The sequence below is a fragment of the Symphalangus syndactylus genome, chromosome 17 (genome assembly GCF_028878055.3).
Source record: "Symphalangus syndactylus isolate Jambi chromosome 17, NHGRI_mSymSyn1-v2.1_pri, whole genome shotgun sequence".
In the NCBI taxonomy this organism is placed as follows: domain Eukaryota; kingdom Metazoa; phylum Chordata; class Mammalia; order Primates; family Hylobatidae; genus Symphalangus; species Symphalangus syndactylus.
Genome location: NC_072439.2, coordinates 50,418,337 through 50,544,092, shown reverse-complemented (window position 1 = coordinate 50,544,092; position 125,756 = coordinate 50,418,337). Strand labels below are relative to the sequence as shown.

The window sequence follows — 125,756 nt, the reverse complement described above, 5'->3', positions numbered from 1 at the left end:
CAACAAAAAGTGATTCCAGATGTGGCCAAATGTCCCCTGGGGATGCAATCACACTTGGTTGGTTTTTCGTTTTTTGCATGGTTTTTTTTTTTTTTTTTTGAGACTGAGTCTTGGTCTGTCGCCCAGGCTGGAGTACAGTGGCACGGTCTTGGCTAACTGCAACCTCCATCTAACAGATTCAGGTGATTCTCCTGCCTCAGCCTCATGAGTAGCTGGGATTACAGGCGTGAGCCACCACTCCTGACCCGCACTTGGTTGGAAAACACTGATCTATGTCTATGCCCAGCTTTCCTATCATGATAGGCTACATAGCTACTTTCTGATTCATCTTGGCTGCTGGAACTTCCATCATGTTATGATCACTTCCTCAGCCTTTAGCCTAATTGCTTTTTTTTTTTTAAATGTTTTGGGTGTAATTGCTCCTTTCTACTTGTTCTGCAGCCAGAAGCAAAAGGTGAAGCAGTAAGCATATTTTATCTTTTCTGTTGCAACTCTCTCCTTACCTCTCATGGTCTTAAATGGCATCCATTTTGAGGCAGTTTTCAATGATGCTGCTACAACTGTCCTTAGGACTCATGGTATGATCATAACATCTTTATCCTCTGGGTCTCTGTGCACAGTTGAAATAAGTCATACTTTTGTTCTAATTATTCCAGGTCTATTCTTCACCAAAATCTATTGCCAAACCTGAACTGCACACCTTAAAAGGAAATTTTTCTCAGAATATAATGTAGTTTCTTTAAAACATATATATTTTAAAGAACATCATTCCGTTAGGCTGTAAGAAGTTAAAACTTTGATATGAAAATAAATTTAGGAATTTCCTTTCCCCTCCCATTTAGTAAGTGCTATCTAAATTCCTGGCTGCAGAAAAGACCAGAGCATTTAACTAATTACTATGACAGTTAACAGTTGTAGCCTGTATATTTGCTAGACCCAATATAAGCTCATCCAAAATCACATTACAATAAATGTAAAATCCAGTGTTATGCTTTTTAAGGTCAATTAGTGCTTTCCATTAGTGAGCCCAATTTTCAAGGACAAAGACTATTGAAATTCTATCTTGAAATCCAGTAAGATCAGTTTCAGACAAAGTAAAATATTACTGTATTGATTTTGAATAAATAGGCTTGGACAATATATTGGAAAGTACCTACATGACTCATATTTTGTAATGCCATTTTTGGAGAGTCAGGGGAAAGGTGAGGAGCAGAGGAAAGCAACATAGCTTAGCAAATAAGAGCACAGATTCTGGAGTCAGAATGCCTGATTTCAAATGTCAACACCAACATTTACCAGTCATGTTACATTGGACTGATTATGTAAAATCTGTGTTTTTTTCTTTGTCTCATTGGATAATAACAGAAATAACATGACTGGGTGTTGTGAGGATTAAATAATATAATGCATATAAGCAGAGAATTCTATGCCTGTCCTATAATCAGAACTCAATAAATGATAACTATAATAATTTTGCAGAAGATTAAATTCTGGTGGATAATTTTGACAGGAAACCCATCCCCGACTGCTTAAGATAGGGAGGTCTGGAGGACAGTGCAAATTTCTAGCACAGAAAGTCAACTCTCCAATGATGTCATAAGGACTTGATTCATTTCCATTCTTTGTCCAGTCTTTCACTATGTTGGCTCCGTACTTATGGTGTAAGTACACACTGTGACAACTTCTGGAAACACCACCTCTCCTTTGGAGTGACAAATGGCTACAACAACTCCTCACATCCACTATAGAGTGGGAAAGAACAAGCTTTTTGTCTGATAGCTCCTGGCAAAACTAGGAAATTCACCATAATTGGGTTCATTTAGGTTATGTGCCCAACTCATTGCAGCCAGAGGAATATGATGGATTGATTTGCTGAAGTCTTCTCACATCCATGATCCAAATCATATAGTTGGCAATAATGGGAGTTGAGCCCCTATACAAATTCTGCAGCAAGAGTGGGCATGCAAATTGTAATAGGGGACTATTTCTTGAAGAAGGTGGAAAAGATAGGGAGACTCAAGAAATAGCTATAAAGGTGATATCGTCAGTGGAAAGGTTTTTTTTTTTTTCCTCCTACTATCCACTTACTACAAGAATTACGGAGAATAACGATTGCTTATTTGAAGAATTGCCTATATAGACTCTACTTAGTTTTGTGTGCATTGAGTACTGCTTAGAAACTTCTCTGTAACAGCAATGGCCAGAAGAAAGCCACCGGTCAGGACGGATCCGCATCTGTGGGTTCTTGTGTCACATGGCACTGGCTGATTCTCAGCAGATCTGCTCTGGCGTCTGCAGACGTGATGCTCTCCTCTCTGTGGTGAGCTCTGGGAGGGCTTATCTCTGTTGGGTAACACCAGCTGCTTTCTATCTGCCATCTTGGAGAATTGAAGCTTATTTTTGGAAAATTATTATTTAGCAACTGTACATGTCCATATGGCACAGCAGAACTTCATCAGGCTTGGGAAAAAGTTCCATGAGATATATCCCTATTTCTCGTCTTGTTCAATTTTTCTAAAGAATCTTTATAGGACGTGGAATGAATCAAGAACTGGGCTCAGGGGCATATTTGGCTCATCATCATTTGGATATTTGAAGCAAAATAATCATAATAGCAAACTGGCTTTTAATAGTTTTAAAATTAACATTTTTTCATCAAATTTACCTCTCTTGTGCATATAGATAAATATTTTCCTATTACACTGCTTGAAGGGTAAATCTCACGGTCTTTAAACTCTTAAAGGATTATTATACAAAGCTTCCTAGTATATGAATGATTTAGAATTAAATATTACTAAAGCTAAATTCTCTTATTCTCAGCTTCTGGAAAAAAAAAAAACAGTCTGATTTCTAATTCTAGCTCTTCCTGATTGTTGAAATGCATCTTTTCAACTTCAGTTATATAATTTCTCATGTAAGTTGTGTTAGCTTGGTAAATGAAAGTCTTTTCCATTGGATTTGGGCAGGTTTGGATGCTATGTTCACTGGCTCTCTGAGACCCGGAGAACTCCCAGGTCACTGTCAAGTAAAGAGAGCCCAGGCAACATGCAAGCCATGCATTTGGGCCCTTAAGTGGTGAGGAGTACTAATTTCCTCTCTCTGCTTATGATTTCATGGTCCGAATCATATTTTTTACAATTGCTCATGCAACAGAAGCGTATTTTACCCCTGTGCCGTCTCAGGGAGAGACTTCAGTTTACAATAATTTACAATAGTAGATAGTGTAGTAGCCTCAGCCCCCTTTCACTATTGGTCCGTCTATATCTCCACACCTCTTCCCCCTTAACGCACACTATTGAATGTCCTGGCTATTACCATCTTATAAGGAGACATATGGAAGTGGGGTAGCACTTGTGACCCCTTATTAAGATAGGGACCAATAAGTTTTGGGATGTGGACGGTATCACTCCTACTGGGTGGCCAATGGATGATGTGCTGGACACTACAAAAGGGAAATTCTTATATCGATCATAAGCGGGAAGAAACACTTGCAGATCTTAGCTATAGATCACTGTATTCTGGTCCCTTGATTAGAGAGGAGTGGGCAGGGATATAGCTGGACATAAGACGCAGGTAGAATCAAGGACTCAAGCACCTTCGGGGCTCTCTTGCCTTTTCTGTTTACTTCACTCTGCATGCAGACTAGCTTCTTCCATGTGATGAGAGATGCGGCTGGTGTCGAGCTTACGTGTCAGAAATGCCAGCACTGGGGCCAGCTCTTCATCAGCCCCTGTTTGAAAAATCCTCATGAAAAACTATGATTGGTCCACTTCAAGCCTGGACCAATTAACTGTGGCCTGGGGATGGAGTTAGGTAGGAAAATGGTTCATTCTGAGGTGGTGCTGTCCCTGAGTGGGGCAGAACCATTCCTGCGATGAGGGGAGAATGGACACTGTTCAGATGGTTCCATGGGTGTTCACTACGCAAGTAGACAAGACTGGATATAGTTACAGATGTCGTATGTTAACGGACTCAGTCAAAATTTTCAATTTGGAAAATCTGACTCTCTGATCATTAGCTCCAATATACAGTCACACAGCCTGGACTATATAAAATCCATACGGTTAGGGCTTGCCCCATGCCATTCTGTCTACTGTTTATGGCTTGCTTCCCACCCTAATATTTGGGTTCCCTCTTCCTCTGGTTGGTCTGGGTCCAGTGGATCCAACATGGTCCTGGGGCCCTGAACATCTGTGTGTAGCTCTCCTGTGAGGTCTGAACCCTGGCCTTGGGGGCAGTGTGTGGCTGCTTCCAGCCTCCTGTCCACTCACTCTCTCTGTATCTCTCTTACTCTTGATTTACTTTCTTTACCCTCAGATATCTCACTCTTCATACCAAGTATCTGAAATTCCTTGAAACTTGTTTTCTTCACTCACATTTGCTTCAATCTGTTTTCTCTTCTTGGGCTTCCTAGATTGGCACATACTGTTGGAAAAAATGCACCAGTATACAGAGTTATGAAACTGAAAAACCTGTGGTATCAAAACTCTGAGAGCCTTTCCGTGATTTGCAATCAAGCTGCTTCTCACTTGGCTCTCCTTCATACTGCTCACAGAGCTGAGCAACAAGTTTATCCTACATGCTAAGCTGCTATATGTTACACGGCACTTGTTACCCAGCACAGAGTAGGGAAACAATACAACACTTATTAAATCCATGAATGAGTGAATTATTAACTAAATAAAAGCCTTCACGCTGGGTGCGGTGGCTCACGCCTATAATCCTAGCACTTTGGGAGGCTGAGGCAGATGGATCACCTGAGGTCAGGAGTTCGAGACCAGCCTGGCCAACATGATGAAACCCTGTCTCTACTAAAAATACAAAAAGTTATCTGGGTGTGGTGGCGGGCACCTGTAATCCCAGCTACGCGGGAGGCTGAAGCAGGAGAATCGCTTGAACCCAGGAGGTGGAGGTTGCAGTGAGCCTAGATCATGCCATTGTACTCCAGCCTGGGCAGCAAGAGTGAAACTCCATCTCAAAAATAAAATCAAATATAAAATAACATATAAAAGCCTTCTTTCACCAAGCCAACTCTCCGTACTTGAAAAATGATGTAACTGATGTCCAAAAAGATGAATTTCCACAATGAGAAAGAGCCAGCATTAGAAATCTGACTAGCCTTTTTTTTCCCCAAAAGCTTAGAATGAGGTAAATTTTAATATTGTGTATACTGAAATTTACACTTCAGAAATGGGTGTAAATGGGTGTATATTGAAATATATATTTCAATATAAATGTACTTTTGCATTCTGTTGGGCACCTAGATCTCTATGGTAAATATTCTTTTTTGTATGTATTTTTTAAATGTACCAAAAATAAGGAGTCTACCTAACCTGTAAATATGTTCATGAAGAATACATAATGGCATCCTATGCTAACATTTTGGTAAGTAGGGTCTCAACTCCAAGATTAGGTTGATCTCACTGAAAAAGAAAGAATAATCATCAAAGTTAGTAACATCTATTTCACAAGTCAGATAGGGTAAAATCCCAATATAATTTGATGAAATTAAAATGAAAACGAGGCATGGAACATGTTATTAACACCATTAATAAATACATGATATAGGGGATATCTAAATACAATTATCTATCAGAAATCTTGTCAACTATAACCTATGAAATAGTTCAGCAAGTTTAAAATGCTTACAATCACTTGGATTAAAATGACTATTGAGCAGGGCATGGTGGCTCACACCTGTAATCCCAGCATTTTGGGAGGCTGAGGCGGGCAGATCACCTGAAGTCAGGAGTTTGAGACCAGCCTGACCAACCTAGTGAAACCCCATCTCTACTAAAAATACAAAAATTAGCCAGGCGTGGTGGTGCGTGCCTGTAATCCCAGTTACTTCGGAGGCCGAGGCAGGAGAATCGCTTGAACCTGGGAGGCGGAGGTAGCAGTGGGCTGAGATCACACTACTGCACTGCAGCCTGGGCAACAGACTGAGACTCTGTCTCAAAAAACAAAACAAAAAAAACAAAACAAAACAACAACAAAAACAAACACACACAAAAAATCCTCAACTATTGAAAAAAAAGAACAGTTATAAAGCTGACCTGGAGGGATTTTCTATAGGATGTTTATGCTATAACTTGGGGTAAGGTAAAATTTATTTTTTTGAGGTGATCCTTTGTGAAAATAGTAGAAGACCTTTGGGGTGAGTGGCTGGCATTACATTAATGAAATTAAAAATAATATAAAAATAATATAAATAATATAAGGCATATGGAACCATATTTATTCACAAAAACTTTATATTTGGAAATGTGAGAGTGATATAGTCTGCTTTGTGGAAATTCTGCCCAGTGGCCAAGGCCTCTCTCTGAGATGACATCCCCTTGCCCACAGCAACCATCAATTATTTTACGCACAACTCCAACCCTTTGGCCACAGTTTATTGGGCCAGAATGAGCACTTCAGTCTGCCCTGTATGAACTTCAGGAGCACTGAAATCCTTTAAATAGAAGAATGAAGCAGCTGTCCAATGGGAGCAGAAATGTTGAAGTACAATTTTCAGGCACAGTTCCATCCTGGCCCTTGCATGTGGGTAAATCTCTCTTTTCTGCTTAAATTTAGGCTGGGTGTGGTGGCTCATGCCTGTAATTCCAGCATTTTAGAAGGCCAAGGCGGGAGGAACACTTGAGGCCAGGAGTTTTGAGACCAGCTTAGGGAGTATAGTGAGACCTCCATCTCTATAAAAAAATAAAAAATATTAGCCAAGAGTGGTGGAGCAGGCCTGTAGTCCCAGCTATTCAGGAGGCTGAGGTGGGAGGATTGCCTGAATCTAGCAGTGGGAGGCTGCAGTGAGCCGAGATCACACCACTGCACTCCAGCCTGGGGGACAGAGTGAGACCCTGTCTCAAAAAAAAAAAAAAAAAAAAAAAAAAAAAATCAGTAAATACCCGATTCTGAGGTTACGGTGATATATATTCATACCTAGTTGGTGGTATTGTAAATTGTTATGTTTTCTGGGAAATATTTGACAACAGGTAGTTAGACTATTAAAAAATGTTCATACGTGTATTTTAGTTGCACCACTTCTAGGAGTATGGGAAATTTCTCAGATTCACATACTTGAATGCTCATCTCAGTGTGATTTATAATACTAAAAAATCAGAAAAATCTCAATTTTCCAAACTGGTGACTAGTTAACTATATCAGGGTATGCCCATATTTTGTAGTATTATACAAATATTAAAATATTTTAGAAAAATATTTAATTGGGTAGGAAACTACTATGCTATGACATTAAGTGAAAAATCTGTATACAAAATACTATACACATCATGACTTCAGTATCAGGATTGACACATATATGTGTGTATAATGAATGAAAAAAGTAGAAAATAAAGTTCCCAAATGTTAAAATAATGATTTTTGACTGGGGAAGCTAAACATGACTTTTATTTGTATGTTATTCTAGATCTTCTAACTTTCCTACAACGATAATGTATACAATTAGAAAAATTCTGTTATTAAATTACTCGTAAAATAATGTATTATTCTAGCATTATAGTAAGAGTTAATTTTTTTTCTTTGTTATGTGAAAAACTGAAAAATTCAAAACGATGTGTTTATTCCATGTCACGCAGTAGAACAAAATGTTTTTTCTTTATCTTTTCAATGTCAGGATAAAAAAATCTATAACCAATAGCATTAAACTATCAGTTGTATCAAAATTTAAATAAAAATATATTCATACTCATTTAAGGTAGTCTTATTTTAAAATAAATTAGCATCTATTTTAAGTAATGAAGATAAATACATTGCAATAAAATTATTTTATTTTAAATATAACTTTGCCAGATTTTAATCAATTAACAGCAGTTTAGAGATATAGATATACATATACATATATGTGTAGAATATATACTTTTTTAAAACAGGAAGGCATACTTTATGATATATAATCTTTTACCACAAACTATATACACTTCTCAGATATTAAATCAAACTAATATACTAGGAAGACACTACTACTTGGGACCAGCACAGCACCTTTACAAGTAGTTTGACTTTTATATGTGACTTTAGTAACACCATTATACAAATAAGCCATCTTACAGGCATTGTTTTGGCAGTGTAAACCTAGAAGACACAGGTTGAATTTCACAAAAAGATCTGAAACTTGATGACTACTGCTTAGCAAATCTTTGTACAAAATGTGCAGTAACAGGTGCAAGTGTGGCACAGTTGCTAATAGCTAAAAACAGGCACAAAAACTTTACTGCCCTTTGGAAATTGGACAGAACAATCTTGAACTCTCATCTCCTGTTGCTCCTCTAATGATTTAATATATTCTAAATACCTTTATGTGGAAATAAAAAATAACAGGACAAAAGCTGACTAGCGAGATTGCATTTCTGTCAGTAAAATTTCTCAAATCAACACATTCATCGAGTTTCTGACATTGTTCTTCGAGCAGCCGTCATCTGTCTAATGCAAAATGTGGCTTTGCTTTGTCTTGTTGCAAAGGGAAAGAAAAGCTTTTGTTCAGAGCTTTAGAAAAGTCGGTTCAGTCCGCATAATGCATTTTCTCCTTCAATTCTGAAAAGTAGCTAATGCTCATTTGGTAGTGAAGTGCTGCAGAGGCATGTTCTCTTGCTCCTTCTTTCACAAAATTACTTTATGGACAGGTTTCGAACATGTCACTCAACCTCAAAACACAGTGCAGGCTTCTTGGTGGATGAGCTTACATTATCTGAGGGGCGGTAGGAAAGCGTGCTCATTTTTGTTGAAAGGTTTGAGTGGGATTTGGCTTTTGGGGGAATATATTTTAGAAGCTGGAGAAAATATTTTTTAAATTTTTTCCCCAGAAAGCCATAAAAAAGAGGATTCAGGCAATTGTTAAAATAAGCTATACAAATGGTGATAGGCATGGCCGTGTCCACAATATCTGCAATTCTACAGTCACGTATGATGCCTAGTTGAATCAATACATCCAGAAAAGTGAATATTTGGTGGGGAATCCAGGAAAAGAAAAAGAAAAGCACAATTGCCATAATTATCTTAAAAATATCATCATTTCTTGGTTTGTTCTTCTGAATTTCATAAGCCTTCTTTAGGGCCTTCCAAATAAGAGTATAACTTGTAAGAATGATCAGAAAAGGAAACAGGAAACCCAATATATTTTTGGTCAGGCCCAGCCCTATTGGGAGGGTTGAATTTTGGGACTCATAATGGAAAGCACAAACTGTAATATTGGTGTTCTCAATGAAAAATACATTTCGATGGATTATAGCTGGCAAACTGGCCAAGCCTGCCAGCAGCCAAATGATGATGCAGGTGACTTTGGCTACAAGCATTGTGCGTCGAAGGCGGGACTTCATTGGGTGAACAATAGCCAGGTATCGATCAATGCTGAGACACGTGAGTAGAAACACACTAGCATACAGGTTGAAACTGACGCTGGCTGAAGCAATCTTACATAGGTAATTGCCAAAGGGCCAGCGGTATTCCATAGCTGTGTAGACAGCCCATAGTGGCAAAGTCAGTAAAAAGCATAAGTCAGCCAGTGCTAAATTCAAAAGAAAAACACTGGCCACAGTCTTCAGCTTCATATAAAAGTAAATGACTATCACCACCAAGCTGTTTCCAAATATTCCCACCACAAAGATGATACTGTATAAAGTAGGAATCATGACAAATATGTAATTATGCCTTCCAGCTTTGGGACAATCATCTTGGATTCTTTTAATACCATCTTCGGTAGAAGAGTTGAGAATCATTTTGATCGCCTGGGTCGAATTTGTTGCAAACACTATATCAAATGCACCTGGGGAAAATAAAAATAAAATGGTAAAAAAAAATTCTTGTCGTAAACAAACAAACATTCATTTCTCAGTCATAAACGTAGTAACTCAACTTTAGTCTTAGGAAAAAATACTGGATCATATTTCTTAAGGAAACACTGTGAACTGATAAAGCCTAAGAACGCACATTTAAATTTTAGAACATAATTGCTTTTGTAGAAAATGGTAAATATCATCCAGAGAAGTGAAACTGGGGTTCTATGTGAATAAACCTATCTAGGTCCTTTTCCTTTTTTTCTATAAGTAAATCTTAGTTTCCAAATTGATTAAAAACATAACCTAAATCTTAGAAAATACTACTGAATTAAATTAGTTTTTCAGAAAGACTTGAAAGTTTTTCCTGAGGTAAGCAGAACCAATTCATTTATCATTAACCTCAGAAGTGTGACACATTCATATTCTTTAAACCATTTATTTCCTCTCACAATCTTTACTTAGGTATAAAGATTATAAGTGTTCTCCCTTAAGTGGTCAGAATAGCTGCCTTTAGGTGACTGACAAATTGGTCACTGTGGCAATTGATTTAAGAGGCATAGGAGGTAGGGTTCGACTTTGAGGAACAGGATTTTTTCCATGGTTTTCCAGGCCTCTGCAGTCAGTAACTACTTATTCTTTAACTTCCAATTCAGTCTAGCAAAAATGCATGAATCTTCTAACCTTCATACCTGCCAGCCATTTCTGAAGTTAACTCTGTGGTTAACCATTTGTGTAACAAAGATGTCAAGTGAATAGGTTTGGCCAGGATTATCAAGAAAGCATGTCTTTACTGAGGGCTTGAGAAAGCAGCAGGTTTTTTAGAATTCTGGGAAGAATCAGATGCTCAGGAATGAGCTGCACAAAGCCATGCAAATATTTGCTCTGATTTTCTACATAATCAACAGTCAAGCTATTCATTTATGTGATTTAGAAAATCAACACATTCTGCCCTGGATAAGAGTCCATCAGGAAGTCCCAGGAAGGAGGCTGAAGGTTCAGTGAGAGTGACGTCACTGAATGTGGTACGGCCACACTCTGAGGTGAAGGTCAGCATTGGGCACAGGCCAGGACAGCTAGGTGGGCAGTGGTGCTGGGCACACAGATCCTATTGCTCTACCAGGAGCAGGTTCCCAGATGAACATGGCTGAGCATTCTCTTGTAACGGCATGCCCTGGGGACAAAGAGGAGCAGAAATAAGACACCAGTGCCATGCCAAGCATGGTTGTGCTTGGCATTCAGGAGAGCTGAACACATGCTCTTAGAGTAGTGTTCACTTTGGTGCAAAGGGATGGTGTGCAAAGGATACAACTCCGGTAGTCAGCTTTTAAGAGATAACACATGTGAAGGAGTTCTGAAGTGGCCTCTTTGACTGCCCTGAGTAAGTAAAGTTGTTCTCCCTATGTAAGTTTTTGGTTGCATGTCCTCATTATTGTTCCTTTTTGCATCCAGCTTATATAATGTACATCCTTTTCTTCTTTGACTCACCAGGACATTAGTATCCACAAACAGGTGTTATCTACCCTAAATGTCACATCTTTGGTAAAACCTTCCCAACTTTTTTGAGCACTTTGACATTTTGGATGTAGGTTTGACACTTTTTTTTTTTTTTTTTTTTGAGACAGAGTCTCACTCTGTTGCCCAGGCTGGAGTGCAGTGGTGCGATCTTGGCTCACTGCGATCTCTACCTCCCAGGTTCAAGTGATTCTCATGCCTCAGCTTCCCTAGTAGCTGGGACTACCAGTGTGTACCATCATGCCCAGCTAATTTTTTAATTTTTAGTAGAGACGGGGTTTTGCCATGTTGGTCAGGCTGCTCTTGAACTCCTGACTTCAGGTGATCCACCCGCCTTGGCCTCCCAAAATGCTGGAATTATAGGTGTGAGCCACTGCACCCGGCCTTGATACTAAATTGTAATCATCTGTTGACATATCTGTCTTCTCCACTGGTCTGTCGGTTGCTTATGGGGAGAGCCTGTTTAAAGTTTACTAGTGTTTACTTGTTTCCTTGTTTACTGATGTAGGCCCTGGTACATTCCAGGAGGCAGATGATAAATGTCTCATGAATAAGTGACTGAATGGACAAATGAATGGGTGAGCAGCATAGAACTTAACAGCTATGAATATAGTGTATCGAGATTATTTTCTGTGAAATCACATGTTGCTCCTTGCAGAGTTTCACAGAGAATACTCAGTGTCAACTTGGGCCTCACCTTGGACTAAAAAACAGAAACAGAAACAAAATGAAATAAACAGGTAGAAAGTTCCTTGGTGCTTTTAGAAACTTGTGGTTTAGAAAACAGAAGATGAAAAGAAGAAATAATGTAACAAAAACTAGGGCTAGGCTTTTAGGGAGGTATGACTAGTTCTTCCTCACCCAGAGGATTTCCCTATACCTTGTAGATTTTCCAGTTCATCTTATTATTGTTTCTGAACTTATGCCAACTTACAGGTATAAATTCATTTATATAAACACATATTCTTTATTAAAAATTAATTAGTCATTAAAGGGTTATGGCTAGCAGTCATTTGTGCCTTAATGTGGATTAATTTACCTATTTACTATCCGTTTAACCATCTACTAGATATCAGCTGGATTTTGCTTAGAAAAAGAATTAGTAATGTAAAGGTTAAGGAACCTCGAAGGTTGAAAAGTGCCTGGGTGAACTCCATAACTGAAAATGAGGGCAGAGGTAAATATTTGGTTCAGCTTGTGAATAAGGGCAGTAAAAAATAGAAGGGAGTACACTTTACGCTCTAGAATCCCTTGGGTGCCCTGAGCTGTGAGAACAGGGAGGAAATTTTCTTCTCCTCCTTCTCTCTCCTCTTGACTCGACTTTGACAGCACACAACTCATGTGGGTTCCATTAATCCTATGTTTGGAGTGAGTAGAATTTTATTAACTAGTCTCAAACTGTAACTAGCATTCATAATACAATTTCTGAGGGAAAAAGTCTGCCTTTGTGAGGATCAATTTATAAGCATAGTTTTGCACTCCAACTCCTTCATAAGCTATCAGCCTTTTTTTCAGTTACCATTGATTCATATTGACTGGTATTTAATATATAAAAGGTAGCTTTGAACAGCTAGGGGATCATCCCTGGAAACTTCGGTGAGGTATTATTACCTTAATGAGAATTCACTTGAAAGAATCTGGACATAGCATGGAATATACCAATTAGAAGAACATTTTACATAAATGTATAATGACCAGGACTCCCTGCCCAATAAGGAAACAAATTTTTTCCTACTTGAGGGTGGAGGAAAAAGGGAGAAGAATTTAGGCGATAGAAACAGTGGAAGGAAGCACAAGGAAGTAGCAATGCAAATAGCACATTTCGTGGGTATCATTAACTCATCACATATTCACTGAACACCTACTATGTGTGGGTGTCCAGGATGTATGGGGAATAAAGTCACAGTTCTCCTCCTCTACACAGTTTGAGTCTAGCCAGGGGGACAGGAGCCTTAAAGGCAGTATTATCTTTAGTGTGTTGAATGTTATATCATATCAGAGGCATGTGGAATACTCTGTGTTTATCACTGACCCAGATTGGTGGGGAGGGTGGGATTTGGGGGAAGGATGGTGAGAGGGCAGTGGGGGTGGGGAGAGGGATCAGGAGATGGCACCTGCAAACCAGCCAAGGTGGAGTAGAGATGGTGTCATCACTTGAACTTTCCCCTCCTTACTAATGCCTGCAGCATCATCTATGGGAAACAGCTCTCATAAATTAACAGATATTGCACAACGCTCTTGGGGGTGTGGGATCTGGATGTGCACTGGGCATTTCTAGATGGGAGGGTGACATAGGCCATTTCCCAGTCTGCACTTCTGCTACTGATAAGCTTCCCTAGAGAAATTTGTTTCTAAGGAAAGAAATAAAGATGGGACTTTCGTGATTGGCAGTTACTTTAGATTGATGACAAACGAGTGGGAAACAGTAGGGCTCTTTTTTCTTTGAAGCTGAACGGATGCTGGTTTGGTGAGAAGCCGAAGGAGAGAGAAATGTAATTGACTAGAAAAGCCAGATTTGTGAGATCTAGAAAGCGGCTATGTTTCAGTCACATCCTGCTTCTTTTCCCAGAAGAGTTATAGGTAGATAGAACCCTGATTAAAAACATAGGAGGATCCACCTCTTCCTAATTTTCCTATTTTTGGTCTTACTATTCCTTTTATCCAAGCTCTGTGGCTTACATGAATTCCATAGCACCATTTCCCCTCAGGGAAAGGAAGATGAATTTGGGGTTGAAAGAGTTGAAATGGAATCCTCCTTCGCCACGTACAAATCTGTGTGGCTCTGGATAAGTCATCCAATTTCTCTGAACGTGACCCTCAGTTTTTTTTCATCTGTAGGAAACATGAACAGTGATATTTATTGCACATGATCTTTGTAGGAATAAAGTGAGATAATGTGAAAGCACTTGGTATATCTTTCAAATAGTGCTTAATGAATATGTTTTACTTGAATCTTTACTATTATTTTTTGAATGCAAGGCAAACATTGACTCAGAACAGCCATGGGTTAAGAAAGCATGAGAGTAAAGAAAAGTGTTTATCATAGGTAAGTTCCTTCCGTTGCCATTAAAAGTCTAAAAATTCCAGGCTGTTGTTCTTTTGAAGTATGAGTAAAAAATAATCTTAAGCAGCTGAATAAATTTGCCGTGAGTCAGGTGGGAACTTAAGTCTGTGGCAAACATAGGTGTTGGCTCATTGTGGCCAAACCACGTTTATTTTACAATTGCTTTTGTAAGAGTTACCTTATATCCTTTGACAGCTTTCCTGGTTCTTAAAGCATAAGAATGAAGATTTTCTTTCCTTTTTTTATTCTAAGAATGCTTTCCCAAGACTTTTGATTAGAATATTAATACCTTCTTAAGCTTTTAGGCAAGCCAAAACCGATCCAATTAAATTGTTCATTACAAGCTCTTTTTAAAACTAGTTTGCAATCTAAAGAAAAAAAAATTCCCCATAGTTTCCTATGATAATAAAGAGAGAACTAAAAGACCAAGTAATTATATTTTGGAATAATCTTCTATCAAAGTATCTCTTTCAAGCATCAAAAAGAGTAGGCCAATGTTTGTAAGCCATTTGCTTATAGTGCTGGACAGCTCAATAAACCATCCTGTTCAATAAACCGTTGTCTTTATTGTTCCTATTTTATAAGTCAGACTTAGAAAGGAACTGTTTCTGCTCCTATGTTGCTTCCCCCGCCCCTCTCTGCCAAGTAAGGCCACAGGAAATAACTGTTAGGTATTCACTTGTGAATTCATTGACTCAGAAATTGGCACTAATATTTTTAGGGTTTTTACTCGTTTCTTTTTTCAGATCTACTTGTTCTTATTTCTTAGCCCTCTGTTCCTATTTTATGAAGTCTACTTCTTCTTTTGAATATCTGTCTGTCAAGAGCTCCTACCCAATTGCTTTACTATTTATAGTTCCTCAGGTACAAATTCTATTTATTGCACCCGTGGACACTGTTTCTTGATAATGAATTTCTGCTTAGGTTTTGTAATCTTTGACTGTGTTCATTTTTGGTGGGAATTAACTTGCTTGGGAAGACTGAGTGTCTGGATGAGGGTAGCCTGTGAAACTTCAGCTTGGGGGTACAGCACTCCCTTGATCTGGAAGAGTTTTTAATGCTCATTTCTGAGCTTAGTTTTCAACCTTATATATGTATTTGCAGATACTATATATTTGCAGTATTTAGTAGGTTAGTATCTATACCACTCTCAAACTCTGTCTGGTCTTCAGAAGTTTTCTAGTCTTTCATCATGAATAGGCAGTGATTTTTCAGTCCCTGGCTTTAATCAGGAAACATAGCTTAAATTGCTTTCAGTACATGTGCCTAGTGGTCCTGACTTTCACGCTGCCAAAGTCACTGGAACTTTATCTCAACTGTGTATCTAGTGTTAGTCCTGATCTGGCCCAATGTGGTCTTAACTTTTATTCGGAGCTGTTATCTTGCATTTTGTATTTAAGGCAGGAAGGGCAGTTTCCATGCCTGCTTCATCCATTTCATCTCTACTGAGGTTGCCCTACATGTTATTTGAAGGTGATAATTTCCAAATAAGTTGCTTAAACCTAATAGCTTTGGAGTATAGTCATATTTTGATGAAGCGTTTGAGCCTTTACAGGTTGTATTTGCCTCTATACTGGGAATCCTGGCAGCCACGAAGAGGGAAGCATGGCAGAACACCTGGCACTATGGGGCAAGAGACAAGTATTGCTTTTAAGTCAGATGCGTGGGAGAATGCCATGCTCTTGGTTGGTAATCCTAGCCTAACTTCATGTTAAATGATTTCTCTGGAGATGATTTTGTTCATCCCTGCAATTTCTGAGTGAATAAAATGCAAAACATTTTATTAAAATTATTAATGTCATTCTAATTAAGTACTTAAGATCCAATCTCCTCAAACTTAATAAATGGCTCTCTGATATATGTACATGGTAAATAGTGGCTTCTGGCCATCTTCCCAAGTCAATATCATCCACTGTCATCCTACCTCACAAGAAATAAAAACAAGGCAAGTTGCTTTATTAAGTCTGCATGTACCAATTGTGACTAACTGTGGTGACAGTGGTTAAATGTTCCATCATTTCCAACTAGCCCTCCCCTTGTTTCATCCAAAATAACTAAGAACCCAAAGAACCCAGTTTTATGAAAGGAAATTCGGAAACTTTAGAATTTATATTAAAATTTATATCTAGGATATGAATTACAATGAAAGTAAAATGTTAATCCCACATTTTAGCTTCTTGGGAATTGTTTAAGACTACTGTCTAATAATGAAACTCTAAACTACAATTAAACTTCTCTCAAGTCTAAAAGTTCCTACTTACTATAAATTAAACAACTCAGTTGTGATGAATGTCCCAATCCCTCCCACCCACATCACTTTCCAAAATTCTTAGCTGTTTTTGTCGTTTTTATTTTATTCCAAAAAGTAAAGAGAAACAGGTATCAATGAAAGATATATGATCAAGTCTAATGCACATGCTTTAAACATCTTCCTTTGATATGTTGGTGTTAGTATTAAATACTCTTATGTTAAATACGAAAGGCCATGAATGGCCTTGAAAGAAGGCCTGTAAATAAATGAACCCCTGTCCTCTTAACACTTCTAAATTCTTCAAACTTATAGACTCATAGAATTTTCTCACAAGAATTATTGCCACATTTCAATGGATTAGTATCGCAGCTATCATGGAGAGGAAACATCATTTTTAATAATAGGGCTCTTGGAGACTACTCACAAGCTTTTCTTTTCAACAGAGAAAAGGGCAGCACCAATGTGGGCTTAGTCAATAACAATTGCTTCATCCAACTTGTGAACAAAACTACAGACTTTGTATATGAAGCCACCGTACTTTTATTTCTTTGAAACTTTAATTCAACAGCAGCAACCGTTTATCTCATTTCAAATTCCATTTTAAGGGGTGTGAGGAAAGTTATTGGGCAGGAAAAGAGGTACTAATTAATTTGCACCCTTAAGAAATTATGATAATATTAGAGAATTTATATGTATTATGAGTTTCATGTTAGGGTTATTGGCCACATGGCAATTCATTTTAGATTAAAGCTTTTAACATTATACAAGCCACATAACCATAAATTTTAAATGAAGCTAGAATATTCGATATACTGTACATGTTTTTCCAAATTGCTCGATGTTCTGATTGCAGAAGAAATATTCTTTAATGATAGTCTGCAAATCGGTGGAAAATGTGGGGGCAGACTGAGGTTCTAATTTTAGCTTTCCTACTCACTAGCTGGGTGACCTTGAAGCAGTCATTTAGCTTCCCTGGACCCCTGTATCCTCAGGGAGTTGGTTATACTCTTAAAAAAATTTTCCAAAGCATGAACTTTTATAATCCTTCCATTGAACAGGTATGCATCGTTTGACGAGAAGGGCAAAATTGCTTGACAAGTAGAATAATAACAATTTCAAGAATTATAACAAGGCAGTTGATTAATGCTATCATATATTGTTAAATCAGCTATCTATACAGATATTTTTAATCCCACACTGATTTAATAACATTCTATATTAAACACAAGAACTCTTTGTATTGAAACAACAGAGTGAAAAAAATTTACTGTTTACTCAAGATGAATAAAGAAACTCAGCATAAGATTATCATAGTCACAGGTTTTTTTCTTTCTTTTAAAAAATTAACTATTACTCAAAGAAATATTTCCCAGGCACATGTGGATAGCTGGTTGTGGTCCTAGACTAATGAGGTCAATGTTACGAGTTTGGGCCCTATCTGGACTAGTTTGTTTCATTCCATTTATGGCCAAAATCTGTAAGCCTTTCAGACATCCCTTATGTTATTTATTGACACTACCAGGTCAAAGAGTACAGTTTGGAACATGGTTGAAAATCAAAATTAAAAGCTTGCCATGAAGTTAGAGAGTCAAGATTACATGGTCCTGTGAAGAGGGGGGCGCAATGTGATACTGTTAAAATAACATAGAAAATCAACCTATTCTCAGATTCTTTGTAAGAAAATACAACTTTTTAAAGTTTAGCAATTAGTTAATGTGGTCTAATTGCCCAGATAAAAACACAGAGGTAAGGGCAGAGTATTATAAGAGAACTTCAGGAGAAGGTTTCAGCATTCTGAAGAGTTAAAGGGCCTCTGTTCTAAGAAAACTAAAGATATAAGGGTCATGTTTATTTGATTTTATCACATAGTTTCCTTTTCTTCCATCACAGTTTTGTATGCATTATAGTTCTTTACTTTTTATTTATTTATTTTTTAACATAAAAACGCTGTAAAAATTGAGGAATAGCAGAACAGCCTGGAAGAGAAAGCACTGGACTGCTGTCCTGGCAAAGAGTCTGCTCTGCCAGTAACTGGCAACACAATCTTACACGGGCAATTTAATCTTTCACTTTGTTTTCCTTTAAATATTACAAGATATTTAGAATGGGAATACCAACACCTGTTCTCACCTCTATTTCATGGACTGCTAAAAATAAAAAGTAAGTTCTCTGGAAGACATAAAAGCATTTTTTAAAATATAATTGTTCTATAATACAAGGGTGAGTAAAATGAATTAAATAAAGCTCAGACTTTCAAAATATTTCTAAATTTTTTTATTCGGAAGTTCAGCAGAAATATTTTTCATTATTATAATAATGCTTTTAGTTTGAAGAATTATAACAAGGCACTTGATTAACCCTGAAAGAAAAGTAAAATAGTAGATATTGGATTGCTTCTACATTTAATACTTGTGGCAGCAAATGTTTGGGTGCAAACTGACCCCTCAGAGCAAATCTGACCAACATATATATTTTATTTGGTCGTCAGAGCATTTACAGCTTTTGGGACTTGAATTTTCTGTAGTTCACTAATACACTCCTCTATTTTCTGGTTCTTTAGTTCAGTGCTGTCCAAAAGAAATAGAAAGTGAGACACATATATAATTGTAATTTTTCTACTAAAAACGTTTGACGTGAAAAGGAACAGGTAAAATTTTGATAAAATAATCCAATATATCCAAACTATTGTCATTTCAACATGTAATCCATATAAAATTATTAAGACATTTTACATTTTTTGTACCATGTCTTCAAAACCCAGGGTATAATATATGCTTCCAGGACACCTCAGTTACACTAGCCACATTTCAAGTGCTTATCACACTGGGGCTGGCTGCTGTACTGGAAGCACAGTGTAGGTGCTTTTACTCGCAGAAGTCCCCTAGTTGGCCCCTCTAGCAATGGTTCTGAAAGTGTGGTCCCTGAAACAACAGCATCAGCATCACCCAGAAATTTGTTAGAGATGCAAATCTCTGGCCCCACCACAGACGTACTGAATCAGAAACTCTGTGGGTGGGGTTCAGCAAGCTGTGTTTAATGAGCCCTCCAGGTAATTCTGATACACACTAATATTTGAAAAGCACTGCCCTGTAGGCAACTTAATTTGCAACTCTGGCTTAAATGCTGATAATCCTGATTAACAGGCAAAACCAATCCAACAAACAACAAAAGTACCCTCAGCTAAAATGTTTTCATTTAACCTTTATGAAGCATCAAAAACTGAATATGAGAAACTTACTCATTAAACTGCATATTTTTCATTACACATTCAGGACTGGCGTAAAGTGTGCCCAGCAGGATGTCATCTAGTGAAATCCCCTTTGCAGCTGCTCACAGATATCTGAAATTCCTATAATTCAGATAGGGTGGAATACCCACCTTCATACCTTCTCAGGCAGAACTAAGATCTACCTGAGAAGAAACACAGTGGCTCAGGTGAGAACCAGAGTTAAGACAGGGGGAAGAGCACAGTGATGGGAGCCAAAAGCTCTGAATTAAGCACATGATTTACCTCCTATGAGCTGTGGAGCCTTTGGACTGTCACTTGACTTGTGATTCATTTTCTTCATCTGGAAAATGATGATAATAATAATAATAATGTTCATGATGAGGATGATGTAGCAAGCATGTGTCCAGTTTGGTGCAAAACATTGTTGGAAACACCGAATGAGATCATGGATCTGGAGCTGCTATGAGACCCTAGAGCTTTGGAACTTTTGTTGGTGTTATTAAGTTCACACTGTGGTGTAAATGACTAATTTAATTTTTTTTTTCCCTGTGAGCAAATTTGGGTAAGAGAAATTGGGAAACTGCACGTGGTGCTAGAAGTGGAAGAAACTAAAGTACCAGCAAGGGGTGGAAAGACTCAGAGAGGGGAGGCTGAAAGGCACTGCTGAGAGGCTGCTTGGACCAGACTGTTTTGCCAGCTCTGAGAATTCCTTTTGAGTATTACATAATTTTTAAACATAAATTACAGTGATATTACATCACTGTAATAAAAATATTTGGACCATTCTATCTACTATTATCTACCACTCCGTTTCTTTTCTATGTTAGGCTACTTGCGTTTTCTAATTAAATATCCTGTGATAAGAGACACCGATGCCAGGCCAATAAAAGGTAAACAACACTTTGCCATGAAAAACAAGATGAGCTACTGGTGACTGCTGCTTCCTGTGAAAACTTCATTAACAATAAGTGAGTTACCAGATGTCACACATCAGATTTGAAATTAAAATATATTCCCAGTAGTTGTGTGCTGTCTGAGCAGAAGTTAAAAATGAACTCTTTCCAAGAGAATTGCATAAAATAATGCACCAGTTTTTGCCTTCTGATTGTTCCTCCTCTAAGTGTAAAATAAAATGCACCTTCTGGGTTGTGAAGTGGAAATATAGCATTTCTGCATAGAAGGCTATGTAGAGAAGCGGCACATTACTCAAATAGCAGTAACTCCTTAAGGACAGGAGAATTTTTTTAACATCCTGTGCCACACCAAGACCATCATCTCCTCTTGTTTTTAACTTTGCCATCGCAAGTTCTCCTTTGCTCACCTTCACGTTCGGCATGTGACTTCTGCTTTTATTACCAGCAACAAAACTGTTCAAGTCAGAAACTGTCAACGTTGACTCCACTAGTCCTGAACACTGCTATAACAACCCTGTTAGTGCTTTTCTTTCTTCAGGAGATATTAAAACTCTCCTCTGGTTCTTCCAGCTAGCTAAGCTGAGGCTCTTCTTGTTCTCAAAGTTACAAGTCTCCAATCCAAAAGCAATTGTGGTTAGGGAAGGAAGCCCACAGTAGGAAATAGAAGAATACAATTTCATTTGAGCCAGCAGAAATTTCAAATAAGCCAATGTGATAGAAATATCTAACACTCTCTAGTTTTTATAAACAAATAATTTTGGCTGAACTTCTTCAGCCCAGTTGCTTTGCAGTTTCAAAATTTTTGTGGTTACTGGTTCCAGCTGAAGATCATGGTCACTTGAAATCATTTATTTTTTTCCTCCTCAGTTAACTTTGGTTCTTATCTCCTGCCAGATAGGTGAAGCTTATAAATCAAATTCAGAGGGTAAAAGTAATTATCATTCTCAATCCACCTCTTGGAGAAATATTTACATGGAACTTCTCTATACATAGAAATTCCCTGAAGCACCTAACAGTTTATTTCTGGATCATTAACTACTCATCAGATGCTGGGGATGTGGAAACTGCTGGCCTTTGGCTTTCACAAGGAAGATGGAGCATTTTTGAGATGATTTCTATCAATGGGGAAAATGTCAATTCAATCTTTTCAGCTTCATAACTTTAGCACAAAATGACATACAAGTGTTTAAGTTTATTTAATGTACCATTATTTTATACTTCTTTTTGTTTCTGCTGATTAACAGAAAGGACTTATAATAGTGGCTTAATATTAGCAATAGTAACACTGATCACTTACTATTAATTGGATGCTTACTATGTGCCCAGTGTTGCATTAATTGCTTTCATTTCTACAAGAGACCTATGAGCGAAGGCATCATTATTCCCATTGCTCAGGTGAAGAAACAGGAATAGAGAGCAGGTCCTTACGTTTTTGACCTTCTGTAAGTAATGTTTCAAGGCTCTATTATTATTTTTTTATTTTTTGGCATGGTCATCGCTTCATACTCCAGTCTAGTGCCTCTCAATTAGACTAATTTTGTACTCCAGGGATATTTGGCAATGTCTGGAGACATTTTTGATTTTCCCAATGTGGGAGAGGGAGGTGTGGGGGTATTACTAGCATCTAGCAGGCAGACAAGTGATACTGCTAACCATTTTACAATGCATGGGACAGGCTCCCACGCCAAAAACTTATCTAATCTAAAATGTCAATAGAGTTGCTACTGAAAAACCCTGCTCTGGTCCCTACTTTTTGTTTTAACCTTTGATAATTTATATCTCTCACCACTTATGAAATAAATTAACTGTATACTGAATTTTATTGGAGGCTTTTGTTTCATGCATTATATCTTCCCGGGAAAACTACAGATCCCTCGCAAAAGATAAAATCCTATTGGGTAACCAAAGTCTAAAGCTGCGTTGGGTGCTTAGTAGGAGGAGCTCTCAAACAGGGAGTTTACTAAATATCTGCTGTGTTAGATCATTCTAGAAATTACCTTCTGTAAGCATTTTTTATAACTTCAGGATTCTGCACAGATAGAGCTGAAGAGGGAATTTGAGCTCAGATTCATCATTAGGGTTTCAAGAGATTGATGGCTGTTGTCGTGGCCCCAAGGTCCGCACTGAAGGGGGGAAGCCACCTAGTCCGGAAGTCAAACCCTGCCCTCTTGTGGTATCACTGCCATAGACACTTTGGGGAATCTGACAGGATCAGAGGGCATCGATCTGTATCCTTCAGGTCTGAACTGACTGCCATATTTAAGTGTAAATTCAGCTGTGCATTCACATTAGGCCTTTTCTTCTTTGTGGAACAGTACATTAAATATAACATGTAATCAAGGCTTTCATTAGAAACCAAGTGGAGAGAAGAGAGAAAGAGAGAGGACAAACATACCATACCTAGTTACAAATGTTACTTTCTGGAAGTTTGACAATCACAGAGTTTCACTTACTTAGCTTGATTCTCTGTTATTTGCCTTCTCTACAAAACTGCTTTTCTGACTAATAAAGGCATGGAGTAGTTTTTGTAGGCAAGGAGAAACAATTCTGGGAAAAAGCTTTGTAAGGAGCAATATTAATAGACATCTGTGCCCAAAATTTGATTCCTGTGGTATCTTCCCTACAAATTTCTTATAGGCTAGTTCAAGGAGAAAAGCATCATAAAGTTTGAAAGACCAGCTAAATCAGTGGAAATTATACTCTCCCCTTTCGCATTAAGAACTCTATTCTCTTACTATGAAAACACCACTGTTCCTTCTTATCTCAGAGTGCAGCCTTTTCTGTATACTGATGCCAAATGGGTAACATTTTAGTGAGACATTTGAAGTTGTGATATGCAACTCGGTGGGGGACAAACAAGGTCATTTAAAAGGTCTCTTCATTGAGAACATCAGAGCTTTCAAAAGAGGCACACAGCCTTTCCTGGATAATTGGGGGTAAATGAAGAAAAAGCCCATAAAGTACAAAAATTAAAAAAAACAGAAACACTCAGAATTAAGAGTGAAAAGATATCATGAATGCTGATGCTGAATCTTAATACATAAAACCAAAGGCAATGAGTAAAAGAGCAATTTAACTTAAGAAGTTGATGAACATAAATCAGTTGACTGCAGGCCAGGCATGTTGGCTGACGCCTGTAATCCCAGCACTTTGGGAGGCCAAGGTGGGCGGATCACAAGGTCAGGAGCTCCAGACCAGCCTGGCCAGCATGGTGAAACCCCGTCTCTACTAAAAATACAAAAATTAGCCAGGCATGGTGGCATGCACCTGTAATCCCATCTACTCAGGAGGCTGATGTAGGAGAATCGCTTGAACCCGGAGGTGGAAGTTGCAGTGAGCTGAGATCACGCCACTGCACTCCAGCCTGGGCAACAGAGTGAGACTTTGTCTAAAAAAAAAAAAAAAAAAAAAAAAAACAAATCAGTTGACTGCAGGATTTAGCAAGGGAAAAAAGAAACTTAGAACTGGAATTGGGGGAATTCTTCTTTGCTTCTCTAAAAATTGAGATCTTGGACAAATCATTAAACCTTCATTGAACTTTGATCTGACAAATGGAAATGATATTAATACTATGAAGCCTCTACCTTGCCCTCGGAAGAGTGTTTTAAGATTATGTGTACAAAATAATTTTTTCAAAAGACAGTATATTATACCCATTCAGTATGAATACACTAGATACAATAAAAAACAAGTTTACTAAATAGCTAAAGTGCAAAGCTAATTTATAGACCAAGAGATATATATTCAGCACCTAGAATCTTAAAAAGGAACATTAATTGGCCGGGCGCGGTGGTTCACGCCTGTAATCCCAGCACTTTGGGAGGCCGAGGCGGGCGGATCACGAGGTCAGGAGATCGAGACCATCCTGGCTAACACGGTGAAACCCTGTCTCTACTAAAAATACAAAAAATTAGCCGGGCGAGGTGGCGGGCACCTGTAGTCCCAGCTACAGCTACGCGGGAGGCCGAGGCAGGAGAATGGCATGAACCCCAGGGGGCAGAGCCTGCAGTGAGCTGAGATTGCGCCACTGCACTCCAGTCTGGGTGAAAGAGCGAGACTCCATCTCAAAAAAAAAAAAAAAAGGAACATTAATTTAATTAATGTTAGCAGAGTCTGTTATCTGGCTGGCCTCATAGGAAACACCACCTTTGCAGTCTCACAGGTCAGGGAGAACCTGTCTCCGGCCCAGTGTGGTGGCTCACGCCTGTAATCCCAGCACTTTGGGAGGCTGAGGCGGGTGGATCACTTGAGGTCAAGAGTTTGAGACCAGCCTGGCCAACATGGTGAAACCCCGTCTCTAATAAAAATACGAAAATTAGCTGGGCATGGTGGCGGATGCCTGTAATCCCAGCTACTTGGGAGGCTGAGGCAGGAGAATCGCTTGAACCCGGGAGGAGGCGAAGGTTGCAGTGAGCCAAGATCGTGCCACTGCACTCCAGCCTGGGCAACAGAATGAGACTTATACATATACTAAGTAAATTGCATCATAAAATTTTACTTTACAGATGTAATTTGTTGCATTATTATATATGGCCAATAAATGGATTAGAATGAAGTTAGAAGCCCTAATAATACAATAATATATAATGATATAATTTGTTATTAATCTCATAAAGCAATTTAAAGAATTACTTTTGGGGAAGAAGTGAAAGAATAAACACATAAAGTACAGATGACTTTAAGTTAACTTTATGTTGGAGGAAGAAAACATCACACTATAGACCTTTGGTTGGTGAATCAAACCTCAACTAATTAAATGACAGAAACTTCCTTCAAAATGCAGGATTCAGAGAAAAATTTTGTGGCCTACAGCTCCCCTAGTATTCATATAAGTCTCTTCTGTGAATTATCTGACTTAACATGTGGTAATTGTTGTTTTTTAATAGGATTTCATGAGTTCACTTTCTAGTAATTATACAACACTGTATTGTTTCTGGCAATAACATTTTTGGTATTACTTTATTACTATATAAAATAATGGAAAAACAAATTAGGCTAAATATTTTTTGTACTCAGAATAGAGCAGGCAGATTTGTGAAGTTCATTAGGACTTTGTGAGAATAACATAATATGCTAATAATTTTGGATATTTTGATATAAAAAAGATTCTAATTCAGAGAAAATATGTTTTTGGAATCAGTCTATTCCAGTAGCTATACTTGTATAAATAAGTCAATGATCAGCTTAGAGCCATTCCCTAGATAAATTACATGGTTTCTTTGTATCTTATCAGAAACTAGTATGTTCTCTTTACATAAAAAGTCATTCTGCAACTTATGGACTTTCGATTTAGGTTTGGAGGCTAGCTTTATCTCCTGTGAGTCAGGAAGTCACAAAAATGTCTGCTATAGAAAGAAATTTATGGGTCAAATTTATTGATTTTCTTCTTCAGAGAAATACAAGAATATATATGTATGCCTTTTGTCCGGTAAACATACACAATTACTATATTATCAAAGATGTTTTGGTTGTCAGGTTATCCAAGTAAAGTCTAGTTTAACCTAAAATGTGGTTGAACTACTATTCTCTACAGCCTTTTTTTTCCTTGTAAGTCAGATTCATAAGAGATTCCTTGTAAGTCAGAGATTCATAGTATTGTATTGTTGTTATGTTCCCTAGACATTATGCATTCCAGGGTTCACATATTCAAATACATATATAGGCTGGGAGAAATAGGTGAAATGGACATGGTGGTGAATGGAGGGCCCTCCCCCTTTCTTGGAGGGGGGCCAGGGGGTCACTTCTCAGCTATAGACAATTGTGCCAATTGTAACGAGGTGGGGGAAAACAGCTAACTTTAAAATACAAACTTAAAATTTCAAATTACATGTGAAAGATCCTATTTTAAAATGTTTTCAACTAATATATACATATATATTTTAAAACCCAACACTGTGGAACCTAACAGAACTTTTCTGCAGATTAGATTTAGTTAAAAAGGCTGCCAGTTTGAAACTTAGGATCCAAGCCAACCATCTCATTTTAGAACTGAGACAAGACTCCAAGCCCCAGAAAGATGTTGCAGACCCTCATTCCAATGTTTTAACTAGACTGAAGACTTAAAGTATGTCTCTGTTTGTTAGACATTCCCCCTTCCATTCTACATTCAGTGATTCATGGCTGAATAGTTGGAGGTTATGGGAAAACACAAAGATGTGACAGGATGAGGCTACTGTGTACCCTTGATCTCACACAGCCAGCCTGCACAGCCTGCACTGCGTGAGATGAGCCTGACTCAGTCTGAGGAAGCTTTCAGGATGGCAGCCTGAACTTCACCCCCACCCCTCATTGTTCTTGCTAGCAACTTATTTTTCCCTTTTCATTTTTCCATCCTGTAAAGCATACTGTTACATCTCTTAGAGCTGTTGCTGCTCTGAAGTGCTCCAAAGTGATGTCTCTATGTGAGTGAATACAGCATAGAATCCATGATTTGGGTATTCTTATACTATTTTGACATTTACTCGACAAATATTATCTAGTGTTCAAAAGGTCATCAGTAGTGAAAGGGACTGAAGCTATTTCATAGAGCCACACTCACTCAGTGGCCCTGGCTAGATGACTGGTGAGGAGTTTACATTTTAAAATATTTTAAATAAATACTGAAAATATTTATTTTTGAACAGTTCTTGTCAAGTGTTTCTGAAGTGAACTTTGCTACAAGTATGAAATTATCTGTACATTTATGTTTTAAGGCTACATTTGTGTTTTTGATACTGATGTATTTCTTAAATACATTCACTGCAGATTTGGGAATACACACACACAAAAAAAGTGCAGGAAGAGAACACATTGCTACACTGACTGAGGGAGTTACACAGGATTAATCCTGGATGAATATGGAGTATTTCCGATTAATAGTAACACTTGGCTAGCACATTCATTGTTTGGGATTCTATCCCTAATAAAACTTCCTGGACAAGCAAGTTGATCTTTCAGATTTATTGAAAAATAGTTTAATTCTCATGAGCATATTTCAAACTCTGTACAAGGACAACATGGACATGTATACTTTGGTTAATTGCTTGGTTGGCTGGAACAACATAGTTCATGATTTCATACACAGCTCCTTGGATGTGAAGCGTTGGGAGCTGCAAAAATGCTGACTTCCATATTAATTGTATTTCATGTGAAGAAATAACATTTCATGATTTTTAACTAGAGTTTTGGGGTGAGTCAGAAAACAGAGATGGAAAATGGTGGTCTGATGATGCAAACTCTTGTAACTGACTCAGAAGATGCCATGTTGATGACTGCAGATGGCTTGATGGCTCCCTCGTGAGGAGGCTCAGTCTAGAGTGGAGTATCAATGCATGAAGAGAGTGGAATCTGTTCCAGGCCAGCAGGGACCAGAGTGAGATGAGAAAGGGGCCACAGAGTGGCACCCTCCTGCCTCTTCTTAGAATGAAGCACTTTTTCTGAGAGTTCAGCATTAAGAAAGGATTAAGCATGAAGTATTCAGCTGCTGGGGGGAAACTCAGCATCCAGGGAAGAATGTTGTGGGGGATGTGAAACAAATGCAGTCTTAGCATCTGAAGTCCCAGTTTAAGTTTTCATCTCAGACACTGTAGTGTTCATCTCTAGAAGTTCAATTTCAGTCTTTTTTGTATCTCCCATGTCTTTATTTAATATGTTCAAACTTCCATCAAGCATTTTGAACACATGAAATAGTCATAATAACCATTTAATGTCATAGTGTAATAATCCTATCATCTGTGTCATTACTGACTGGGTCTGTTTCTATTCATTTTTTTTCTTTTTATGGGTTGTACTTTCCAGTTTCTTTGCATGCCTGGTGATTTTATAATGGATGCTAAACATTGTGAATTTTACTTTGTTGGATATTGGATGCTTTTGTATTCCTACAAAAATTCTCCAGTTGTTTTCTGAAAAGCAGTTGAGTTACTTGCAAATAATTTAATTCTTTTGAGTCTGACTTTTATGGTTTCTTAGGTGGGACCAGAGCAGCAATTAGTCTAGGGCTAAATTTTTCCCATTCCTGAGGCAAGAACCTACTGAGTATGCTACCTGATGCTCCATGAATTATGAGACTTTCCATTGTGGCTGGTGGAAATAGGAACTATTTTCTAGCTCTTGATGACCTCTGGGGCTTGTTCTCTCTAATACGTTTGGGTGATTATTTACCCACATGCACTGAAGCACAAGGGGTACCCTTTGCAGATCTCTGGATTCTCTGTGCAGCTCTCAACTCTCTGGTACTCTGAACTCTAGTCTCCATGGCCTCTCTGGACTCCCAGCTCCATGTCCTTAACTCAGGGAGGACCCCGAGTTCCGCCTGGGTGTACCATCCCTGTATCATGCCTGCAAACTCCCTCCAGGCAGGGGGCTGGGACAATCCCAGGTCATTTGTTTCCTATCCTCCAGGGATCACTGCCCTTTGTTATCTCATGTCCACTCTCTTGAAAACCATTGTTTCATATATATGTCCAGTTTTTAAAATTGTTTTAGGTGGGGAGGTAAATCTAGTCCCTGTTATTCCATCTTGGCTGGAAGCAGAAGTCTCTGGGTTTGAGTTTTGCTCCTACATCTTACATGCTACTTGATTTTGGAAGAACTACTCAGCCTCATCCTCCTCTTTGCCTATTTATGAAGTTGGGATAATACTGCAATGATTAATCGATGGAGTCATATAGGGGAAAACATGTTATAGTCTAGATGATTAGGCAAAGGAACACTCATACACTGAGAGTGGGCTTTTACCGAAAGGACTGGAGCTGAATGAACCTTTTCTCTCCTGAGCAAGATTGCCTGAGCCCTTTTTTCTTGACCACACAGGGATAACTACCTTCTTTGTTGCCCTCTAGCCAGTTAATGACCTTGCCCTTTTACTTTTCTGAACCTGCTGGTGAAGACCTTATAGGACAGACAACTCACCTCCTCCCAGAACCCATGGGGCAAAAAACAAGCTTATCTGAAATGTTTTGCCAAAGCTATACCTACACAGGATTATAGCACCACCAACAAATTCTGTGTGATTTGTAGTAATAAAAATCTCATTTGTTCTTATTTACACCTTAATTTAAAATAATCGTTTTCACTAAACTGTGAAGTAGAATGAATCAAACTTAATTGAGAACATCTGCCCACAATTATAAATATATGGAATTCACTTAGTTATAATCAGTACATTAACATTTGAAAAGAAAATGATTTTTTAATGCAAATATATCTTTCTTCTGACATATTAAAATTCCAACATACTAAAGTAGTAACGTGAGTAAAAAAATAAAATCCTATGGCTTTTTTATTGCATGTTTATTTAGGCCAAACCAGTATGAGGCAGCTAGATTAATTACTTTTATACTATTAAGTACTGTACATAGTTAATTATTTCATCTAAGTTGTGTCTGAGCCAAACCTGTGAATTACTATTCATGCAGGGAAATGATGATAATTTATGTACTCCCTCTATGCTACAGCTTGTTAATATACTATTTTTGATTTGAAACTAGATGTTAAAAGTTTGCAAGAGGCTTTTAGACTACCCCATGACATAAGTTCTAAAATTATGGATTTGAAAAATAAGGTTGACAACATGCTATGATAGGAAGTTATTTAGATGATGGAATTTTAATAGATTTGGTATGAAAAAATACATTCTCCCATGTTTTCCTCTGATCTGTTGACACTTATGCTTTGAGCCTGTGTGTGTGTGTGTGTGTGTGTGTGTGTGTGTGTGTGTGTGTGTGTGAGAGAGAGAGAGATTCTGCTTGATTTTATGATGTGGTTGTTTTTTGGGTCCTTAGCTTCCTACACATCTACCACATGCACAAAACCTGTTTTCACCCACTCTCCCAATATGGCTAATCAGATATTTAATTGTAGCTACAAGTGCCCAATAGCTTCAAGCAGTTAGAGAGATGCTCACAACTACCATGAACTTTTCAAGATAAAGAGATGACACTGAATCTATTTTTAAAATGTGAGATCAACTTCTCAAAACTTCAATAAGAGATTCCCAGAGATACTTGTACATAGTGAAGTGAAAGAGAACTTTATATGTTTTACAGATCCAAATATTAAAAATTTAACAGATGTCATTAAAGTAAAAGGGCAAACAAAGAAGAAATGAGTAAAAACAAAAAATGTAACTAAAAAATAAAGAGAGCTGTCATGGAGCTGGCTTGCTGCTCCAGGTGGCCCTGGATGGGCAGCGTTAGCATCAACTGGGAGTTTACGAACAAGACAGCCTCAGGCCCCACCCCAGACCTAGACAGAATCTGCATTTTAAGCAGATTCCCCAGGTGACTTGGGTGTTCATTAGAGTTTGAGAAGCACTAGTCTAGAGGCACATGGAGTTTCCCTCTCATGTAGACTAAAGAGCCATCCAATCGCTGAGCTCACTGAAGTGTGGCTCCCCATGGACAGAACCTGAGAACAGGACAGGCAAGTTGAGGTGGCTGGAGATTCTGTTTTCATGGGGAGCCTCTGGAGTACAAAGGAAGCAAAGCCCCAGTGAGGCAAAACTGTGCACAAAAATATATGTTTCACATAATACAGAGATCTAGCAGCTCTGTTCACAAGATCTTTTAGAGAAAAATAATACGGATCCAGACTTCTTGCTGTGACTTTGGCCAGAGAGTTTTTGCTTATTTAGAGGAATTGAGGAACATCTAAAAGGATGAGAAGTGTGCCACCTTCCCTTGAAGCCCATTCTGGCTTGTTTTCTTCTATGAAATATGTGAATTTTATCATCTGAATAATTTTAACTAACTTTTCCCCCTAAAATGCAGGCACTTTCTGCACAATTTCCTCTTCTTGCAGAGGCTTTCAAGCTGTTCAACCACTAGAGGTCTGTATTACCTATTTTAAAAAACCATTACTAGCTGGCTAAGACTTTCAGCTTTCAACTTCAGTACCTAATTGCATGTTTTAAGATTTAAACTCTCAAGACATAACATCAGGGAATAAAAAATCACAACACTTTAAGAAATGAAGGAGCAAACCGAATAGGAGCCGCCCTTCCATTTGGAACAGGACTGAGTCTCCCATGTTATTTCTAGCAGACAGCTGAGCACAGCTTCACACTCTTAACACGGAAATCAATGGCCAACCACAAATCATAAGAACAAAATTTATTTTCTTCAAAATGCCTATGCAAAATAGTTTTTATCTCAATATATTTAAAACCTGTGTTTTAACTTCAAATTTTAAAGCGTTTATTTTCCTATTGGAACGAAAGAAAAATAAAAGTGGTTGAATTCCCATTTGGTTTATTTAAAAACACCAATTTTACTACTTTTATGAGGGCTTTAAAATAAAATTTCATTTAATTAGGTCATACTATATAGGTTTAAAAACTAATGTCCTTTCAGTCTTATAAGGCTCTGTTGCAATTTTATAAACTAATGCATGAGACTGAGCTTGCCTGGTTAAAGTTATAATAGAGGTGACACTTGCTGGTGGCCTCTACTGCAAGTTGGATACCCCAGGTTTTCACTGCGTTCCATGTTCACCTGGAGATTTTCACTAGAGTAGTCCATTTGGGTCTACCCTCTGCCAGTAGAAGCCCAGGCTCTGAGCCTTGCAGAAACCTGAACATGAGGCATCCCATTTACAGGGCCATCCTGATTAGAAATGATGAAACCTTTCCCTAGCATATGGGGCAGGCCTCCTAAAGAACTCCACACTCACGTATTCACATATTTAAGTAGAATGGTTGAAAATATTACAGACATAAAAGCTGTAATTTACTGAGTATTGCATAGAGGTTTGGGATTCTGATGCTAGATCTTCATAGATTCTAATTACGCCTGCATTTCAGTAAGTGGCTACATTTGTTGCCAGGCAAGGTGTAATACTAGGAAGCTCACTTCTTTTAAAAGGCATTATTGCATAATGTTCCTGCCCTGTAAGGCCTCTAAAAGCATAAGGACGTCTAGTGTGGCTTCCCTCTCAATCTGTCACTTTATTAAAACACAACAATTTCCAAGTGTTATTTGGCAGATCAGCTGGGTTCATTTCAAAGGCTAATATTTAACAGAGGGGAAAATAACTCATCCCAATCCTTTTAAAAATTGTTTTCTACGTATTTGCAGGCAAATTGCCTAGTGTTTTATATAGATCTCAAAGCTAGGATTCAAGAATAATTTTAGTAATGTCTTACACTGCTTGTCTACATAATCAAAATGATCAATTCTACAGCAGAAGGAAACTAATTCACGGCACAGTAATTTGTACTACAGACCACCATATTTAAAGTAGTTAAGTTTTTCTTCATTTCCTGTTACATTTCTGCCGATGGCTGGTGGCATATGAATTAACAATTTTCCTCACTGAAATGTGACATTAAAATATCTGCTTTATTCTATCCCGAACATTCCTCTCAGAGCTCCTGACTCTTCTACTATAATTCAAAATGATGTTAGCTTATACTTGCACCCAGTATCAGTATAAACCTATAATTAAATACTAGCACAGTGCTCATTTATATTTTTTAAAATGCTGCAATTTTAGCAGTTAATTAAACAGTAACAGTAAGATCTTAGCCTCTGGTGAATTTGGTGGGTTATTTCTGGGAGAAAAATGGTTGGAACCAAGGTGTTGGAATTACTCCCAAATTTGAGTTGCTGGCCCTGGCACTGGTTAGCCATTTGGGAAATTTAGGCTCAGTTTTTGTAAAGAAAATGGAGCCAATAAGATAATTTAGCCTACGTTTTTTGTTGGATTAAATAAGAAAATGCAGTGCTTGACACCAGTAAGTGTCCAATTAATATATGTTCACTATTATTTTCTCTGATCCTTTCTGTCTTCCTTTATACAATGGCAACAACAATACAAAGGCAATAATTCCAGTTATGTCTAAGTGTTGTGAGCAATAGATAAGAAAAACCACGTGTGTGAAACAGTACTGGGCACCAGTTGCTCCCGCAACAGTTTCCCCAAAGTTTTTGCCCTTAAAACTAGATCACTTGAGAGAGTCTCAAAGATGATTCATTCTTGGACTTGAGATTTATTTTTATTTTTATTTTTTGAATAAGGAGACTGTGCCATTGAGATTAATTCATCTCTTTTATTTTTTATTTTTTCTGATCTGAATGATGGCTTAACTCTGTGACTCTACCAGACAAAATACTGCATTGAAACAAGAGTCCACCAGGGACAGAAACCATTTTCAGAGCAGTTAAAAAACCAAGGTTAACTTTTCAAATTCAGAGAACTCAAAGAAAAAACCATAATCTTGCTTAAAATGCAACTTTGATTATTCCACTCCTTGTGACTTAGAGATGTGTGTTTTCTCTAAAATGCTGTATAATATCTCTTTTCAGGACAGAAATCAGTGGCAGAAGGATTTGAAGGAAATTGTGATGAACTAGTTTATTTTTTTTTAATTAGGAATGAAAACTTCTTGTTTAAGGTTATGTATTGCATATTCTCAAAATGTTCTAGTTCCTTACATGGCTGGTTTTATGGGATGTTAGTAATATAAAAGGTACTGGGAAATAAATTCCTGTATAGTTATAAATAAATAACTGTAGTTGCACTAGTTATAAATAAATAACTGTATTTGTACTATTAACCAGCCTTAGGACCTGAAATTTAACCAGGCTTAGGACCTGAAATTCTACTAGATCTTGTTCTGTTTGGATTATATTTCAGTTTAAAGAGCCACACATCTCTGTCAACTCAACACAACCCCATTTCTAGGAGCCTCCTTTTTTAGTTCTGTGAGACCAGGGCTTCTATGAGAGAAGTATGGTTCCGTTGTGGGATAGGGGAGACTAGGAAAGGGAGTACAGCTGAGGAGCTCTGCCGAGGAGGACGAGGGCACTGGTGGAATGCTCTGAAAAGGGCCTTGCTGAGGACCACCTTACCGTTTCCCTAATGTTGCTTAGACCTGTGGATCTCTGAACACAATTCAGTTTAATTTGCTAAAAAGGCATTTCGACAGGATACGATCTGGGGGGTAAGTGCCACTGTTGCATAGTGTTTAAGTATGCAGCTGTGATCTGGGTTAACAAAATTCTGGATTTCCATCAGGGTACTAGTTGTTTGAAAGTTATCCAAGTCACAAACTCTCTAACGGTCAGAGAAATATGAAGATTAAATTAAATTAATTAATACAGTCTCAGGTTCTCACTAAATGATAACAATTTTTAGCACAAAGCACATGTATATATGAATACAAGGGTAAACTTTCTTATGGTCCAATTTTTCTGATATTAAAATACTTTCTAATGATAGCATTTAATTACCAATTTACTTAGATTTAGAACAATTTGAAGTATGCTTGCTAAAATCTTATTTGACTAAAACAGTGACAATAAGCAAGAATAATGACATTTATTTTTATCAGAAATTGCATTATTTTCAAAGCCCTTTAGGCCACAGAACTTCCCAGCATCGAGCTACTGTTGTTTTTCTCAAATAAAGGAAGCTGCATTTTTTTCTCCTTCTACTCATGATTATTTCTTATTTCTTACTCTGGGGGATGTCTCTAATGGAGGCTGGTGAGGCAGCTACCCATTTGGGGGAGGCATGATATCACAGATGCTTGCCTTTTCCTTGGCTCCCATCTGTTGGAAATAGTAACTAAGTCCTCTGCCTAAGCTGGTAGGAGAGGAGCTGTAGAAAATCAAATTAGCAGGAGAGAAACTATTAGTCTTCATTTTCTTGTTTCCAACCTGCGAACACAGATTGTTAAATACGCCTATTCCCTAATCCTCATTAGGAAATCTTAAAGAATAGCAGGACATGAAAAAAGCATGGGGATTATGAGAAAATGCTACCACTGAAAAATAACACAAAGTGAGGATAGTTTTCTCTCATTCAGATTATCTGTACATTTTTAGAGTTAGCCTATTTGAAATTTTCCTTTAAATAATTTTATTCCTACTTATATGTGGTTGGATGATACACACACAATCCCAAATATATAATTTTATTTAGAATTTTCTTATTAGACTTGAAGACAAAATAATTTAAATGGAATAACTAGTACATGACATTTTGCACTCAGTGGTATCCCTAGGACTTGTTTGAATACATTGCCGTATTTGTCTAAAAGGGCAAAGCTTTCATTAAAAATAATCTAGTGGCAATGTTGCACAGCCCTAATGCTCTACTACATGAAAAGTTATATTTTCAGGCCCAGAGACACAGGATTACAGATCAGTGATAGGCAATGCATATTTGAAGTATACCAAAAGCACCAAATAAGGTAGTTGAGTATCCAGAAGGAACTGACATAAAATGCAGGTGTCTAATTACTAGAGTCATTGCCACAGAACCAGTCACTGATGACTAAATTATGCACCTGGTTTCTTGGGAAAATCTGCAGTTTTGGGAACATTTCACTACACTTCAGAGCATTTTAAGTCTTTAAATCATTTAGCTTTTAAAATCCCACCCATTTCTCCTGTTCTGGCATCCATTCTAAATACGTCTCTAGTTCCTGTCAGTTCATACTCTTCAATACTTGATTTCACTTTTATTATCCACTCTTCTCTGTGGTTTCTGAAGACCCTGGCATACTTGCTGTGCCTTGACTATGCCAGCACGTTGCTGCCTTAGGGAATTTGCATTTGCTCTACCCTCTGCCTGGAGCCATCTTCTCCCAGATGTCCACATAGCTTCCTCCTTCTTCCTAAGGAGACCTTCCCTAAACACTCTTTTTAACCTGAAGCCTCCCTTCCACTTTATTTCCATTTTCCATGCCATCCAACATATTATAAATTTTACTTGATTGTTCTCATCTTTATGCACTGGAATGTAAGTTCTATGAGGCCAAGCATTTCTGTCTACCTCGCTCACGACTTTGTGCTCAATGCTGAGAACAGTGTCTGGCATGTAGGTGTCCAAAAATACTTATTGACTGAAACACAATAGAATCTGCTGCAAACTGTAGCCCTAAGTAGGAATACCTAGTGTTTAATATCCTCTTTCAGTAGTATTCCTATCATCATGACATTTCTTTGATATTCCTATTCTAGAGGCAAAGGGAAGAAACTTTAAGGTACCTCATAACTGTTCAATAGCTAACTTCTAGGTCATGATAGTTGCAAACTGAAATGCCATTGGGATTTGGGCAGTTAAATAACTGTGTGAAACACCCAGTATAAGGCATTAAAGAGTGCCAGAGTCTGTGACAAATAGGAAAGTTTATATATTGCCCTACGTAAAACCATTGAGATTTGAAAGAGAAATTTAAAACATAGCCCTGTCTGAACAAAACCTGTCTACCTGTGGTTTCGAAGCCCTTTTTGGCTGCCAGTTGTGGCCAACAGGACCACAAGGACATTTTCTAAGTCATACTGTTTTTAAATTATCATACTGTTTTATTTTCTACCTCTTTTCAAATATATTCTCAGGCTTGGGTATGTGACTGACTCCACATCAGGACAGGAATACTCAATTGATCAAATCTAATTACATTTGCTTCCCAACTAAATTGTGTATCACCTTCCCCTCTTGTGAGAGGAATGGTTCCTCTTGGGTCCTCGGCATCTGATTATTGCAAACCTAATTGATTTGCGACATTTCATTAATAAAGTTAACTAAAACTAATTATACATATTGAGTAAAAGTTTCCTGTGAAATGAATTTTTCTATTTAGCTTAAGGGTTCTTAATTGTTAGACTGAATTGCTGAGGAAGATTGCAGAATTACTTTCTCTTGGGAGACATACATATATATATATATATTGCCCCCTCCAACCAACATGGATTGATGGATGGTGATACCATAGAAACCAAAAAAGAAAAAAATGATTAAATATGAAAGTTAAAGATACTGAAGCATTGTCCTAAGAAAATAAAACTGCAAAATAGGTCACGCAGATCTCTTTAAGATGTTAAATTAGGTCTGTTGTATTTGTCACATTATCTTAAGGGGTTTGAAATTCAAATTTTCAAATTTATCCACATTTATTGTTTTATTCATAGTGTAGATTTTTTCCTTCACTTAATTGGTGAATATTGTATTTCTCACTCTTTCAGAGAGTATGTTTTGTCTAATTCATCCATCTATTTAAATCTAAATTCTAGCAGAAGTCCAGGGGGAGCCTCCTACCACCTCAGTTGCCCCAAACTCAGCTGATACATTTTGAGCCAGTATTTTTCACAGGACCATTTCCAGCCCTCCTTCTTTGTTTAGTCATGTATAGATAAACATTCTGTAAGTGAAAGGAAGACTAGCATTAATTTCATTAATGGTTCAGTGTTGAATAAAATATGGCTGACCCATTACTGCTATACAATAACTTTGTATATCACATGAGATGCTCTTATGATAAATAATCTGAATTTGCATTGCTTTCACTTTCCCAAAGCAGACTGGATTTCTTGCTTTGCATTGTTAAGGAAGATACTTAGCTGTTTTATCTTCCCACTCTGTTCACTGACCAGGCTGGAGGGACCAGGAGGCAGCAAACTGCCCATCTTATTTTTCCTTTTTGATCTCGGAGTGTTACTGAGGAGCAAAGGTGCAAGCTCTAGATCAAAAGACAGCTCTTACCCCCTGGCTGGTTTCATCTACAGTGGCTCTGTTTTTTTCTGGTGTCTATACTGTGTGCAGAAGTATTTTGGCCTTGCCTAGAGGTGGGGAGGAAGAATGCTGCTTTGGATTGGATTTTGGACTTGCAATACCTTGTTCCTATTGTCCCAGTTCTCTGGGTGAGTTGAACATTTGTTTAGATTCAGGAAAGGCATTGAGGCCCAGTTTCAGATAAATAATTATTTTCCACCAGGTCTGCACTGTATTATTACATTTCTGAGATATACTAGATCTTTCTGGAATTTAAAAAATGACTCATACATTTAAATCTTCTTAAAAGTCTTAAAAGGAATGACTAATTGAAGGGAAAAGACAACAGCACTCTTGATTCCAGCTAAAAGCTTTTCCTGTCAGCAAAACAGGGCCTCTAAATTTAAAAGCTATTTCTTTGAGCTCTTTCAATTGTTAAAAATATTAATATTGGTTGGGTGCAGTGGTTCATGCCTGTAATCTTAGCATTTTGGGAGGCTGAGGCAGGAGGATCACTTGAGGCTGGGGGTTCATGAGCAACCTAGGCAATGTAGCAAGACCACATTGCTATTAAAAATTAAAAAATAATTAGCTGGGCATAGTGCATGTGCCTGTAGTCCTAGATACCTGGGAGGATGAGATAGGAGGATGGCTTGAGCCCAGGAGTTTAAGGCTGCAGTGAGCTATGATCATGCCACTACACTCTAGCCTAGAGGACAAAGTGAGACTTTGTCTCAAAAAAATCTGTCTGTCTGTCTGTCTATCTAAATCTAATTTAAATTATTATTTTCTATAGAGTTATGTGCTAAGCACATCTGGCTATATTATTTAAGCAAAGAAAGAATGTTACTGAGAATTGTGTGCATAGGTTATTTGGAGTAAACATGTTTCATTTTATTGGAAAAAAAACCCAGGCACAAATGGCTAGCATTTATCTTGCTTTTGTTTTCTGTTAGTAAGATTCTGAGATTAATATTTAAAAATTCCAAACTGGTTCTAAACTTATTTTACTTATGCTTTCATTGAAAAATGATACTATTAAATGTGTAAAGGAAATATCAGCTGGATATTTATATCCCTTTTTCACAGCTAGTTATATAGCTATTTCAAACCCTTGATGCTTTGATGACTCAAAGACAAATTTGTTTTTAATTTTTTGCCTTATGTAACACATGATCATTAGTCCAGGAACTAAATGTAATTGAACTGCTAGGTATAAGTGACTAGAAAGTAACTGAGACTCACATTTTATTAATGTTATCATATTAGTGACAACTAGTGATTAAGAACTTTAAGAATACAGCAGGATCATTATATTGATGAAAAATGAAAAATTACTGTTATCCGTGACTGTGTTAGTCTATTCTTGTGTTGCTATAAAGGAATACCTGAAACTGGGTAATTTATAAAGAAAAGAGCTTTAACTGACTCCTGGTTCTACAGGCTTACAAGGAAGCATGGTGTTAGCTTTTGCTTCTGGTGAGGCCACAGGATGCTTACAATCATGGTAGAAGGTGATAGGGAACCAGCATGTCACATGGTGAGAGCAGGAGTAAGAGAGAGGGGGGAGGTGTCACAGTTTCAGAGCAAGAACTCATTCATTAACATGGGGAGGGCACCAGGCCATTGATGAGAGATCCGCCTGCAGGATCCAAACACCTCCCACCAGGCCCCACCTCCAACACAGGGGATCACATTTCAACATGAGATTTGGAGGGGCAAATATCCAAACCTTATCAGTGACACACAATTTAAATAAAAATAAAGGCTTCTAAGATGTACATTTTTATTAAAAAATAAAATAAGAAGTATTCTAGCCCTTATTTTGTTTGGCTTTCCAACTGCTTAAAAAATCAATTAATTATGTCTATGCAATGGTGAAATGTTTATCATTATTGGAAAACTAAAGAAAATCTTACAGAATTTTACAGAAGGTAATGAGTAAGGAAGAAAATATTGGCCTTTAAAAATGATCCTGCATCTTTTTTACTTTGGCTTACTTGGAGCTGTCAGCAATGTTGGTAACCAAGCCAACAGCCATATATTTTAGTTCTTAATATAACTGTGGGTACTTCTTTTCACAATTTTAAGAAATCACGAACTGCAACTTTAGAAAAGCACATGAAACATTTAATCCTATATATTTTAATATGCAAACAAACAGGAAAAACAAAAAGTGGTCTGTGAGAGCTGTATATTAGATAATCTAACACTGAGGAAATCAGAATTTCAAAAGTATTAAAAACTTCCCAAATAAGTTTAAAAGAGCAGAAAACTTTCTTACCAAGTGGCCATGAAAGTCTGCTGCATTATTAATAAATGTGTTTACAGCAGTACCGTCCAGCAGTACTTCCTATGATAGAAATGTTCTAAATCTGTGCTGTCCACTAACCACATGTGTCTACTGAGTGCTTGAGATGGGGGTAATGCAACAGAGGGGCTGAATTTTTAGTTTAATTTTAATAAATTTGTATTTAAATGTAAATAGCCACATATAGTAAATGGCTACCATAATGGATGATGCAGGTCTATAAATTTTAAGCCATTGAATATGGTTCTTTATTCATTTAAATGTGCTAATCAGGTTTTTCCTATTTGTCATGAGTAGATTTCAGCATAGTCATGAGTAGATTTCAGCATAAACTTTTTGGTCCTGTAAAACAAGCTCTGAAGTGCTGTTTACACATCACTGGTTTAAATCAATAAGAGATCAGAGTTCTGTAGTTTTAAGTTGGTAAAAGTTTTCAAGGGAGATTGCAAAGTTCAGAAGGTCCTTTTGCGAACACTTTTTGTATTTCAGTATACTGCCCACAGATTGAGATAGGGCCTTGGAGATTATTTTACAGGAAAACCAGGGCAAAGTTGCTAATTAATATTAGAACTGGTATAACATCAGTTCTTTGACAAACAAAAAATAGCTTCTTAGAATTAAGTATGTTTTGCTTATTCATCTGAAACTTAAAAGTTTGAAAAAGTTTAAAATTTCACAGAATGTTTTCTTCCATGTTTTGTTATTCCTAAACAAAACATCATAGTTATTTTGGAAGCTTTGCTACAAATGTGTGAATGTTAGAAACCAAAGACTTCCCAAATACAGTAGAAGGAAGGCTGATTCCAAGAATCATTTCCAGCAGGAACCCCCTTGGGTAAGTGTCCTGCTTTTCCTTCTAGTGGGCTGATGGGGTATCATGGACAAAACTCCTTCTGTTCAATACTTTTAAGATGTAAAATAAAGTACACTGTCTTTGTGTCATCCTAGGATATGCATCTTAATACACTCTTTCCAGAGCTGGATTTTTGCGGAAAATCTGCACAGTCCAGATTCCCAAGCTTCGCTATACCTGAGAAAAACACAATCAGAAAAAAAACCTCCCAAAACAAAACATCCCTAAAGATATCCATTGACAGAACTCTGTAAAGCGTTACTATTTTTATCTCCAAGATTAAAGGCATTCTAAATAGTTTTCTAACACTACCACCGTGGAGTATCTTCCAGAAAATGATTCCTACTTGCCAATCTATTACAGCAAAGAAGAAGCATCCCTCTAATATTTATCTACCCACCCAGCACCTATGTATCTATCCCCTACTTTGATAAAATGGTAGCACAACATATTCAGAATAGGACAAGCTACTCTTCATTTTCCCGGGAGGGGACTAGGAGAAGCCGAGGGCTTGTTCTTTGAACTGAGTTTTTGTAAGGAGGGGCAGGGGGAAATCTTATTAGTTAGGTAAATCCCGGACTCTTGTTATGAAAAATATCACATAGGCCCACGTAAGAAGAGTTAGATAGACAAAGCAGTCCTGGCTAACCCTGCTGAGCTCCACAACAGGTTGTGAGAGTTTAATGCCCTGCCATGTGACTTATGCCTGTAAAGAGGCTAAGAGGGCACTTTCATCTCCAATTTCACATTGTCTTTTTTCCTATATCTCATCATTGGAGGAAGGTGGAAGTTTGTGAGAATGAAACTCCAAGACATTTGGGTTTTCTGAAGGTGAGAAGGTGAATTGTTCAGGTTTATGGTCTTACGACTTCTGAAAGTGAGCACTGGGGTATCAAAGAACCCAAATCGCCCAGGAAGTAGCTGACAAGAGAGTACAGTCATTTCCCTCCTGGTCCTCTTAAGCCTTACACAGGAAGAACACTGCTCAAAGCAATCACCTGTGGCCATGTGGAGTCCTTGCCAAAGGACTTTCTCACATGATTCATTATCAGTACATGAATGGAAATAGCTTAGTAATTCTGATGTTATTTATGTTTAAAACCATATAAATACATATGCTCTTAATCTGTATATTGGAGGGGATGTGGTAACACTGGGATTTCATTATTTTCTGCTTCCTCTACTTCTTTCACAAGATAATGGTGTGTGTGGGTTTTTGTGGTCTCCCCACCGCTGACACATTAGAGAAAACTGCTGACAGACCCACTGCTGTAGATGTAAGGCATTTACCTGGTGCCGACCTTCTGGGATGGCATCAGTGAGTTATTCAGATAAAAACCCAGCCATTTTAGATCAATTTGTCAAATATCAAACCTAAAAAGAAAAAAATGATTAACGCATTTCACTGAATATAGTCAGGTTTTTATTTTTTAATTTACAGAGTAAGCTTCAATACTGCATCCTAAGAATATTTTTGAAGGGAATGAAACCGTCTGGTTCACATCAAGAACTTATTTTTCCTTATATAGAGCTAGACTGCATTAAGTGGTGGGCATAGGATCTCATCATCTTCCTGCCTGTGGTCAACGTCTTCCCCAATGCCCTTGTAGATATACATTAGGCAAAGAGAAAAAGAATGTTTTAGGGTAAAATAGTGCAGTCTCATTCCTAGCCATTTCTTTCTATAGACATGGCTACTAAATGTAAGAATATGAAAATAGATTGGATTTTTACTTGTGAATCTACAGCTAAACTTGGTTAAATGATTCTATTACTTAGTATAAAGCTTATGCAAATTTTATTTTACCATAATTTAAAAAATACCTTTTTAAAAGATTACCTTTTCTGTTTTTCTTTTTCACAGAAGTAATGCTAACGTGTCATATAAATGTCAAGTTACAGAAGGATGTAAAATAAAAGTAAACATCCTTACCCTCTATTACTTCTCTCTGCATCTACTTCCCAGAGGTACTACTAATAGTTACCTATGTCTCCTTCTAGGACTTGCATACACATGCATATAAATATGTATATTCATAAAAATGCATACACATGCATATAAATATGTATATCTATAGTTTTTTCTTTTTGTACATCATAGTATTTTCTTCTTTGTTTCATTTATTTTACTTATGATGGCTAGCAGATTTCCTACATCAGCATATATAAATCTACCTCATTCATTTTGATGGCTGTACAATATTTCATTCATTGTACTGACACATAGTTTATTTAACCAGTCTGCTATTAATGAGCCTCAATCTCTTTTTTTCAGTTTTCCTTTTGGCTGCTACAAAAATGTCTCAATAATAATATTTACATACATGCACTTTTGTACTTATACGAATGTATCAGTATAATTCTAACAGATTGTTGAACCAAATTGTTTGTATATGCTAAGTTTTTGATAGATATTCACAAAATGTCCTCTGTTAAGGTTATACCAATTTATAATACCAAGAATCTGGGTTTTATCGAATCACTTTTTCTTTATCTGATAAGTAAAAGGTATATCTTTGTTTTGACTTTCATTTCGTTAATTATGAATGAGGATGAACTTCTTTTCATTTTCTTATTGTTTCCATAGTAATTCTTCTACTAGTTTGCTCAGCCATGGCTTTTGCTCATGTTTCAATTAGGTTGTTTATTGTTTCTCACATTAAAGAGCTCATGTTATGTTAAGGAAACTGGAATTTTACATGTAATGGCTGGCAAATAGCTTTCCCAAGTTTCTTGTTTAGATGATAACTTTGTTTATGGTACTTTTTACTGTATAAGCATTTATTTTTATGTAGTCAAATTCATCAATATTTTTCATTATATATAGGAGGATTTTTTAAATAAGAATTTTTATTTGAAGTTGAAGAGTTATTCAAGAAGATTGTATATAGGTTAATTTTTAAACCAACTTTAGCATACCAACTTTAGCATTTAGGCATACCAACTTTAGCATTGTTATATAGAATAATGTTAGCACTGGAAGGACCTATTAACAAAAGAAAGTTCCCATAAAATGATTTCTTCTATAAAATATCATGACAGTGTGAATTCTGTGGACTCTTTGTGAGACACTAGTGTACCATAGAACAAAAAAATGACAGAAAGGGTCAGATTTATAGTACCATTCTCCAGAGAGTTAATAGTAGTTGTCTAGTACCTAACATCTAGAGTGAATTATAAATAAGGTAATAGAAATTCCAAGACAAATAGAAAGTAAAAAATATAAAATCAATAGAGATCCATTACAGAAAATTTTGTAGGTACATACAAAAGAAAGAAAGAAAGAAAAAAATCATCCTCAAAAGCGCTTAAAATTTGTTGTATATTCTTCCTAATTTTTCTTATTGGCTCCACAGATATGCATGCATTTAAAAAATATGTGAGTGATTTTACTAACAAATCAATCCTAACATAATTAAATTAATTTCATTAAGATGCCAATAACCCAAGACCTTAATGGCACCTTGACAAGCATCTACCAGGTATACACATACATGGGATCACACTTATGATTCATGTGTTATACACTGATTTTTTCACTTACTATTATCTTTCCTTGCCACTGAATATTTTAAAATATATAAATTATATATTACATTTTATATTCATATAAAATATATAACAACTGTAATGTTCTATCATATGGCTTAAGTTAATGGAAATTAAAAGGAATAGGAATAATTGTGTGTTCTCTCAAAAATCCATTCTGGTAACTCAGTAGATAATAGACCAGAACATACTCAAGAAATCATTACCCAAGAATCACATCAAATTCTTTTTCATTCATGATAAAGTGGCAGCAATTAGCTGTGTAACTGGGGGCTGGGAGACATCATAATACAATGTGTTTTATATGAAGTGACGTCATTTGAATGGGAAAGAGAGATTATTAAAGCTGAGTTAATGGAAAATTCTCATTCTAAGGTCAGGAGCATTTGAATTGATGGCAAGAAGAATTTGAGTCAAAAAGTAAAGTATATGTGCTGATAAAATTGTAAGTGTGAAGGAAAGTATATGTGCTGATAAAGTTAAGTATATGAAATTTACTAGAAAACAATGCTATGCTAAGAGAATTTTTCCAACTGTTAAAAAGAAAAAAATGCTATGCTATGAGATTTTTTCCAACTGTTAAAAAGAAAACCTTGTGCAGATTGCATTCAGCCACAGTCACAAATATTGGGGCTTAGTGAAACCAGAGGATCTTAAGGGCTACAGAGGGTGATCACTGGTACTTTATTTTTTATTAGTACTAAGAAACTGTGCCTGCTATGTGTAAGATATATTTTGGGTATTTCTCCTTCTCTGAAACTTCCACTACTTGTCATGATGGCAGCCCTGGATTGATTTTTCCCTAACCCGTAACTTACAAATTAGATGTTGTAATGTCAGTGCTACCTGAATATCTACAGTTCTAGATTCAAGAAGCTGGTGAAGTTTTATCTCCTATAAATTTTCTCAATACCATTGAAAAAGTGGCTGCTCAGTCCTGTTGGCACAGGTTTCCCCTCAAACGTGATCCCGGGGAACCCATACACACCTGTCTTTTGACCAACATCAACAAGACCCTGTCATAACGGAGATATTTGGACAGATCCAACTGATGGCTGTCAGAGAATCTACCTGCACTGGGTGAAATAGTTCAGGGACTGAATCATTTGGGGAGTCACTGGCTTAAAATACATCACCACTTGCTTGAGCATTGACTGGTTGGTAACTATATTTTACTACATTTTTGTAAACCATGCCTGTAGTAAATAAGCATTTACATTAAAAGCTGAAAAAGTAATATGCAATTTGAGTTGGAATGCTGAACAGTCTATGTGTATGTAGAAAACAGAAAATAACTTGTTCAATCCAAGAGAGAATTTACTTTATAGCATGAGAGCACCAAAAAGTAAACAGAAAATTTTGGAATTTTGTGGGAAAAAATAGAGATATCAAAAGTTGTTGTTATTATTATTATTATTCGAGGCAGGCTCTTTCTCTGTTGCCCAGGCTGGAGTGCGATGGTGCGATCATGGCTCACTGCAGCCTTCACCTTCCAGACTCAAGCAATCCTCCCAACTCAGCCTCCTGTGTAGTTGGGACTACAGGTCCCAACTACTACATGGTGTATGCCACCATGCTCTGGTAATTTTTTTATTTTTTGTAGAGATGGGGGTCTCAGTTTGTTGCCTCAGCTGGTCTCAAACTTCTGGCCTCAAGTGATCCTCCCTCCTTGGCCTCCCAAAGTGCTGGGATTACAGGTGTGAGCCACCACACATGGGATCAAAAGTTAATTTTTAAAAGTATGTCATCTACTATTTTTTAAAAAAGCTTTATTGAAGTATAATTGATATACAAAAAGCATGCATATAAAAATATATTTTAGTGGATTTGGACAGGCTGTCATAGTTTTGGTATTTTTTCAAACAGTTAAAGAAGGAATTTCTAGAATTTCCCATTATTGCACTTAAAGGTAAGGTGACAGGAAAACATTAGACCAAAATGGAATAGATCTTGTTTGCTTTCAAAAAAAAATCTATGAGGGAAACAGATTTTGATCTCAAATTAAAACTTTAAATAAATTTTCAAATAATTAGTTGGCCTTAAAAAGTAGGTAGCCCAGTATAGAGCAGACACTGTAGGTAACAGCTAAGAGAACAGGCAATGAAATTAGAATTCTTATGTTTACATCTCGACTGTATCAGTTACAGCTTTTGGGTAAACTACTTATCTCATTATTACTTGGTATCCCAATCTATAAAATAAGGATAAAACAGTAACTATCTCACACGGTTGTTGTGAGGATTAAATAAAAAAAAATTTAAAGAAAGACTGAACATTGCGTTTGGCACGTTTATGTACTCAATAAATATTAGCTTTATTAAAAATGTTAGTTAAAAGCCAAGAAAACACCTCTTCATAATTATTCTAAACAAGCCACAGGTAAGGTACACTGTGTTTCTTTTCCCTTAATGTGCATTTGAATCACCTGAGGATCTTGCTAAAATACAGATTCTTATGCAATCAATGGGTCTGGACAGGGTCTGAGATTCTGCAGGTCCACCAAACTCTCAGGTGATACTCATGATGCTAATACGGGAAATGGGATCCGTGAGATAATTTTAGATGGTTTCCTCCTAATTTGTAATACAATGTGTCTCAACAGGGGCAATGAGGACGGGGCAGAAAAGAAGGTGTGGATGAAATGTACAGATTTCATATGCCCCCTGGGTGATTCCAGTATTCTTGTCTTACCTGCCTCTGTTGTCTTAAGAACCACCGATTTGATATTCCAACCTTTTATTCTTTTTAATTTTTTCTTTCCTTACTCTTTTCTCCACTTTACCCTTGTCATTGCTGCTGTAGACTGAAAAACTGTATTCATGCTTAGCTCTTCAATTAGCAAGACAAAAGCATCAAGTTTGTCATTGTGTGTAAATAGGACAGTGTATCTAAATGAGATTAGAAAAATTATTTCTTAACAATTCTTTTTTAAAATATAAGGGTCTGAAAATGTATTTAACATTTTCTGTAGTTTTAGCCAAAAACAAACAAATAAGCAACAAACAGGCAAGCAAGTGACTCCGCGGAATATTTAGTAAAAGAAAACAAGGATGCGTTAGGTGCCGTCCATACTATCAAAGGAGTTATAATCTCACGAGGAGGGGAAAGGAGCAGTGGTTATTACAGAAGTGGCCAGAACCAAACAGTGTGACCACTTTAGACATTCCATCTGGTCTGAAAGGCAGGACAGAAGGAGGGGCCATTTTTAAATGGCTTCCCACCCTACTAGCATTAGACTATTAGAGACCCATGCCAAAATATATGCTTAGCTTGACTACTATCTCTCTACGGCAAAGACCATTTTTATACTTTGGCGTGTGTCCTCAGGGCCTAATATCACTCAGATCCACAGTATTTCCTCTGTAAGTATCTGCAACTGTTGTTGATATATTTTATAGACATAATTCTTCATTTTCCCAAGTGGATAAGAGGAACTTTGACTCATATAGAATGAGAAAATATCTAAATAAACTTGGCAAATTAGCAAAAACAAATTCTCTTTAAAAGTACATAATCAGGCCAGGTGCTGTGGCTCATGTCTGTAATCCCAGCACTTTGGGAGGCCGAGGCAGGGAGATCACTTGAGGTCAGAAGTTTGAGACCAGCCTGGCCAACATGGCGAACCTCTTCTCTACTAAAAATACAAAAATTAGCTGGGCGTGGCAGCATGCACCTGTAATCCCAGCTACTAGGGAGCCTGAGGCAGGAAAATCATTTGAACCTGGGAGGCAGAGGTTGCGGTGAGCTGAGATCATGCCACTGCACGCCAGCCTGGGCAACAGAGCAAGACTCTGTCTCAGAAAAAAAAAAAAAAAAAAGATACACAATCGTATGTGTATTTCTCAATATTCTTATTTTGTAGTTAAGCATACAGAGTACTTAAATCCATTGATCTAAATAAAATTTCTACATTATTTGGTGAAGATGAAGGCATCTATGTGTGTATAAGTGGACAAGAAATCACACAGAAGTCGACTTAAATTGAAAGATTATTAATTCTATGATTTTAAGTTTTAAGAAAATCTAGAATTGGGACTTGAAATAGGAAGGCACATTGTAATAATAGGAAACAAGGCACACTCATTTTTTACCCATTTTCCAAACTTTTAAATGTTAAAAAAAATTACATGTGAGATTAACAACACAATAAAAATATTCTTGGTAATAGGAAGGAGACTGATAATCACTGAGCGATTCTAGACATTTGTTTCTACTTAAGACAGAGAATGCACCTATTGAAGAAACAAACATAAACAAAACAAAAACAAATTCAAACCCTTCTAAATTAACTATAAGAATAATGTAATCATATAGCATTTATACTACATAATGAATTTTTTGTTACCTAAATATTTTGGAAGACAATTTTGATTTTCATATGCAAGAAATTTTTTCCTCATGTGAGCATCTGCTTTGATAAGGAAGAAGAAAAATCAGATAGCAAATATTTTAATGTTAATACAACCACAGCTAGCAGCAATAGTCACTAGTCCTTTTATGACTGTTCTAAACATATACTCTGTTTTCTATTTCCAGTTGTCTAACTTGTCACTAACGTAATAACTAGGGAAACATCTGGCAATTTATAGTTCTTTAAATTGTAAGATTTTTTTTCTGTGATTGAAACATTGTATTTTAGAGCTTTAATAGGATAACGGTAGTCACTTGCCAATTTAGTTGAATATTACCTTAAGTCCCTGTAGATATTCCTTGATTTAAGATGGCTTTATATATTAAGCTATTAAAAAGTTGATTTTTAGAAGCTAAAGTTCATATTATGAATAAAACAAAATGTAAAGTGATAGCTAAATTTAGGATACAGATCGATCAAATTTACTGTTGCTTATCAGAGATTGAGTATACTGCTTTAACAAGCACCTACAGTGAAAAGAAACACAAACCACATAATCCAATGATCTTAGGCAATTTTGAAAAAGAATCATTAGGACAATTTTGAAGAAAAATAATAGCATTTCCCAATCATTACGTGTTGGAAAGCTGATTTGTCAGTTTGCTAGATAACATGGGAGAAAAGTGTTCCTAAGCTAGGCTTGGACACTTGGTCACATTTTGTTGCTCTGGCTCCATATTTGTTTATTGACACAGCATATCTTCAAAACAACGTTTTAATCTTTACAACACTTGGACTTACTTCAAACTTCTAAACACAATTCTTAATTTGGTAGCCTACTTGGGAGACTCTTCGGCATTCTCCAATCATGACTGAGCAGAAAAAGGGCTAGGTAAACTAATCAGCATGCGGCTAGAGGGCAGGAGCTCGCATTAAGCAGCCAAAACACGAAAATGTGAGGGGTCACTATTTTTGTCCCTGTAACAAATTTGAAAGCAAAATACAGCAACTCTCAGTTATCTGCTTGAAAGGACACTGTGGCAGCACAGATAAAATGACAGCAGACATGCATCATGCATTTAAACTATGAGTTTTAAATTCCTTCTCAGCTAAGTATTTTACCTAGGCTTTGTTAAGTAGCAGATTAAACTTTTCTTTCTTATTTTGCCTCTAGCATAGGGGAAAATTAGTCATTAGTATTAAGTCATAATCAAAATAACAATAGCAGTTGTAACTAGCAGCAGGAACAAAAAACCAAAACAAAATTATATACACAAATACTCACACAACTCTGACCCCAAACTAGAAAGAAGAAAAAGAAAAGTGAGAAACCTGAACAACTCACAAATCTGCCCTTTTCTGAATACTGACCCAGGATAAGAGAGAGAAAGATTGAAGCTTAGAATGCTGTAGGACAGCAGCATTGCCGCAGCACCTGTGACTGAAAGACATTTTGCAAATCGCAAGGAAGACAAGTGTTCCACTGGCATCAGTGGAACCGGTGGAAGAAAACCAGTTTTCTCCTGAGTTGGATGATGGAACAGTTGATTCAGTTTAAGGTCAAAGAAGAGCAGAACCAGAAATCAAGGCCTCAGGATGGGAACAAAGAACAACGAAGTCAGGGAAAAAAAAAGGTGGCGGGGAGGGAGAGTGGGTAACAGACTTGAAACTAAGAATCACAAAACTTAAGCAAATGTTGAGACCTAGCAATTATGATTGGCAGTTTCTATAACCTAGCCTTAAGCTTAGACTTTTATTTTAAAGCAATAACCAAAAAGCAAAATAAATTAAGGAATTATATCACTGGAGGGGACCTTATGGGCAAAGACTTGAGGTTCAGAGTTGTGAAATAATGCTCTTACTATCACACAGCAAGTTAAGTGGGAGTCTCCATTTCCCTGCTTCCCATGCTTTCCTGGCCCTGCACTGTCAGGAAGGGTGGTGGAGAGGAAGGAGAAGGTACCAGGGCACCCAGGAATACATCACAGCCTGAGGACAGGTTATGCAGGTGGGGACTTTATAGCTAGGGAAACACCAGGGAAGACAAGGGAAGTATGGCAGTTTCTTCCTTAGAGAAGACTTATAAGGGGGTTAAAGCATAAGCTATGTGAAATAAACACCTGGAGATCCAAAACCCTCAGGTGGTAACTAATAAGAGAATCATGTTGGGATGCAGCATCTTCAGCGGGAAGCACAAGTTGCTCAACAAAGTAATAAAATAAATCAATAGGGTGCCAAATTTCTTGCCTCTTACTATTACTTTCTCTTCTCAGAATGACACAGGAAATAAAAGTAGCCAAGTCCCAAATTTGATCCCATGGGAAAGTGAGTACCCAAACTTTCATTAAGAGAGGGCTCCTGAGTGGGGGGAGTAGGTTTTTAATACTTAGCGAGGCTATCAGCAAAGAGAAGAGGCCCAGGTGGGCTCAATAGCCAGGTCACAAATGGTTGCCCAAAAAAAAAAAAAAAAAAAAGGTGCAGGAGGAGACGCTTTGGGGAAGAATTGTTGAGGTCTTCTGGAGACTATAGCAGGCTGGCACTATGGAGATGTTTACCTGGACATTTAGAAGAATTGCAGAATGGAGTTGGCGGTCGGGCAGTGGCCTGCCAGAGGCTCTGTTTAGTCCTGGAAGCAGGAGACCTTTTGCTAAAATTCTGTCTCAGTTACACATATGCATTGGCTAAGGCTGTAGGGATTGGGGTGTGGAGACATCTTGCTTCTCCTTTCTCAGTTTGATCATTCAAAGGACATCTGGGAACCCTGAGGGTGGGAGAGTTTGGCCCAGGTTGGAGCGATGTCCCGTGTCTAGGACCCACCGCTGTGGTTTGCAGGGAGAGAGCTAAGGGGACATGAGCAGTGCAGGGACATTTTCTGGGAAGCAGAGGGCGTGGATGGGGACATTCTTAACTTCACCTCAAAAGTAGCACAACTTTTAAACGAACGCCTTGCAGAGTCATATGGGCTTCCCGCTCAGATGATGGCTAAAATACAAGAGTTAACTAAAAGCCTCAGGAAGAAAGTTTACTGAGTTGCATCTTATTTCTGTAGATTTCTTCCTTGCACTCGGAAGAGTTTGGTTAAAATGGATTGAGAATTTCGAGGCACGTGGGAAATAAACCTACCTTGTTCCCTCCCGTTCCAGAAGCCCCTCACCTGATTTGGGAAAGTGTGGCCAGCTCCAGGGGCAGGCGCTGACCAGAACTATGGTCGCTCTTTCCTTGGTCCCCTAGAGCTTCCCAGTGTAGAGCCAGCAGTTAGGATACCGTGACATGAAACTTAGCACCCCACCCTTGAAGTCCCCCAAGCATGCCTGGCGGTCCGCACGGACTCACCCGCGCCCCGGGCGCTGCGTCACGTCCCGCCGAGGGCCGGCTGCGCTGGTGCGTGTCTCCCGCCCGCCGCCTCAGCGTCGCGGCTGTGCGCCCTCACTCGCTGGGTCCGCTCCAGCCGCTCCCCATCGATCACCGCCGCGGCCGGGCAGAGCTGCTAGCTGCGCGCCGGTCCGGACGTCCTGTCACTCGCTGCTGCCTGGGGTCCTGGCTGTCAGGCGCTGGAATCATCGGCGAGGAGGCAGCTCCGAATTTATAGTGAGGGGCGTTGCTGCTTCTTGGGTTCCGGGGACGAGGCTCTGTTTTGCATTCCCTCCTCCTCCGCCCCGCCCCGGGAGACCCTCCCGGCCCAACCTCCTCCCTCTCAGGATACTGACGGCAGCAAGGATGATGCCACAGTCGTCCCGTGTCAACTATCAGATCAGCGTTCACCTGGCCCCGAACCCCGCCTAGCGAGGGGTCGTGAGAGAGAGCGAGCTGGAGGTACAGGAGTATCATTTCCTGCGGAGATCCGTGTTCTTCAACATTTTTTTTTTCTGAACTTGGAAAACTTTTAAGGACGAATTAGAGAACTTCTTTCTCTTTCCTATGAGTAACTCGACCTTTGGTAATAGAGTTGTGGATCATAGATTACATGGATTAATTCCAGGGTTATGAAATTCAAGGGTGGACACTCATTTGTTCCTATTGGACATGCTACCCAAGTTGCATTTAAAAAAATGTATTTTAAAAACCCAATAAATATTTAAAGAAGAAATAATATCAATTCTTCACAAGCTCTTCCAAAAAATAGAAGAGTAAGGATGATCTCCCAACTCATGCTATGAGGCCAGTATCACCCTGATAACAAAACCAGATAAAGACATCATGAGACTACGGATCAATATTTCTTAAGAGTATAGATAAAAATTCTCAACAAAATGCAGGCAAATTGAATCCAATAACATATGAAAGGGACTGTACACCATTGTCAAGTGAGGTTGATGCCAGAAAGCAAGACTAGATTAGTTTACCAAAAATCAATTAATGTTTGATAGGTGAGTAGGGTGGCTATAGTTTACAATAGATCTGAAATCTATTGTATATTTCAGAGTAGCTAGGAGAAAATAATTTGAATGTTTCTAGCATAAAGAAAAGACAAATATTTAAGGTGATGGATATCCCAATTGCACTGATTTGATCTTTACAAATTATATGAATGCATTAAATTAATGCATGTTCCTAAAAAGTGTACATCTATTGTGTATCAATAAAAATAAAATTAAAGAACTAAAAAATGGACAAAGCCTACATGATTCTCTAAAAAAGTTTTTAAAAACTATTGGACAAAATTCAACACTTTTTCATGCTAACACTCAACAAACTAGGAATAGAAACTTCCCCAAACTATAAAGTTTATTTATGAAAAACTTAACTAATATCACACATAATAACGGAAGACAACGTTTTTATGTCTAAGATCAGGAACAAGACAAAATGTCTAGTCTTCCCATTTCTATTTAACTTTGTACTAAAGGTTCTAGTGAGGGCAATTGGACAAGAAAAAAAGATAAATGGCATCCAGATTAGAAAGAAAGTAAAACAATTTCTATTTGTAGATGACATGATCTTGTATTAAAAAGCCCTAAGGAATCAATTAATTAACTATTAGAACTAAGAAACGAGTTGAGCAAGTTTTTAGAATACAAGATCAATATACAAAAATCAGTTGTATTTCTATACACTAGCAATAAACAATCAACAAATGGAATTAAGAAAACAATTCCACTGTTTGCTTCTCACCACTTGCTGTGTGGGTCTGTGTCCTCTCCCTGCCTCACAGGCTGCCATGCCTCAAAAAGTTAAGGAAACCAAGGACTTTCTGCTTACAGTCAGGTGAAAGGATGTCACATCTGTCAAGGTCAAGAGAAATAAGGATAATGTGAAGTTTAAAGTTTGATGCAGCAGATACCTTCATACATTAGTCATCATAGACAAAGAGAAGGCAGAGAAACTGAAGCAGTTCTGGCACCCTGGTTTGTTAGAGAAGGAGATGAAATCAGACACACTAATTTGAACTGTGTTAAAAATTTAAAAATTCAAAGATAAAAACAATTTTACTTACTATAGATCAAAAGAGTAAAAATACTAAGAAATGGCCGGGCGCAGTGGCTCACTCCTGTAATCTCAGCACTTTGGGAGGCCGAGGTGGGCGAATCACGAGGTCAGGGATTCGAGAAACCCCGTCTCTACTAAAAATACAAAAAAATTAGCCAGGCGTGGTGGTGCATGCCTGTAGTCCCAGCTACTCAGGAGGAGGAGGCTGAGAAGGAAGAATCGCTTGAACCCAGGAGGCGGAGGTTGCAGTGAGCTGAGATTGTGCCACTGCACTCCAACCTGGGTGACAGAGTGAGACTCCATCTCAAAAAAAAAAAAAAAAAAAAAAAAAAACCCTAAGAAATAAATTTAACAAAAGGGTCTAAAACTTGTACTCTGAAAATAAAAATTGTTGAAATAAAGTAGACCTAAATAAATGGAATGACATTCCATGTTCTTGGATTGGAAGATTTAATATCGTTACAGTGGCATTAATCTTCAAATGATCTACAGGTTAAACAAGATCTCTATCAAAACCCAGCAAGCTTTTATTGCAGAAATGAATGGAGTTATCCTAAAAACATGTGGCAGTGCAAGGGACCCAGAATAGTCAAGACAATTCTGAAAAAGAACAAACTTACCAATTTCAAAATTTACTACAAAATTACAATAAACAAGACAGTGTGGTACTGGCATAGGAATAGATAGAAAGATCAATGGAACAGAATTGTGTCCACAAACTAAACCCTTACATTTATGAGCCACTAGATTTTGAAAAGGGTTGAAAAAAATGCAGAATGAGTAATCTTTTTAACAAATGGTACTGGAATAATTGGATATCTGCATGTAGAAGAATGAAGTTGGACGCCTTATAATACCACATGTAAAAATTAAGTCAAAATGGATCATAGACCCAAGCTTAAGAGAAAAATTATAAAACTCTAAATAGAAAACGTAGGAGTAAACCTTTGTGACCTTGGATTATGCAAATCCATCTTAGATACAACTCCAAAAGCATAAGAAATACAAGAAAAAGTAGGTAAACTAATTTGATTTCATCAATATTAACAGCATCTGTACTTCGAAGGGTATCAAGAAAGTGAAAAGAAAAAGCCAAGAATGTGCAAAGATATTTGCAAATTATATATCTGATAAGGACTTGTGTTCAGAACATATAAAAATAATAAAACACATACAAAGATAATAAAAACACCATTAAAAATGGGCAAAAGATCTTAATATACATTTCTCTAAAGAAGGTAGACAACACATAAAAAAACTCAACATTATTAGCCAGCAGGAAAATGCAACTCAAAGGAACAACTGGATATGATTTTATGCCTACTAGGATGGCTATAATAAAAAAGTCAGATAGTAACAAGTGTTGTCCAGAATGTGGAGAAATTGGATCCCTCATACATTGTTGGTGGGAATATAAAATAGTGCAGACATTTTGGAAAACAGTGGCAATTCGTCAAAATGTTAAGCATAGAGTTACCATATGGCTCAGCAATTCCATTCCTAGGTATATACTCATGAGAAATGAAAACATACGTCCACACGAAAATGTAGACATGAAAATTCATAGCAGCATTATTCATAATAGCCCCAAAGCAGAAATAAGTCAAATGTCTATCAACTGATAATAGATAAAATGTGATATCTCCATACCATAGGATATTGTTTGGCAATAAAAGGGAATAAAGTACATGTTACACATGGAAGTGCGTTGAAAACCTTGTGCTAAGTGAAAGAAGCCAGTCACAAAAGAAGACATATTATATGATTTCATTGATATGAAATATTCAGGAGTGACATAACTGTAGAGAATTTTGGTTGCCTAGGCTGAGAGTGGAGGGGTGGGAGGGAATGGTAGTGTCTGCTAATTGGAAGGTGATAAAAAATTGTACATTTGATTATGGTGATCATAACACAACTTTGAAAACATACAAAAAAGCCTTGAACTGTACATCTTTGTTAAAAGACAAACCTAGTCAAATTAAATTTAACGGTGCTTAATTGAGCAAAGAACGATGTGCAAATCTGGCAGCCCCTGAACTTCAATAGGTTCAGAGAGACTCCAGCGCTGCCTCGTGGTTGAAAAAGATTTATGGGCAGAAAAAGGAAAGTGATGTACAGAAGACAAAAATGAGGTACAGAAATAGAATTGGTTACAATTTGGCGTTTGCCTTATTTGAACACAGTTTGAACAACTGGCCACCTTAGATATGCTGAAACTCTGTGATTGGCACAAGAGTAGGTTACAGTCTTTTCAGCATCCACTTAGGTTACAGTTCGCTACATACTGAGAAACTTTTAGGCCAAATTTAAAATATGTAAGGAAGCAGCTTCAGGATAAACTTAATTTAATTCTTTAAATGGGTGAACTGTAACGTATGTACAGTATATATAAATAAAGCTATTTTAAAAAGGTAAAATATGAAATTTGTGTAGATGAGTAAAGACATGAATGTCTGACTTTTGTTTCTTGCTTCCAAGTTTCTGAAGAGAGAAGAGGGGCTCAGTTCCTATCTTTCATGCAATGGCTAACACCTCTGTGCTAGACAACATCGTGGATCAGGAACGTAATAGAAATTATTATTAATTAAAACCTATTTTTAAAATAAAGGTTTTAATTTAGCAACATACCATATGTTGAAATGACTTACATGTTTTGAATTTTCATTAAATTAAAAATGGCAAATGTACTTAAATATCATCAAGCATGTAGTAAGCATAGGTTTCTGCAGGAGAACTTTCTCAGAATGCAAACCTGAGGAAGACATGGTTCCTGAGTCCTGAGTATGGTGACCCAGGAGGGTTTGCATCCCCTTCTCCACTAGATTGGGCCTCTGCGACAGGGCTGTGTCTTATCAGTTCACTGTATTCCTGGGTTAAGAATCCCCACAAATGCAAACAAATTGCTCCGATATAAGACTGACTTTTAGTTCATATGCGAATTCTATCTTGGAGGAAATGTTGTTTGAAATGGGTCCTGAAGGATAGATAGCATTATTTGAACTGAGGAACAAGGAAACAGCCATGTAAAAGTACCATGGCAACAAAGTGTCATTTGTGTGGGAACAGATTGTTACTGAATTTTTCTAGAGTACATAATTAATAATGAGTTATCATTTACTGGATGCTTGCTATATACATCAGACATCTTATTAAGCCCTTCATATCTATTAATCTAATTAATCATTATAGCAAATCTGTATATAAAAGTTACAGATTTTACAGATGAGGAAGGTAAGGTACAGAAATTAAGCAAGTTACCCAAGGTTACATGGTTTGTAAGAGGCAGAGACAAGAGTCCAGTTTCGCTGGCATAAAAGGCCATACATTTGCTCTAAGAGGGAGTGGTAGAAAGAGCTAGAAATATGGATTATCATGAATGTGGAGCTCAGAAGTTTGTAGAGAGGTTTGTATTTAATTTGGTTCTTGAGGAATGGCTGAGGCTTATGAGTGAGGAAAGGCATGATGTGTAAGGTGGATTAGAGTGTGGAGATGTTAGAAATAGGGATAACAGTGGACCAGGCTAGGGTTGACACACACACAAAAACCCACGCCCGTGAAATTAGGACGAGAGACAGTGTCAAGACAGAATACAGAGAACTTACAAAAATAACTGGGGGTTGGGGGTAGGGGTTCATTGAGCTTGTAAGAGGCAGCCGATCAGCTTCATCTACTGAAGAACCTTGCACAGATGTCACACTAGCCATTATAATTGGAAGAGAGATGGGCCTCCTTTGGAGATCTTCAAGGTATTTACTTTGTTGTTGATTTTTTTCTTGGTGAGAATGCTTGGTTTTTAGTTTAAATGCCTAGAAAAGATACACAGGTTTTGATGGCTTTTAAAGATTTGCATTTTTATTCAAGACCAGGGTAACCAGGAATTAGATGTGAAAGTCTCCTGTTAAGGGAAAGAGCACTGGAATCAGGAGATGAGTGGCGTGGTAGGGAACTGACAAGGAGGCAGGGGTGGCTGCAGGAATGAACCTTCCAAGAAGCTTGACAGTAAAGAGAGGGCATGATGGAATCAGGAAATAGAGAAAGGATGAGGCTACAGCGAGATTTTATGAACTTTTTATAGGATTCTGGGCATTTTTCTCGCCTTTCAGCATTGATGTCCAAGCCTTGGAGTATTCCATTTTAAATAGACAACACTTTCTTGGATGTGACATCCCCCTTCATAACATGCCTGCTAGCAGTCAAGAACCAACAGTGGTAGTGTTTCTTTTTGTTTTATGTAACCTCTTCCTGTGTATAAAGTTTTCAGTTGTCTGTCCTGGGTTATTTACTTAGCAGATGTCTATTGAGCTTCTCTGTATTTCATGCTATGCTAAATGATGAGGGAACAGAGATAAAAGTCACGGCTGGTCTGCACTGAGAGGAGACTCAGAACATCCAACTCTCCTATATGGTGTAAAGCTTGCCCTAGGCATTCATTTATTTCTCTGATCAGTTTTGAAATTGGACTCTTTGTGAGACTTACCTCATACCATCACAGATATTTGGAACCATTTATCACAAGTCCTTTGTAGAAAAGCCAGAAGTGAGTGACAACCAAAATCTAGAATCTGTGACTGAAAATAGAAAATGCTCCTCTGAGTATTAAGATTCAGGGAATCTTTACATTTTTGAATCTATTTACTGCTGAAAATCACTAACCATAGTCACTTCTGTGTTAAATTCCAACCTGGTTTTAGAAATAACCATCGTAGGCCAGGCATGGTGCCTCATGCCTGTGATCCCAGCACTTTGGGAGGCTGAGATGGGTGGATCACGAGGTGAGGAGATCGAGACCATCTTGACCAACGTGGTGAAACCCTGTCTCTACTAAAATACAAAAAAAATTAGCTGGGCGTGGTGGCGCACACCTGTAGTCTCAGCTACTCGGGAGACTGAGGCAGGAGAATCACTTGAACCTGAGAGGCAGAGGTTGCAGTGAGCCAAAATCGTGCCACTGCACTCCAGCCTGGGCGACAGAGTGAGACTCCATCTCAACTCATAAAAAAAAAAAATCACCACAGTATAGTTTTGAAGACTGTAAATTTCTTAGAGAGTCAACTGTGTTGGTAAAACTTCTTGAAAGGGCGGGGTTTGATCTCAGAGATATTATATCATCAGAAACAAACAGATGAGAAGAAAACGATGGTATCATTACTATTGTAATGAACTGGCTGAGTAATGGTATGTTTTAAACCCTGGGCTTTTCTACTGTGGTTACACGTTGGTCCTACACAAAAGGGTGTGCCTTAGAATTGTGACTAGAGGCGGGGATTTGAAGTTCAACTTTGCTATTGTTCACCCGGTACACTTAGAGAAGTTACCCCTCTGATACAGATTTTAATATAAAGGGCAATAATGTTCCCTAAACATTTGTCAGGGCTAAGGAAAAGAGTATATGTGAAAGCTTCAGACACTGTCTGGCACATAGTAAGTGCTTAATGGATACTAGCTGGTTTCATTGAGAAGCAGGCAATTTTGCAGCCAGAACAGGAATACACTGGCTTTTTGATACTTTTTAAAAAGAGATAAAACATCTTGGTATCTTTCTGATTAATTTGTTTCTAGTATCAAAATTTTGAAATTTTGATATAATTGCAGTCCTGATGGTATGGACTCAAGTACAGCCTTTTTCTTTCTGTCTCTCCTCTCTTTATGTGCCACGTGAGGCAGGATTGGGTGGTGCTGTCACTGTGTAGCTGGAAGTGTGAACACACAGCTCAAGGGAAGCCAGGCTGTTGAAATGCTAGATGAGCAAAGACAGTACCCCAGAAACCCACTTCTGCTGAGGCCAGGGCTTGGCTGGTATCAGATTCTAGATCACCTACCAAAGGCCCAACTCAAAATATCATTCTGGAGAAAAAACTCGACAGGACATGCAAAAGAAATGCAGTGTATAATAAGCATGAAAAAAGTTTACTCTTTCTAATAATGAAAACGTAATTTAAAGTAAGAAGTTACAATTATTCATCTATAAAATTGACAAAGATTAAAAAGAAAAGATGATCATACCAGAATTCAATTTTTTAAGAATGTGGGGAAGTTCATACTCTCATGCACACACATACGCACACACACGTATATATATGTATATACATGTGTGTATATATACACACATATGTACGTATATATACATATACACATGTATACCCTCACATACATATATGTGTGTGTGTATTTGTAGGATTGTTGCATATCCTCATCAACCAGGAACTTATTCTAAATAATGATAATGGATATGAGCAAAGATTTATATACAAGGATGTTATTTACATTGCTATGTATAATAGTACATAATTGGAAACAAAATATCTCTCAAGTAGAGGGTTGGTTATGATACATCTAGAATAGAACTTAAACATTAAAAGTAATGCAACGGATATTTAATTATATGGGAAGTGTTCATGATATGATAATTAGTGAAAAATCAGTTTATAGAAAAATATGTAAATTGTTATCTAAATTATGTAAAACGTCACAAACACACATACACATAGAAAAAGATTGGATGTATATTTCCTAAAATCCTTACAGTGGTTATTTCTGAATATAGGGATTACAGGTAATTTGAAATTACATTTTCTTTTTCTGCTTGGTTATATTGTCTAAATTTTATCTAACAATTATATCACCATAAAAAATAAGCAGAATGAACAAGAGGGCAGGGAACTTAAGACAGGATCTGTTTGCAAAGCAAGGACCATTGAGGGGAATTTTTGTTGACAGCTTTTGCTGACACTAAACTTGAAGGCCCAATGGCTTCAACCTTGTAAGTGTGCCTGTATCTGTATTTTAGGGCATTCCTCTGGTTTTGAGTATGCAAGTGGTTCTCCCAAATTTTATATCATTTCATAAAATTTCAGCTTGTATTTACATGAGAAAGGGTGTTACATACATATGTAAATATTCATCATGTTCAGGTTTCTTTCTAAGTGGAGTCCATCATAGTCAAGAGATGCTGAGAGAATCGAGCCAGGCTTTTGAGATGGATACTGTGGCAGACAGCAAAGTTAACCTAGCCTATCATTGTGTGTTTTATGGCTTTTTTTGGTCTCAGAGAAAGCAGAGGGTTAGACTGATCATATTATATTATTGTATGTAATATTGTATTATAAGCTACTACGTAGCTTACAAATGAATTCATTACACATCCACTGGAGATTATAAATGGGAACTCATGCAAATGTCTACTTATATTACTTATGATGAAAAAAGAATATTTTCTACATTTCCTTTGTTTTAATTTTTTTCTAAGAATATCATTAAACTTTGTGAATTTTAAATTTACAAGGAGAGCTTTATTTTTGATTCCAATTTCCATCACTTTTCCCTGCTTTTAAAATTTTTACCCATATTACTAAATTCTCTCAGAGATACCTTTCACATCGCTACCATTTTTTGCTTTCATCCTTTTGTCCAGGCTGACCCATTGTTTAGATTATCTTCCAGCCTTCACTGTTTGAAAAACTTGCCTATCCTCAAAGACCCAGATCAAATGCCAGTTTCCTAATTTTCCTGATCACATCTGCCAGAAGTCACTACTTTCTCCTTTTAACTTACGTCTTGTTTTTGAAAATAAAAATGTAGCATGATTTTATGGGAAGAAATGTTAACAAGGAGTTCAGAGACCTAGGGTCCTTTTTCCTTTCTCTCAAGAGGCATCAATGGAGCTTGGTCAAGATATGAAAATTGTCCAAGATACGAAAGATCTTTATATCTAGATATCTTCTGGCACTTAAAATAAGAGATTTCCAATATCCTGTTTTCTAGTTGTGTGAACTAACATCTCTGTGCTTCAGTTTAATCATCAGTAAAATGTGGATGGTAATAGCACCTAACTCAGTGTGAATGAGGATTAAATAAGGTAAAGCAAATAGAACTGTCACTAAAAAATCCTTTTGATAAGACAGGAATCTATCTTACTCAATACACTTTATGAAAATTTATATCCCTGCTTTAAGTAGTTTTACAAGGATATAGAGAAAGAGATGAATACGACAAAAACAGACAAAAACCAACAAACAAAATAAACAGTATTGTTGAACATTCTTTACTAGGGTATGTTTATAATGTTTATAGCCTCACTAGTATAACTGTGTTTTACAGTTGTGTGTATTATAATGAAAGCCTACTTCTCGAGTGATTTATTTCAATTGTCCATATGACAAACTGTTAGAAATGAATATGTAGAGTGAGTAAACAACTACTTTATCCCTCTTATTTTCTACCTCTTACAGATATAACCCCTTAAAAAACTAAGTTATAAACTTCACAGGTCATTAATCAGGCAAGATTTCTACTATTTCTTGTTGGCTTTATTTATAGAAATAGAGAATGAACATTAGCAAGGTTCTGTAAACTTATTAGGGCAGAAGGCTCTTTTAAATATTATCCAAAAGCTGGTAAATGTGATAAAATTTGTAGAGGATTAGAATAATCTAAAAGGGTAAAATGTATTATTCTAAATTATGTTTTGCTTTAACTATGAGTTAAAAATTTTAAAAATTACATAAATGTTCATGAGGAAAGAGGAGAAAACTAACAGAAAAAAGCTATTTTTAACATTAGAGATGAAGGCAGATATAGTAAATAAAGATGTATCACTTTTGTATTAAATTAATTTCACTTTCTAAGAAAAGCAAGGTTACTATATTCACTAATAAAAATGTTGATAGATGATAGGAAAAGCATTACAAAATAAAATTCTCAATAGGGCAGTTTTTATATGTGAGTATTTTAAATTTATGAGCATCATTGTTGATAACCATCAAATACATATATCATACTCTGTATAAAGGAACTAATGTACCTAAGAGTTGTATCAATTAGTTAAATATTTAACTTTAAGAGAAGAAAGCCTTATATAATAAATGGAGGTGCTGAATAACGAAGTATCAGAGAAGAAAAAGGGAGATATTTAAGATGATAAAGAGTATATATTTTGGCCCATATAAAGAATCAACAGACCTTGAAATTAAACATTTTAGAAAAATGGGTGGCATTTGAAAAATTGTGTTTGAGTTTAACTGACTGAAGAACAATAAGGAAGGCAGGCTGTCCCAATTATAGTTATATTTCCATGGTATCATTACAATAAAACCCAAATATTTTCCACCATATTTCTTATTTTACTTCAGTTTTGGGGCATGGCCTCTTCTTTATTGTCAAACAAATCCGTCACACAACTGTGCTGGCTGTCCTTTACCCACTATAGAGGTCACGATAGCAGACTGTCCACTTGGCCAACAATTCTTTGGCACCTGGCCACCTTGAGAATGTCCCTGTTGGCCAAGGCACATTCCTGCCTCTGCTGATTGAGCTTCATGATTCCTGATCCAAGCAGAAGTTTCCTCTCTTATAAGTAAGTGATAGGCATGTCTTTCTAGAGGGGAGATGCTTATAGGTGACCTGAGCTCCATTATGTTAGAGACAGCCCTTAATGAGTGAAGCTTCCTCTGGCCCATTGAGACAATCTTTCAGTTCACTTTGTAGTCCAAATACTTTTAAAGACTTTGCTTTGAGTTCTTACACATAATCAAATTATCTTTAGAAAAGTAAAACTTGCTGCACCACCTATAGCCCCTGGATTGCTAATAGCTGTCATCTTTTTAGGACTTCATTTATACTAGTTTGCATGCTGGAGGCACTCACAAAGACAGCCATATCTGGCTGGCTTGAAAAGCACATATTAGCAAGATTTATGCAACTATTTTTTGGGAGGTGGGCTAAGTATTTAAGTACTATTAGTTGCACTCTTATGTACCACTTGGAGTCCAGTGGTGGAGGCATCATTGGATTGGAAGTTATCTTCTGAATAGGAAGATTTGTAAATAAAATAATGACTTTTGTAGTACATGAGCCAAAAGTTAATTTTATATAAATGAACTTCACAGGATTATTTTAATTTATGACACTTTTTCACATGGCTATCGATATAATTTAAAATAGACAAATCCAGGTTCCTTGGGCTGACTCTGCTTGTTCTCACACTTTCTGTCTGGTTTGTATTCCATAATCTTTCTACATGAACTCATGCTGCTAGTTGCTCATTAAATTGTTCTTGCCTAAGTACTTCCTGATCAATTCTATTATTATTTGTTCTTATTCTCTCTTAGTATTGATGTTAACTGCTTGGTAATTTCCTGGATCTCCCCTTTGGCACATCTTATAAATTAGACTACTTATTATTATAATTATTTTCTTGACTCTGCAGCCCATTCATCATTCTCTATTTCTGCATTGTCTGTGACTTGAATATCTATAAAATGTAAACATATTATTTATACAAAACAAATATCTTATTGTGAAGATAATATTCTCAAATATTTCTTAGCAAAGAGATTTATAGTTCACTAAAATATACTTTGAACATACTAAAATAAGAAACAAAATTAGTGGATAAAAATTAAGCATTAACAGCTAATATGCCTTTTTTGGGAAATCATTTGGCTTTTTCTGAATGAAATAAATGTAAAACTCATGTTATTAAAATTACTTAAAAATTCAAAAAGTACTACTTTTTATTATCATCTACGAGCAATGTATGTTATCTCTAAGTATTTTTTATTATTTTATCAAATACTGCTTTTTATTAATTACAGCATAGATCTAGCCTGGTTTTTGGCCTTTAATCACAGAAGAGACATAATTCATTAATTAAATAAACTATAATGATTACTGAGTTAATCATGGGACATCAATAAGACATAGTCCGTGAGTATAAGAAGTTCACAACCCAGTGAAGTAAGAGCAGTAAGAATATATAATACTGTGTTTAAATAATTAAGATATTCTTACAGAATACAAAGAAGGCCAGAATTAACTCTGACAGCCAAAAGTTGGGAAAGGTTTCCATACCAGAGGAGTAAATATTTGAGTCTTGCTTTGAAGGTTAGGGTATTCTAGACAGAGGTCACTGCACATGCAGATGACACTATAAAAGTATACCGTTCTCCATATGGGTAGATGGAAAATGCAATGATTCTTTGTTTAATATTGTTCTCTTCTGCAGGATTGGAATCTCCCTGTAAGCAGATACCAGGCTGATTTTTTTCACTGCCCTATCCACAGTCTGGCATAGAGCTTGGCATGTAGTAAATAATAAATATTTGTTGAATGAATGAATGCATTGTGAAAGGCTAAGTTCAAGTGTTTGGACTATATTCTTTCTGTGGGCAGTGTGAGTCACAGAGATGATTAAGCATTGAGTCCTGTGATCCTGTTTGTTATATAGGAAGATGAAAGGCAATTCTATTGAAAATGTAGAGGATAGATACAAGTAGGACCAGACTATTGGCAGATAGATGAGTTAGTCATTCCAGAAGCAAAATGAAGTAAACTTAAAGTGGTGAATTTGTGGATGGTGGGACAAGCTTCTAAAATGTGGTAGAAAGGATTCATGGACTGGTTGGATGTGGAGGGTGAAAAAGGGACAGAAAGGAAGAGGTCTTTGCGTTAAGAGTTTGGGAGGATAGCAGTACTAAAAATTGAGAACAGGGATTGTTTTTTGAGAAGCAAATTTTATGGGGAAGGATGGGTTTAAATTTGAATGCACTTAGTTTGTTTTCTCAAAAAGACATCCAGGTAAGGCAAAATCTGGGTTGAATATGTAGCTGTGGAATTCATCAGCATGGAGATGATGCTTGAGGTTACGGGAGGAAAAAAAGTTAACAAGAAGAGTGTAAGGAATAAAGAAAGAACGAAAAAATGAAATGGAACCTTTAGGGGAACACAGACATAGGAAGAGGAGAAGGAGTCAACAGACAAAAGAGCTAATATGGATTCAAACATAAACTTTGGGACAATACTGTCTTAGGTACTTTATATATGTTAGATTACTTAATCTTTACAACATCTCAGGGAGGACTTATCAGAGAAGTAGGAACTTTTCCAGGAAATGCATCCTGAAACCTTGGCTGGAGGGAGTTTAAGTTTACAGTGGCAAACTTAATCTGTAAAAGACCAGGTAGTAAACGTTTAGGCTATCCTGTCTCTACAGTAACTAGAGTGCAACTAGGCAACTCTGCTTCTGTAGTACAGAAGCAGCTGTAGACAATTAAATAGGTATGGCGGTGTTCCAAAAAAAAAAACTTAATTTGTAGATACTGAAATTTCAATATCATATACTTTTTACATGTCATAAAATACTATTCTTTTCAGTTTTAAACGATTTAAAATTGTGAAAACTGTTCTAAGATCACGGGCCTTACAAAAACAAGGAGTGGGCTGTGGTTTGCTAATCTGTGGATTAAAGAAAAAGAAGGGTGTAAACTGTTAAATGCAAGCATTTGAGTCCGAATAATATCACTTGAATGTTTCAAGTAGGAAGTAGTTGATAACCTAGCAAAAGTGGTTTCAGTAGAGTGAAGGCGCAGAAATGCCTTTGTATTATTAGGTTTGGGAATAATTTGGAAGTTGATAGAATAAGTGTAGGGATTTTTAAAAGTTTAACAGGAGAGAAAAAGACAAATGTGACAGTTTAAGGGAAAAGCAATGCTTAGGAAGGTTTTCTTGTTTCGTTTGTTTCAGCATGTAGGTAATTTGGCCTTTTACTTTTTATTATTTTTATTTTTATTTTTGTAGATAAAAGGGCCATGTGAAAAAGAAGAGAGATTACAGGTTTAGGAGGGAAGGGATCATTGGCAGAACAAGATCCTGTGGAAGATAGGAGGACATAGGGTTCTGTATTCAGCTGGATAGATTACCTTTGGTTCTCCTTGTCTTTTGATTGAGGTTGGACTAAGCCATCTTGTTCTCTCCTGTGGTCTCTATTCTGAATTGTGCTTCTAAGACAGCTTCTAAGATGGCTGAAAGGAACTCAGTTTCATCCCTGAAATAATTCAGTTTGACGGATAAGTCTGATGTTACTACCAACAATTTACAGATAAAAAAATGAGGATGAAGAGTTCAATGTATTCAAAGACATCTAGTTAACAGATGGTAGATTAGTAACCCAGATACTCTAATTCTAGCTCAAATTCCCTTTTATTGTATTCTGCTTTTTTCCCTACTTCTAAGTAAGTCGTAACATGCAAGAGAGTTTAGTGGTAGTATTTTAAATAATATTTGAATTAAATATTCATCTATTTACTTGTATTTAGAGATTGTTCGATTTAAAGGCTTGTTACAGTGGAGTCATATCCCTGTAGTTTTTTATTTCTGAAGTTTGACATAAATGTTTATTGATTTTTTTTATAATTAGATGGGCTTTTTGGCTTCTAATGGTTAAGATCTCAGGAAAATTGAATTGCAACTCTTGCTACATCAGTGGATTTAGGTAATTCCTCCTCATGTGCACAGAGACCTGCTCAAATGATGTCACTCGTAGGATAATTGTCTTTGTCATGATCAGCCCTTTCTAGCCTCTAGCCATTAGGGGAGTAGGCAAATAGAATATTCCAAGGGTGAAAAAAAACTTGCCGAAAACCTAGAGACGTTGGTAAATAGTTGGTAAATAGTTGAAACATAATGGAGAGGGTTTATTTAATCCATGCTGAAGAAATTTTAATATTAACCATATCTAAGTTCCATCTCTTTTCCCCTCTATTTTCAAAACAATTAAAGACTGTTGTAGAGATGTAATCTAAAAATAATAAGGGAGTACAAGTAGTGGTGTTTCAAAACTAAATTCTACCTGCAGTTTGAATTTTACTAGGGCTTCCATCTATCCAGAGGGGTTTGGAGACAACGGTACCCAACCTGATGGAGGAGAAGTAATTGTTTCCTTTGTGTCTTGGCCACTCTACCTGCCTAATGCAACAATTACTAAAGGCCTTAAGGCTAGAGCCTTTAGTGTGTGCTAACAAGGAAAGGCAAGGGGACTCTAGGGAAAGTCATTTAAAAAAAAAAAAAACATAAACGAGCATGCAAGCATAACTAATGCTTATAGAAATATTTTAGGTTATGAGAAAAATATGTTGGGAAAAGGAATTTGACAGGAGAAGGAAGCCATAGTACAGTTCCAGAACACACTTTGTATAAAAATAGAAAGCAACTTAGAATAAATTGGTGGAAAAGGATAGTATTCAACACCCCAAATTATTAAATATTTCTTACTACCTGTAAGTCACATCTCCAACATGCTTGTTTATTAAAGAGAAAACAAAGCCAAGATATGAGAGAACTTTTCTAAATTTCAAGGAATAGGAGTCAAAATGTTATATGAAGATGAAATTATTCTGTGAATAAATCATTTCAGAGCTCTAATTAAGACCCTAACTTAATTTCCATTTAATTTCAATTGGTTTTTTCCCTCCTGCCCTAGACTCACTTTCTGTCCACAGAGATCCTTGGGGATATCAGTCTCTCATCACTAACTTGACCCCTTACCCTTACATCCCTGAGTCCAAAGTCACCCAGAAGCCAATTATATATGTGTATGTTTGGCACACTGATGCTATTTTAATTGTTATTTAATGATTTTTCTGTACTATAATTCTTTGCTTCTGAGATAAAGCCATGCAATTATATTTTCTATGCTGTTTCTTCTTCTGAAAACAAATGCATGGCACATATGTTTCTGGTACAAATTGTCTTTCTCAATGGAGATACACCTAAGATGTCCTTTCCAAAGAGGTTACAGAAACAAAATGTTTTGGACTTTCCTTCTAATTTATTGTATCTTGTGAGTGCTATAATTAAAGATTAGAAACCACAGGAAATTATTTCAAAGCATAAAGTTCCCTGGAAAGAGATTAAATTAATTACAATTTTATTGTAAAATTCAAATTTTTCAGATAAGAGAAACTCAAGTAATAATTTTAAAAACATTTTCATTGTGAAATATGACACAGATATAGAAGAGTACACAAAATAAACATACATTGTATTGAATAATTATAAAGGAAACATCCATGTAAAGACCATCCAAGTAAGAAAAGTAAAATTAATATTGCCAGAATCTCAGAAGCCCCCATGTGTCAGTTTTCTGTCAAATTCCCCTCCATTCCCCTTAGAAGTTACCATTATTCTAACTTGTATGGTAGTTATTTCCTTGTTTTACTTTATAGTTTTTCCGCATATGAATATATTCCAAACAAGTTTTTAAACTTCATATAGAGAGAGCCATACTGTTAATGTATTTGCTTCCATATTACTTCTTTTGGTCAATGTAATGTTGGTAATGATTTTCCATGTTGTGTATAGTTCTAGGCTGTTCATTTTTATTGTGATAGGTTATTTTATTGAATGAGCATACCTACCTCAGGCATTTATTCCATTGTGGAGAAACATTTGGGTTGGAAGGCAGCTATGCTCACCACTATACAACCAATGCTGCATGACATTTGGGTTGACATTTTGGATATTACAAAGGTTATTGGAATGAATATCCTTGTATATGTGTCCACTTTATACACATTTTTAAAGTGATGTTAGGAGCATAGGCTTTAAATTGACCAACTCAGTAGCAGTCACTGTTTTAGGGAATAAATGACTCTTCTTTCCATTCTGTTGCCACTCAATGAACTCCAAAAAACACTCCGTTTACATTCTCAATTTCTATCTTAAATTTAATGGGTGCTTAGGTATACTGGTATGCTGATTAACTACCATTCGTACCCCGACACCTCCCAAACTATTGTCTATCCTTCCCTTTTCTGCTTTATTTATTCCTTGGCAGATTAACGCCTACTGAGGGTTGTCCTCTGGTTGCATTTGGCCAATGGGAGATTGGGTTTGGCTTCTAGTTCTAGTGCATTTGGCTAATAGGATGCACAGGGAGGATATCTGACTGGAGAGCAGTTGGAGTATTTTTCAATGATTTCCTCCCTGTTTTTGTACTGAGGCACTGACAGTAGATCCATTACTTCATGACTCTAGTTCCTTCTGGGAAGTCCATTCTCCATGGATTCAGTTTTTGCTGGATTCCAGGACCACTATTTTTTCCCCTTGTCCCTTCAATTCCAAGAGTGCCAATGGCTTTCCACTATTGCTAGTCTCTAAGCACTTACTGTCACTTACTTGTTTCCCTTTTAAAGTCTTCTATAATTCATGTGGAGTAAATTCTGTTTCTTGATGAGACCCTGACTGATACCGGGTTTTTGAATTTTCTTTAAATAGAAGTTGCAGATGTTTTTTCAAGTACAATAACTGTTCAAATTTTCAGAATGGTTGTCAGATTTGATTTTAGGTTTAAGTAAAAAAGCATTGCTAAAAATGAAGACATCCATCCAAATATAAAAAGAGGTACAAAAGACTGGTCAGTATAATTGAATACTAGGTGATGTGCGTGAAAGTGAATTGAAGTATGCATTATATGAATTAATCTAGTATCATAAAATTGAGCCCATATTCCTGGTATGCAAGCTGGTGACTAGTCAGATTATTCATGGTTTTCTAAATCTTGAATGTTCCAGAGTTTTTTAGTTTACTCCACTTTTATAAATATGTTTAAAGGGCTCTTCTTCAAGGCCAGTGAAACTTCCCTGCATTTTATCTGACTTTCTCTTGTTCCGGTTTCTGCAGAGAGTACACCATACCAATAAGTGTAATAACAAGGCCAAATACAGAGTCTTAATATCTGAAATAGCCAGAAATTTCAGCATTTCAATTGGCCACAGGTTCTACCCTTATTTTCAAATTTTTAAGCTTTGAGAGAAAAATATACACAACCTCTCAGATTTCCTGCTCTACTGAGCTCAGAAAAATGTGTAATTCTAGCTTAGCCTTTATAAGCATTGTTTTTGATGACCCTAAGCTTGGTGTGAACTCCTAAATCTACACTGAGGAAACACCTATTTTTGGTAACCTATTTTTGTCTTGGGTATTTTGATTTTGTCATATTCCAGCCCAGATGACTAAAGAATAATTAACAAAGACAATTTTAGTTTAATTTGATAATAATATAACAAAGTCTCTCCCTGGCACCATTTGTATTACTTCTAAATGTACATAAGCATCAAATATTTAAGCATGAGCATAAACAACCTAGAGTTCACCTATGAAGGGAAGAAAAAAACTAAGTATCTGTATATTGAATTGACCTTAGAGACACTACCCTTGGACAGATATAGGTAGTGAAGATTTTGTCAAAGTATTTATTTGGCTTTCTTTGAAAATGTAAACCTTAATATATATCTAGGATGATATAACAAATTTTGGTCTTGCCATGTTATTTCTAAGGTAAAGGGCATTGTGATATTCGCATTTCTCAGAACAATGCCTGGCACATAGTAGGTACTCAATAAAAACCATATATTGTTGTTGAGTAAGCCAAATGCTATTCATTCATTGAAGAGATCCATTATAATTCTTCATAATGACCAAGTATTTATTGTCACATAAGCTTCGTTTAATATTCTAACAATTCTGTTGCTTTTGGCTTTAGTATTTTTCATGCAGTATGAAACAGACTGTAAAGATGGAATCCTATGGAATATGCTGTGTTTGGTGCTAATTCCCAATCAAGATGTGTATATTGCTTAATAGCCTCTGAACTCTGTATGAAACTAATGTACAGTTAACAATTTTACAACTGTCCTCTCAACACAAAACATAAGGCTTTTAAATAAAGGAAACATTTAAATACAATTTGTATCAACACATTGCAGTAACATTTTTACCTAGGGAAATGAAAAAGAATGTAATGGATTTTAATGCATACCACAGTACAAATAGATGCTCAGCATTACTTTGACATTGCAGTATCTTTTACATTTTCAAAAATAATTATTTTTGTCTTTTCTAGTTCTACTAATGTTTAGTTGCTTAAAGTTTTTAAATCTGAAATTTCTGACAATTTGAAAGGAGTCTATTGTGTACATACATGTATACACACTATTACATATATACATATTTATATACTTAATTTTTAAAAAGTTACATAACTGCTGACTCTGGCATCTTTGCTACCACTCTCTCTTCTAAGCCTTGGTTCTATTTTAATTGAATGTGTATTTTTCCAGTACTTGGAAAAATACAAGTTGGAAACCAGTTAACATCATGGAAAAAAACAGTGCTAGGATGCAATGCCAAAGACAAAATGGAGTATAAGTAAGGTTGGCAATATGAGGAACAGGTTTAGCAGCACCCAATATACATTTCCAGATAAATTTATTAATGTTCTTGGGGTGCCTTTAAGCTGTGTAACAAGAAAGTGTGCATACAAAAATGTTTTGCACAGAATCTGGCACATGGAAAGAGCTCAATGCGTTATTAGCAACATGCATCTCCCTCTTTTGGGGGAGGCAAATGCCCCTCATCTATGTGACAGTTTGTAATTCATCAGTACATTATTCAAAGCTTCTTTGTTGTATTAAAATTTGTATAGTTTTCTCTCTTGTCACAGACTCGGTGAAGCACATGATTAGTGTCCTAGACTATGGGGCTGTAACTTGGAGGTCCCTCTTATTGTACACCTGAGGAAATTGAAGACCAGAGCAGTTAAATGACTCACTTGATTCACCTGTTACTGACAAAACAGGACCAGAAGTCAAGTCACCTTACTCATCATCCTATGCTCCCTTACTCAGCTCATATTCAAATGATGAGCTACGTTGACAAAGAATTATGATAAATCGGAAAATATACGCTATTTCTATAATATAGATTATAATTTCCAAACTGATATTCATATGTATCATTAAAGTACAGATATCTTTCATACACAAAGATGAGCTGAATATAACCAATAAATTCTGAATATTTTAAAGGAAACTGTGATTTGACAAAAACAGAAGAATTTTTATTTTTGCCATACACTTCACAGGTTGATATTTTAACATTTTATAGAAATCAAAGTATATAAAAGAAAGAATACAGGTTAGGAGAAAACTGGAGTTCTTGTCCTGTATTTATCATGTCTTAGCTGTTTGACTTTGGCAAGATTATTTAAGTTATTTGAGTCTTACTACTTAGGTTTGAAAATGGATATATTTGTTTCTTGGTTTTGGTGTGAAGATCATATGGTAGTGTTTTGTAAACTGTAAAGCAGTATATATTGCAAAGTGTTATCATTACATAGTAGAACACAGTAGTTAAGAACAACTCTTGAATTATCCTGTCTGTGTTGTAACATTGTTTCTGCCTCTTATTGGCAAGTTACTTTTTAGGCCTCAATTTCCTCATTTATAAAATGGATAAATTAACAGCACTTTCCTCAGAGTTTTAAATTCATTTAAATTGATTAATTTAAATAAATAGCACCACTATATTTTTAACACTACTGATAACATTGAAGTATTTTATGTTATAAAATCAATATGTTTTACACTGCATAATTAATAATATGATGTAATAAGGATAATCATTAAGAAAAAGAAAAAATGTCAAATCATTCTTGAATATCCCATTCAATAAAATGTATAAAAGACTGGTAAAAGTAGGCCGGGCGCGGTGGCTCACGCTTGTAATCCCAGCACTTTGGGAGGCCGAGGCGGGTGGATCACGAGGTCAGGAGATCGAGACCACAGTGAAACCCCGTCTCTACTAAAAATACAAAAAATTAGCCAGGCGTGGTGGCGGGCGCCTGTAGTCCCAGCTACTCGGAGAGGCTGAGGCAGGAGAATGGCGTGAACCCGGGAGGCGGAGCTTGCAGTGAGCCGAGATTGCGCCACTGCACTCCAGCCTGGGTGACAGAGCGAGACTCCGTCTCAAAAAAAAAAAAAAAAAAAAAAAAAAAAAAAAAAAGACTGGTAAAAGTAAGTGAGGAGGAAATGTATTAAACAAATTCACATGGAATGACCTGAGAATGAACACAGCTAATTAAAAAAGCAGGCTAAGAACTATCTTTACTTAGAATTCTTCTCATCTCTTGGCTCAACTGACCATTATAACCTTATTTGTCTTAATGATAATTCCTCATTTTATTCCCAGCTGTGCACCATGTCCAGAATCATAGAGAAAAAAATTGACATATTTTGGCCTGAGTTCAGTGTTCAGAGAGTGCAATTATACATATCAAGATTAATAGAATAGTTTTACCTTTGAATGTGAAAGAGAAGGAAATAAGAATCAATAACAAACAGATAAATAGGATTTTAAAACATGAGTAAAATTTTGGATCCTTTGGTAAATCTCTGTCTAAAGTGTAACACTGTAAGTTGTCTTTTTTTTTTTTGCAAAAAGCATACTTGAATAGGAAGAAAGAAATTCAATTTGTAGAAAAAGGAAAATATCAGGTTTTTGAGTTACAAATAGTCTTTCAGCTGATAGAAACATAGATTAATTTGGAGGAAATTATATAATTGCTGGGCTATTTTCAGCAATCAGTCATGTAAAATGCTGTCCTAAACACAATGTTAGGAAATTTTCTTTAATTAAATTCATACTTGACTTACGATGATTCATTAATTTTTAAAAACTACATTGTTAAGCAAACAAGAAGTGACCTGCAGCATACACAATCAGCCCTTATAGGAGTATTTATTTGAGAAAATTCACAGTGATAGGACACTTGCAGAGGTGTTGCCCCGACACTCTGGGGCAGCACACAGCAATATAGCAGTATCATATGCCAATGCAGACTCTTAAGAGAGAGAACCTTTGGGCTGGGACTTTTAAGCTGAATGATTAGGGAAAGACTAGTTCTTACCCTGCCATGATCAGGAGATGAATGAACATTCCTCAAAAATGGAAAAGGAACTTTACATACTCTTTTCAGTTGCACATGAGATGGTCATATCACTTTAGCAAGAAACATGACTTGGCCAGGCACAGTGGCTCACGCCTGTAATCCCACCACTTTGGGAGGCCGAGGCAGGCGGATCACCTGAGGTCAGGAGTTCGAGACCAGCCTGACTAACATGGTGAAACCGTGTCTCTACTAAAAATACAAAAATTTAGCCAGGCATGGTGGCAGGCACCTTTAATCCCAGCTTGGGAGGCTGAGGCAGAAGAATCACTTGAACCCGAGAGGTCGAGATTGCAGTGAGCCAAGATCATGATATTGCACTCCAGCCTGGGCTACAGAGCAAGACTCTGTCTAAAAGAAAGAAAGAAAGAAAGAAGCATGACTTTGCCGTCTTTATTTGGAAATTAATTGTGGTTTAAAGATGTGTATCGGTGCCACGTTGACAAGGGGTGGACTTTGTGGTTTCTGTAATATGCTAACTTGTCTAGGCTCAAGTTCATTTAGTAGAATTATCTTCACTGTAAGTTTCCAGTTGGTTGGGCTGCAAGAGATTTTTTTTTCTTTTATTTGAGATTTGGGGGCTAGAAAGAAGCAGCCATCATACTGTTTTCATGTGCAGAAGGCCAGTGCAGGTGCTATTGACGAATTAGCATTTTGTTAGATGCTGGTGTGAGACAGCAGCCAGGCCAGCAGCTTCTCCACCTTCCTATGGACCCTCTTTTAGCTTCCTCCACTCCTTGGCCAGGTGTGCAGGTGTGTGTTTATTTCCATGATGAAGAACACCAGCTTTTTTTTGCAAGGCACTCACATCACTCAAGTCAGAAGTAGTAAGAGCCTGATTGAGTTCCAGTCTGTCCTTGTGGGTTCCAGTTTGACCGTGTGAGTTACAGCTTATCCTTTCTCTTCCACATTTTATACTCTTTGTCCCTTCTTGATCTCTTGCCCTGTAGACTTTAAGCTCCAACATCAGATATGAAGATAACAGCTTTCCAGAAAATTTTATACCAAACCCTGCAATTACATAAGGTCAAATTATGTAATAAATTATATATGTCTCCCAGTGCTTCTGCTTCTGTTATTGAACTCTGATCGATACAGAATTTGGTACCAAGAGTGAGGGATTCTTTGGAAGAATTATGGTCTAAATAGGGGGCAGAGAAATGGTTTGATGGTTGCGGGAGTGAGATGTGGCATAATAACTTAGCAAGAATGTTAAGGGGAGTGAGAGATTAGTTTGGGTGAGTACCAGACAAAGCTTAATGAAAAGGGCAATATTAAAGTTGTTTCTGAACTATTTATACCTAGATATGTAAGATCAGGGGAGTATAACATTCCAAAAGAGAACATAATATTAGTAAAAACACAGAATAGTTTCTATTTTTTTTTTTTTTGATATTCCGTCGCCCAGGCTGGAGTGCAGTGGCGCGATCTCAGCTCACTGCAACCTCTGTCTCCCGGGTTCAAGCGATTCTCCTGCCTCAGCCTCCCAAGCAGCACTTTGGGAGGCCGAGGCAGGCAGATCACAAGTTCAGGAGATCGAGACCATTCTGGTTAACACAGTGAAACCCCATCTCTACTAAAAACACAGGGTTTCTACTGTTTCTCTTATGTTTATGCTATATACCTAGTTCTGCAAACCAGTGGAAGTTATCTTTGATTCTTTCTCCTCCCTTATTCTTCATGTGTTAATTGTCTATTGCTGTCTGACAAACTATCCCATTAAGCATTTATTTTTCATGAGTTTATGTATCAGTTGGGAGGTACTTCTGATTGTGGCTGAGGTCATTCATACATCTGTCAGCTTTGGGTCAGCTGATCTTAGCTGGGCTCTCTTAGACGTTTGTAGATCGGTTTGCTATAAGTTGGTCTGGGATAGTTTCAGACGGGAAAAGCAGGCACTGTTGTGTGTGCTCTCTCATCCTCCAGCAGGCTAGTGCGGGCTTATTCTCATGGAAGTGGCAGGGTTCCAGAAGAGGAAATGGAAACATTACAAAGTCCTTAAAAGTCTCTGCTTATGCCAAACCTTCTAAAGCCCTATTGGCCAAAGGAAACTGCATGATCTATATCGGGGAAAATAAACCAATAAAATTATAGGTCAAATGGAGTGGGTATAGGACGACCAATAATTGGAGCCATCAGTGCAACTAGTTGCTATGCTACATATCCAGTAAGTCCTTAAACCCAATTGATTATACTTTTTCAAATTATTTTGAGTTAGTTTGTTTCCCCTGTCACTATCTCAGTTTTATTCCATTCTCATCTTCTGACTAGGCTATCACAATAGCTCCTGTACAGGATGGAATTATGTCCCTACCAAATTCATATTCACCTAGAACCTCAGAATATAGCCTTATATGGAAATAGGACCTTTTATAGATGTGATCAAGTTAATTTATACTAGATTAGGGTGTACCTTAATCCAATGGCTTATGTCCTTATAAGAAGAGAGAAATTTGAACACAGATGTAGGTAGGAGAATGCCAAATGAAGATGGAAATACACGGGAAGAATGCCATATGAAGAGGAGGCAGAGATTGGAATCATGCATCTGCAAACCAAGGAAAGCCAAAGATTGTTGGCAACCACCACAAGCTAGGAAGAGGCAAAAAGGATTTTCGCCTAGAGCATTTATAGAGAGCATAGCACTGGTAATTGACTTTGGGCTTCTACCATCCAGAATGGTGAGATAATAAATTTCTGTTACTTTAAGCCCCTAGTTTGTGGTAATTTGTTATGGCAGCCCTAGGAAATGAATACAGCCCTGGAGCTACCTTCGTTCCCTCAAATGAAATTCCTAGAGTGGATGAAGATCTGTTCTCTGCATTACCCCAAATGGAGCTTTCTACAACATAAACCTTTTCATGGGACTTTTCTACTTTAACATTTCTTGGGAGACTTCAGGGTTAGCTCTAATATCCTCAGCAGGGAATACGGAGACTATCATAGCTTAATCCTCTGTGGACTTCTCAGCTGCAGCTCTCTCCAATCCCATGAAGACATCCTAAGGCCCAGCCATATCTATCATTATTAACAATTTATCACATGCTGTCACTTCCTAATCAATTTTAATACCCGGCTCAGGAATCCCTTGTTGATTTTCTTTGATTGTTTAAGATTGGCCAAGATCTTTATGCCTTTCCTGTGGAACATTTCATATTGTACTTTAAATATCTAGCTATTTTTCTGTTTCCCACACAAGACACTAGGCTTTTTGGCAACTAATATTCCTTGGACATAGTATGAGTTCAATAAGTAATTTTTGTTTGAAGGTACATAAATAGATGGATGGGATTACATAGAAATGAGGCACAGCTTGGCTTGGCTAAGGAATCAGAAAGTCATTTTTGGGAATGCTCTTTCTAAATTGTCTTTCTTTTTTTGCTGTAAGATAAAATTAGTACATAAATTCCCCAATTTTTCTATAAGTCTCTAAGAAACTTCAATTTATTCTTGTTTCTTAAAGAATTTCCTTTTCCCCTTTTGAAACTTTAAACAATGTTGAAGCAAAAGTTTTGTAAGAGTTATACAGTGTTTTCGTTTGTTTGTTTTTTTCATAATGCTTAGGAGTTAGCCAGGCAACGGATAAACATTTTCTCTCACTACAGTATAAGCTTCATGGCAGGGATTTTACTTGTTTGCTCATTGAAGTGTTCCCAGCACATAGAACTGTATCTGACACATAATGGTGGTAATGTACACTCAATAAGTACTTGTGAAATGGTATCTTTGCTTGTGAGACTTTTTACTATCTTAATGTGATTGACCTGTCAGTTTTTTTAAAAAGAGAGATTCAATTCTACTTGTAATATTTTAGGGTTCTTAAAAACACTTAGTCTACTTTTTATATGTTTAATAGCTTTTTGTGGGCTTTTAACACATTGCCTTGTTTTGACTGCTTTACTAAATAAACATCAGCCTGCCATTGGTAGAAATGGACTCACTCGCTTTTCTCTGATAACGTGTTTTAAATAATAATATCAGCATATTATTTTAGAAACTGGAATCTGTATTTCAGTAATTTTTTTCTTTCATTCCTCAAGTGTGGGCATATGCATGAGTGAGTGCATGTGTATCTGCATGTGTGTGTGTGTGTGTGTGTGTGGTAGGGAAGGAGAGACTAGTAAAGTGTAGCATCTGAATGTGGCAATAATTGTTTTATAGTTAACTCAATTTTTTCCTAAGTCATCCTGTTACCTTGCTTTGCTGTGTTTAAGTTTAGTATTTAATCATGTATACCTGGTTAGCACTTAAAATTTAATGACAAAACAATTGCAAAAGTTCTTTACAGAAATAAGAGTGTTAATATGGCCATCAGTGAAATATGGAATTTCTTTTTTTTTTTAATTACTTGACACATTTTTGTATTTTTGATATGTTCTGCTTGAAACTAATTCATGCCATTTATTCTCTCCGTGTACTTGCAATATATATTTGGAAACTGGATAAGTGGTGTTTTCTTAGAACTAGGCTATCAGTGTAAATAAGTTATCAGTAAAATTAAGCCACCTACAATGCTAGTAATTTGCTTAATTTATTCATAACATGCATAAGGTCTTTGAGTTTATGTGTAAAGTTTCAGAGATTTGAATGATGGATAATTCTCCAGTATACAAATCATTCCTTGTTCTGTAGTAATAAAGCCCTGCCATCATCAGGCAAAATAAATAGAAAAAAATCCAGAAATAAAGGCCATTTATTAAAAATTCCTCCCTTGTTGGTTTCTTAGGATTCTCATCTACAGTGCCATCCCTTCAGTCATGTAAATCATGTGTCACTTCATAAAGGAAAAGAGTGGCTGAAGATACCCAAACTTTTTGTTTTCCTCCATCCATCCATCCATCCATCCATCCATCCATCCATCCATCCATCCATCTTGCCTACTATCTGTCTGTATGTATTTAATAGGTACCTGCTATATGCTAGGCACTGTCTTGGATGTTTCACTACCTTTATCTTATTTAATCTTTACAAAAAACTTATTACCCATCCATTTTACAGACAAGAAAGTTGAAGCTCAGAGTGGTCAAATAATTTGTCCAAGGTCCTAGTCTTTAAGTAGTTGATCTGGGATAAAATTCAGATGCTTGACTCCAGACTCTACATATGGTTGCCTCTCTTGGTAATTTTCCTCTGGAATGGAAGGGGTAGAGGAAGGGGAAAAGAAAAGGAAGTCAGCAGGTGATTTAACTGGATCAGTTTGGCTTAAATACACTTGAATTACAGGTTCAGAATTAGAGAGCATGGGTAAAGAAGTGCTTGTAGTTTACCTTATGCTTTTGCAGGTATTAGAAAAAGTTTCTCCCCTAAGCCGGAGCACACAGCTTAGTGAGCACAAAATGCACATTCAATGTAAGCCCCTTCTCACTCCCTTGCCAGGTGCCATTTTGTAGGGTGCAATCCACATCAACATTTGGGGTGGCCCTAAATGGGTACATCTATCATGAAGGCTTGGCAGGGGTGAGTGTAGGGAAACAATGCAGAAAACTTCCTGTGCAGCTGACTCCCACCCAATCCTTGTATTTCCCTGCTTCATTCATAAAAGATTATGAATGTATAGTTAAAAATCTGCTAATTTCCCACATGTTGAGAGCAAGGGAAGTACATAGCTCAGAACCCTCAGCCAGACTTGCAGTCTGGCTATGAACTATCATACTTGTCTGACATCCCAGCAAGACTTCTTCTCTACACCACATTTCCAAGTATCCCACCATATTTTACATCAAATAGGGCTAAGAAAATTCTAACACATAATAGATGGGTAAAATAATCTAAAAATTAATAAAATATCAACTCTTAGCAGATTAAAAAATAACACATAAGATTAACATGCCATGTTGTATCCCAAATTAAATATTGGAATTAAATAGTAAAAACAAAGTTCATTTTTTGCTCCATAGATGTTACAGAAAGAGAATGTTCAAAAGACTTGAGAATATTGGCAAGTGATTATAGAAGAGCTGAAATATTGACGGTAATCTTGAGAGGGAATGATGAAGTTAGGAGGGATTGGCAGCTCGGAATGAAGTGGAGGGGTGTGGCACTAGAGGACCCAGAAGGCTAAGGAACAGAAAAAGAAGTAATTGCAGCAGAAAGCTGGCAAGAGAGAAGGCTGTGGTGACAATGTGGGACACTCGAATTTAATTTTTGGAGGTGCATATTTACAGTCCAGGGGTGGCTGAAAGTGAACTGACATATGGATCCCTGACAATGAGAAGACCAAGGAATGAGGTCAGGCTGTTGGACAGTTTGGGTGGATGTTGATATCCCCCAGGATGATATCAAATCTCGCGGTTAGAGAGGAAATGCAATGAGAATGTGCTACTGTTTTCCAAGAGAAATGGCAATGTGGGGGATATTGCCAAGAGAGTGAAAACTTCAAAGAGGCAGATGCTTGCTACACAAGTTAGAGAGGGATGCAGAGGTCTTGAAGTGGCACTGGGAAGTGATCTGACACTATCTCCCCTGGGAAGACAGGGACCGAGGTGTACCATGAGAAAATCCAGTTTCCACATGAGAACATGAGAAATATTCAGTCAAGATGCAAGATGCTGAGGACACGGGAAAATTTATTTAATGTAGATTCCACAGAGGTTCCAGAGGGCACAGCGGAGAGATCTGAGAGGAAGAGTAAATCTGTAGGGGTGTAGATGAGGAGGTGTAAGTCCAGAGAAGCGTGGGGATTAGCATAGGAAAGATGTGAGATATAAAGGCTTTCACTGATCATACTTTCCCATACAAGTATTCCAAGCAGTCTCCTGCTGTCTGGTGAGAGGAGAGAAGGACCAGGCTTCTCAGGAGAAGTCAGCTGCTCCTGTGATTAACCATGTTTCCTAGAAACTCTTGGTAGAGGGGATCAAGCTGGTCCCTGTTAATTGCTGCTCTTATATCTAGCGACTAAAGTGTTTTAAGTTTTGTACTAAGATTTGCACTTTTTACTTGAGAATGCTGTGGAAGATAAAGCAAGTTACATGAAAGACAAAGAAGCTAATGCCAGGCCTTTTCATTTGTAAGAATGAATTTCAACTATGTGTGTTATTTCTTAGAAAGGCAAATCAACTTTTTAGATTAATAGGGCACTAGAGATAAATCCTATGAATTAAAAAAAAAAAAACACATGGGCATTGAGAGGGGAGTAATTTTCTTCCCTGGGCACTTCTAATTCCAGGGTGGAGGAATTCAACATGTGTGAATCAGAGATGATGGGAAGGAAGGGTAGGCATGTGAAGCTGGTATTAAAATTTAGACAAGAGGAGTGAGTACCTCTGCATGGGCACGGATAAGTGAAGTGTTTGCCTGAGAGTTTCTTCCTGGGTTGTCTGAAATGAGGATGAGTTGTGGAGGAGTTGTGCTGCCAGTTCTGTTGATTGGATGTAGACTACATGGGAATGAAAAGTTTTCTGAAACACCAATCTCTTGCCCACAAATAACTCTGTAACTCAGACCATAAGAGACAAGGGATGTGGGCATTCCGTTATTGTCCTAGGTCACTCAGTGGAGAAGAAGGACAAATGCATTGCATAAGGAAAAGGGTGTGTGGTACTACTCAGGTGGAGGTCATGTGGAGGATATAAGGCAAGTGAGATAGTTGGCAACCAGATGGTGAGCCTAGTCAAAGGGTCGAAACTTCTTCGTTGAACTTCATGCCTGTGCTTATAAAGAAGATACCTTCTTTATAAAGGTGGCAAAACAGTGTGGTTGCTTATACACCTGTCGAGCTGGTGTATTGCCGATTAGGTCTGAGTAACAGGATTCTTTAATATAGTGGATCACAGTGACATTCTGCAGGATGATTAAATCAAACAAGTCCCTTTGGACTATATTATGACAGAGGACAGGATAATTAACATATATCTAGGGCAAAACCATGAATTTGCACTGCTGTCCATTCCAAACGAATGCAGATTACTTCTAATTCTCTTTTCCAACAGGTATGGAGAAATGCATTTGCCATATCAGTAGCTAGATATCATGTACTTGAGGCTGTGTTTAGTTACTATTTGGTTAGGTTTATAGTAGTCCACTGTCATTTGCCACAAAATATCTAGTTTTCTCAAAACCAAATGGGTGAATTAAATGGTGATATTATGGGGAATGCAATCCCTGTATCTTTTAAATCCTTGAAGTTGGCACTAATCTCTGCCATTCTTCTGAGTTGCATTGTTGTTTTTGATTAACTATGTTGGTGGAGTAGAAAGGTAGTCTCAGAGGCTTCCACTTGCTGTACCTTACTGTAGTAAGTCTTATTTTATTTATCAAAGTAGCAGTGTGAGGACTCTACCAATGCTTAGTATATCCATTACAATTAGTTATTTGAAAAGTGAGGAAATGATCACAAGATGAATCCTAGGACTCTCTGTGAGGTAGACATGAGCTAGAAACCTAATTGCTACTTGACACATATATATCTCTGCTTTAACAGAGGGACCATAATAGTGTTTTTGGTGCCTGAGTTAGCATTAACTGGTGCCCCATATCCAACAGGGTATTCCCCTTTCCTTCGTGTAAGTTTGCCTGAGTAAATGGCTATAAGTTCCTTTGGGGGAGAACTTAGAGAATCACTGCTACACACATTTGTCATGGCATTGCAGAGCCCTTTCTTCTGGAATATCTTAGCTTCTCTTTTAATAAACAGGTTTGTGTTTGACAATTTGCAAATATATGTATTAGTCATCTAATTAATGCTAATGCTCTAAATGTTGTTTTCCAAGTTAAAAAAAAAGGACAGTAACCAGCATGTGCTGACAAATAAAAAATTGGAAATATGGATTTTTCTAGAGGAAAACTCAGATTTCTAAGGTGGTATGAGACCAGTAGTTCTTGCCCTCAAGGAGATCACAATTCGATTATGGAATCAATATCTATATATATGGCAAGGTTACTGAAGTTTGTTAAACATACTGCCAATTACAGTTCATTATAAAATAATTTTCTGTACATTTTTTAATTTACCCAACATTTTTATGGCCAGAGAAATGAGATTTTAGAAGTCTTCTTGTACAAGATTAATGCTGTTTCTAGCATTGTATTCCACCTATAAAACTAGAATCCTCTGCAGATTCAGCTTTTCTGATAAAGTGTAAATTATTTACTCCTTCAATTTAAGAAGCTCCAATTAGAAGAGAAACATATAATCACTTTTAAGGAATTGGAATAAATGCCAAATGCATATAACTTCTGAAATTCAATGGATTAAAAATGAAGAAATAAAGAATAAACTTCTTCTGTTATCAAGTAAATATTACATAATCAGAAAGGAAACCCCCATGGAAATATAAACTACATATTCTCTAAAGATTACGGATATGCTTCCCCAATATTAGTTGTATCTTTTTTGGTTCCTAGGAGATGCTATTTTCAGAGAAATATCTAGAGGAATCTATAGGAGGTAATTTTCATTTGGCTCAAATGATGCACCAGGGATTTCTTAAATCTAAGATTAAATAGATTAAATTTACTTTTATTTACACTCTCTTCAAATAACTTTCTTTAAAGACATCACTCTCTTAAATAAAGATTCTTGTCTCACCTAAAGTTCTCTCTTAATTACAAAAGGCCAAGCAAAATGCTTCCAAGGAATAAAGTTTCCTTAGCTTTTATGATCAATTTGTAAAAAAGAAACCTGATATTTTTCAATTGTGCTCCTTTTTCTTTGATAGATTTTACAATTGATTAGATACCTCATTAATATTTATGTAACAAATGCAAATAAGCATGTATAGAGGTAGTAAGTTTCCTTTTGAAACAAGGGACATTAGAGAGCATTTCATGTTTTCATCCTCAAACTTATATGTATTAAAAAAATCATGGTTTAGCTAAAAAAAACTTTAGCTAAAGAAATAATACTTAAAAATATGTAATTCCTAAAAATAATTTTTTTAAACGATAGCAAGAATAGGATGTTACAGAATGTTAAGTAATATAGAAATAGCTGTAATATTCCTTGCACATTATGCTCTGTCACACCTGAGAAATGCTCATGTTAATGTTTTTCCCTCTGCCAGATCCTTTTCCTTATACCTCTTTTTGCTCATTAATTCCTATAAATGCCTACATTCTTTAAACCCAATTCAGTTACCATATCATCCACGAAGGCTTCCCTGATGTCCACAGTGGGCAGACTCCCCTCCCATTGTGTCCCCGACATGAGGACTTGTGTCTTTTTCCATCACATCATGGGCTCTGGACCCTCAGGGACCATATGCCTAGTTAAGTGCCCTTCACAGGGTTCTGCCAACAAGAGAGGAATTTTAAACTTTATTGCTTGTTGTTTAATGATATTTATGTTTTCAATAGCTCTTAAAGATTATTTTTGAAGCTGAGCAAATATTGCTCATCACATGATAGAGGCATTTGGAATATAAATATGACTTAAAATATACTGAGCACCAATCATAAAGGATATAGAAGCTAAAGAAAATACCACAAGCCTCCTCATGATTTGTTTTTCCCTTTGAGAATTATTCTCTGTGAAATTTAGTAAGCTAAGAGCTCTCTGTTTGTTTTTTACTAAGCTGTGTTTATGAAATGCTGTGTTTAACAGATATTTTTCTGAGTTTGATAAATTCTGTACAAGTTCCTGAATTTATACGCAAAACATTTGGCCCTCATTTCATTTCAGTCTTCTTCTAATCAACTTAAATGTAACATCAGCCTCCATCTCACATATTTCAATATTCATTCCACTCCTTCAACCACCTCTTCCCCTCAAATAACCCTCAGAGAAAGAGCAATTATTTGAGAAAATGAAATCAAGTAAATAAGCTCTATTAAACTAGAAACCAAGTAGCCAGCCATATTAAAGATATCCAAGGTTTGTATGTCTGGGTGAAAACAACAATAAATATTTATTTTGATGCTTCTTTTTATGAGCATTTCAAGGCCCATCTGTGGTATTAATGGCTTATCAAGCAAACCTATGCATTAAGAGAAACTGTTTTCATTTAGATAAATGAAAGCAGAGGCAAAGGAAAATGATGTAAGGTTCACCTTGTAAAAGTCACAAATTAGATACAAAGCACTGCCACAGGCAAATTTGAATTCAATAGAATAAAGCTGGCAGCCATGAACATCAGGTAATAGGCTTATCAAATGAGGTTTTGTATTTTTTATAATGTACATTTTATGGGGACCAGTGTAAAAGCAGTAGGCAGAATAAAATATAATTTTAAATATAATATAATAAAATATATAATATTTTATATAATATATATTTTAAATATAATAAAATATAATTTTAAAAGAAAAATTCAATGAGCGATTCTTTGTCTAAGTTGAAAAACAACCTGTCTCAAATTTGCACCAAATGAAAGGCCCAGAGAAGTTTGTAAATGAGCTCCTTCACCTCCTAATGCCTTATGATTGTACCCACAGAATCTCATCTTCTACTCCCATGTACCATACCAGCCTCCAAGCCTGCCTCAAGACAGGAATATTTGGCATGAAGTACAGTATTAAAAAAAAATAAAGGAATAAAGGATGAAAAACCTGGGTCAGCACTTATGATACAAAACTACATAGATTCGGTTTAAAAAAATACTTATAGTTTTGGTTATGAACATCATTTTGTAAGTGTATTTATCCAACATTTATTCAATACTCATATGTGCCAGAGTCTGTTAACTCATTTAATCTTCCCAAATTTCTGAAAAACAATAGACCATGTCCTTTAAAACAAAATTCATTTATATTAAAATATAAATACTACATGCAATAAAGGTCTTATGTTGAGCCATATGTTGAACAAAAGGTCTGATGTTGAAACTTAAAATTGGGCTTGTCCCCTACATCAGGATCTCTGTTTCCTTTGAACTTCTGCTGAAATTGTTAACCTATAGAAGTACGCGTGTTTTCCTTGCTTTATTTGCAAGCTTGCATTGCTGTTATTCTAGAGTAAGTAGCAGCACTCACCAGGATTCCTCTCTTTCACTGCTGTCACCATCTTCCAATGGTTAACAGACTCTTAGTTTCTAATCCTCCATGGATCAGATTAATTTAAAATAAAATCCTAATGAGATAGGAACCTAGCATACAGACATAAATCATCTTTTATGTATCAACACTGTTAGAAGCTTTTAGAGGGTAGAAATATGATGAATGTGTATGTTGTAAGGTTGACATATTTATAAACTGAGAATCCTAGGATATTGTGACATATGCAAAAGTGGAATTATGTACAAACTAGGAAAGTACATGGCAGGAATGGAGACTGTTGGCAGAGTAATGCTTCACAGAAGCTTAGGAGCTGGGTTTTTAAGGATTAGGAAGAGTCAGTGAAGGAAAAAGAGCCAGAAAGGAGAGAAAATAGGTAGAGAAAATTAAGAATTATGAAGGATCAGCACGTGCAAATACATGAAGGCATGAAACTGCCTGGTGGAGCCGGGAAATTGCACGTAGGTTGTTATTACTGGAGCATAACGTATAATAGGTGGAGAAACGTACTCATTAGTATAATTGTTGCTACTATCATAAATACATCCTCAAATTTCCGTGACTTAACAGAACACAAATTTATTTCTTATTCATGTAAAAGACCAGTGGTAGTGTTCCTGACTGGTGAGTGCCAGTCTTCTACACCATGTAGTGACTCAAGGATCCAGATTTCTTCCACTTTGTGGTTCCGTTATTCTCTAAGACTTTGTCTCCCTGGTATCCAGCTGGCAAAAGAGGAAAGTGGGGGTGAGGAGAAGGCTCTTCTGTTTAAACTGTGTTAGCACAGGAGCAACACATCTCACTTCTGTTGATAGCCCACTGGCAAGAACTAGTCACATCGACCATTCTTAAATGCAAGAAAAGTCAGGAAATGTAGACCCTAGTTGACAGTAACTTTTCAATAACCACTTATATTATGGAAGGGAGGAGCATCAAGTTTGGGGATCAGCTAGCTGTCTCAGCCATGGAGAACTACTTGTTCCTTTACTCATGCTGACTTCTCACTGATCAGTTTAACTAAAGTCTGAAATTAGGGCTGAGGAAGTGAATGGAACTGTTGGCTGATAGAGGGAGCATGGATAGTAGAAGGATCGTTATCCTTTCCACCCTTCCTGAAGCTCCTGATTTTTCCAGAGCAAGTATGGGTCCATCAAAGAAATGATGGCTTGAGAAGGTACACCAATGTGGCCTCTTGGAGAGGGGAGATATGGCTATTGGGGGAACAAGGTTAGGATGTCTGAATAAATTGAGTCCTCATTTAGTTGAGACTTTGAATAGTTAATGTTAATTTTACTATTTCACTGATGGAGATCTCATGTTAGTTTGTTTAGGATCAGTGTTTATTGTGAAATCATCTGTTCCACAATGATGACTTCAGGAATTTTAGACTGTAAAGCAAATGCTTAAACTTTCAGATTGTATGAAAACTTTCAATTATTTATGCATTGACTTACTTGCTTATTTAACAGTGGTTTCTAAGCAGTTATATGCCAGGTGCTTGAAGAGAAACAAAGCTGTAAGCATATCTCTGGGTAGTTGGGTGGGATTTAGAAGAGTAGTTCTCAACTTTTTTTTGATATCAACACTTCTAAGGATTGACACATATTCACAGTGGAATTAATTTTCAACCTGCAAGATGTGCTGTTCTCTCCCATCCGCCCTTACCAGGGGGATCAATGCCAAATCTCCAGTGAGGATCCTCTATATTTGCACCTTGACAAAGTACTATAGGTGATACAATATGATGTTCTTTGGCAGGTCATGTCTCCATCTTGTGTCCCACTGATAATTACTATTCTGACATTCAGCTACCACCTCAATAAGGCTGAATGCATTCCACATGAGTAAGCCAGAGATTTCAGTAGATAGAATACTGGGGCTTTAGAAAGGAGAAAATGCAATAGGAGATATTCAGAGTGTTGTAAGAAAGACAGCCATATCTCATTAAAAAATTGTTTTAAAAATATCATATACTGATTGTAGTTAAACCATCCAACTGTGTAGTAGCTACCTAATTACTAAGGATAGCTTTTTGACAGGTATATCTATGTGGATATTTTTGTACCTGAAATTAAAAAGAAAAAAAAAAGATAATCATATGCAAATTCAAGATAAAAAAATACAAGGAGAAAGTTTCAGAACTTAATGTTTTTATGCAGTTTGACAATGTTAACATGTTTGAGCTACTGTTGAATAAAAAGGCCCAATTACAATAGGTGTTGAAAGTGTTCAACGAAATAAGTCCTGTTGAGTCTCAGATCCTTTGAAGTGTGTATTATGCAATCACTAAGAACTGTTTGCTTGAAATCAAGTACTTGCCCTGCTTGTACTTTGCTAGATACAATTTCACATTAGTTAGATGAATTAATAACCATTACAATTTCCAACTTCATTAGAGGTGGGGATTCTGTCTTGAATTTCTGTAGAAGGAAATAATTTGCTGCTATTGTGGATAGATATCAATTGTCAACTCTAGTTCTATAGACCTGGTACGGTTTTTTCTTTTTGTACCTTCTGTCAGTTTGAGGTCAGTTTCTTATTACGAATGAGAAGCTGCCTTTGCCCTTCAAGAAAATGAAATAAAGCCAGAATAACCTTCCTGCTTCCCCTGCCTGCCTTCGCAGCCTAGTATTTCAGCATCTGAAGAGTTTATTTTTGGATGTCATTAAATATAGCTAGTGATCCTTTAAATGAAATGGATTAAATGGCAAATGGCTTAGCATCTTCTACTCTTCAGTCTAGTCACCTGAAAAAATTCACAATTCAAAATCTGATTTATAACATAACCCTTGTTCATCTCTATTTCTACTATTTCTTGGGAAAAAAGTTTCCTTGCTGATAATGTTGAAGTGTATGCTGACATTACTACCTTTCATCAATATCTTCTTACGGTAGTAAAGTAGCTACTTTTTAGTTTTCTCACCTGTTGTTTGGAATGTTCCATGGCTTCAAAGATTTTACAGGGGAAGAAAAAACTATAATTTCCCCAAGACATATTTTGCCAATGGAGAGTTTTCTCCCTTTAGGAATTTTCATATGTGTATGATATTTTGAGCCACTTGTTGTTAATTCTCACAATTTCTTACAAGTAGCCCTGTCTTCCAAAGCTAAAAATATACTGCAGCTGTATATCCTAAGTGATAATGCATATATATACATATATGCACTATATACTATCATATCATATACACATATATCTGATAAAATGATTTGAACACATTAATTATTAACAACTTTAATTTTTGAAAACTAAAGAACATTATCTCAAACACATCTTTTCTTTTGACAGTACAAAACCAAGGTCTTTTCTTGAATAATGAGATTCTGAATTGATTGGACACATGAGCAGGTATAGACCCAAATGTCATTGAGGGGAAATTTGGGTAAAATACAAGAAAAGTTTTCAATTTTAAGAGAACTAGTTTCTAATCTAATTTATTAGATTCAACAAATACATATTGAGCACCATCTATCAGTCTAGGTGAGTATGAGAAGTGAAATTAAACATTAAAAAACCTCTGGGCTCCTAGTCCCTCAGAAGTGACAATTTAGTAGTCACAAAAAGAATAAAATATCTGGGAATAGAGCTAAATAGGGAGGTGAAAGATCTCCATGGCACGGATTATAAAACACTGCTGAAAGAAAGCAGAGATGACACAAACAAATGTAAAAGCATTTCATGCTCATGGATAGGAAGAATCAATATTGTTATAAGGCCATACTGCCGAAAGCAGTTTACAAATTATATACTATTCCTAAAAAAACTACTAATGTCATTTTTCACAGAATTAGAAAAAAAATTCTAAAATTCATGTCAAACCAAAAAAGAGCCAAGTAGCCAAAGCAATCTAACCAAACAGAACAACACCAGAGGAATCACACTACCCCACCTCAAACTATACTACAAGGCTACAGTAACTAAACAGCATGGTACTGGTACAAAAACAGACACATAGACCAATGGAACAGGTTAGAGGACTCAGAAATAAAGCCACATACTGACAACCATCTGATCTTTGAGAAAGTCCACAATAACAAGCAGTGGGGAAATAACATGCTATTCAATAAATGGTTCTGAGATAACTGGCTAGGCATATGCAGAAGATTGAAATTGGGCCTCTTCCTTTCACCATATACAAAAATCAGCTAGTAGTGGGTTAAAGACTTAAATCTAAGACCTAAAACTATAAAAGCCCTAGAAAACAACCTAGGAAATATCATTTTGGACACAGGCCTTGGCAAATATTTCATGACAAGAAGTCTTCAAAAGCAATTGCCAACAAAAACAAAAATAGACAAATGAAACCTAAAACTAAAGCATGCTGTGCAGCAAGGGAAACTAACAACAGAGTAAACAGACAACCTACAGAATGGGAGAAAATATTTGCAAATTCTGCATCTGACAAGTTCTAATATGCAGAATCTGTAAGAAATCTAAACAAATTAAAAAGCCAAAAACCCCAAACAACCCATTAAAAAACGGGCAAAGAACATGAACAGACATTTCTCAAAAGAAGACACATATGTGGCCGGCAAGCATATAAAAGAATGCTCGGCCAGGCGTGGTGGCTCAGGCCTGGTGCAGTGACTCACGCCTGTAATCCCAGCACTTGGGGAGGCTGAGGTGGGAAGATCATTAGGTCAAGAGATCGAGACCATCCTGGTCAACATGGTGAAACCCCATCTCTACTAAAAATACAAAAATTAGCTGGGCATGGTGGTGCACACCTGTAGTCCCAGCTATTCAGGAGGCTGAGGCAGGAGAATTGCTTGAACCTGGGAGGCGGAGGTTGCAGTGAGCTGAGATCATACCACTGCACTCCAGCCTGTGACAGAGCGAGACTCCATTTCAAAAAAAAAAAAAAAAAAAAAATGCTCAACATCACTAATCATGAAAGAAATGCAATCAAAACCACCATGAGATACCACCTCACACCAGTCAGAATTGTTATTATTAAAAAGTCAAAAAACAACAGATGCTGACGAGGTTCCAGAAAAAAGGGAATCCTTATACACTGTTAGTGAGGATGTAAATTAGTTCAGCCACTGTGGAAAGCAGTTTGGAAATTTCTCAAAGAGAAAACAGAACTACCATTTGTTCCAGCAAACCCATTACTGGATATACATTACAAAGAAAAATTATTCTACCAGAAAGTCACATGCACTTGCATGTTTATCACACCCCTATTCATAACAACAAAGACATGGAATCAATATAGGTGCCCATCAACAGCAGACTGGATAAAGAAAATATGGTACGTATACACAACGGAATACTATGCAGCCATAAAAAGGATGACATTGTGTTCTCTGCAGCAACATGGATGCAGCTGGAGACCATTAACTCAAGGGAATTAATGTAGAAACAGAAAACCAAATACCACATGTTCTCACTTATAAGTGGGAGTTTAACATTAAGTATACATGGCAACAGTGGACACCGGGGCCTCTTTGACAGGGGAGGGTGGTAGGAGGTTGAGGGTTGAAAAACCATCTATTATTGGGTACTATACCCAGTAGGTGGATGATGAAATAATTTGCACACCAAATCTTTGCAACGTGCAATTTACCCACATAGCAAATGTGCACATGAACCCCCGAATCTACAATAAAAATTGCCAAAATAAGTGACAATTCAGAATTGGGCTTAATTATGGGCCCCATAAATTATATTAAGATGTCAGAATCTAATGGTTACAACCCTTTTCCTTCACTAGCTTCTCTCCTATTGCCAGGCTATTTTAATAGCTTAGGATTTGTAGACGTCAGCACGACCTGCAGAATTAGTAATTATTCCCTCAAAGGACAAAAATGTGTAAACTGGATTTTTACATAAACAGTCGAAGAGGTTTTTGGTGACATTTTCCTTCACAATATGATTTAAGTTAAGGGATTAAAATGGTAAAATATGCTTAGCTTATCTTTTTTCATTAACTTTTCTCAGTTATATGAAAGGATTAATGAAACAGAAGTGCAGGCACAAAATCTGTGGCATAGTTTGGTATTATTATTAATAAAAAATGAATGGGCTGAAAATTCTACCCGTAACAATGTTTTAGAAAATATAATCTAATAGACGTGAGACATGTAAATACGTATAATGCAGGCAATCTGCCAGAGAAGTACTGACTTATGCAAGTGTAGTACATTCTGTCTCTGCCACACACTTGCCAACAATGAGTATTATCACTTAAAACATTTTTTCTAGATCAATAAAACATAAGTTGAATTAGTACAGCTCACATGGACAAGAGGGAGGAGGGCTAGCAGGTGCCAATAAATGCTCACAGGCTCTGATGGGAGGAGCATACAAATATTAACGCATTTGGATAGAAATCTTATGATATGAATCAAAACACTTAAAATACTGTTTGAACCTCCAATTACACTCCTAAGAACTTATTGTAAGGAGAAAAACAAATCAGAAGGACATGCAAAGATAAATGTATACAAATGGCTATTCATCACAAGGCTTTTGTAATAGTGAAAAATTCTCCAAAACAGGGAATTATTTAATCAAAGGTAATGAATCAAATGAAAGGTAATCAAAATTAGTTAAGTAGGCTGGGTGTGGGACAAAAGAGATGGTGGCAAGTAGGAGGTGAGGCAAACTGTGAAGGCAGCTCTAGCAGATGATTGCTACCTGGAGATGTTGCTAGAGTTTTTGATTCATCGAAAGATACTGCAAGCCCATTTTTTGTAAGGTAATTTGTCAAGTTTTAAAATTATGTGCAGGAAAAACCAGATGCAGTTGTGGGCTCTGAGACATGGGCTGCCAGTATAAAATATTTAAAAAAAATAAATCATAGGAATAGTTATAGTGGAACAAAATGCCATTACTAAAAGTGATGCTATAGTTGAATGTTTATTGATGTTTCAAAATGGAATACGTAATATCCCAATTTTTGAAAATAATGCTAACATATATTGTATCTGTACACAAAAGGAAAAGACTTGCATTATATTCACTAAAATATTAATCATGACTAGCTCTGGGTGAGGATTTCAGGGACATTTTGATTTTGTATTTTCTAATTTTTCCACTTTAAGCATGTATCACATAATAAAGTTTAATTAAAATAGCAAAATATATTTGATTTTTACAATGGAGAATGTGACAGGAGATCAGAATTAGAAGAACCTGCAGGTAGGAGTGAATTTGATAGAAAATTAGAAATGCACTAAAACTGTTGAAGAAAAATATTAATGCATTCGAAAGCCAATTTGACAAATATGTTATATATTAGTAGCAGGACTATTTTCCAAAAGCATACCAGAGTTACAGAGACAAATAAGACACAAGTCTCTTCCCTCTAGGAGTCCACAGTCTAATGAGGATCTCCCAGTGTTACCTTTTAATTATAGAACATAGGAATGTAATCATGAAATAAAATGAGGACATAAGAACAATGAAAATTAGAAATGGGAAAATCTGTAATTTTGTTTTTGTGGCCTGGTTTAGAATGTCAGGATGCTAAGTCTCAGAAATCAATATCATTATGGAATTATACTTGATTGAAACCAGGAAAATGCCAAAACATAATTTATAACTATTTTAAAATACAGAAGAAAAACTGAATACCAATAATCCTGTAAGAAAATTTTACACAAAAGCATTACAAATGATTATGGAATTTATTTTCTTGGGATTCCAAACATACTTAGATAATAAATGCCATGTTCCAAATACAATGGTTATTCTTTTTGCCAGGGGCAAATTCTATATAAAGCACTGTATCTTGGACAAAAATCCAAGAGAGTTATTTACCAAAAATGCTCTCATCATTAAAAGGGGTTAAAAGAGTCACAGGCCCCAAAGATAACACTTTTCAGGAGACATTTTTGTATTTTTTTTTTTTTTGCCAAAATAGAAAATATTGAAGAGATAAAAAAAATTCAGCTAAAATTTTAATTTGTGCTTTATCAAAGCATCTTGTGGAACCTCACAAGAAGCATTAAAGATTATTAAAATATATAAATAGAGCAGTTGCTTGTAAAATGAAACATGAATTGGTGTGATAAAATGTACAAATTGCATATTATAAAATGGTGGTGGGGCATGCTAAGCATAAAGGACGCAATAAAACTGAGGGAACTGGCTGACCAGAAAGTACATATGTAAATAAGTTGTATATGCAATTCACTATAAATAGAGATGTTAGGTAATGATCCTAGAAACTAAATTCAAAAGGAATGCTCTGTCTGTAGCCATAAGCTGCAAAACATTTAACAAGAAAAAATCTCTGGGTCTTGGTACAGTGGCACATCAAAGTTTCTGCATAGGTTTTTGTAGCAATAAGGCTCCTCAATAATTCCAAGAGATGTTAATAAAAGCATCAAGTTTAAGTGGAGGGAATTATGAACAACTTTTTAACAAATGTCACTGGGATTACATATACAAAGTCAAGAAATGTGTGTTTGTCCACTTCACAAGTAGAGAGAAGATAAAGCTTAGAAAAAGAGTGCAGTATGAAAATGGTAAGCATTTAAGACTAAATAGAAACAGAGATAAAAAGAAAGAGCACCAGTCACAAGATACAAAGAAAAAGTTTAGGTCATAATTCTGTACTTTCTAGGGATGACTCTTTTTAGAAATCACCTTTGCAAAACTTTCATTATTTTGATAAATACTCTTTATTCAATGTTTTCATTATACTAATTCGAACATTGCACTTTCTCCAAAGAAAGCTAAACTGATCCTATGTAAAGAGATTCTTAAATCTTTCTTCTTAAAGACTATACCTAGTGGTACTGAATGTATATGTTTATCATCCAGTTGACTGATTTTCCCATTAACTTCCTTATATGATCCAGGTGTCTAGGCACGTTGGACTTGCAGTAATATGAGTCAGCCTCAGCTCTAGCCCACTGGGCAGAGGCCTGGGTGAGAGCATTTGCTGAAACCACATCAGACTGTAGAGCCCAAACCTTTTTCTTCTTCTGACCAACCTTTTCCCCATAGGAAGTCAAATGTGCAACCCACATTTCTCAGGCCATACCATGGGGATTAGAATAGGGTACTTGCTCTGTGAGGACTCCTGGAATTTGAATTATGATACAATTTAAAATGTTCTGACTTAAAAAATTTAATGAAATCTTACTGCCATGTCAAATTGGAAATCAAGTGACATCTCTGTAGAAACTTCTGCCACCTCTTTCTTACAACCAAAAGGCACCTGAAGCCCTGCTTTCATGGTCTGTATTTATGCCGGAAATAGAAATCAGTAGTTTTTTTTTCCTATGCTCCAAATTAAAACCCAAAACGAAAAACAACAGAATCAGGACTTGTACAATTTCAGTGCTTGCAGGCCCAGCAAATTGCAAAACTATACTATTTCTGTTCCTATAGCTGGTAAACAGAAATGGCTGCCAACCATGTCACAGTCTCACATAGATGGGCACTGCTTAGGGGAAGGGGTCTAGTCAGTATTTTACTGTTCTTTTAGCTTCATAATTACCATACTTTGAAATTTAAAAAAATATCCCCTAGCAATATCATGAGCATTCACTAAGTGGTGAAGCTAGAACTAGTGCTAGACAATTCACCTGAAAGTCAGTAACTTTGGAACCAAAGTTAGATGTCATAACACAATACATAGAAGGCCAGACTACCGCTGTGACAATTTAGGAGACAGCACTCTGTAAAATATCAGAGGCAATGTTGAGAAAACAAAGCAACATTAAGCAAAAATATACTCTAAATATTGTGTATTTATGTAGATTTATGCAGGCCAGATGCATTCCCTATAGTTTTCATTTATTCCATTGGGAAAATTAATCTTGAATAATGACAATTTGAATTATGAGGGACACTTTCAGGAATTCATGAATCCATTGCATTAAACGCAACTACTTTGCAACCCCAATATTGTCAGGAATGGGTAGCTTTAACTATAACCCTTTTTCTCCCACTGTTCCCTGATTCCTCTGCAGGCCAGGGGCAGCCTGGCAGGCTGACATTTCAGCTTCTTTGAAATATATGTGCTCCAATAACTAAGACAACACAAACCTTGGAAAACCCACAGCACCCAAATATCTGCCTGCAGCTCTACTTGTTTTGCTACTATGTGGGTGTCATGCAAACAAGCTTAGATCAATTTTTATAATGACAGAAGATTATTACAAATAATTTACTTAATTGTACATGTTTAGAGACTTTCTTTTTCTTCAGTCTGAATTATCTTCCCAGAACTTATGTTTTTAGTTTGGTCATTCATATAGATGACTGTTGAAAAACCTGGATATTCTTGTTATAAATTCAATGCTTCTTGGGGTGAGGGGGCTTATCTATTATATTAACATCCTGTTTATTAGATTGTGCCTGATTGGTGCTTGATAAACATATGTCAAAGTGATGGACAATATGAAATCAGTTTTGTGGTCTTGTTTAGCTGCCTCAACAACATTCATAACATTTTGTCTACAGTAAAATATGTCTGAGCTCCCAAGAACTCAGTTACAAATGCACTGTCGGAACTTATTCTGTTGATTTAAATTAAGAATGGTTTATGAACAATAAATTGAGAACCACTACTACAAATTATTTGTGTTTACCGTTTAACTGCAGCAAACAAAAAAAATGCCATCTCTCTTAGGCAGCAGATCCTCTTCAAAATTCAAGTTATGACAACTGTGTTTTAACTTTTTCATCTTCAAGAAATGAATCCATTCTTTCCAGCTGTAATCATCTTGGCCAAGAGACTTCAGCATTTTTTTTTTTCTGCAAAGGCCCATGATTCATCATAAAAAAATCAGAAACTGGCCAAAATAAATGGTACAAACATTCGTCAGGGAAAACAGCTATGTAACTAATTGTAGATTCAATTTTTCAATTGGTGTTCTTTCTATAAATTGTGTCCTTCCAAAAATTACCCCCCAACCAAAAACCCACTTTTCACTTAGGACATTTTGTTCATGATATCTTGTATCTTTAATAAAAATGCACATGTATTCACGTCAATGCTGAATGACTAATACCCAGAGTCTATGAAATTGCGCCTCTGAAAGGACATATGTATCACTGTCATCCTGTTTCTTGTCCTCACATCGTCTTAGAAAGATAAATACATCTAATGATTATTGTACTGCTTAATGACTTTCTAGGTTAATAAGAAATTTCATAGATTAGGTACAAAAACTGAATACGAAGTCAAGATCTTCTAGGTTTAACAAAAGAAGACTAAAGACGAAGGGCAATTTGCAAGCTGGTGAATGTTTGTGGCTCATAAATTTAACCCCCAAATTGTCGTGTTGTTTTTTTCTTTCTCTCTTTCTTTTTGCATAGAAAACCCGTATAGAACTTAACAAATTTACAAAAAGAGCTCATATATAGGGTGTGAGCTAACATGGAAGATGTTAATAGTGCCGTTAGGCAGTGTGATTTCTATCATTATCAGCCATTATTCTAAGAATAGTAAGTGGCAGATAAAGAGCTCTGACTAAATTTCCATCTTTTTTGTAGTCAGCATGTAAAATGCATATACTTTGCTTCTAAATTGTCACCCCTTTCTTACAAATTGCTCATTATATTTGCTTAGACTGGTGAAATGGAAACTATTTTATTTAAAGGAAATAAAGGCAGGAAACATTGAATAAGGTACCTGTGACTGTTTTTAGATGTGTATTTTAAAACCTTTAGCAGTGGTCCTGGACTTTGACTGAGTCAATAGAAAGTAGAAATTCTCCTGGCAGTGAAAGAAAAGAAAGAAAGAAAGAAGGAAAAGAGGAAGACAAGAAAACAAAAAGTTGAACTGTGACTAACGAGACCTGGAAAGGAGCTCTGGATTTTTTTTTTAATTAAAAGTAATTTTGAAAGCCTCACTTGAAAGAGGTCTCAATGAACCGGATTAGGAAGGCTTTGAAATCAGGTGTAAGTGGCTTACTTTGTTTAGGAGTTTTGCTGGTTCACATACAGTGATTTTATGTGCATATATGTGTGAATATCGTACCATATATAAAGTTGACATGCCACATTCAAAGATTAAAATGCAGACAGAAAGAAAAGGAAGCGAAGAAAAAGGGATAGGGATTATATTGTTCTCTTTAGAAGAGAATGTGGCAATATTAATTTAGTTCCAGGATAATATATTAGTCTTTGACATTTAGCTTTTGTTCTTCTTGTGGAGATGTTTCTTACATGCCTAATGTCGCAACAATGGTTTGACGTCTGAAAGGCCGAAGACAGGCTTTTTCAGTTGTGTTGAATTTGAATTCGTGTTAAATTTTCCTTAATGCAAAATTCAAACAGTTCATACTTCGTTAATGCCCAGTAGGTAGAATGTAAACACATATATTGTACAATGGGAATGGCTGTGTGTAGCAATAACCCACATACTACCAGACCTTCAAATGAATTTTGAAGCATCATCATCATAAAAGGATTAAATGTTGTTTCATAGAGTAAAATGTATTTTGACTGGAATTGAATTCTATAAAATTTTCTAGTATGTATATAATATGTATGAAATCACTCAACTAATCAAAAAATTATCTCCTGTCATTTTGAATGCATTAGAATTTACTGCATCATATTATAATCTTTAAAATGCCATTTTAAAGCAAAATGTTTCATGAATGGGTAAACTTTTATAGTATAGAGGGCATTATTATAAACATTATTGTAAATTTTTATTTACTAGAAGTACCACAGAAGAATAGTTTGATATCCACCATTTCAAGCCAGCACACTAAAGCATTACATCCATAGTGTGTGCAGTTTCTAATATATGCTTTCTAATCATTCTTTTTGCTTCCTCAAGCAAAAACAACAACTTACACTCATTGGTATTAAATGACAGAAATCACAGTTAGTAATTCTGGTTGAAGTCTTTTGTTAATACCTCATATTTATCAAAAAATTCCCTGTTCTAGGTTATAATGTATACTGCAATTGAAAAACACAAATGGTACCAGAGAGCATACGGTTTTTTAATTTCCTTAAAAATAAAAAGCTAGGGAATTAAATGCTTGCTAATGAAGTGTTACATTTCTTAGTTCCTGCAACTCATTTTAATTGAAAAAAATCCCTTAAAGTGTCTCCCATTTTCTTATTCTCAGAAGAGAAATAAGAATGATCTATAAAAGAACATGCAGTACAATGACTAAAAAACTGAAACAAAAACGGCATTCTTTAGAAAAAAATCTTGCATTCCTTTTGTGTATGTGAGAAGTGGCGCAGAGTTCAGATGTTCAAGGATTCATTCTTAACAGATTTTTCAAACATTCAGATAGATATTTCAGTGGAATAATCTCAGTAGTTTATGCGGGTGATAAATGAACATTTTAGGCTCACCTGACTCCAGGCAACACTGAGCTAAATTACCTTTTCTCCAAATGGAGCCCTCTGTGCATCTCTCTCTTCCTTGAAATGCCGATTAAAACAGCAAGAGGTGGTGAAAAAGATCTTGTGTTGACTCAGGGATAAAGCAATAATGGAAATGTGTGAAATCATAGCCTGGCTCCGGAAGCAGGTATAACTTGGACTGTAAAATGCAACACTTCCCGAGGCTCCATGCTGTCCACAGGGAAGGCAATTACCTTTGGGTAAGGGAAAGCTTGAGATGCCCAGCTTAAGGGAGGCAGGTGAGCTAGTGTCTGGGGGAGACTGGGAGGCCCTGGGGGAGCCAGGACACCTAATTTCTTCTCCAAGTTCTACCTTTGACTCAAGGTAATAATACTGCTATTCCAACAGCATCCTAAGTTTCAAGATAAATTTTTATTAGCCATAGAATGAATGTAAGATGCCCAGAGACTGTTTCCACGTACTCAAGATGTTGCCTTTACAGGCCCCTAAGAAGCTAAAGAGGGAGACGGTGATAAGGGAATGTGGAAGAAGGGGAAACGGGAGGCATGCCTGAAGGGAAAGCAAGGGACAGGGGAGGGAAAAGTAGGGAAGGAAGAAGAGTGAGTCGAGAGAGCATGTGGAAGGGAAGGTAGAGGAAGAAAAGAGAGAGAGAAGGCCAATGTCTCTGTCTTTTCAAGTGAAACACACTCATTTAGATTCATATGGGTGAAAGCATATAATGGTAATATTATGGTAAAATGCTATGAGTGTGAGCATGTATGTGTACATGAGGCTACCCTTGGGATGCCATGCAAGTGTATGTGCAGCCTTTGCTCAGTTATTCTAGGCCCTCAACTTCTTCTCCAAAATGGAAGGGTGTCAAGGGACTCAGTAGCAAACGGATTGGGCTCTATGTTCTCTGTCCGACCTGTGTAGCTTTGCTACATACCCAGGCTGAGAAGATATCTTTTTCCATATTCCCCCAAACCCTCTGTTATTTGACTGTCCAGTCTCCAAAATTCTGAGGGTACCTGCAATGTATTTCCAACTTTGTTATAAAGGAGTTTTAGTCCCTGAGATATCTTGGTAGCTAACCATTTGACACAGCTATTTTATTAACCTAGTCCCTGATGCTTCCTGGAAGGATGTTGTTTCTCATAGCCAGAACAGGGAAAATGATGGTATCTGCTTGAAAAACATGAAAATTAATGGGGACTATATCCAAATGAACTTATCTTTTTGATAGGAATGTACTCATCTAGAAAACATGAAACAATTACAGTGTACAATTTTTATACATTTCTCCAGGCTACAAACCTTTCTTTTATCATATACATAGCTATTTTTGCCTACTTGAGATTCAAAGCAGTGGAGACCATATACATGCAGCTGATCATTTTAGAAAATGAATCATAAAATAGTTGCACATGAAATAAAGTAGGGAGTGAAGAGTCCTACAAGTCCTGTAGTAATTATTAAAGAGCAATTAGTCTCTTTATAAATCAGTTCATCAAGGAATTCTTTTAAAAGTCAAGCTGCTTGAATATAATGATCATTTATTTAATTGACATAAATAAAGGAAGGAATGAAATTTAAATTTAAAATGTAGGTACCTTAGGTGGTGAAGAGTAAGAGAGGGGGAAGATTATCGATTGTCAGAATTTCAATTCACATACATTGTCCCCTTCCAACCACCACAACTGAATTCTGAGACATTTTGGGGAATATATTAGAAATTAGTGGGGCAAGTTCACCAGAAACCTTTTGGCAAAGGGTCTTAGGATTGTACTTGGAAGGCACTTACCCTGAAAATAAAAGATACCGGAACCAATGTATTAAATGGTTAAGAAATTATTTTTAAGTAGAACACAGTAACTGCCTCTCAGCTTTAACTTTTGTTTCAAGCATCCTTACTCCTGAACCATAGGTGAATCCTATATAGATCTGAGCATCTACAAGAGAGACCTGTTGACCTGGAAGCTTTGTAAATCACTGGGACACAATAGCACAGCTTTGCGTTAGAGATGTCTCTACCATAGTGGGGCAGGAGTGGGGTGGGAACAGGCACACATTTCTAAGTACCCTGATCACAGAGCTGAGGGATCCTGTGAACACTTGAGTACCTGGGGATGATACTTACTTGAACAATGGGGTGTCAGTTGTCAAGTTTAGTTCTTGGAGAAAAACGGAAGAATAGTATCATGGCTTGTTAGAGACTGTGGCGCCCCATAGGAGTATTCATATTTCTGAGGCAGCTCTTGGAGGTCTCCACAAATAATTGATAGGGGATTTTATAGGGTGCCAAAGGTTTTGAACCTTCTGTTAGAGTCCAGAGCCAGTGAAATGTGTTATATTTTTTGCTGTGATTCCATTCTTTCATGAAGCCCAGGAATACTGAGTTTAAACAGCAATCTCACTTTCGGGTAAGATGAGCTGAAAATTTTGGTCTGACCTGAAGACTTGTGGGCTTACAACAATGATATGGGTTTGCAGACATTTTTGACGATCTTCCTGGTGGGAAGGAATGCCTTATTTTAACCTCAGAAACTGTCAGAGTGACTCAGCACTTTAGGGAACCACGAATTAGGGTTACGTTCTTGCCAACAGTAACTGGGATAAAGCAGCTGTAGGCCCACAGCTAAAGAAGCTTAAACCATGAGCAATATTCTAGGAGCTTTCCTAGAGTGTGTCTGGAGGGTGTTTCTGCATGAGCTGGTTGCCACACCATCCGCACTGACCTGGCATGGCAGTAATCTGGTATCCTTTGTAAAACCCCTTGTTAGTAAATCTCCATCATGTTTATATATGGTAATGTCCTACTTGACCAGAGGTCAGGCTCCCAGCACCCTCTGTTCCCTGGAATGCAAACTCAGAAATAAGCAGAAAAGGCCCTCTAGTACTCAAAATAGCTCCTGTGTCCCCAGACTAAAGCCATGGACTTTCCTTCTTACAGGCTTATATGCTCTTACTTAGAGATTGTTTATTTTTATTTAACAGAGGTCATAATAATTGTGGGTTTCTTGGTTTCCCAGCTCAAAGTAGATTAAAAGTAACACATTAGAAAGTCAGAGAAAATGTTAGAAGCAAGCAAACTGGCAGCTATGAAGTAACAGTTCATAGATAAGGAAGGAAGAAGCAGAAAATTAAAAATCAGATTCAGAACTGCATGTATTTCACATAATAATGCAGTGCTAGTGATTCATAATGATAGCGTAGTTATCAAAAAGGCCAAATTATGTTCAGTGGTTGCTATTTTAAAAAGGCAAAGAAGAATTTAACATAGTTTTCAAAAATTTACATAAAATGATATAAAAAATAGGTTTGCACATCCAGCGGTCTAAGTTTGAGCTATCTAGATGAAATGCATGGCCTGCCTCTTTGCCAAAGATGATTACTATATTTGAATTCTCAGAGGACTTTATTTGTACCTTTCTAATGGCGCTTGCTGTTCTCATCATTGTATTACAGTCATTTGACTTCACAGTAACGCCATTTAACTCACTCAGAGGCAAGGAAGAAGCTGGATTTCTATCATGCCATGATGTATGTGACTTTGATGAGTCAGACTCTCTGTGTATTAGCTTTCTTAATTGCAAGACATGGGATTTGGAACAAATGAACTTGAGGTCTTTCCAGTTTGTGAATTTTATGCGTTTATGTAGTAATTGATAAGAATTTTGTAGTGAATGTGCAGATATATATATATCCATATATATCCATATATATATATCCATATATATCCATATATATATCCATATATATATATGGATTCCATATATATCCATATATATCTGGATTCCATATATATATCCATATATATCCATATATATATATGGATTCCATATATATATCCATATATATCCATATATATATATGGATTCCAGCTTTAAACATTAAGGACATCTGTAGTCACAAACCAATGACATGGGTCTATTGCCTGATAAATGCCCATTCCTTGCGACATAAATAAAGGCTTTTTTTTTTTTTTTGCGAAGTTATGTTGGGTATCTGTTGCTCAATAAGTGCTTTCTATTCTGATATACTTTGGAAAAAAATGCCTTTGCTATTATCTCAGTCTATGGTTCTACTGAAGTGACTTCATCCATTGGCTCTGGAGTGGTCAAATGACTCAGGCCCGACCAATCAACATAGCCACCCCTTAGATTTGGTTCAGGGATGAATATGTGACGCAAGCTGATTGAATAAAAGTTAATCCTGGGATTTTTCTGGAACTGTTCACACATTCAGGAAATGTATAAAAGTTGCACCTTGTTCATGTTTTATATTTTCTAGAAGGATATATGAATATAAAAAGATAAGTGCTTTGAGATATACCTCCCATTAATTAATTATAAATCAACACACGTCAATAATTAAAAACACATTTCTTTTATCCTCTAAGGAAATTAAATTATTTATTTAGTAGCACAAATTGTTCATGAATCTTCCTAATGAGTTCTAAAATCTTGTTGATTTTTAGATATTATTGGTGTTTTTTTTTTGTTGCATGCATCTTCCCTTGCTAAATAGTGCCCCAATCTAGGCCATGATTTAAAACAGGAAATGACATTGAACCTTTCCAACAACTTCCCCAATTATGAGGTTGGTGCAAAAGTAATTGTGGCTTTTGCCATTAGAAGTAATGGCAAATTACTTTTGCACCAACCTAATAAATTGAAACTCATTAGGCAGGCAGGTAATATGTGGATGCCAATGATTCTCACATGGGTGGTGTCAGCCCTTCCGCCCCCAAGCAATGCTATCAGCAGTGCCACCAACCTTGATGTCTGCTTGTTACCCTAGTCAGTCCTGGGCAGCTATAGGTTGCAGAAGGGCATTGTATTATCCTTCCTGCTACCTCTCTGTTGATATCTCAGTCTGCTAGTCCTACTTCTAGGACCAATTAATCCACCATGGCTGTCACTGGATAAGAGTAATGACATTAAGAATTATAGGGTCAGTAACTTCTGCTATTTACTGGCTGTTACAGAATGACTAAATATTTTAGCAACCAGCCTTGACAAGACTTACCCCATGGAGATTGTCCACTTCTTATCCTTAACAGGCCCAATGGTGCTTGTCCCTTTCTCTGGGCTTGTTAGAGATGCCTGCTGTCTTACAAGTAGTTTGCTTATCTTTAATGATCATAAATTATATCTGGCAAGGGTTTAAAATCAGAACGTTTATATCTGTTCAAGCACTAGAGGACCCTCTGTGGTATAGTGGAAGGAGAACTGGGTTTTGTGGGTTCTTTCCTTTGTTCTGTTCACTAGTCATGACAATAATAACTCCTGAACTGCCCCATAGTCTTCTCTAAAGGGACGCTGCCATGGCCACACCTCTATTCAAGAACAGTTATGGGTGGTCACCATTGGGAGTACATGAGAATCAACCTTCTCCTGGCCACAGCTTATTGGGTTAGCACTGGGCAATTGGTCCAAGGATGTTTGAGAGCAAGGACACAGGACATTATTTGGTGTAAAGAGATGAGTTAGGCAAGCCAGACTTTTTTTTTTTTTTTTTTTTGTGGGGAGAGAATTAAATTTAAAAATAGAAGAAAAAGAGTCCATAATGTGTATTGAAAGTGAAGAGAGATTACTAGAGTCCCAACAAGCCTAATTTATGTGAAAGCACAAATTACCGGTTAGCAAAGGCTAAAAGGCTGTAAGACAAACAGAAGAGAGGTGAGAATTTGGTATTAGGCAAAGAGAAGCAGACACCGAGAATAAGGTATACTGCTGGGATACTAAATTTCCCGGAACTCCTGCTGCTAGAGTTCTTGGCTCTCTCTGGTCCCAGCCCCTCTTTAGTGCTGTGTCTCTGAGGTCCAGACATGTGACAGTTTCTTCCATCATGACACATGTTCCATTGATAACCCTGTTTCTTAAGCTTGGCCAAGTGAGAGGTTATTCCTTGCAGCACAAAGAAGCGGACTAAAATACAAACTGGCCACTAACCAGATGCGTAAGCTCTCTCAGTCTCAGATGTTTCATCTCTAAAATAAAGAGGTAAATTAGGTCCTTGGGGATTGGTCTCCAAGGCCCATCTAGCTCTATGTCTTATAAATTAATTGATGACCCTATATATAGTTATCCTCATTTGAGTGTTTTGAGAATTCATTATTATTCATTATACTCACATGCCCAGTTAATACTGTGTATTGCCAAAATAAACTAATTTTGCTTGCAGTAAGGGAAATTTCAGGTAACCAAATTTAAAATTAAATGTGATTTATCATCACTTGTGCCAATCAATACGATTGCAGTTTGGCATTAGTCACTGTTCTCACTGGAATTGTAAACAGAATAATATAATTAAATAAAAATAATAGTCTATTTTACTCACACCGATTAATTTTTTCCTAAGGTATCAACCAAATGTGGTGTACTGTTTGTACTTGTCAGATAATAGAATTATTCCACCAAATATAGGCTTCTATTTCATGTGATTCTATTCTATTCCTACCAGGAACACTAATTTGACACGCTTAGGAATTCAAACCTAATATGAAATACAAGATAATGTGGCAAGGATAAGCTCCCAAAGAAAGGCCATGTTAAAGTTGTGTTTCCTGGGCTGAATGTCATTGGATGAAAGTATCAGAAATGTGAGCAATTATTTTAAAATGGCTTCGGAGAAGGAAACGATATGAGGACAAGTAAACAAATTTCAGAGATGATGAAGAACATAAAATAAATGGAACCCATCTACCGGGAAACAATAGCTCGTAAATTAACCAACCAAGTGTCCAGGAAGTTCTTACCCTCTGTGCTGAATTTTTGAGAGAAAGAAGACACTCTCGCTGCCCTCGTAGATGCAGTTCATTCAGTCATTCACTGTAAATTTATTGATCATTTATTATCTGCCAAGCTCTGTAACTGAGTCTCAGGATACTATGAATTCCTGTTCTAAAGAGTTCCTGGTTTAAATCAGTGATTATTGCAGTTGTCTCCTGGTACGGAAATTTGTTTCTCTTTTTGTTAAAATCTTCATTTTTTAGCCATGCATATGGCCAGTATGCCATGGCTAAAAACAAAACAAAACAAAACAAAACAAAACAAAACAAAACACTTATATTTTACAGCTTCACTCTTTAGCTGGATGGGGCTATGCAAGTAAGAGACGGCTGATAGGATGTAAGTGGAAGTGATGGTGAAACCTTGGTGCACCTTTAATATAAGACATCTGACCCTGCCTTTGGACCCTGTCTCCACCCTTTCTCCATCTTGCTGCTTGAAAGGCAGCTGTGATGGCTGGAGCTCCTTGGGCCATGAGGATACATCCTTCATCTAGGGATGGTGGAGTGGAAAGCCAGGTTTTGGACAACTGTAGAGTTCCTGAAACACCTTTGGACTCTGCACTTTTTACATGTGAAAGAAAAACATCTCCACATTGTCCCACTTACTATTTTTCTATTTTCTATTGCCTGTAGTCAAATCTAATCTTAATGCATTGGTGTATTTTTTCCTCTCTGTTTTTAGGTATTATTTAAATATAATAAGGTCCATGAATTTAAAGTATACAGTTTGATTAGTTTCGGCAAATGTATACACTTTTGTAACCACTACCATAGGCAAGATGTAGAACATTATTATTACTTTACTCTGAAAGGTTTTCTTATCCCCATTCCTGGTGAATGATGCCTCCTACCTCCATCCACAGGTGACCATTGATCTGCTTTCTATCAGTAAAGATGAGTTGTGTCTTTCCTAGTTTTATATACAGTTGTTCCCTGGTATCTGGGGGGACTGGCTCCGACTCCATTCGCCCTCTTCCACCCCAAGAATACCAAAATCTGTGAATGTTCAAGTCCCTTATACAAAATAGAGTGGTATTTGCACACAACCTGTGCATATCCTTTCCTATACTTAAAATCGTCTCTAGATTATTTATAATACCTAATACAAAAAAAGCTACGTAAATAGTTGTTATATTGTATTTTGAAATTTGTATTACTTTTATTGTTGTATTGTTATTTTTATTTTAAGCACTTTTTGAATATTTTCTTTTTATTATTTTTATTTTTCCATAAGTTATTGGGGTACAGGTGGAATTTGGGTACAGGAGTAAGTTCTTTAGTGGTGATTTGTGAGATTTTGGTGCACCATCACTGGAGCAGTATACACTGTGCCATATTTGTAGTCTTTTATCCCTCGTCCCCCTCCCACTCTTTCCAAGTCCCCAAAGTCCATTGTATCATTCTTATGCCTTTGTGTCCTCATAGCTTAGCTCCCACATATCAGTGAATGTTTCCCATTCCTGAGTTATTTCTCTTAGAATGGTAGTCTTTAACCTCATCCAGGTCACTGCCAATGCTGTTAATCCATCCATTTTTATTGCTGAGTAGTATTCCGTCATACATATATGCCACAGTTTCTTTATCCACTCATTCATCGATGGGGATTTGGGTAGGTTCCATGATTTTGCAATTGTAAATCATGCTGCTATAAACATGCATGTGCAAGTATCTTTTTTGAATAATGCCTTCTTTTCCTCTGGGTAGATACCCAGTAGTAGGATTGCTGGATCAAATGGTAGTTCTACTTTAAGTTCTTTAAGGAATCTCCACACTGTTTTCCATAGTGGCTGTACTAGTTTTGAATATTTTCAATCTACAGTTGGTTGAATTTGCAGATGCAGAACCCATGGATGTGGAGGGCCAGCTGTCAATGGAATTATACAATAAGTTCCCTTTTGTAGGCTTCTTTAACTCAGCATAATGTTTTTGAGAGAAAAAACTTTGTATGTTTCTGTGATTCATCCTTTTAAATTGCTGAAGTGTATCCTGTATTAGTTAGGGTTCTCCAGAGAAACAGAACAAATTTATCTGTTCATTCATCCATCCATCCATCCATCCGTCCGTCCGTCCGTCCGTCTGTCCGTCCATCCACCCATCCGTCACCCCTGTCTATCTAGAGGAAGAAGTTTATTTTAAGGAATTTTTTCATATGATCGTGGAGTCTGCCAAGTCCACAATCTGCAGAGTAGGCAGGCAGGCTGAAGGAAGAGTTGATACTGAAGGTAGTCTGCTGCCAGAATTCTCTTTTCAGGGGAGGTCAGTGCTTCTCTTTTTTTTATTTTTATTTTTTAATGGGTACATAGTAGGCATACATATTTATGAGGTACTTGAGATATTTTGATATAGGTTATAACATGTAATAATCACATCAGGATAAATGAACTATCCATCACCTCAAACATTCATTATTTCTTTGTGTTACAAACATTCCAGTTGTACTCCCTTAGTTATTCTAAAACATACAACAGATTATTGCTAACTGTAGTCACCCTGTTGTGCCATCAAATACTAGATCTTATTTATTTTATCTAACTATATTTTGTATGCATCAACCTTCCCATTTACTCCCCCCGCCCACCTTCCCATTACATTTCCCAGCCTCTGGTAACCATCATTTCACCCTCTATCTCCATGAGTTCATTTGTTCTAATTTTTAGCTCTCACAAATGAGTGAGAAGAAATGAAGTTTGTCTTTCTGTGCCTGGCTTATTTGGCTTAACATAATGTCCTCCAGTTTCATCCATGTTGTTGCAAATGACAGGATCTCATTGTTTTTTATTGCTGAATAATACCCCATTGTGTATATTTACCATATTTTCTTTATCCGTTCATCTGTTGATGGACACTTAAGTTGATTCCAAATCTTGGTTATTGTGAATAGTGCTGAAATAAATATGGGAATGTAGGTATCGCTTCAATATTCTGATTTCCTTTCTTTTGATTATATACCTAGCCATGGAATTTGTGGATCATATGGTAGTTCTGTTTTTAGTTTTCTGAGGAACCTCCATACTGTTCTTCATAATGGCTGTATGAATTTACATTCCCACCAACATTGTATAAAAGTTCTCCTTTCTCCACACCCTTGCCAGCTTCATTATTGCCTGTCTTTTGGATAAAAGCCATTTTAACTAGGATAAGATGATATCTCATTGTAGTTTTGATTTGCATTTCTCTGATGATCAGTGATGTGGAGCACATTTTTATGTGTCTAATTTTCATTTGTATGTCTTCTTTTGAGAAATGTCTGCTTAGATCTTTTGCCCATTTTTAAATTGGATTACTAGATTTTTTTCCTATAGAGTTGCTTGAGCTCCTTATATATTCTGGTTATTAATCCTTTTTCAGATGGATGGTTTGCAAATATTTTCTCCCATTCTATGGGTTGTCTCTTTACTTTATTGATTGTTTCATTTGCTGTCCAGAAGCTTTTTAATTTGATGTGATCCCATTTGTCCACTTTGGCTTTGGTTGCCTGTGCTCATGGGATATTACTCAAGAAATCTTTGCCCAGACCAATGTCCTGGAGAATTGCCCAACATTTTCTTTTAGTAGTTTCTTAGTTTCACATCTTATAGTCAAGTTTTCAATTTATTTTGTTTTGATTTTTGTATATGGTGAGAGATAGGGATCTAGTTTCATTCTTCTGCATGTGGATATCCAGTTTCCCCAGCACTGTTTATTGAAGGGGCTCTCTGTTTCCCTGTGTATGTTCTTGGCATCTTTGTGGAAAATGAGTTCACTATAGATGTACAGATTTATTCCTGTGTTCTCTATTCTGTTCCATTGGTCTACATGTCCATGTTTATGCCAGTACAACACTGCTTTGGTTACAATAGCTCTGTAGAATAATTTAAAGTCAGGTAATGTGATTTCTCCACTTTTGTTCTTTTTGCTCAGGGTGGCTTTGGATATTTTGGGTCTTTTGTGGCTCCACATAAATTTTAGGATTATTTTTTCTATTTCTGCAAATAGTATCATTGACATTTTGATAGGGATTGCACTGAATCTGTGTATTGCTTTGGGTGATATGGACATTTTAACAATATTGATTCTTCCAATCCATGAACACGAAATATTTTTCAATGTTTTTGTGGGATCTTCAATTTATTTTATCAGTGTTTTATAGTTTTCACTGTAGAGAGCTTTCACTTCTTTGGTTAAGTTTATTAGTAGATATTTTATTTTGTTTGTAGCTTTTATAAATGAAATGACCTTCTTGATTTCTCTTTCAGATTATTAGCTGTTGGCATATAGAAATGATACTGGATTTTATATGTTGATTTTGTATCCTGTGACTTTACTGAATTTATCAGTTCTAATAGTTTTTTGATGGCGTGTTTACGTTTTTCCAAACATAAGGTCATATTTGCACACCTCTAAATTTGACTTCTTCCTTTCCAATTTACTTGCCTTTTATTTCTTTCTTCTGTCTGATTGCTCTAAGAAGGACTTCCAGTACTATGTTGAATAACAATGGTGAAACTGGGCATACTTATCTTGTTCCGGATCTTAGAGGAAAGGCTTTCAGTTTTTCTGTGTTCAGTACAATACTAGCTGTGGGTTTGCCATATATGGCTTTCATTGTGTTAAGGTATGTTTCTTCCGTACCCAGTTTTTTGAGGGTTTTTTTCATGAAGGGATGTGGAATTTTATCAAATGCTTTTTCAGCATCAATTTAGATGATCATATGGATTTGCCTTTCATTCTGTTGATATGATGTATCATGTTGATTGATTTGCATATATTGAACCATCCTTGTATCTCTGGGATGAATCCTAGTTGGTCATGGTGGATGATCTTTGCAATGTGTTGTTGAATTCAGTTTGCTAGTATTTTGTTGGGTATTTTTGCAATGTTCTTCAGAGATATTGGCCTGTAGTTTTCTTGTTTTGATGTATCTTTGCCTGGTTTTGGTATCAGGGTAATACTGGCCTTACAGAATGAGTTAGGAAATATTCCCTCTTCTTCTATTTTTTTGAATACTTTGAGTAGTTGATACTAGTTTTTCTTTAAATGTTTGGTAGAATTCAGCAGAGAAGTCCATTGAGTCTGGGCTTTCCTTTGCTGGGAGTCTTTTTTACTATAGCTTTATCTCGTTACTTGTTATTAGTCTGTTCAAGTCTTGAATTTCTTCATGGTTCAATCTTGGTAGCTTGTATGTGTCTAGAAATTTATCCATTTTTTTCTAGGTTTTCCAATTTATTGGCACATAGTTGCTCATAGTAGTCTCTAATGATCTTTTGAAGTTCTGCAGTATTGGTGTAATGTCTCCTTTTTCATCTCTCATTTTATTTATTTGGGTCTTCTCTCTTTTTTTTTTCTTTGTCTGGCTAAAGGTTTGTCAATGTCATTTACCTTTTCAATAAAGCAACTTTTTATTGATCTTCTGTATTTGTTTTTTCATTTCAATTTTATATATTTCTGCTCTGATCTTTGTAATTTACCTTCTACTAATTTTGAGTTTAGTTTGCTCTTGCTTTTCTAGCTCTTTAAGATGCATTATCTGGTTGTTTATTTGCAGTTTTTCTACTTTTTTGATGTTGGTGCTTGTTTTTATAACCTTTTCTCTTGGTACTGCTTTTGCTGTATTCCATAGGTTTTGATATGTTGTGTTTCCATTTTCATTTGTTCTAAGAAATTTTTAAATTTTCTTGTTAATTTCTTCATTGATCCACTGGTCATTCAGGACCATATTGTTTAATTTCCTTGTGTTTGTTGTTTTTATAGTTTCCAAAATTCCTGTGTTATTGATTTTTAGCTTTATTCCACTGTGGTCAGAGAAAATGCTTGATATTATTTCAACTGTTTTTTGAATATTTTAAGATTTGTTTTGTGACCTAACATATGCTCCATCCTTGAGAATGACCCATGTGCTGAGGAGAAGAATGTGTATTTTGTAGCCATTGGGTGAAATGTTCTGTAAATATCTATTAGATCCATTTGGTCTATAATGCAGATCGGGTCCAATGTTTCTTTGTTGGATTTCCGTCTGGATGATCTGTCCAGTGCTGGAAGTGGGGGTGTTGAAGTCTACAACTATCATTATATTGGGACATAGTCTCTCTGTCTCTAATAATGTATGCTTTACATATATAGGTGTTCCAGTGTTGGTGCACATATGTTTACAATTGTTATATTCTATTGCTGAATAGCCTCTTGACTACTTTATCATCATATAGTGACCTTTTTTTTCGAAATCTATTTTATCTATATACATGTAGCTGCTCCTGCTCCTTTTTGGTTTCCACTTACATGGAATATCTTTTCCCATCCCTTTATTTTCAGTATATGTGTGTCTTTATAGGTAAAATGTGTTTCTTTTAGGCAAAAGGTTATTGTGTTTTTTTTTTTAATCCATTCAGCCACTCTATCTCTTTTGATTGGAGAGTTTAGTCCATTTACATTCACTATTATTATTGACAACTAATGACTTACTACTGCTATGTTGTTATGTGTGTTTTGGTTGTTTTGCGGTCTTCTCTTTCTCTCTTCCTTCCTGTCTTCCTTTTTGTGAAAGTGATTTTGTCTAGCATATTTTAATTTATTGTTTTATATATTTTTGTGTATCTGTTGTAGGTTTTTAGATTTGAGGTTACCATCAGTCTTGCATATGACATATTACCTATTATTTTAAACTCATGACAACTTAACTATGATTGCAAAAACAAACTAATAAACAAACAAGGAGAAAACTAACTCTCCTTTAGAGAGAAAACTAACTAAACTCTATACTTTAACTTCATCTCCTCTGCCTTTAACTTTTTGTGGTTTCTATTGATATCTTATTACACTGTCTATGTCTTAAAAACTTGTTGTAGCTATTATTTCTGATAGGTTTGTCTTTTAGTCTTTCTACTCAATATATGAGTAGTTTACACAAGACAATTACAGTGTTATAATCTTCTGTATTTGTCTGCATATTTACAGTTATCACTGAGTTTTATACCTTTGGATGATGCCTTATTGCTCATTCACAGCCTTTCCTTTCTAATGGAAAAACTTACTTTAGCATTTCATGCAGGATAGGTCTGGTTTTGGTGAAATCTCTTAGCTTTTGTTTGTCTGGATAAGTCTTTATTGCTCTTTCATGTTTGAAGGATATTGTTGCTGGATATAATATCCTAGGATACAAGTTTTTTCCTTCAGCACTTTAAATATATCATGCTACTCTCTCCCAGCCTATAAGGTTTTTACTGAGAAGTCTGCTCTGCTGGAAAATTTATTTGAGCTCCTTTTTATGTTATTTGTTTCTTTTCTCTTGCTGCTTTTCAGATCTTTTCTTCATTCTTCTACTTTGGGAATTTGATTATTAAGTGTCTTGAGGTAGCCTTATTTGGGTTCAATCTGCTCGGTGTTCTATAACCTTCTTGTACTTGAATATTGTTATCTTTCTCTAGGTTTGGAAAGATCTCTATTATCATCCCTTTGAATAAACTTTCTACCTTGACCTCTCTCTCTACCTCCTCTTTAAGGAAAATAACTCTTAGACTTTTCCTTTGAGGCTGTTTTCTATGCCCTGTAGGTGTGCTTCATTCTTTTTTATTCTTTTTTTCTTTTTTCTTCTCTTTGTATTTTTAAACAGCCTTTCTTCAAGCTCACTGATTCTTTTTTCTGCTTGACCAATTCACCTGTTAAGAGACTCTGATGCATTCTTCAGTATGCCAATTGCATTTGTCAACTCCAGAATTCATGCTTGACTTTTAAAAATTATTTTAATCTGTTTGTTAAATTTATTTGATAGGATTCTGAATTCCTTTTCTGTGTTATTTTGGCTTTTATCCAGCTTTCTCAAAACAGAATTCTCTCTCTGAAAAGGCACATATTCTTGTCTCTCCTGTATTGACAACTGGTGCCTTATGTAGTTCATTTGGTGACGTCATTTTCCTGGATTATCTTGACGCTTGTGGATATTCATCAATGTCTGGGCACTGAAGAGTTAGATATTTATTCTAATCTTCGTAACCTGGGCTTGTTTTACCCATCTTTCTTGTGAAGTATTAAAAGGGAATTTAGTGTTGTGATCTAAGTCTTTGGTCACTGCAGCCATACATGCATTAGGGGGCACCCCAAGCCTAGTAACGCTGTGACTTTTGCAGACTCATAAAGGTACCACCCTGGTGGTCTTGGATAAGATTGGAGAGAATTGCCTGGATTATCAAGCAAAGTCTCATGTTCTCTTCCATTACTTTCCCCCCCAACAAACAATCTCTCTTTCCATACTGAGCTGCCTGGAGTTGGGGGGGGGAGTTCCAAGCACTCCCATGACCACCACTGCTGGGACTATACTGGGTTACACTTGAACCTAGCAAAGTACTGAGTATCGCCCAAGGCCTTTAATGACTATTTACTGGCTACTGCTGATGTTTATTCGAAGCCCAAGGGCTAGTCAGCAGGTGATGAATCCTGCCAGGACTGGGTCTTTCCTTTCAGTACAGCAAGTTCCCTCTGGCCCAGAGTGAGTATAAACATGTCATGTAGGAGCTAGCGTCTGCAATTAGGATCTTTAGGAATTTGCTTGGTGCTTTATTTGACTGTGGCTGTGCTGGTTCTCAGACTACAAGACAAAGTCCTCTACACTTTTTTCTCTCCTTTCCTTAAGCAGAAGGAGTCTCTGTCTGTGGTCACCATTGCCCAGTTCCATGGCAACTAATGGCTGCCTACTGCTGATGTTTATTAAAAGTCCATGTGCTCTTTAGTCAGCAGGTGGTGAGTCCTGCCAGGCCTGGGTCTCTCCCTTCAGGGCAGCAAGTTCCTTTCTAGCCTCAGGTGGGTCTAGAAATGACCTCAAGGAGTTAAGTCCTGGAATTGGGTACTTTAGGAGTCTACTTGGCACTTTACTGTGGCTGAGCTGGTACTCAAATTGTAAGACAAAGTCCTTTTTACTCTTTCCTCTGCAAAAGCAGAAGGAGTCTTTTCCTGTGGCCACCACAGCTGTGAACGTGCTAGGTTACATCGGAAGCCAACACAATACTGGGTCTTGCTCAAGGCCCGAGGAGACAGCTGCCTGGCTACCACTGTTGTTTATTCAAGGCTCAAGGGCTGTTTAGTCAGCAGGTGGTAAATTCTGGCAGGACTGGGTCCCTCCCTTCAGGTGGGGTGAAATCCCTTCTGGCCCAAAGTGGGTGTAGAAATTTCCAGGAGCTGGCCAGGCCCGGTGGCTCACGCCTGTAATCCCAGCATTTTGGGAGGCCAAGTCAGGCGGATCACAAGGTCAGGAGTTTGAGACCAGCCTGATCAACGTGGTGAAACCCTGTCTCTACGAAAAATACAAAAATTAGCCAGGTGTGGTGGTGCATCCCTGTAATCCTAGCTACTCAGGAGGCTGAGGCAGGAGAATCACTTGAACCCAGGAGGCAGAGGTTGCAGTGAGCTGAGATGGCGCCACTGCACTCCAGCCCGGTGACAGAGCGAGAGTCCCTCTCAAAAAAAAAAAAAAAAAAAAAAAAGAAAGGGTTGATGCAGGCACTCCCTTGGTTACCCCAGCTGGTGTCTCACTGGGTCATGCACATCCCAAGTGCACTGGCTCTAAGCCCAGCACAGGACCAGGACTTGTGCAGGAATTATAGTCCTTGTGGCCTAGATTGCTTTTCAAGTTTATTTAGGACCCAGAGTATTTTAGCCATGGTGTTGGGGCTAGATGAACTCAGGGTTTTGACTGCTGGGGTAAATGATTCCCCTCTGGTTAGGGCTGGTCTAAATGCTCACTCCATGCGCACCAGCTGAATTTTGCCCTTTGTTGCCTTCTGCTATGACAAGGTTGTACTGAATTCCATTGCAAAGTCCCATAATCACTTTGCTTTTCCTCCCCCAAGCACACAGATTCTCTCTCCATACCTTGTGGCACTGCCAGGAGACGAAGGAGGGTTGGTGTAGGTGATTAAAGACTATCTTTCCTACCTTCTTCAGCACCTTTTTCCTTGCTATGATGTTAAAACCAGGTACTGTGATTGCTCACCTGATTTTTGGTTCTTATGAAGGTGTTTTCTTGTGTGGATAGATGTTTAGTTTGGTGTTCCTGCAGGGGTAGGGGATGGTGATTGTTGGGGGTTCTACTTGGGCATCTTGCTGCACCTCCTTCCTCCAGTCCTTTTCTATTAAGGCCTTTTACTGATTGGATGAGGCCCATCCACATTATGGAATGTAATCTGCTTTACTCAAAGTGTACTGATTTAAATGTTAACTTCATCTAAAAAATACCTTCACAGAAACATCTAGAATAATGTTTTTCCAAATATCTAGCAAAAGTGACCCATAAACTCAACGATTTCATATTCCATTGTATGGATATACCACCATTTGTTTATCCATTTACCTGGTGATAGAATTTGAGTTGTTTTTGGTTTTTGGCTATTACAAATAAAACTTACATGAACATTTGTGTACAAGTCCTTATATGAACACGTACCATCATTTGTATCATGAAAATACCTAGGAGTGAGATTGTTGGGTCATATGGTAAAAGTGTAAGTTTACAACAAACCACCACACTGTTTTCCAAAGTGACTGTACAATTTTACATTTTGAATACAATATATGAAATATCAGTTGCTCCACATCCTTGTCAACACATGGTATTATCAGTCTGTTATAATTTTAGCCATTGTAGTGAAGTTTCAGTGGCATCACATGATGGTTTTAATTTGCATTTCTTGAATGACTAGCGTCAAGCTCATTTCATATACCCACTTTCTACTTGAGTTGTTTTTTTCCTATTGAGTTTCAAGAGTTCTTTATAAATTGTGAATACTAAGTATTTGTCAGATATATGTATTACGAATATTTTCTTGCAGTTTGGGCTTACCTTTTAGTTTTCTTGATGATGCCTTTGGAAGTGTTAAAGTTTTTAATTTTGGTAAAGTCCAATTTATCATTTTAAAAAATGGCTTGTGCTTTTTATTTTCTAAGACTTTTTTGCTTAACTCAAAGTCATGGAGATTTTCTCATTTTTTCTTCTAAAAGTTTTATAATTTTTGGCTTTTAAATTTAGATACATAATCCATTTTGAGTTTTTAAAAATGTATGTTTTGAGGTAAGGGTCAAAGTTCATTTTTTCCTTATGGATATCCAGTTCTTCCAGTGTCATTTTTTGAACAGACTATCATTCTTTATTGAATTACCTTGGCATCTCTGTTCAAAGTCAATTAATCATATATGTGTGTATGTCCACTTCTGGACTCTTTTGTGTTCCATTAATCTATATGTCCTTCATTATGGTAATACTATATTCTCAATTACATTTATCTATATATTTTTAAACTGTAGGGGTACACGTGTCTGATTTGCACCCTAATACAAGTTTCTATGTGTTTTATATTATTTTGTATTATCTAATATATTCTACTTCTTAGTACAATTTATCTTGGCTTCCTAGATAAGAAGAAACATGATCCATTATGATTTAATGAATGCAAACCCTATTACTACCTCTGAGAAACTGAGAATACCTCTATCATACTTAAACAGAAAATTGAGTTCCTGAACAATTTGAATAAAAGTAGGAAGGCACAAATACATAGAAGGAAAGATAAAGAAATTATTGGGCCGGGTGTGGTGGCTCATGCTTGTAATACCAGCACTTTGGGAGGCTAAGGCGGGAGGATGACTTCAGGTCAAGAGTTTGAGGCCAGCCTGACCAACCTGGTGAAACCCAGCCTCTATTAAAAATAAAAAAAATTAGCTGGGCACGATGGCAGGCGCCCGTAATCCCAGCTACTCGGGAGGCTGAGGCATGATAATTGCTTGAACCCAGGATGCAGAGGTTACAGTGAGCTGAGATTGTACCATTGCACTCCAGCCTGGGTGACTGAGCAAAACTATGTCTCAAAAAAGAAAAAAAAAAAAAGGAAAAGAAAAATTACTGAACATGTACTCCATGCCATGTATCTTTCCAGACACTGCTTCACAGTACCCCTGTGAAGTAAGTAGTAGTATTTTTATTTTTCAGAGGGAAAAACAGAGTTCTAGAGGTTAAGTAACTTGCCCAAAGTCATTCAGTGTTTTTAAAATAGCTTTATTGCAATATAAATCACATATCATAAAATTCATTCGTTTACATTGTTCAACTCAATGGTTTTGAGTATATTGGCAAGGTTGTACCAACACCACACTCTAATTTTAGAATATTTTCATCATCTCCCAAAGAAATTCCATACTTATTAGCAGGTATGCTCATTCTTCCCCCACCTAAACTGTTCACCCCCCACCTCCCTTGTTGTACCTCCCCCGCCCCACCCCACTAAGCAGCTAAGCTACTTTCTGTCTCTATCAGTTTACCTATTCTGGATATTTTGTATAAATGGGATCATATAACATGTAGTGTTTTTGACTGACTTATTTTACTTAGCATATGTTTTCAAAGTTCATCTATGTTGTAGTATGCATTTCATTCCTTTTTATTGCTGAATAATATTCCATTATATGGACATACTATATTTTGTTCATTCATTAGTAAATGGAAATTTGGTTGTTTCCATTTTGGGGATATTATGAATAATGCTGTTATAAACATTTGTGCACAAATTTTTGTGTAGACATATTTTTATTTCCTTTGGGTATATACGTGGGAGTGGAATTGGTGGATCATATGGACTTAGAGATTAAACCCTGGTTTGCCTGACTTCTCTTCTCATTACTGAAGACTGCTTTTCCTTATAATTTATTTATGTGAAAGGACTACCTACTGAGATTTTAAGTTCTACTTTGTCTTGCTTCTATTAGAAATTGAATGAATAATAAGTAATTATTTCCCTTCTGACCTTCACATTACCCAACATATCACCTTTAGAATACAGCCTTGACAATTTGTTCCTGGACCCCTTGTCCCAAGGGAAATTAAAGCTGCTTTATATTTGAAAGGTAATGAACAAGCTCAAAGCAGGACTTCTGAGGAAAAGATGAGGTGAAGGGAAAGAGATTGGAGAATGGAGAGTTTAGGGTGGGTGGTTTTTATGAGATAATGGAGATGCATTTTCTAAATGGAGGAAACAGTTGTGTGTATTTGTTGGGAGGATACTGAGGAGCAGTGGGTGAGAGTTCGCCATGGCTGTGTAGAGGTGTCAAGGGCATCTCTGTGATCTGTCTGGAGATATAGTGAGGGAACAGCAAGTAACAATGCTATTGAGTTGTAAATGAGGTTGCAGTGAAGGTGATGACCAGCAAGGATTAGGTCCATTGCCTGGTCTCCTGGAACGACATAAATTCCCAGGGTCCATACATAATTTTGGAGATGACAGCCTCAGTAATGACAATGACTGGACTAATCCTGTCAAACCCTGATGGGCACAGCCATATTGATTTAGGAAAAAAAACTTAAGTGTAAAAAGGGCCTGTTTTATATCTATTTTAGTTTATCAAGGATGCCAAGTTAAATATTAGTCTTCTAAGATACATAAACCATCATTAGGTTTCTAAAGAGGATAAATAACACTATTGTTTGACCATACAATTGTTCTCATTTTTAATAAGAGACAATTAAGAAGGGAATTTCCCTGAGCCTTAAAGAAAATGGTTATCAATATAAGGTCCATTTGATATTCCATGATGTCTAGATGAGAAAATTGGCGGCCATAGTCATTACTCTTTCTCCTGTGTCACTGGAAAGCTGATTTTAAAACAGGAAATGCTTATGAAACTTGGTCAGCAGTAGACATGTAACAAGTTATAACAAGATGATCACAGCTTCGAATAACTTTTTCCCTCTTTAAAAGTTCATTTTGGCCTCTATGTTTTCTACACATCTGATTATAGCTATATATGTGTGTATATAAATGTTTGAGAAGAAATAATAGCCCTTTATTGATTGCCTACTAGTTCTTGGTACTTACTGGATGCATCACATAAACTGTTTCTTCTGATCTTCATAATGAAAGTTTTTGGTGGATATTGTTTTCATGTTTTTATTGATGAAAAACGGTGGCTCAGAAGATGAAGGTTATATATTATATACAGTATGTAATAATATATAATGTAATATATAATAATATATGTCCCACAAGCTATCTTTTGATCTTAGTCTTGCCACCATGGTTTGCTCTGAGAATTATTAACAAATTTCAAATTACACTACTGAATACCTACTATGTGCCAGGCACTAGGGTTAGTGTGTCAGGGATAGAGCAATTCTGAGCTGACTTCTTTTATGTTATCATTTAAATTTTAACTGTCATCTAGTATTTTCCTCTTGGCTACTTGTTTCTTCCTTCTCATCTCCCTGTTTATATCCTGTCAACACCACCACGTTTTTAATAGTGTCCTGACAGTCCACTTCCTGTTCAAGATGTTCTAGTAAAACAAGTTATATATGACATAAAGCAAATAAAGAAAAACATCAAAGAGGTAGTGAAAATTTAGCATTGCATTCACCAGCCTTCCTGGGAACAGCTGAGTGTGAACATGGACCACAGTTTAAGGTTTAAGAAGATTTAGGGAGGAAAAAGTGGTTTAAAGAGAAAAATAATGCACCACATTAAGCACCATGTGGACATACGGACATTTTATGCCAAAACAAATAGAAACTTAACAATAAGAGCTTTAAAACAAGGCCTTAACATAATAAAATGAAGTTGTGTAAATATTTGCAAATCAGCTTGATGCTAGATTTAACAGTTTGAAAGTTCCGGAATTTTTTAGGGAATTGACCCCAAGCTTAGTCTACTCGAAATCATGTAGATTTATCACCTTTCTTCCAAATATGGGCATGGATGATACTTATTACTTATTTAGATTTTGGTAAAAGATATAAGCAACTCGGAGAAATAAAACAAAAACGTGAAAATGGGACACCAGTTCTCAGCACGCTGAACTTCATTTCTAAACTGTATAAACACAAAAAATAAATTTAAAAAAGGCAATTCAAAACAAAAAGCCTCAAGCGCAATAAAATAAAATAAATAAATAAAAATAAAACAAAACCAGACACCATGTAAGGTATTTTTTCCTTCTATTCTAAATATTTCTGTGGGGTAAATCAGCTTGAAGGAATTCAAGTTCTGTTTTCATTTTTTTTTTTTTAACCACTTACATTGCCTGCCCTAGAGATTCATACCTTGCCTGACTTAGCATCAAAATCTTGAACACAGAATGGGCACTTGATGACTATATCCCTATTTGAAGAATATTATAAATATTAAATGCAGACTGAGACCAAATGCTCTGAATGGGGTTGCAGATAAAGAATAATTATATCTGAACTTGTTTATTTTTTGTGGTGGGCGTAATTAAATTTTAACTCATGTATCATTGTGTATCAGGAATGAAGGAATATATTAGTGCTGACTGCTTCAAAACAAATGCTTAAATCCTGATGTTCAAATTGCTCTGTTTTCAGCAATTCTCATATCGTCATTCTTTTTCATGTTTCTTTTTCATTAGTAGATACATTTTATAGAAATTTAAATGTAAATACCTCATTTTCATATAGCATTGCTTTAAACCCTCATTTGAATGTACAACCCTTTTTCATTTTTTAATTTCTTATACACATTTTCTTTATGGTTTCTTTCTTAAGTAAAAAAAATGTATTGAAATAATCCAGGTCCAGATTGTTAATACGTGAGTTTTCCTACCTATGTAGAGTGTATCACATATGTATTTTTTCCCAGCAAGTTAATACAGTAAAGTTTTTTGGGACCAATCAACCAAGGCTGAGGTCTATTATGTAAGTTTGTTATTGTATTTACTAATATTTTAATATACATTGGATTTTATTTCTTTTCCACTGTTGACCTGTTCTAACCATTCTAAGTTAACATTGAACATGTAACTAGTATTTATTTTTAAATTATGATGAACTTGAGAAAGCATAGACTCTAGATTGCTTTGAAACAGTTATTGAAGAAATATTTAAAAATATCATTTAAAAGTTGTAAGTATTTTTTAAAATAAACTTTTTCACTGAAGTATAACATACTTCTGCATACAAAAAGCGCACATATAAACATATGGTTCAATCACAAAGTGAACTCACCCACATAAGTACCACCCAATCCAAGAAATACAGCGCTATCAACACCCTAGAAGCTCTCATGTCCCCATTCAATAATACATCTTCCCTTCTCCCAAAAGTGATACTATTCTGGCATCTAACTCCAAAATAATTTTGAATGTTTGACAAATTTACTTGCTAGCATAATAGTGTTTGGGCCTGGCTGCTTTCAGTCAACATATGCTTGTGGGATCTTCATGTTCTTTGTAGAAGTTGCCCATTTGCATTTTGTATTGTATCCATTATATGGCCTTGAAGTGAATTATTATTATTTTTTAAATCACTGTTACTGTTGATAGGATTTGGAATTGTTTCCAGTTTTTGATTATTGAATTAATGCTGCTATGAACATTATTTTACATGTTTTCTGATGAATACATGCACCTTTTTCTGTTGGGCTTATACCTAGAGTAAAATTTTTGGAAAAAAAGTTGTGCATATTTTAATTCAGCTTCACTTGATATTATCAGTTTTTCAAAATGGCGTCACTTTCAACTTTTACTAGGAGAATGTTAGAATTCCAGTTGTTCTACATTTTCAACATCATTTGGTATTGTTAGTCTTTTTTCTCCCATTCTATGTGTAGAGTGATACCATATTTTGTATTTGGATTTTGTTGAAAACTTATGAAGCTGAGCACCTTTTAACTCCTTTTAATCTCCCTATATATATGTATATATAGGCAGATATATATATGTTATGATATATATCTATAATAACATTTATGTTAACATGTATATGCACAATGTATACATATATATCATATATGATATATATGTTTTATATATATAGGGAGCAAGAGAGAGAGATGGAGTCTTGCATTGTCGCCCAGGCTGGAGTGCAGTAGCACGATCTTAGCTCATTGCAACCTTCGCCTCTCAGTTCAAGCGATTCTCCTGCCTTGGTCTCCCGTGTAGCTGGGACTGCAGGCATGCACCACCACGCCCGGCTAATTTTTGTATTTTTAGTAGAGATGGGGTTTCACTGTGTTGGCCAGGTTAATATATTTATTGACCACTTAGATATTCTCCTGTGAACTATCTGTTCAGTACTTTGACCATTTTTCTATTTTATTATATTTTCTTATAATTTGTAGGACTTATTATTCAAGATATAAGTCCTTTGTCAATTGTATATACTATTATATTTTCTATCTTTGTGGCATGCTTGTTCACACATTTAATAAGATATTTTGTTGAAGTTTTAAATTTTCCTGTAGTTCAGTTAATCAGTTTTGTTTTGTTTTGTTTTGTTTTTGCAACCTCTACCTCTCAGGTTCAAATGATTCTCCTGCCTCAGCCTCTCGAGTAGCTGAGATTACAGGTGCATGCCACCACGCATGGCTAATTTTTGTATTTTTAGTAGAGACAGGATTTCACCATGTTGGTCAGTCTGGTCTCGAACTCCTGACCTCGTGATCTGCCCGCCTCGGCGTCCCAAAGTGCTGGGATTACAGGCGTGAGCCACCGCGCCTGGCCAACTTTTTAAAAATGTCCTGTTAAAGTAATCTTTACTGCTCTAAGGTCATAGCTATATTCTCCAATGCTACCTTCGTGAAGGTCATTGTTAACCTTTCATCTTTAGATCTATTGTTCACTTGAAATCGATTTTTCTGTGTGGTGTGAGAAGGGCTCTAGTTTCATTGTTTTCCATATGGATAACTAATTTTTCCAGCATCATTTATTGTAAGAAGGTCTTTGCCCACTATTCTACACTGCCACCTTTGTCATAAGTCAAATTTCCCCAAATGTGTTAGGTCTGCTTCTAATATTTATTCTGCTCCATTAGTCTATATTTGTCTATTTTTGCACAAATGAAAAATGTCCTAATTACTATAGCTTAATGATAAGTCCTGATGTTGGGTGAAATAAGTCAGAATAGTCCTTCAGCTGTCTTTTCTTCAAGATAATTTTTGGCTATTCTTGGCCATTTAAAGTTATATACATTTGTGAATCAGATTGGCAAGAAAAATATCTACTGAAATTTTGATTTGGATTGCATTGAGTCTACCAATTAATTTGGAAAGACCTCACATTTCTACAATCTTGAGCTTTCCAGTTCAGGAACTTAGTATTCATATATTTTTCTATTTATTGAAGTATTCTTTGTTTCCTTTCAATAATGTTTTATTTTTATTTTTGGTGGAGAGCTCTTTATTATTGCTAGGTATTTGAAGCCCTTTGATCCTACTGCAAATAATTATTTGTTGAATTTTCTAATTATTGTGGCTGATAAGTAAAATTGATTTTATATTGATTTTGTATTTAGTGTCCTGTCTGAATTCACTTAATTCTATACTTTACTTGTATATTCTTTTGAATTACCTACATAGAGAATGATGCCAATCATGTGCCCTTTTATTATTTTCTGGAAACTTTCTGCATAAAATTAGTGTCATTTCTTTCTTAAATGTTTGATGGAGCTCACAGGTAAAGCAAATCTGGTCCTGGAATTGACTTGGTGTGAATGATT

The 125,756-nt window shown here is 36.6% G+C and overlaps 1 protein-coding gene and 1 pseudogene across 3 annotated transcripts; one reads left to right on the top strand and one right to left on the bottom strand.

Moving 5' to 3' along the window:
* Positions 1-7,766: 7,766 nt before the first annotated feature.
* AGTR1 (angiotensin II receptor type 1) lies at positions 7,767-52,893 on the bottom strand. 3 transcript variants are annotated; one of them, XM_063620228.1, is made up of 2 exons: positions 52,637-52,893; positions 7,767-9,775 (listed from the first exon to the last, which is right to left on the bottom strand). In XM_063620228.1, the coding sequence occupies exon 2, from the start codon at positions 9,726-9,728 to the stop codon at positions 8,649-8,651; it is 1,080 nt and encodes a 359-aa protein (XP_063476298.1). In that variant the 5' UTR covers positions 9,729-9,775; positions 52,637-52,893; the 3' UTR covers positions 7,767-8,648. The 3 variants fall into 3 exon arrangements, 2 of the variants coding, with proteins under 2 accessions (XP_063476298.1, XP_055105207.1); XM_055249232.2 differs by lacking the exon at positions 52,637-52,893 and adding an exon at positions 10,803-10,959; XR_010116437.1 differs by lacking the exon at positions 7,767-9,775 and adding an exon at positions 42,694-42,777.
* A 1,568-nt stretch (positions 52,894-54,461) lies between these two features.
* On the top strand, positions 54,462-54,689 carry LOC129466855 (large ribosomal subunit protein eL38-like; annotated as a pseudogene).
* The last annotated feature ends 71,067 nt before the right edge of the window (positions 54,690-125,756 follow it).

What these genes read in the sequence shown, in the direction of transcription:
- AGTR1 (XM_055249232.2), bottom strand. Translation starts at nt 10,842, where the DNA reads ATGCTGACCTTCACCTCAGAGTGTGGCCGTACCACATTCA. An exon ending in GTGTGGCCGTACCACATTCA is followed by an intron (nt 9,776 to 10,802) that starts GTGACGTCACTC and finishes TATTTTCCCCAG; the next exon opens with GTGCATTTGATATAGTGTTT.